The sequence below is a fragment of the Cygnus olor genome, chromosome 12, assembly GCF_009769625.2.
Source record: "Cygnus olor isolate bCygOlo1 chromosome 12, bCygOlo1.pri.v2, whole genome shotgun sequence".
Taxonomy (NCBI): domain Eukaryota; kingdom Metazoa; phylum Chordata; class Aves; order Anseriformes; family Anatidae; genus Cygnus; species Cygnus olor.
In genome coordinates, this window is record NC_049180.1 from 2672611 (window position 1) to 2807659 (window position 135049).

Consider the following 135049-nt stretch of genomic DNA (forward strand, 5'->3'; position numbering starts at 1 on the left):
ATGGATGTTAAATTAAGTTAATGGCAGGCATGCCAAAACAAGGTTATAAAAAGCCTGGCCTGTCGGGGTGGGTTCCGGATCCAGCCCCCGGATGGGGGCCGGGGGCCCTGCCCTGCGCCCGGGGGGGCCGGGGGATGCTGCCCCCCAGGGTGCCCCCAGGGTGCCCCCCAGGCTGTCCCTGTCCCCGTGGCTGCTGCAGGGCAGGGAGAGGGGCTGGCGAAAAAGCACAAGCAGCGCGGGAAGGCGTCTCGCCCGGCACCGCAATCTTATCAGGGCTGAACTTTACTCTCCTGCTAAAGATATAGGATACTTTAGGGACATCGGAAAGAAATAATAACCTCTGATTTGTAGCTCTCGGGCACTGGCAGCCAATGGGAAATGAAGACTGTCTGCTGCCATTACCATTTTTTGTATGAACTATTCCCCAAAGAAATCAAACCCTTGTAAAAGCCCTCCCGTGCGGCAGCCCCTGCTCCCGCGCTGACCCGAGCCGTGCGGATTATCACCGCGCATCGCAGCCGGAGACAGGAACATTCATTAAAATTTGAAACACAAATGGAAAATTGCTACTTGAAGCCTCCTTGCCGGAGAGCCAGCCGGTTGATCAGAGACCTCATTAATGTATCTAATGGTAAGGAACAATTAGACTTTTCAAAGACATCCTTTTCCCCCCGCAGGCCGCTCAGCTCTGTCCAGGGGAAAAAAAAAAAGGGGGGGGAAAAATGACCCCCCCCCCAGCCCAGCCCAGGAATCGCCGCGAGGGATCGGGGCGCACAACCTCGGCGGGGGCCTACGAGCCACCGGAGAGTCTCCACGGGCGCTACGGGGCCGTCCCGGGGCGCCCGCTGGTGCCCGAAACGCCCGTTTCTCCTTAAGTTCGGTGGCGAGGAAAGCGAGGTGATTAAAAAGCTGATTTCTTTTCCCAGCGACCGGCGGGTTTTGCCATCCTCCCGTAATTAGCCAGTTACACGGCCGTATGTTTTATTTATGAGCCGAGGGCGGGGGGAAGGGGAAGCGGAGGAACGACCGTGCCCTATATATCTGCAAATAAAACACTTCATTTCCCTCCTGGGGAATGTCACCTCAAGAAACCATCGCTTTCCTGCTCACTACCCCGTCCAAATCGGAGGCTGTAAATGGCTTTGTGGGCCTGGCTGGCGCTCAGATGGGTTTTAAAATATGGATTTATGTCTTTATTCTGCATAGTCAAAGGTCAACAAGAGCAGGAAATCATTGCTGAGCCGCTTATTTACTGCGGGAGGCCGGCGCTCGCTCCGCTTTGATTATTCGGCCCCGCGCGCCGGGGGCTGCGGGCGGGGGGTCCCCGCGCGCGTCCCGGCCCGGGACCGGTTTTGGGGTGCTGGTTGCGGGGTGCACATCGGGGAGGACGGCATCCTGTGTCGCACACGGGCTTGGCACGCTGGGGAGCAAATTGTTTACGGGGGCGGTGGAACGGGCCGTGCCGATTATAGGGTCATAAATACCCCGGGGGAGGCCGAGGAGCTCGTAACGGGACGTGCTCGCCCCGGGCTGGTGGGGAACGGGCGCGCACGAGCTCGCCACGGGATTTTTGAGATTAAACCCCCCACCCCCCCCAAGGCAGGACGTGGGTGGTGAGGAGCTGGTGCAAGGCCGGTGCCAGCCATCGGGGACCGGCCGTGCCTCAGTTTCCCCGGCATGGGCCGGTTTGGGGTCAGCATCCAGACCGGTGGGGACTGGAGTGTGGACGTCGCAAGGATGGATGTGGCACCCTGCCTGGGGACACGCGCGTCCTGGTGGGGCTGCGGGTGCCCGCGGGGAGGTCGGGGATCCCTGGGGAGGTTGGGGATCCGGGGATCCCTGGAGAGGTCGGGGGATCCGGGGATCCCTGGAGAGGTCGGGATCCCTGGAGAGGTTGGGGATCCGGGGATCCCTGGGGAGGTTGGGGATCCCATGGAGAGGTCGGGGATCCCTGGAGAGATCGGGGATCCCTGGGGAGGTTGGGGGTCCCTGGAGAGGTTGGGGATCCTGGGGGAGGTCGGGGATCCCTGGAGAGGTTGGGGATCCCGGGGGGAGGTCGGGCACCCCCGGGGGGAGGTCGGGCACCCCTGGGGTGTCCGCGGTGGCCCCGCAGGGAAGGTGCCAGCCGGCCGAGCGGGCCGGAGGAGCCGGGGAGCCCCCGTGGCCGGCCGCCTTCTCCCCGTCTCGCGGCGGTGCGTGGGCCGTGCCGGCGGCGAGCTGCGCTCTGCTCTCATGCTTTGCTAATGCCGCCTGGCACCTGCCCCAGCTCCCGGCGGCTCCGCGCGAGCGGGACCCATTAATCCTACCAGGCGCTCGGGAACTGGGTCAGGCTCGTCAAGCTCCCGCTAACGAGGGGCGAGGCGAGGCGCAGGGCGGCCGGGCGGCAGGTGCCCGCGTTCCCCCCCCCCCCCCGTTCCTTACCACCCGTGGGGCGGTAAGTGGGGTAAACCGAGGCAGGGCGTTTGCGATCCCAACCGTCCCCCCTGCCCCCCCCCCCCCTTTTGTTCCCCCCCCCACCGTGGCTTTCTGCGAACAGGGCCCCCCCCCCCCCAGGAGCAGGGCGGCGGAGAATTCGGTTGGGCCGATGTCGCAAAGGGCCCCGGGGCTGGTTTCCCAAGGGGGGCCGCAGCGCCGTGCCTCAGTTTCCCGTCCCGAAAGGGGGGGTCCGAGGGGAATTGGGGGGTGTGGGGGGTGCTGCCCGGTGGGGGCGCGGGGTGCTGCTGCCCTCGAGGATTTCTGGGCTCCCCCCCGAGGGCTGCAGGGAGCGGAGGCAGCGTGCCCTTTTGAAGGGAGCCCGACTTCCAGGAGTGAAGCAACCCTTCCTTTGCATAATGAACGAAGGGAGCGGGGGGGGGGGGTTTGGGGGGGGCGAAACCCCAAACCCCGACCTGCAGGCTTGGCGGCGTCCCTCCCTCGCAGCCCGCTCCGCCATCGGCCTGTAATTACGGGTTTATTGCCTGTACAGCCATTGTGTAATGACATGTTTGCAAATTAATTTTATGCTCATGCCATCGGTCGGGGGGGGGGGGGGGGGCGGGCAAGCGTGGGGTTGGGGGGGGGCGCCCTATTCAGCGCTGCCGATGGTTGCGTGAGCCCAGCGAAGTAAAACCCTATAAAAGCCCGGCAGCTGGCGAGCGGGGATTGGGGGCATTGCGGTAAGGACGGGGGGGGTCCCGGGAGAGCCCGGAGATGCTGAGCCCCCCCCCCCCGCCCGGAGGGTGCTGACGTGGGGGGGGGGGCAGCATCATCCCCAGGGCCTTTCCAGCCCTCCTGGGCACCCAAACTTGGGGGGGGGGAGTTTGCCAAAGGGTTGGGGTGCGGGGCACCCGCAGCTGCTTCACACCCGTAGTGAGGGGTCCTAAGGCACGGGGGGGGGGCTCCGAGCACCAGGGCAGTGCTGGGGGGGAGGGGGGGGGGGACGGGGGGGGGTCCGGCCCTGGCTTGGGGCCGGGTCAGAACCCGAGCGCGTGGGGAAGGGAGGAAAAAGGGGGGGTGGCGCGCCTGCGGGCGGGCACGGGGCGGGGGGGCAGGGGAATGGGCAGGGGCCGGGGGGGGTTGTGGGGTCTGCGCTCCCCGAGGGCAATCCTGGGGGGGCGGCTGGAAACGGGGGTGCGTGCACACGTGTGTGTGTGGTGTGTGTTTGCACGTGGTGTGTGTGTGTGCATACGTGTGTGTGTGCATACTGTGTGTGTGTGTGTGCACGTGTGTGTGTGTGCACACGTGTGTGTGTGGCATATGTTGTGTGCATACGTGGTGGTTGTGTGTGCATATGTGTGTGCACGTGTGTGTGTGCACGTGTGTGTGTGCACGTTTGCGTGTGTGCGTGTGTGGTGGTGTGCACAGTGTGTGTGTGTGCAGTGTTGTGTGCACATGTGTGTGTGTGGCATACGTGTGTGTTTGTGCATACGTGTGTGTGTGCTACGTGTGTTGTGTGTGCACGTGTGTTTGTGCACAGTGGTGTGTGCATACGTGTGTTTGTGCATTACGTGTGTGTGTGCATACTGTGTGTGTGTGTGCATACGTGTGTGTGCACAAGCGTGTGGTCTGGGCGTGCGCGTGTGTGTGCGTGCATGTGTGTGGTGTGCGTGGTGTGTATACGTGCGGTGCTCACACGTGCGCGCGTGTGTGCGCGTGCGGCGTGTAAGCGTGTGCGTGCAAGTGTGTGCATCTGTGCGCGGTGCTGCACGTGTTTGCACGTGCGTGCTTGTGCGCGTGCGCGTGCATGTGGCACGCAGAGCGTGCACGGGTGTGGGTGTGTGCGCGCACTTGTGTCATGCATCCGTGCGCGCGTGTGTGTGTGTGAGTGCGCGCGTGAGCACACATACGCGCACAAGTGTGCCCCCGTGCGCGCGTGCCCCCGGCGCCCCCCCCCCCCAGCGGCGTGGGCGGAAGGCGGGGGCCGCGGCGGGGCTGCGGGGGGGCCCGGGGGGGGGGGGGTGGGGGGGCGGTGCAGGCACAGGATGTGGCTCGCCCTGCGCGGGGCGATACCGCACCCTCGCCCGCTCGAACTCCGGCGCCCAGGCGGTTCGGGAAGAGAGGGCCGGGGGGGGGCGGGGGGGGGGAGAGGAGAAGCGAGCCCAGCGCATGACCACCCCCACCCCCCCCCGTCCCTTTCTTCTTTCCCTAAATCAAACGAAGCCCCCCCCGGGACCCCCCCCCGGTGCTGGGGTCAAGGACCGCAGCGTGCCCCCCCCCCCCCCCCAGCTTGGTTTTTATATTATTATTTTTCCTTTTTTTTTTTTTTTTTAATTTACCCCCCCGCCCCCCCCCAATCAGCATCCGGGGGGCTCCCCCCCTTTGGTGCAGGGGCTCCCTTGGAGGTGGGGGGGGGGGGGGGGGGGGGGGGGGCGGTTTTTTTTGGCTGCCCCCCCCCGTGCTGGATGGGAGTCGATGGGCATGCGGCGAGGAGCGGGGGCGGGGGGGGGCGTGGGTGCCGAGCAGCTGCCCGCGGCCCCCCCCCCGTTCATTAGGGGAGACAAATCTGCTTTCAGGCCGCCAGCTTGCCAATTTGCCGATAATGATCCCTGCATGGAAATTGATCGAGGGGCCAGCCTGCCTTCCCTCGCCGCCTGCCTCAGCCTAGCCCTGGGGGGGGGCACTTTTCTGGCCCCCCCCCCCCCCCCCCCCCGCGTCGCTTTTTCCTCCCCCTCCATCCCTATTTTATCCCCATCCCAATCCCGTCCCGTCCCGGGGATGGTTGGCCGGGGGGGGGGGGGATGTCCCTGGGGGGGGCGATGTTCCTGGGGGGGGGGGGGGGCAACCCCGATAACGGGGGTCGCCGGGTTCTGGGGCTGCCCCCCCTCCACCCCACCCGCCGTGGGGGCTGCTGAGGATCCTACTGCTTCCTCCTCCTCCTCCTCCTCCTCCTCCTCCTCCTCCTCCTCGCCCCTTTTTGTGTGCGCGCCATTCGCATCTCGGGGCGGCCAAAAAAAAAGAAAAAAAAAAGAAAAAAGAAAAAAAAAAGAAAAAAAAAAGAAAAAGGCAGGAAAAGCGCCGGGAAGGCGGCACGGCTCTGGCTCGGCACGGCTCGGCTCGGCTCGGCTCCGGCACCGCTCAGCACCATCCGGCCCGGCTCTGCCCGCCGTGCCGCTGCCCCCGCCCCCCCGCCCGCCCCCCGCCGGCGCCCGGGCTGCCGCTGGTGCAATTTTTAGTCTTCCTCCTCCCCCCCGCACGCTCGATTTTGCCCTCCCCCTCCCCCTCCCACTCCTCCTCCTCCTCCCCCTCCTCCTCCTCCCTCCTTCCTCCCCTCCACCTCCCCTCTACCCCTCCTTCCCTCCCCTCCCCGCCCCGCGGTATTTTCTCGCTTCTGGTTTATTTTCCAACCCCCTCCGTGTGGCTCGCCGCTATTTTTTTTTATTTTTTTTTTTTGGGGGGGGGGGGGGGGGATTTTTATTTTTTATTTTATTTTTTTTTCTCCTCCTCCTCGCTTCCCGACGCGCCCTCTTCGCCTCGGCTCGGCTGCTTTTTTTTTGTTACTGTTTTTTTTCCGCCTTCCTATTTATTTTTTCAACCCCCCCCCCAACCTCCTCTCACCTTCCCCCCCCCCCGGCCGCAATGGAACTGTAACGTTAAATCATGTTCGGCTTGAAACCCCCCCTCTATTACTTACCAGGTAAGCCCACGCGCGATGCTGCCCCCCCCGGGGGGGCTCCTTGGGGTGTCCCCCCCCCCCCCAACCCCCGGCTCGGGGCCGCCTCTCGCCCCTTTGTCCTCAAGATGGGGGGGGGGCAACTTTCTCCGGCAGCGTTTTGGGGTCCGGCCAGCTGTAGGGCAGCCCCAGGAGGGGTTTTGGGGGGGGGGGGGGGGCGTTTTCTTCCTCCCTTCTCTCTTCCTCGGGGAGCCCCCAGGGTGTCATGGTGTGCGTACCCCCCCCCCCGATGGAAAAAGGGGGTTCGCTGCGTTTGGGGGTTCGGGGGGGGGGCATCGGGTGCTGCCCCCCCCCCCCCCCCCCCTTGCCACCCGTGTGCAGGGGACCGGGGGCACCAAACTTTGCTTTTTCGCCCCAGCCGGGAAAAAAACGGCCCCTGCGCCCCCCCCCCCCCCGGCGGGGTGTCGGGGGTGTTTTTTGGGGGGGGGGGGGGGGGGGTGCTGGGGGCGCACGCCTCGGGGGCGCGCTTAGGATGCGCCCTCGGGATGGAGAGCGGGGGGGGTGGCTCCATGGGGGGGGGGCACCCTCGGGGCGCCCCCCCCCAGCAGCCCGGTGGTGGATAAGGGGGGGTCCCGCCGGGACCCCGTCTCCCGGGGGGGGGCCGTGCACTGCTCGGCGGTTTCCCCGGCGGTTGTGACTTGGGGGGGGCCCGGGGGGGGGGTGCTGTTTGTTTCAGGAAATGGCTTTTGCATGTGGCGGTTTCGGAGAGGAGACAAGCCGCTGCCGAGCGCGCCTGCGCCTCTGTGCACCGGGGGGGGGGGCACCTGGGGAGGGGGGCACAAGGGGGGGCACCGGGCGGCACCGCCAGGCAGAACGGGGAGCCCCGGGTGGGGGGGGGGCGGGCGGGAGGTGTTGCATCCCACCGGCTGCCCCCCTCAGAGCTTTGGGGATGCTCGCCGGCTGCTGGCACCGAGCAGCGATGTGGCCCCCCCCACCTTGCTGGGGGAGGGGGGGGTCCCGCACCCTAGGTCCCCCCCCCCCCGCCCCAGCTCCAGCCCCGTCCCCGCTCCTCGCTCTGGCTTTTCGCTGCGGGGAGGGGAGCGGGCGATGCTGAGCACCCGGGGCTTGCTCGGGTGCTGCCACCCTCAGGGGTGCACCCGGGGGGGGGACGACTGTGGGGGGGGGGGGGGGGCACAGGCGTTGGAGAGGGGCTGGGATTTTTGGAGAATTCCGTCCTGGCCGCGCCGAGCTGCGTTTACCGGCGGCGGCGGCTCCTGTTGCGTGAAACTTCTCGCCTTCCCGGTAATTGCTCAGGCACTAATTCCATGCCACTCGGAAAACCGGGCAGCCTTCGTGCCTCTCCCTCCGTGCTGGGAAAAGGGGGGGGCCAGAAGCAGCCCCCAGCCCCGCCGCCCCTGGCTCAGCGCCCCCCCCGGCTCCGGCTCGCTCGCCGCATCCAACAGGTGGTCGATTTGCTTCCCAGGCAGCTCGGGGAAGGTTGGGGGGGGGGGCGGAAAAAAGGAGAAAAGCAAAAAAAAGAGACGGGGAGGAGAGAGAAGAGAGAGAGAGAGAGGAGCGTTGAAGTGTCAGCCTGGCGAGATTTAAGCAATTAAGGAAAATGATTTTGGAGGGGCTGTCAGAGCCAGCGGGCGCTGCGCAGCGCCCGGGTGCGTCGGGGATGCTCCCGGCGCAGGTGGGGCAAAGAGGTGGAAATTTCAACCTCCCCCCCCCCCCCCCCCCCCCGCCCGGGCTCGCAGGGGCTCTGCCGAGCGGTTCGCTGGTGTCGGTGACTCAGCGGCAGAAGCCTGCTGGGGGACAGCCACCTCCCTGGGCTCTGCCCGGCCGCGTCCCCGTGTCCACGCTGCGCCTCGGCGGTTTTGGGGCTGGGACGGGCGATGCCGGAGCGGCTTTCCTTGGGGGACGCTCAGGTGGCCGCCCTGGGGACGCGAGGGTGCAGCCGATGGCTGGGGACAGCAGCGTCCTTCGGGGGCAGAGAGCGTCCTTCGGGGACAGCAGCATCCCCCGGGGGCCTGGTCGTCTGCACCCCTCCAGAAGGCAGAAGGAGCCGCTTACTGACGTGGCACCCTGACGCGTGCGGCCCTTGGGGCTCCCCGGCCCTTTGGGACCCTCCCCGGGCACCCACTCGGCCTTAATAAAGGGAACTCGCCGTCAGCTCTGCACGGGGCCAGGCTGGTCCCGCAGCTCCAGCGGCACCCAAAGAAACCAGCAGGGGGAAAAAAAAAAAAAAAAACAAAAACAAAAAAAAAAAAAAAACAAAACCCCAAAAAAAACCCTAAAAGCCTCCTCCGCGTCTCATGGCAGCAGCCGTCGGCGAGGTTTTCCCCCGGCGGAGCAGGACGGGGCCCTCGGTGCCTCCTCGTCCCCGGCGGGTGCCGGCGCGCAGCGGAGGATGCTGCTGACTCAGGGCCTTCCTAAATGGTTCCTATTTTTACGCCGGGGCCGGCAATATTTAGCCCGTGGATCAAAGCAGATGGAGGTATCTGGGTGATGCCGCGTAAACACCCACTCGGCGTGAGTCACCGCGCCGGCCCGGCTGCTTTCGGGTGGAGACGGCCGCCCCCGGCTGCTTTTGGGGTGCTCGGGGAGGGCCGCCCCCCCTCCCCCCGGCGAGGGCAGCGTGTCAGCCCGCCAGGAGCCGGGCTCTTCGTCGCCCTTCCTCTTCCCCGCGGGTGTGGGAGCGGGGCCGCGTTATGGGGTGATGCTCTTGGGGTGCCGGGTGGTGCCGCGGGGCGCGGCGTGCCGGGGAGCCCTCCTGCCTTCCTCCCTCGCCCCCCCGCTGTCCTCCCCCTCCTCCTCCTCCTCCTCTCTCGCCAGTCCTAAATTCGGTCGCCATGGCAACCATGTCAACCACTTCCAGCTTCCCCGTGATGATTTGACAAGGGGAGGGCGGGGAGAAGGGGGCGAGGGGAAGGGGACGGGCGAGCGCGGCGGAGGGCGAGGGCTGCGCGCCGGGTGGGGACCGGGGACAGCGCCCCGGGGACGGGGGTGACGCTTCCCGAGGGCTCTTTCCCTGCCGAGCGGGGCTGACGCCAGCTCCGATGCATGCCCAGGGGCCAGCTCTGTGGCTCCTGCCTGGGTTTGGGGTTCGCTTGGTGCCCCCCAGCTCCACGCGGGCACGCAGCCGGCACCGGGGGCTGCCCTCCCCAAATTCAGGGCCACCCTCTGCTGTGCCTGCTCGCGCCAGGGCCCTGCTGGCACCTGGCACACCCGCAGCTTGGAGGAGGGCGCGGAGGTGAATTATTCCCATTCACCCCCTTTTCCTCCCTCTTTTCTTCCCCCGCTCCCCCCCCACCTTCTCCGTAATCCCTTTATTCCTGGGTTAAGCCTGGTTCCCAGTGGTTTTAAGGACAGATTTGCCCGCGGCTATATAGGACAGGGTGCAACGAGGGGCTGCTGCGCGGGCGGGCGGGCGCACAACATCACCCCGACATCGCCCCGGCCACCCCAAAAAAACAGGTGGAGGCGGCGAGCTTTTGGGGCCGTCCCCGGCGTCCCCACCCAGCTGCGTCCCCCCTCCCTGTGCCGCTCACCTTCCAGCCCGCAGCGGGTTTCGGGGCAGCAGGTGCTTCCTTTCTTCGCCGCGGCCCCCCGCCTCTGCCGCCCGCTGCTTTGGCACCGGCTGGCGGCACCTGCCGGGGACGGGACGCTCCTTGGCACGGCGCGGCGGCACGTGCGCGGCACCGCCGGCGGCACCGGCGCTCGAGGCTCAAAGCGGGGCCACCCCCCCCACCCCAGCCCCGGCTTCATCCGGCATCCGTGCTCACCTCCCCCCCCACCTCTACTTTTATAATTTTTTTCTATTTTTTTTTTTTTTTTTGCGACGATCCTTATTTTATTTCCTCCTGCCGCACGGAATTAAGCGCCGCTGCCCGGTGTCACCAACCCACGTTGGGGATTTCTGACACCTCCACGCTGCCAGATGTCAAAGGCCGGCGTGCTTCAAAGAGCCACCGGCCGGGAATAAAAACCCCCAACGCATGTCTGCAGGGGGGGGGGGGGAAAACACTGGGGCCCCCACAGTTGGAAACGTGTCACCCGTGGAAATATCCCCGCCAGGAATTATTTAACCGGCACCCACTTGGGGTGCAGCCCGGCCCCGCTGCGAGCGCTCGCGCAAGGCGGAGGGGGGAAGGAGGAGGGCTGCGTTTCTGTAGGGTTTTCTCCTTTTCCCCCCTTCTTTTAATAATAATGCTTTAAAGATGTTTGACATCTGTAACAAACAGCTGGCATCCTGTTATGGAAGAATGTCCTTTTATTTCCGAGCAGGTTGAACTGTCATTAATAGTATAATTAGGTGATTATCGGCGTACAGCAGAAAACTGCTTAATTGCACGGAGAGCTTCGCGAGGATCCCCGGCTCCTTTTATTGCCGTATTTGTTTTAGCCGCCTGAAATTTTTCGCGCTGCGTTGTTGTTTTTCCACATTTGATTATTATTTTTAATGCGTGTGACTGTAGGAGCGTGGCAGGCAGCACCGGCACTGAGCGCGCCGGCGGCGAGAGGGGCGCGAGGAGGGGGGGGGGGGGGGGGACACCCCGCGCTGGCACCCGTCCCTGTCCCCCCCCCCACCTCTCCCCAAAGGGTTTTGTTTTTTAACCCCGTGCGTGCCAGGCTTGGGAGATGATGGGGATGGTGTTGAGGCGGGGAGGGGGGCACCAGCTCGCCCCGCACGGGGTGCAGCACCCTTGGGTGGCAGCGAGGCGCAGATTTGGGCAGCGGGGGGGGCGGCGCTGGAGCCGGCTGCTGCTTCTCCCCCCCCTCGGTGAGCCCGGAGCACGGAGGGGAGATGCTGAACACCAGCTTTTCCGCGCCGCGGTGCTTCCCCTCGGATGCAGATGAAAGCCCGAGACGAAAAGGCGGCCCATCGCACCCCCTTGGCGGGTGGCGAGCGCTGCGCTCCCCGACCGAACCGTCCCCGCGTGGCAGGATGAAAGCGGTGGGAGTAGCAAACGTGCCTGTCTCGCCCGTAGCGGGAATAAAGGAGACATCCTGCCACCTCGGAGCCTTTGTTAGCGGCGCCGTGCCTTCGGCTGCCCTCAGAGAGTGAGCGAGGAGCAAAACCAGAGAGCTGTGGAGCTGGGGCACCGCTCGGCGCGGGTTGTCCCCTCGGGCCGTGCCCCCGGGGTGGCTCTGCTCCTCCGGCCCCTCTCCGTGCCCCACGCGGGGCGAACGCCCCCGGGTGAGCCGCGCGTGGCCGTCCCCTTCGCTCCGTGCCGTGTGATGGACGGCCTGTCCCTGTCCCTGTGTCCCCGTCCCCGGGCCGTGGCGTTGTGGCCGAGCAGATTTTCCGTGCCCGCCAGACAATGGCGCTTTGTATCTCCCCCCAGTGCTGCGAAACACACTTGTTAGCGCCGCATCTTTGTGCTGTAAATTTCCATGGAGTAATTACGGCTTAATTTATGATAATCCCGGGCGGGCAGGGAGGGGGGCGCGCGCCACTCCACTTGGGAAGTTGCAGGCCCTGGCCCTGGCCCTGGGGTCCCCGTGGCCGGGGCAGCGCGGGCGCATCCTGCCCGCCAAACTTCCCCGCCAGCACCCCACAAACCCAGGGCCTGAGCGTCCCCAGCCCCGGGGCTGAGCGGGGACAGGGGCTGAGTGACACAGCCCGGGTGCTGTCCCGAAGGGACAGGGGAACGGGGCCAAGCAGGGGGTGGGTTTTTGCACAGCCGCGGCTGCAGGAGTGTCCCCAGTGTGGCACGTGGGGACGCTGCCCGTGCCACCGCGGCAAGAAGCTTGGGAAGCCGTGGGTGCGTGGGTTTGGGTTGTCCTGGGGTGCCGTGCCGTGCCGTGCCGTGCCATCCCACCGGCACCAGCACCCCGAGCAGGATGAACCCGCCCTGCCCCTTGCCGCGAGCCCTCCGGGGTGGCGGTGGCACCGCGCCGGGCGGGGGGCCGTACCCTTCCCCCTGCGCCTCCTCGGCTCAGCACCACTGCCTGGCTCATCCTGCCTTTGCAGGGCTGATTACCCAGCCAAAGAGAGGCTCTTTTCCCTCGTCCTTCCAGGCAGGCAAATTAGACGCTTTGGCAATTTTCAAGAAGTATGGAGGGAAGGAGGGGAGGGAGGCGAAGGAGGGGAGGGAAGTCTTTTATCTCCCAGCCGGCAGCCAGCAGGTTGCATGCGCCGTGCTTCGGCGTGCTGAGTAAATAGCCTGTCCCGGCCCGGGGCAGCTCTGCTGGTGCCCGGCGGTGGGGCAGAAGGGCAGAACTGGTGCCCCGTGGGTGGCGGGGGGACATCAGGGGCTGGGGGGGCACCTGTGGGGTGTTTGTCCCCTTCCTGCCCGCCCTGTCAAGCAGGGTTGGAAACGAGATGCTCCTCAGTCCCCACGTCCTCCTGAAAGCCATAAGGGTACCACGCTGAGTTATGGGGTCAGCTGTGCCACAAGTCCTGCAGGGCGAAGCAAAGCGATTTGGGGACCGTTTAATGCCCCATGCGCAGCGGAAAGGTTTGATGGCGCCCCGGGGGCCCCAGCAGGGACGCCCAAGAGCCTGGTGCCCGTGCACCTCGCCACCCGTCACCAAACGAGGCTCTCGTGGGTGCCCGTCCCGTGCCTGCCACCTCCTGCCAGCGTCCCTGCGGCTGGGGGTGTCCCCGGGGGGGGGGATAAAACCTCGGGGCTGCGCCCGCCGCACCTGCTGCCCCCCCCGTTCGGAGGCAGAGCGCACCGAGTGACATTTGCCAAGCGTAAAAATTCAATTAATTCCAGCAGGCAGATTAAATATAAGTGAATTTTAATAATTTGCTCTAAAGGCTGAGGATTACTGTAGGCAAAAAAAAAGAAGAGGGAAGGAACTGCACGCGCGGGCACCGGCTAGCCTGCCTGGCACCGGCACGTGGGCTCGCCGGCGCTAATCGCGCTAATTCCTGGCGCGGGGGAGGCAGGGGAGGGGCGCCGGGCTCCCAGCCCGCGGGGGGCTCTCTGCGGAGCCCCTTCCCTGCTCTCTTCCCAGCCTCTTCGTGCCGAGGTGGGCACGGGCTGGGAGGTGGGGATGCGCCATACGCTCCGTCGCCCCCAGCACGTCCTCCCCCTGCTCCGTGCCCCAAACGTGCTTTTTTTTTTTTCTGTTTTTCTCTTTTTTTTCTGTTTTTCTCTTTTTTTTTTTTTTTTTTTTTTTTTTTTTTTTTTTTTTTTTTCTTTTCTTTTTTTTTTTTTTTTTTTTTTTCTTTTTTTTTTTTTTTTTTTTTTTTTGTTTTTTTTTTTTTTTTTTTTTCTTTTTTTCTTTTTTTTTTCTTTTTTTCTTTTTTTTTCTTTTTTTCCCCTGGGTTTCAAAAGCTTCGCAGGGTGCGGACGCACAGCTGAGCGCAATGCAAAGCTCCGCTCCTCCGTCCAACCTCCTTTGGAGGCGCCGAGGCGGAGGGTGAGACCCTTTGGGACCCCCGCCGGGCATCGCCGGAGGATTTGGGGCGCACGGGGGGCTCCGGGGCGCAGGGTGTCGCCCAGCCTCGGCGCTGATGTGGGGCACCGCGTGCTGGCAGACGGCGCCGGCGTTAGGGGAATGAAAACCCGCGCCGTAAATTTGCCGTTTGCCGGTGTTCGTTTCTTATCCCAAGGTAAAACCTGCCCCCCGGCCCGTGCCGTGCCAGCTGCGTCTTCATAAAACCGGCGGCAGCGATGGAGGGGCGGGCACGGGACCCTCCACGAGCACGGGGTCCGTCCGTCCGTCCATCCATCCGTCCGTCCCCGGGTGCACCCTCCCCGTCTCGCCCCCCCCAGCCCTCCCGGCGGCGCGGCGCGGCCGATTGATGGAGATTGCCCGCGACCTTTGCTAGGACAATAGGCATTACCATTAATACTTCTGTATTTCCTGGGTTCGCGCGGCGCATAATCTCCTATCAAGTCAGGCGGGCGGGTAATCTGCCAGGCTGCATTTATTCACGCCGCCCCCCCCCCCCCCCCCCCCGGCATGTAAGCTCTTTGTTGCGCGCCCGTCGGGGTGCTGAGCCTTTTTGGGGTGGGCTCTGATGGGGTGCGGTGGGGACCGGGGAATCCCCGGTGCTGGCCGAGTCACCGGCTGCTTTCTGCTGGGTCTGGAAGCAGTGGGTGGCCCCGAAGGGCTGGGGACATGTCCTGGGGCTGGTGGTGGTGGTGTGGGGCCAGGGCGTTGCTGTTTGCCCCGTGCTGTGGCTCCGAGCATCCCTGGCACCGGTGGGCAGCACTGTCCTGGACCCCCCAGCCTCCGACCACGGGGAATGCTCTTATTACCTTAAGCATTAAAGGGTGAGGGTCACCAAGCTGTTGGATCCAGCCCTGCTCACCTCCTGGCTGCTCCGAGGTGGCTGGGTTTTGGCTACGGCCCCTCTTGGCCCTGCTGGAGGGGGCCGAAATGCCCTAAAAGCAACGGGATGGAGGGAGCCAGCCCCTCACCTCGCCTCCCTGCCTCCCAACTCTGCCCCAGAGCCCCCGGCTCTGCCCCTGCCCCGTTCGCCCTTCGCCTCCCTCCTGCCCCGTGCAAGACCCAGCCTGCGCGAGAGCCTAATCTCCAATTTTATTCGCTCGGCTCCAGCCGATTTGCATAATCCACATAATCACCCCGGTTTTAATTGCCCGCAACTCTGCAGAAAGATCATGTGGTTAAGTGGTAAATCATAATTAGATAAATAATTGGCTTGGCCACAGCAAGCTGCTTTGTTATACCTGCCATCTGCTGGGCAAGGGCTTCTCGCGCCGAGAACAATGCGCCGCTGACGGCAAAGCGTGCGCGGCCCGCGGCGGGGCCGGGCTGGGGGCACGGGGCCGGGGCCGGGACGTGGTTGGGGTGTGCGGGGTGATGCCCACCCCTGGCTCGTGCGATGCCCAGCAGCACCGTGCGATGCCCAGCTTGCCCCCCCCCCGTCATGCCCAGGAGCCCCAGGCGATGCCCGGCGGCACCGCGATGCCCGGCTCCCCGGCGTAGGCTCCGTGTGCCCCCCTTTTCCCAAAAGCAGGGGGCTGGCTGCTCCTCTCCGCTGCTGGCTGCGGGTTTCTGGCCGCGGATGTTGGCACACGTGCCCCTCCCCAGGTTCTAAAAGTCCCCGTGCTCCCACCAGGCTGGTGCCGAGGCGAGGCCGCGGTGCGGCCCGCCGCAACCGGCACCGTCCCGAGGTGCACGGGGAGGAGAGGCTCGGAGGCCGGCAGCATCCTTTGGACACGTGCGCTTCTGAAGCCTCCGGCTGGCGCAGGACGTGGAGATGGAGGCTGCGCCTTGGGTGCGCTCAGCTCGCTGGGGAAAGTTGCCGTGAGGTGAACCACGGGGCTGGGGACAGCTTGCAGGGGGCGCACCCAGGGCCGCCCCTGTCTCCAGCTCTCCAGGAGGCCGTTCCCGTGAAAACCCAGCTGTGGCTTTTCAGGAGCCCCGGTGTGATTTGTGAGGGGCCTAAAAAAGCCGCCCTGGCTCGTTCGGTGCCCTTCATCACCTCGGTGAGGGAGGGCGAGACGGGGAACGAAACCACGGGAGCCCACGGGAGCCCACGCGGTGGTGGCCGTGCCACGCCACCCGTCCCTCCCCGGCTCTGCTCCTTCCTCAGGAGCCTTTATTACTTTGCTCGCTGCCGTTTGTCGGATCAATGAGCCAGAGAGGAGAGATCGATGGAAGCCAGCGGGCTAATAGCACCGCGCCTGGGGGGGCTCGCTGCTCCCTGGGGAGCCCGGCTCCTGTCCACAGCCATCGGGGTGCTCCTGGCCCCGGGGGAGCCATCCGGACCCCTCTGTGGGTGCTGGGAAGAGACCTCCTCGTCCTGGCTGCTCCGGGATGGGGCCGTGGAGGGTGGCCGGACACGCCTGGGGACACTTGGGGACACGGAGCACGGCTGCGGGGACAGGCGCCTTCGTTTCGGCTCGTTAGGAAGCGGCTGCGTGCCAGGTGGCCGTGCCACGGGGAGGGGCGGTGGGGGGGGTGATGGGAGGGAGGGCAGGAGCTGGGGCTCCGATCAATCAATTAATTAATTAATGGAGCGTGTTGTAGGTGCGGCGGCTGTTTAATGAGGGATGATGGAAAATGTGCGGCGGCGCAGCGGGGAGCTGGCTGAAACGTGGCCGGGGGGGGAGAGGCGGTCCTGCTGCCTGTCCCTGCTGGTGGAGGGGCCAAATCCTTCTCGGGTGCTGAATTTGGAAAACTGTACTCCTCCCCCATGGCCAAGGAGGCCACTCCAGCCCGTCCAGCATCCCACGTGGCCCCCGGTGAGCTCAGCATCACGCCTCCATCACCCTGGGTGCTTGTGCCACCGAGACTGTCCTCGTGGGAGCCCGGGGCTTGGCACGTCCCGTCCCCCCCCACCCCGGTGTCCCCCGGCACCCGTCCCGCTGTGCCCCCCCCGGGGCACGTGGAGGGGCCGGGTGCTCGCACTGCTCGCCCAGGCTCTCGCCCAGGCTCTGGCTGCTGCATTCAGCCGGGGCTTCACAAAGCGAGGCAATTAGCATGGAAAATGTATGCAAAGCAGCTGTTCCCCGGGCGAGGGGCGTGCAGCTGGATGCCGGCTCCAGATCGGGAGCAGAGGCGGTGAAAGGAGAGGAAGTATCGCTGCAGCCCGGGGTTAAGAGGCAGAGCAGGAGAACAAAAGCCAAAGCGGGCGCCGAGGGCCTTAACCCCTTCGCTGGCCGACCCCGGGCTCCCCGCGTCCTCCCCATCTGCGATGGGGCCCCATCTCTGCCACCCCCTCCGTGTGGGGTTTTGTCTGCAGCCAGCACCCAGAGGGACCCCGTTGTGGCACCTTCTGGCCACGGGGACCTCCTGGGGTGGCCCTGGGGACCTTCGGTGGTGGCCTCGGGGACTTGTGGTGACGGCCCAGGGGACCTTTGGTGGTGGCATCGCCCACCCTGCCCCACCGAGGTCCCTGCCCAGCCCGGGGGGGCTCAGCGAAGGGCAGCGGGGTGCCCGCAGGAGGGTGCTGGGTGGCTCTGGGTGCGGGTCCGGCCCCGGGGGGGGGACACGCGCTCCTCGCTCACTCAGCCTCCCGCTGCGCTGTGGGTTTTTTTTTTTTATTATTATTATTATTTTATTTTTTTTTTCCGCTCCATTTGCCGGGGGCTGGAGATGCTGCCCGATCGTATTTGGTAATAAATTATTAGTTCCACCGCTTGTGCGCCCAGGAGCTCAAAATAGCTGCTTTTAAGCAGGCGGCTGGTGCAGGTTGAGTTCAATGGCAATCTGCTCTGAAGGGCACTTCACGCTCATTAGGGGCCTTTCAAGGTGCCTCCGCGGTGCTGGCAGGGGGGGGCTTCAGCAAGGTGCTAAACCCGCCAGCGCCACAGTTCCCGGCAGCCACCTCTGCCGGGGGGGGGGGACAGGGACGCAGGGGACAGCAGCTGGGAGCTGGCGGTGGCACCTGGGTACCCCAGGGTTGTCCCTGCAGTGTCCCTCCTGTGCGCCTCACCAGCACCCCAAAATATCCGGGGTGCTCCCCTCCTCCTGCGGCCGCCCGCCATCCACCTGTCCTCGGTGTCACCGCTCCTGCCCCTCTTGGTGGCAGCGAGGTGGCTGGGGGGGGGCTTTTGTAGCGCCGGGACCCTCGTGTGCCCGTCGGGGCGAGGTGGCACAGGGGACACGGGGACGAGCTGGCGGCAGGGTGGGGAAACCGACGGCAAGAGGCGAAGGTGCAGGAGGGGGCGCGCACCGCCGTGCGCCCCATGGGACCGTGATCCCTGCGGTGGCACCGGTGCCACCGGTGTCCCTGCTCCAGCAGCTGCAGCCTGCTGCCTTCTAGTGGCTGCTGACACGGTGCCACCCTGCCCACGCGTGTCCCCTCTGCCCACCGTGTCCCCTCTGCCCACGCGTGCCACCCCTACCCACGCGTGCCACCCCTGCCAACGCGCCCTCAGCCTGGCAGGTGACACCGGTGACCGTCCCCACATGCTGTCAGCGCACGAGCGAGCATCCCGTGTCCCCAGGGAAGGCTCCGGGTTTCGGGGTGCGGGATGGCCGGGGGGCGTCCCGGCCACCTCCCTGCCCCTCCGCCGCCGGCGCCGAGCACCCGCGCGCCCCGTCCCCGCCGCTCCCGCTGCCCGCGGCTGCTGCCACCGCCGTGTTTATTTGTCTCCGGCCCCAGCGGGCAGCCAGACTGGTTCTGCTCCCGCTGCTGGAGGAGCGCCCGGTGCCAAAAAACCCGCCAGCGTCATCGGGAGCAGATGGAGGGAAGATGGCACGCTCCAGCGCGGCGACGCGCGAGCGCCGCGGGAAAGGGGTGCCGGGTCGCGGGGCGCCACCGTGTCCTGGCACGGGGGACAGCGGTGGCCTCGGCCGTCCCCTGCCCCGTGTCCCCACAGTCCCCGTGTCCCCTGATGTCCTCGGGTCGTGGCAGGGAGCCGTGCAAAGGCAGCGAGCGTCCCGGGGGCTGGCACCTCTTCCTGCGCCCCTAAAGGGCTGGGGGCAGCATTGGGGCGCCCTGCCCCGTTTTGGGGTTCGGCCCCGCCCCGGTGATGCGGCTGGCGCCGGTGACGTGCCCCCGGGTCTGGGACCAGTTTTTCAGCACGGGTTTGCCTGCCGGGAAGAGCAGCTGGAGGCAGGGAGGGGAGGGAGGACCGGGAGAGCTGGGCGCGCCGCGGCGCCGGGGGCCCCGGGAAGGGCCCCACCTCGGCGTGGGGTGGGGATAGGGACGGGGATGGGACAGGGACGGGGACAGGGACAGCTCGGCGGCACCCAGAGTCCCAAATCCCTGTGCCGGCCATCTCCCTGCCACGCCGTGCCTCAGTTTCCCCACGCAGGGCGGCTCTCCGGGGGACAGCCCGGGATGGGACACCCGGACAGACGGACGCCACCTCTACTTGGGGGGGGGGCAGGCTGAGCGGGCACTGCTTGCTTGGCCCCAGCCTGGGCGAAAAGGGATTTCATCCCCAGCAGAGCAGGTTCGGAGCCCGGCCGTGGGGCGGGGGTGCAGGATCAGCCAGGGAAAAAAGGCTGGCGAGCTCCCCGTGCGCATCCCGGGGTGCCGGGGCTGGGGGGGGGGGGGTCCCCACGGAGCTGTGGCTGGCGGCTCCCCCCTGCAACCAACCCATCCGGCGATCCCTGGTGCTCCAGGGACGTGCCCCGCTTCACGGGCGAGCGCCGAGCGTGCCGAATTTGGGAGGAGGTGGCTGGGGCCGCGGGGCGCTTGTGGTCCCCGGGGGGGAGGCCACGGGTGGGTGGACGGAGCTTGGCACCGGGCGGGGGGGGGGGGGGAGGGGGGAGATGGCCAAAATTATCCCGCGCCATGGGGCTGTGAGAGAGGGAGCGTGGAGGTGGCAGGGCGGGTCTGGCGGCTGTGAGGAGCCGGGGATGAAAGGGAGGAGTAATCACGGAGCCGCGGGAGGCAGGCGAGCGCTGAGCAGCAAAGCGTCTCCAGCCTGTATCGGGGCCGGGGGGGGGGTGGATCGGGGCGGGTGGGGGGGGGGGTTAATAGATGGCGAGGAGCCCACGGGCTGCTCGGGGGCTGCATCCCCCCGGGGATGATGCTGGGCAATGCACCCAGCACCCGCGCTCCAAGGGTGGGCACCCAAGCTCAACGGAGAGGTGTGTGGGGGGGGGGGGGGGGGGAGTGGGGGTCCGGGTTGGGGGGGTGTGTGGGGGGGGTGCTGCTGCGAAGCCCAGGGGTTTGCTTCCCAGCTGTTCGCGTAATGAATTTACATGAGCCCGTCGTGTCGACAAGGCCGCAGTCAATGGCTGAGAGCCCCGGAGTTAATAAATGCTGGGATAATGAGGGCAGAGGGGAGCGCGCGCCGCCGCGCGGCCGCCTCTCCTGGGGCCTTGGGGGGGCGGGGGGGGGGGGGGACACACAAAGATTAATCAACGCTGAGTGGCGCTCGGCCCCCCCCCCACACCCCCCCCAGCCCTGGCCCCGTGGCCTCCCCTGCTCTGCCCCGGCCACCCTCCCTGCGGCTGGCAGAGGGGACGTTTCGGTGGCCTCGTGGCTGAGGTGGCCGCGTCGGGCTGCGCTGAGCCCCGGGGGCTCACGGGGTCCTTCGGGAGCCCCCCCCCCCCCCGCAGCGGGCACGACCCCTCACTGCCCCCCCCCATCCCGCTTGCCCACCCGGGAGGGGCTAATTTTAGGCCGGCGTTAATGAAGCTGCTCATTTGGAAGTCTATTTTAAGGGCCCTGACATCAGCAGTTGCTGTTTTCGGAGGTGGAGAGCCCTGGAGCACGTGGCTGGGACAGGCACGGCTTGGGGGGGGGGGGCACGGGCACCCGGTGGGGTGTGGGGTGCGCTGCGCCCTGCAGGAACTGGAACCAACCCCCCCCGGCCCTATAGAGCCGCTGTGCTGGGGTGCAGCCACGGGGACCTGGGGGGTGCGATGGTGAGGATTTGGGGGAGGGGGTCAGGGGTCCAGCGGGGGGGTTTTGGGGTGCCCTGGGGGCGCGGTGGTGAAGGCGCGATGGAGGGGGTTTGGGGACGGAGTGGTGGGGATTTGGGGGTAACGGTGGGGATTTGGGGGGGGAGTGGTGGGGATTTGGGGGTGCGGTGATCGGATTTTGGGGTGCGGTGATCGGATTTCGGGGTGCAGGGTGATGATTTGAAGGTGCCCTGGTGGTGACGGGGGGGGCACGACGCTGGCACCCGGGGGGGGGCGCGCAACCGGCGACCGGATGGCGCGGCGGCGGGGATTTGGGTACGGTTGCGACGGGGTCCAGCAGCATTACTTCGCGTTTCGGCAGCACCACGCGAGCCGGGGGGGGGGGGCTGCCTCCCTCCCCAGCAGGGCGCTCACGTCCCCGAGCCCCCACCCCCCCACCGGGGCACCCCTCGCTCCCCGGCGAGGCCCCCCCGCGCCGTTATCCGCGCGGGCACGGGCTGGCGGATCAGCGGGGCCATGTGATGCTGGCGGCAGCTGGTGGCCCGTGTCAGCTTCTTTGCTGCAGGCGAGCAGCCGGGTGCTTTGTTAGATAAGCTGCCGCCCGTGAGCACAACGGGGCGGGGGGGGACGGGGGCTCGCACCCACCCCGTGGGCTTTACCCTATTGCATGAGCCCGGGGGAGGGGGGGGGGGGGGGGGCGCTTTTTTTGGGGTGGGGGGTGAAACGGGGTGCTTGGGGATTTATTGCTTTTCCTGCTTTGGGGTGGGTTGCTTTGTTGCGGGGGGGGGAGGTGGCGTGGGGGGGGGTCCTGGTGCTGTCCCCATCCCGTCCCCGCTGTCCCCCGCGCGCGCTCGGCGGCGCTGAACCGCGCGTCTCTCGTTCGCAGGCATGAGCCATGAGTCGAAGTCGCCTTCCCTAGGAATGCTGTCCACCGCCACCCGCACCACCGCCACGTCAGCCCTCACCCCCCCCTCGCCTCTCAACGGCTCCCTGGTCCCCAATGGCAGCCCTGCAGCCAGCAGCACTTTGTCCGTCCAGGCAGCTCCTTCCTCCAGCTTCGCCGCCGCTCCGCAAGCTCGCCAAGCAAGCCGAGGAGCCCAGAGGTACGGCCGGGATCCTGGGAGGGGATGGGGGGGGGGCGGGGAACGACTGGCGCATCCCATAAACCAGAGCCTTCAGAGCCTTCCTCTGCACGGGAACAAAATTTGGGCCACCCGGGGTGCAGCAGAGCCGCCGCTTCGCCCCAATCCTCCTGCGCCACCGCCGTGTCCCCGTCACCACCCCGCGCCGCCGGCCGCCCCGACCTCCCCTTCCCCTGGCGCTCTCCCGCCATTTCCGGCCTAATGTCTTCTCCTCGGCGCCGTGTCTCGAGGGGGCAGCTTAGAAATTCAATTCAGCGGCGTGATCCAAGCGCCGTATCATTCCGTACCCCGGGAGGACGGCTGGCGAGCGCGCGGGGCGGAGGAGCGTGTCCTCGCCTCCTCCCCTGCTCCCTCCCCGCCGTGCTCCTCCGTGCTGTCCTTTTCCCCGAGGCTCCTCTGATGTGTTCCTTCACCAGCCTGACTTCCCTGCTACATAACAACCCCGGGCACCAGCACGGAGAGGCACGTGTGGAAATGGAGATGCCCGGTGCCGCCTCCGCTCCCCCGTGCCTTAACGGGCGTTTAACGGGCCCCGAGGCAGGGGACGGAGCGGGGAGACGGAGCACGGGGCGAGGATGTCCCCATCCCGTGTCACCCCGCGGCACCCCCAGGGCTCAGCCTCTGTCCCCCCTGCAGGGCTGCAGCTCTCAAGGGGGACACGAGGGGAGTTTTGGAGGTGCCAGGGTACGCGGTGTTTCTCCCCGCTGTTGCCCCCGGTGGGTGGTTACCCAGCCCCTCGGGAGGGCCCCCGACCCTTTACCAGAGCCTTTTTGCAAACACCATTTGCAAGATCCATGAAATGCCACGAAAAAAGCCATAACCCGAAGCCTCGGGCACCGAACGGTCCCAGGAAGCACATGGGGGCATGTTTGCGGCTGGCTCCCCCAAAAAATGCTCCGGTCCCATTAATCCCAGGGTGCCAGGTCGCAGGGGGGCTCAGCTCCCTGCTGCCAGCTCCCCACCTGCGTCCCTCGGGGCGGTTGCATGGCTTCGGTTATTTTTAATTTTGGGTTATTTGGTGATTTCACCTTTTCCTCTCGGCCCCCGGTAGCGCATCCCACACGAGGCAATGTCCGTGAGCTTTGACGTGGGTTTCCCGGAGTTTTCCTGCCTGCTCCCCTCTCCTCGCACCTGCGGTCGCTTTCCCTTTGCATCCTTACCCAAAAACCTGCCCCAAAGCCGGCTCGAGGCGAGGGCCGCGCTCCCTTCGGATTTCCCCTCCCTCCCTCGCCACCTGGGTGCCCAAATCGGCTCATCCCGGGGCTTTCCGTGCGCGTGGGCTGCCGTGTGTGTGCTTGGGGAGCTGTTTCTCTCCGAGCCGTGGATTTTTCCCCCCGGGAAGCTGCTCCTCAGCCCGTTTCCACCCGTGGGGCCGGGAGGTGCACGCGGGGGCCGGGCGCTGCCGTCCTGCTTCCCCCCTGGGCTTTTCTTCCCGGCTGCATGGACACAGGGATCAGCCCCCAGCAGGCGCACGCGGCTCTGCCACGCTCAGGGCACGCGTAGGGATGTGCTCCATCCCAAACAAGTCTCGCTGTGCGAGGGGACCTGGACGGGGCCTCCAGAGCATCCCTCATCACCACGGGGCCGGGCACGTTGGTCCCCATCAGAGGGTGCAAAGCACAAAGGAACCCCAAAGCCACAGGGGCCGGTTGGGCCGTCCTGGCTCGCTCCCTGCCCAGGTCTGCCTGCAGGGTATTTTTTTTTTCCCCCTTCTTTCTTCCCCCCCCCTCCTTCAGGGTCTCAGCTGTTAATTACATTTGCCTGTCAGCCCCGGCTGCTAATCTGCTATCGCCGAGCGGAAAGCGGGAGGTCAGAAAACAAAGGTGACACCATCACACTGTGCCTCTTGTCATCTCCAATCCAGATTAGTTTCATTGACTAATCCTGGCTGAATACCGCCAGTTAATTATAACGATCACAAGCCCTCCCGTTTAAAGCCACACAGCGAGAATTAAGGTTCTGAAGTAAGACTTTAGCTTCATTAATTGCCGGGCTCATTGTGATGGTATTGATTGTTAACGCTATCGCGTGGTGAGTAATGGCTTCCCAGCTCAGAGGGGATTAGGCTGCTAATTGTTGTTGGCCTTGCGCTGACAAGATAGACTTCAGTGGGTGTCAAATCCGTATCGGCTGCCTCCTTTGTCGCGGGCAGCCTTTCTCCCCGAGCCTCGCCGCTCTCCAAATGAAAGCGATTCGGAGCGACTCGGGAATAATTAATAAGGCGGCGTGGCCAGCGGCATGCTGCTCCGCTCGTCCCGCCCCGGCGCCGCTCCCCTGCTCCGCCGAGCGGCCTCCGGGGGGGCTCGGGGCGATCCTGCCCATCCTGCCTCCCCTGCGCCCGGCCCGTCCTGGTGCTGGGCTTCGAGGTGCTGAGGGCGCCGGGCGCTTGGAGGGGGGAAAGGAGCTGTCTTGTGTATTCGGGGGCCAGCCGGTGTGCTGGCGGGCGAGGAGCCAGCTTGCACACCTGCGGGGCGAGCAGCCAGCTTGCACGCTCAGGGGAGCCGACGTGCGTGATTGCAGGGCACGGAGCCATCTTACATGCTGCCTGGGCACCGAGCCGGCGTGCGCGCTCAGGGGAGCTGGCGTGTGTGCTCAGGGAGCTGACTTGTGCACTTACAGGGCAAGGGGGTGGCTTGCACGCTGCAGGGAGCCGGATTGCACGCTCACGGGGCGAGGACTTGGCCTGCAGGGAGCCGGATTGCACGCTCACGGGGCGAGGACTTGGCCTGCAGGGAGCCGGATTGCACGCTTGCAGCGCAAGGGGCCAGTTGCCTGCACAAGGGGACCGCCTCTCCAAGCTTGCAGGGCTACGAGGCGCCTTGCACGCTCAGGAGAGCAAGCTTGCACACTCGAGGCAGCCGGCTTGCACACATCCATCCGTGCCAAGCTCCGCGCCAGGCTGGGCGGGATTGTCACCTCCCCGCTGGCGTCCTGCGCCGGCGGCTTTGGCCACCCTGGGCGGGCAGCGGCCGGTCCCTGGTTTTGTAAACCCCAAACCACATTTTGGCCCCAATTCTCGGCCGGGGGGGGGCCACCGCCAGCCTCCTGCAGCTGGGCCTGGTCCGGCTCGGGGGTGGGGGTTCTGTGCCGGGGGGGTTGCAGCGGAGCACAGGGCGGCTCGCCGCCCTAGTTAGCGTGGGATTGGCATTGCTGCCAGCTCGGCGTTCCTCCCCGCGCCGCGCTCTCCGCTTTAATTCCCTTTATTCTCCGCTTTAATTTTAAAAAGGGGTTCATTTCTCCCTCGCACGTACCGCCAGCGTCCCCGGGGTGGGAGTGATTTCAGATACGGACGTCTCATGCAAATAAAGCCCAGGCCTTGCCGAGGGTTACGGGGAGCGACTCGTTCGTCCTCCTGCCGGCGCCTCGCAGCTTCCCCGGCTCGCGCTCAGCACCTTTGGGCTGGCACCGCCTCGGTGTCGGCGCACGGCCCCGGCAGGATGCTCGCCCTTGCCCCCGGGGGCTGGGCTGGATTCCCCGGCGTAATTAGCCGGGTTTCACCTTACCTTTCCCGGGCCTGGTAGGGCGGCTGTTTGCAGCCGGGTTGCCAGAGCGATGGGAATGAAACCCTACGGAAAAGCCGGGCACCCCCTGCTGCCACCAGAGCGTGGGCGCTGCCAGGGGGGTCCCCAGGGCGAATGGCTGGGGGTGGCCTCCCCTCCTGCCCCCTCGCCCTCCGGATGGGGAAGGCGGTTTCGCTGCCTAACTTTCTGCCTTTTTCCCCTTTTTTTCCCCGTTCCCCAGGGTCCTCGATAAGCAGCGAGTCGTCCCCGGTCTCGTCGCCGGCCACCAACCACAGCTCGCCCGCCAGCACGCCCAAGCGCGGCCCCATGGGCCCCATCATCGTGCCCCCGGGGGGGCACAGCGTGCCCAGCACGCCCCCGTCGTCACCATCCCCCACCAAGACGGTCAACGGGGTCTGGAGGAGCGAGGGCAGACAGGTACGGCCGGGCTGGGCGCACGGGGGGGTGCCCGTCCCCAAAAAACACGGGGGCGGCGGTGGCACGAGGCATGGGGTTCCCATCTCCATCCTCGCCACGGTGCCACCGGGGCTGTCCCTCTTTTGTCCCCTCTTCCCCCCCCGCCACGTCCCCAGGCTGCCAGCAGGAGAGGAAGGCAGCAGAGGCGGAGGGGAAGGAGCTGGGGGCTGGGGGGGGGGGAACGACGATGATGGGGACGCGCCGGCTAATTAAGAAGCATCGTTAGTGGTTCTCTCCTCTCCTCTCGCATGTTACGAGCAGATTCCCGGGGGGATTATGCCACTTGGAAAGACTAATTAAACCACAAAGGGGAGGCGACGGGAGGGGACGGGGAGATGCCAAAGGCAGGGAGGGGGGGGAAGGAACAAAACGAAATCCCCGGGCGCTCGAAGGGGGCGGGGTGCCCGGGTGCTGCCCGCCCCGCCGTGCCCCGCCTTCCCCGCGTCCCCTCGGCCTCCTCTTCCCAAGTGACCCCGGAGGAATATAGGTTAACCGAGCGTGCTTTATTGTCTGGCAGAGCCGCGCTCGCAGCGTGACGCCCCGAGACGGGGGGGAGGTAATTAGAGCGGAGCCTGGCGCGCACAATGGGCCCTGATGCGCTCGGCGGGGGCCGCCGGGGGGGCGCCCTTTGTGCCCGCTGCGGTCACCTTGGGACCGTCCCGACGGGGGGGGGCCGCATGGGGATGCGCTGGGGCTCCTCTGGGAGGAGATGAGATGAGGAAGAGTCTGGTTCCCGCTGCTCCCGGCTTGTCCCCAAATCCCAGCTCGCAGACCCGCCAAGGGTCCCCCCGGCCTCGCCGGGGGTCCCCCCCCCCGAGCTGGGGCGGTGCGAGCATCCTTCATCCCAGGAGGAAAAATTGGGTGCCTGCCAAAAGTGGCTGATGCTGGGCGGTGGGATGGGGTGCTGATGCAATCCCCTCCGCGGGGCTGGCCTGGCCACCCTGCGTTTTATGGCCGCTGGATTTACACCGGCTGGTGCCGCTTCGTGCGCCGTGGTGTGCCTGCAATCCGCCCGGGTGATGGAGAGCTCGGGAGAACAAAGCTGCCTGCAGATCTCCCAGCGGGTACGATGTGTACTGCCACCAGCCCGTCCCCAGCACCAGCGCACTTTCTCCAGCTGCGTTGCCCCTGACGTAGCACCCCCCCGGCCCCAGCCCATCCCATAACAGCACGATGCTCCCGTGGGTGCTCCCTGAGGACCTTGGCACCAGCCCGCCGGCGGGACCCCATCCCCTGCGGGGTCCCCGCCGTCCCCTAATGCTCTTCTCCCCCTTTCCCTTCCAGCAAGAAGCGGGGTCGGTCGCGAGCAGCAGCAGCAGAGCAGTCCGCGAGCGCCTCATCTCCGAGCCCCCCCTGGCGCAGGAAGAAGGCCGGGGGCCCATCGGTCCTCCCCTCGCAACCTCCTGGGGACGCCGTACTCCTTCGGGCTTCCCCCCAGCTCCGTGGTCCAGGACTCCCGCTTCCCACCGCTCAAGTGAGTCCGCGGGCGATGGGATGGGCAGGGATGCGGGATGCCCCCCGGGTTGGGGAGGCGGGGGGGGGGGAACATCTCCCTGCTCCTCACCGTCCCTGTTCTCCCCGGCAGCCTGCAGCGCCCCGTCCACCACGTGGTGCCCCCCAGCGCCGTCACCGAGGACTACCTGCGCAGCTTTCGGCCCTACCACAACCGCCGAGGACCTCCGCATGTCCTCCCTGCCGCCCCTCGGCCTCGACCCGGCCACGGCGGCCGCCTACTACCACCCCAGCTACCTGACCCACCACCCTTCCCGCACCCTGCCTTCAGGGTGGGCATCGCCCCGTCCTTGCCGATCGGGGGTGCAGGTGCTGGGAGAACCGGGGGAAGGACGAGCACTGGTGTCCCAAATGCCTTGGACACCCCACCCCCCCCCCCACTTTCCGTGCCCCTCACCTGGCGTAAAGCTCCTGTGCCATGAGCTGCAACCCTCCAGGACGGCTTTTCTCCCCGTTACGGACATTTTGGGGTTCTGCACCCCGCTGAGCATCCCTTTCCCCCCCCCCCCTTCCCCCCCCCCCCCCCCGCAGGATGGACGACTCGTACTGCCTGTCGGCGCTGCGCTCCCCCTTCTACCCGCTGCCGGCGCCGGGCTCGCTGCCCCCCTGCACCCGTCGGCCATGCACCTGCCACCTCTCGGGCGTGCGGCTACCCCGCCGAGCTGTCGCACTCCTCGCTCTCGGCGCTGCAGTCGGAGCGCATTCTCCAGCCTCGCCCCGAGAGGTGAGCGCCCACGGGGGCGGCACGCCGCGGCTGCGGGGCTGGGAGGGAGCCCCCCCGGGGGGATGCTAACAGGCACCCACGCTGGGGGGGGGGCCTTTTTTTTTTTTTTTTTTTTTTTTTTTTTGGCTCTTCTCCGCAGGCTGCAAATGGACGAGGAGCTGCGGCAGAGGGAGCGGGAGCGCAGGAGGGAGAGGAGAAGGAGCGGGAGCGGGAAGCGACCGGGAGCCCCGGGAGCGGGAGGAAGGAGCTGCGAACGGGAGCGGGAGCGGCGAGAAGGAGCTGGAAGAGGGAGCCGCGAGAAGGAGCGGGAGCGGGAGCCTGGAGAGCAGAGGGAGCGCGCCCGCGAGAAGGAGCTGAGCATGGTGAAAGCCATGGAGGGCCCCTTCCTGCCCATGGCCGGCTGCACGGGCTGCGGTGCCACCCGGCCAGAGGAGCGGGGCAAGCCGTCGGAGCCGCTGCGCCCGTCAGAGCAGGTAACTCCCCGCGGGTGGCGGCGGGGCCGGGGCGAGCCCGTCGCCTCGGCCCCTTTCCCTCTCCAGATGGCAAAGCCGAGGGGGTCGGGGGACTGTCTGAGTGGCGGGGGCCAGCTCGGGCTGCAGCCTGGCTGTGCCGGCTGCCAGCTCGCCGTGCCAAAAGCCCCAGCTGCCAGCTGCGCGCTCAGCGGGGCCGCTCCGGAGCGCCGGGGCTGTTGGAGAGGCGCCGCGGTGTTTGTGCCGGCTTGACTTCACCCGGCACGCCAAGCAGCTGGGCTGGCAGCGGGCGGGGCAGCCCCCCGCGCGACGCTGGGGGGAGCGGGGGCTTCGTGCTGGCAGCCCCCGTTACCTTACACCTGCAGGGCTGCTCCCCGAAAAGCCAGGCGGGGTTTGGCGTGCGCCCTCCCGACGCTCCGGCTCCCCTTTGTGCCCCCCCCAGAGAAACTCAAGGACTCGGTGCTGCCCACGCCGAAGCCCATCCAGCACCCGCTGCACCAGCCGCCGGCCTCGCACCACCCCGTGCCCAGCCTCATCCCCAACCACAACGTGTTCCCCCCTGCCCGGCAGCAGCGCGGCCACGGCGCTGCTCATCCACCGCACCAACGAGGAGGAGAAGTGGCTGGCGCGGCAGCGCCGGCTGCGCCAGGAGAAGGAGGACCGCCAGTCCCAGGTCTCCGAGTTTCGGCAGCAGGTGCTGGAGCAGCACCTCGACATGGGGCGCACCCCGAGCCAGCCCGAGCCCGAGCACCGCCGGAGAACCCCAGGTAGGGCTCCTGCTCTAAACCCTGCCCAGAGCACGGTCTCCAAATTAATTTCAACCCTTTCCGAGGATGGAGGTCGCCCCTTTCTGCGATCCCTGCTCCCGTTTTTCATCTTCCCTGACGTACAGCGGGGGTTTTCCCGTACTGCAGCCGTTCCTGCTGCCGGTCCCCGTGGCTGCGCGCCCCCCAGGAGCTGGCTCAGGCTCCCATTAGCTAGCTGGAACCCCACCTCTCTCCCACCCGCCGGGCGGGCAGAAGCGGTGTCCTTTTGCCCGTGTGCCAGCAGGTCCCCGCCGCGCGGTGCCAGCCGGGCCGGCTGCGCTGGCAGCTCCGGCCATCGCCGGTGCCCGACATCTGCGCGGCGGCAGGCGGCGAGCCCGGGAGGTGGCCGGGGGCCAGCGGCGAGCGGCCAGGTGCTGCCGAGGCGGCGGCACCGCTAATTGCAGCTCGCCCCCTAGCACAGCCCTCGCCCCAAAGCTGCTCCCCCCGCAGCGTGCCGAGGCGAGGGGGGCGCCCCGTGCCACCCCCCCACCCCCCCCCCGGCTCGATGAGGGTTTTCCTCGCTCGGATTGCTGAGCGCTCCGGCACTGCAGGCTCCTCCGGGCGGCTGTTGCTGCTGGCTTCCATTGTTATTTTTGGGTATCAAGGGGATTAGCGCAGCTAATCGAGTATAACAAGGAGCGGATTGCGGGCTGCATAATGGCAAGTGCCTGCTGCAGCCGCCCGCCCGAGCCGCGCGTCCCTCTCCGAAGGGGGGAGGAGAGAGCAAGGTCACCCTGAGCACGGCAGCACGTGGAGGCGGGCGGCCCCATCCCTATCCCCGTTGCTTTTTCCCATCCCTGTCCCCATCCCCGTTGCTATTCCCATCCCCCGTCCCCATCCCCGTTGCTTTTCCCATCCCCGTCCCATCCCCTTTGCTATTCCCATCCCTGTCCCATCCCATTGCTATTCCCATCCCTGTCCCCATCCCCATTCCCTGTCCCTATCCCCGTTCCCTGTCCCCATCCCCATCCCCCATTGCTCTTCCCATCCCTGTCCCCAGACCAGCACCCCGCACAGCCCCACCGGGGGCTGCCCGTGCCCCCACAACCAGTCCATACACCACCAGACAGCCCGGCGGGGGAGGGGCAGGGACCGATTTTGGCCAGGGCAGGGGATGCTTTTGGTCGGAGGAGACGGGTCCCGTGCGCCGCGGGTGCCTCGTGCCGGGGCTCGGTGGAGCTGTGCCACGGCTGGCGGTGCTGAGCCGCGCGCTGCTGCGCTGCGCAGAGGGCCAGGGCGCTCGAGCGGAAAAGCGTTAAGCGCCCGGCTCCGGCGCATGAAATATTTATCCTGCTAACAGGTCTGCTCCTTCCCGGCGTGTTTAGGGGAGGTTTTACCGGCGTGTCCCTCTTTATGCGGCCAGAGCAGGGTGGTGGGGGGTGCCTGTGCTGTCCCAGCCCCGTGGTGGGGTCCAGCCTGGGGTGCCCTGCCCTGCGCCCCAGTGCACCGACCCGGCTGTGGGAGCTGTGCTGGGGGCGAGGGACGTGGGCAGCCCCCGTGTGTCAGCTGCGGGGACAGGGTCCCCGGGGGGAACAGCCCGAGCCTTCCCCTTGTCCCTCTGGGCTGTGGCGCAGGAAGGGCTGAGCATGGCGGTGCCGTGGTGCTCCCTACCTCTGCAGTCGGTCCCGCAGCCCCACGTGCACCAAACCCCATTCCCAAACCCATCTGGGTCAGCCTAACTGGTGCATTTCTACCCCAGAATCCGGTTGCAGACAGGGTTTGGTTTTTTTCTGGGTGCAGCATCCCACTCCTCACCTCCCCATCCCTCTCCTCACCTCCCCATCCCTCTCCTCACCTCTCCGTCCCTCTCCTCTCCCCGCAGGTCAGGACCAAGCCGCCACGAGCCGAGCATCCGGGAGCCGGGGCAGCACTTCGGCGGCCCACCGCCGCTCATCTCCCCCAAGCCCCAGCACCACCCCATCACCACGTCCCTCTGGAACCCCGTCTCCCTGATGGAGAGCCCCCCCGACCCTCCCCGGCGCCTCCCCGAGCCCCACGCCCTCCACGGCCACCCGGCCCCCTCGAGCCCAGCCGCCAGGGCATCCCACTGGTGAAGGTGGAGCGGGTCTTCTGCCCCGAGAAGCTGGAGGACGGGGCGAGGAAAAGGGACGCGCTGGAGAAATACCCCCCGCCGCGGGAGCCCGGGCGCCCCCGAGCACGGGGGCTTCGCCCACGCGCCCTTCCTGGCCGAGCTGGAGAAATCCACGCAGAGCATCCTCAGCCAGCAGAGACCCCCGTTAGCCCCAGCCGCCCCCTTCGGCGAGGCCGCCAAGCCCAGCTCGCCCTACAGAGCCCCCCCGCCCCGCGCCCAGGACCCCATGTACATCTACGACGAGTTCGTGCAGCAGCACCGCAGGCTGGTCAGCAAGCTCGACCTGGAGGAGCGCCGGCGGAGGGAGGCCCGTGAGAAAGGTGAGGTGGGGGCTTGCAGTGCGCTGCGACCCCCACCCCTGGGGGCACAGGGGCCCCACCGTGGGGGCGGCCAGGGGGTCCCCCGGGATGCCGGCAGCCCAGCACGGCGGCGTGCGGTGCGACGGCTCCTGAAAGCCCCAAATCAGAGCGGCTCGGTAAATCCTCCGCTGGAGACGTGGGCCGATTAATAAATGATGAACCGAGGCTAATAAGCTGCTTTAAATATTAATAGGGCTGGGTGAGCGGGCAGGAGGCGTCGGAGCCCGGTGTGGGGCAGGCGTTGCCGTGCCCGCTCCGGCGGGGATGGGGCAGCTTCCTGGGGTCCCAGCGTGCCCCCCAGGGCTGACGCCAGCCTCTCCTCCCCCCCCCCCCAGAGTTACTACTACGACCTGGATACTCCTGCGACGACAGCGACGAGGAGGAGGTGCGGGCCATCTCCGGTGCGTGGCCGAGCAGCCCCCGCTGAAGCTGGACACGTCCTCCGAGGTACGGCCACGGCACTCCATGGTCTGTGTCCTCCGTCCCTGGGGGCAGCTGCATCGCCCTGATGGGTGGGATGGGGATGGGGTGGGGATGGGGTGGGATGGGGATGGGGATGGTTAGGGGATGGGGAATGGGGTGGGGATGGGGATGGGGATGGATGGAGGGGATGAGGATGGGGATGGGATGGGATGGGGACGGGGACGGGGACGGGGAGGGGACGGGGATGGGGATGGGGATGGGGATGGGGATGGGATGGGATGGGGATGGGATGGGGATGGGGACGGGGACGGGGACGGGGACGGGGATGGGGATTGGGATGGGGATGGGATTGGGATGGGATGGGGATGGGATGGGGATGGGGACGGGGACGGGAAAGGGGGATGGGGATGGGGAGGGATGGGGATGGATGGGGATGGGGACGGGGCGGGGACGGGGACGGGGACGGGGACGGGGATGGGATGGGGATGGGGACGGGGACGGGGACGGGGACGGGGACGGGGACGGGGATGGGATGGGGATGGGATGGGGATGGGGACGGGGACGGGGACGGGGACGGGGACGGGGACGGGGACGGGGATGGGGAGGGGATGGGGATGGGGATGGGATGGGGATGGGATGGGGATGGGGATGGGACGGGGACGGGGACGGGGGACGGGGACGGGGATGGGGGATGGGGATGGGGATGGGGATGGGGATGGGGATGGGATGGGATGGGGATGGGGATGGGATGGGGATGGGAGGGGGGATGGGGATTGGGATGGGGATGGGGGATGGGATGGGATGGGATGGGATGGGATGGGGATGGGATGGGATGGGATGGGATGGGGATTGGGATGGTATGGGGATGGGATGGGGACTGGGATGGGAATCGGATGAGGGTGGGGATGGGATAGGGATGGGGTTGGGGTTGGGATGGGGATGGGAATGGGATGGGGATGGGGACTGGGATGGGGACCGGGATGGGGACGGTGCTGTGCCAGCCTGGAGGTAACCCTGCTCTGCTGTCCCCTGGCGCCCCAGAAGCTGGAGTTCCTGCAGCTCTTCGGCCTCACCACGCAGCAGCAGAAGGAGGAGTTGCTGAGCCAGAAGCGGCGCAAGCGCCGGCGGATGCTGCGGGAGAGGAGCCCCTCGCCGCCGACGGTGCAGAACAAGCGCCGCACGCCCTCCCCGCGCCTCCCGCTCTCCACCCGCTACAGCCCCGACGAGATGAACAACAGCCCCAACTTCGAGGAGAAGAAGCGGTTGCCTCACCATCTTCAACCTCACGCACATCAGCGCCGACAAGAGGAAAGGTAACAGCCGTGCCCCGCGCCGAGCTCGGCGGGTCCCCTCTCCTCCTGCCGCGGGGGTGCCACGTCGCCCCCAACGGGGGCCGGGAGCTTGCCCCGCTGAGCAGAGGCTACACTAAACCTCAGCTTCCCATGCGGCAGACAAGGAGAAGCTGGTGGAAATGCTGCAGCCATGAAGCAGAAGACCACGGCCGGGCGCCGTGGTGGTGAAGAGCTCGCCGCGGGACAGCCCCAGCGGCCCCGCCGCCGGTGAGCCTCCCTTCCCCCTTCCTCGTGGCCGGCCGGGAGCATCCCTGCGTTGACATCAGGGGTGCAGGGCCATGGGTTTCCAACCCCGTTCCTCCTCCCGCAGAGCCGCCGGTGCAGCCGCTGCTGCTGGACCCGGATAAGCCCGTGGGCATCGCCGGCGCCGTGCCCGACGCGCAGAAAGCCAGCAGAGCCGGGGCGCTTGGAGCAGCTGCGAGCCCCGGAGCTCCCCAGGGCTAAGGAGCTGCCGCCGTGGCCACCGAGAAGCCCCGGCTGAGCGACGGGCACGCCGGGAAGAAGGCGCTGAGCATCCTCAGCTACGTCCGGGGCCCCCTGCCCAAGGACATCCGGTGCCGCTGTCCCACAGCGTGAACGGCAAGGAGCAAGCCCTGGGAGCCCTTCATCGCCGAGGAGTTCGCCCACCAGTTCCACGAGTCGGTGCTGCAGTCCACCCAGAAGGCGCTGCAGAAGCACAAAGGTGCGGCGGTGGGCGCGGGGAGCGGGCGTCCCGGTGGGGGACACGGGCAGGAGACCCCCCCCCGAGACACCCCCCCCCTCCCCCCCCGACACCTCCCCAAGGGGTTGGCACCACCGAGGGTGCATCCTTGCGGGCTAATCCGCCCGTAACCCCCATTCCTGGAGCATCCCGGTGAATTGCCATGGGATGGCACGGCTCCTGTGGTTATAGGGGAAGGTAAAAGGGCTGGGAAAGCACGCCCGGTTTGCCACCAACCCCGTGAATTGCAGCGCACAGGAGTGAGGCAAATAAAGGGGCGCAGGCGCTGGCGGGCGGGGGCTGACGCTCGGTGCCCGCAGGGGGGACGGCGGCGCTGACGGCGGAGCAGAACCACAAGCTGGACGCCTCCATCACTACAACATCCCGAGCTGCAGGCTTCCAGCCGCCTGGCCCCGCACAACGGCACGGCCGAGGGGCCCCTGCCCCACCGGGCGCTCAGCCCCGCCGCCGCCCCGGGACTCGGCCTCCGAGGAGGAGGAGGAGGAGGAAGAGGAGGAGGAGGAAGGAGGAGGTAGTGCCCCAGGCCCAAGTGGCAAGGGATCGAGGCAATTTTGAGGCTTACCAGGAACATATAGAAGGTACGGTATAGAAGGCGTAGAATTTTGCTGCTTTACGAAATAGACAGGGGGTGGGGATGGGGGTAATGGGGACACGTCGCCGTGCGCGGACCCGGAGAACCCATCCTGGCTTCCTGGCCAGCTTTGTCCCCGGGCACGGCACCAGACCTCGTTTCCCTGCCCGGTTTAGGGAGAAACGTGCTGGCGTGGGGGGCTGGAGGAGGCTGTGTCCTCCCCGGGAGGACCGGGTGGCGGCAGGGGGCTGGGGGTTTTGGGGGTGCTCAGCCCGTCCCCGTGCCTTGCAGAACAAAACCTGGAGCGCCAAGTGCTGCAGACGCAGTGCCGGCGGCTGGAGGGCCAGCACTACAGCCTGAGCCTGACGGCCGAGCAGCTCTCGCCAGCATGGCGGTGAGTGGGGGGCACCTGGCCCCTGCCACGCGCCCGTCCTCCTGCGATGTCCCCGTCCTTCCGGGCAGCCAGCCTCTGCGGGTGCCCCCAGCCTCTGCGGACCCCGTCCTCCTTTGGTGCCCCATCCCCCTGCAGTGCCCCCATCCTCCGTGGAGGCACCCATCCTCCTGCGACGTCCCCGTTCCCTGCAGCGCCTCCATCTTGCTATGGTGCCCCCATCCTCCCTTGGTTTCCTCATCTCCTTTGGTGCCCCCATCCCCCTTTGGTGCCCCCATCCCCCTTTGGTGCCCCCATCCTCCTTTGGTGCCCCCATCCTCCTGCAGGACCCCATCCTCCTGCAGGACCCCATCCTCCTTTGGTGACCCCCCATCCTCCTGCAGTGCCCCTATCCTTCTGTGGTGCCCCCCCAGCCTCCAGTTCCCCGTCCTCCTTTGGTGCCCCCGTCCTCCTGCAACGCCCCGTTCTGCAGCGCCCCATCCCCCTTTGGTGCCCCCATCCTCCTTTGGTGCCCCCATCCCCCTTTGGTGCCCCCATCCTCCTTTGGTGCCCCCATCCTCCTGCAGGACCCCATCCCCCTTTGGTGCCCCCATCCTCCTGCAGTGCCCCTATCCTTCTGTGGTGCCCCCCCAGCCTCCAGTTCCCCATCCTCCTTTGGTGCCCCCATCCCCCTTTGGTGCCCCCATCCCCCTTTGGTGCCCCCATCCCCCCTTTGGTGCCCCCACCCATGCCCACCACCCCTCACCCCCCCCCCCCCCCCCCCCCCCATGGGGCACCCAGACGAGCCCCTCTCCCCGGGACAGAGCCCGTCCCCACACCACAACCCAGAGGCTGCCCGTGCGCCCCCCCCAACCCCAACCGTGCCCTGTCCCCGCAGGAACCTGCGGACCCAGAAGCAGAAGATGGTCTCGGAGCTGCGAGCGGCTGCAAGCCGAGCTGGATCACCTGCGGAAGTGCCTTGCCTTGCCCGCGATGCAGTGGTCTCGGGTTATTTCAAGGGGTACCCCAGGTGACGCTCCTTGGGCTCGGCCCGAACACATAGTCTAGAAATAATAATCTATTTTATTACCTTGAATATTTAATATTTTTCACTGGGAGGTTTGAAGCTAAAAAAAAAAAAAAAAATAAATAAATAAAAAAATAAAAAAAAAAAATTAAAAAAAAAATAAAATTAAAATTAAAAAAAAATAATAATAATAATTTAAAACGGAGAATGTGCCATGCATGAAGCAAAAGGAAGGCGGGAGCCGGGCGCTGACCCCTGTCCCCGTCCCCGGGGCAGGGCGCTGCGACCCCCCCACCCCCCACCCCCCAACACTTTATATAGCTCTTTTTTTTTTTTTTTTAATGAAAAAAAAAAAATCCGATTAAAAAACTCCACCGACAACACTAAAGCCGGAGGAGCCCCGCGGGGCGGTGGCGGGGCGGCCGCCGAGCGTGTCCCCCCCCCCCCGTTCCCCCCCCCCCCCATCTCCACCCCAAATGTCCCCCCCATCACCGCGGGGCTTTCCACTGGAAAATGCACTTGGCTCTAAAATAAAGTCCATGAACTCCTGGAGGTACCTTCTTGTTCCTCTGCGGCAGGCGGGGGGGGGGCTCCGACACGGGGGGTTGGGTTGGGTTGGGTTTCTTTTTTTTTTTTCGCAATTCGAGTCAAAAAAAAAAAAAAAAAAGGTGCTTCAGCCTTGTACTGTGTGTATATATTAAAAAAGACAAAGTTTGTATGTTTTTATTACTTTAATTATTGCTATAAAAAGCTTGCCTTTTTTTTTTTTTTTTTAATGTTTCTGCTTTTTTGGTTTTGCCCTTTTTGTCCCCCCCCGTCCTCCCACCCCTTTTTCTTTCTCTTTTTGGCACAGGGGATCTGCTTTTAGCGCTGGCACTGCTGCTGGTCAGGACAGAAAAGCTACTGAAGTGTTTTAAAAGCATTTAAGAAAACAAAAATCCCCTCTCCCACTGGGGCAGGTGCTGTCACACCGGCAGCCCCCACCCCCCCCCCCCCCCCCCAATATCCTTCCAATTCTGATTTTTTTTTTTTTTTTTTTTTTTTCCCCTTTTCCCTTTGGTTTCTGGGGCTTTTTTGGGTCCCTCCAAGCGCTCGGGGGGCAGCTGCGGTGCAGCGTGAGGGTGGGGGGGGGGACGAGTCGTGCCGGCCCCAAACCCAAAAGCCAGCAGGGGGGGGTGTGGGCTGGAAATGGTCAGCACAGGGAGGGGGGGGCCCAACCCCACCAAGCCCCAGCCGCGGCGGGTCGCAGCCCCCAAATCCCCCGAAATCCCGAGACGATCAGAGAGAGGGGAGCGAAGGCGTTTGGGCAGGGGGAATCGGGGGGGGGGGGTGCACCCCGAGGCTCGGCGCGCGCCTGGCTCCCTGGGGTGCTCGCCAAGCTCGGGACGCCCCAGCTCGAGCCCTTCCTCGCCCCCCCCCCCCGGAGCGGTGGCAGCGCCGCGGTGCTGGGGTCACAACGTCGGCGCTGGGCTCCTGAAACCGCTTTGGCGTCGCTGCGGGGCGGCCGAACCACTCGGTGCCGGCCGCAGTCGCTTTTGCTGATCAGCGCCCGCCTTGGGAAGCTTGTTTTTAAAAAAAAAAAAAAAAAAAAAAAGAGAGAAAAGAAATAATTTATGTATTTATTTTTTTTTAATTTTGCCACGAGGCAGGCTCGCATCTGCGGGGAAAGGTGACCTCTGCTTCCTGCTTTCAATTCCCTTGTTGCGCTCGCAAAGGAAGCGTTAACCCTCCCTCCCTCCCTCCCTCCCTCCCGTTGGCTTCGCCGAAAAAGCTGCGCGAGATTAAAGAGCAAAACGCCCTTGTGACAGAAATTAGTTTAATCTTCTTTAAATCCCAGTTGCATCGCCAGCCTCCGGCCTAGCCCCCTGCCAACTCCGGGCTCCGCGGTGAATTTCAACGCAGCGGAACGCGCTGGCTGCTCGGCTCGCCTTCCCCTTCCCTGCGCGCTGGGCTGGGAAGAGAGGCCGGGGGTGGAAAAATCGTTGGCAAAAGCCCCCCCCCCGCAGCGCCGCCGTGCCGCAGCGGGGCAGCTGCTGCAGCTCCACGGGCCACGGGCAGGAGCCCGGCTGGGCTGGCAGCGGCTCCCACGCTGAGATTTTCCGCCCCCCCCCCCCCCCCCCCCCCCCAGCAGCCCATAATCAAGTTTTTGACCCGGTGCTTGCAGCTTCTCGGGAGGATCCCACCTGGGTCGTGTCTCTTTGGCCCTACCCCGGCGCGGAGGAAAGCGCCGGAGCGGTACCGGCGGAGCCAGGAGAGGGCAGGAAAGGCAGGGCAGGTTCGGTGCTGCGACAGAAACCAACAACGTAACTGGGGGAAAAAAAAAAAAGAAAAGCCCTGAACCTGTTCTGTCTGTGCTTGTTTGGATTCGCTGTAATGTAATATATTATTTGTCGAATGTAGTAATTGGGTATTTACGGACATATGGCTGTAATTTCTGGAAGCATCCACGGAAATAAAATCTTCCTCAACGATGGCAAAGGATTCTTTCTGCCCCAGCAGCCACGGGGAAGCAGCCCTGCTCCGAGCCAAGCTCAGCCCGCGCCGTGCCAGCAGCCCATGGCCTCGCTGGGGGGGATTTAAGGGGGGGGGTCCGTGCCCTAGCACAGCCCGGGGCGGGCTGGAGCTGGCCTCTTCCCGTCCCCAGGAGGATTTTCATCTGCGATCAGCCCAGCCTGGCGTCAGCCAGGATCGTGCCCTCCCCCCGTGGGGCCGCCCCAGGGGAGCTGCGGGTTTCCCCGGGCAGTGTTTGACCCCCCCACCCCCGCCCCGTGCCGGGTGCTGGAACAAAACACCGGGGGAAAATTCGGCGCGGTTCGGTCAGCCGCCGGTCGTTTTATTTATTTCCGCACGGTTTTCAGATACGAATGAAAGCGAGACGTAGTACAAAACAGCCCGGGCGGGAGAGGGAAAGCCATTTCCTTCTGTCCTCCTCCCCGGAGCAGCCGGAGGTGCCTCCCAGCTGATCTCCCCGGCACGCACCTCTCGCTACCCGCACATCTTCCCCCCCGCCGTTTCAAGGCTCTGAGCCAATTCCCGGCCAAGCGCCGCCTCGAAATTCATCGCCTCCAAGCCGGCGTGCGGCCTGTGCTGCCCTCAGAAGTTCCCTCTGTGAAGCACACCCACGCCCTGCAGGGCAGAGAGCTCTGCCCGGCACCGTCGGAGAGCAGCCGAGCGCCGGCAAGCCACCGCCTGCACCCGAGCAGCTCCCCGGCAGGCTCCGGACTCCCCCGGGAGGTTTGAGGGCGGGTGCGGGTACCTCAGAAGTCCTGGGACTGGGAGCTCTCGGCGGGCTGGAGGTTGGTCCGCAGCTTGTACATGTGGTCCAAGGCTTGGGTGAGGAAAGTCCCGATGGTGTTGATCTCCATCAGGGTTAGGTTATCCAGCTGAAAAAAAGAGCGAGCGGCAGAGTTTGGGGGGGAAAACAGCCCGCTGACGCGGGACGAGGAACCCGTGAAGCAGCTCTGCAGCACGCGTTTGCCTTCGGTGACGCCCCGAGGGACCGGCCCAGCCGCCACCCCCGGCCGGGAGAAGCGCAGAGCCAACAGGAGTTCTCCTTTCAAACCGGAGTTCTCCTTTCACACCGCTCGGGGAGCCGCAACCGGGCCACAGCGAGAGGTTTCAGCACGCGGCTCCAGCTCCCGGCTGCGGCCCAGGGAAAACGCGCCCCAACCACGCGGCCCTCAGCAGGCCCCCGCGGTCGCACGGCACCCGGAGAGCTCCCGGCGGGGCTGGCGAACCTGCGCCCCCGCCGCACCTTGGCGTGAGCCTCCTGCTGCCTGACGAAGCTGTCCGCGGACAGCCGCAGCTTGGCCATGCGCGTGTCCCACGTGTCCTTCACCAGCGTGCGAATCTCGTCGGCTTTGGGGATGTTGTCGGAGGCGCTGGGGGGAAAAGAAAACAAAACAACAGAGGAGCAGGGCGGGCTGCAAGGGACTTGTGTAAGCAACGCTGGCAGCTCCTCAGCCCCCGAAGGCACGAGCAGAGCAGCTTGCGACAGGAAAGAATCAAAACGCAACCCGCAGCTCCACGGTGAAATCCAGCCTGGTGCTCCCGCTGCTGGGATTTTTGGGGGGATGGTTTAGTTTAGTTCCCCAGGAACCCTCAGCCCTGACGCAGCAGCTGGTTCCCCCTGCAATCCTCCTGCTCTTGAATCGCCCAGCTGGTGCGAGGTGCAAGCGAGGCCAACAACCCGGCCGGAGCCACACGCAGCAGGAAACCGCGAGGGCTCGGCTGCGATCGGAGCCCCGGCGCCGCGCTCCCACCAGGGAGCTCCGTCAGGGAGCATTAAGCCGAAGGGACTGCACGAGCCGCGCCGCACCCTCCCATTAGGGCACTTCAGCCCTGCCACGAGGACCTCAGGAGATCAGACCCATCCACGGGGTTGTTCTGGCGCGAGGGAAGGAGCCGCACGCCAAGAGCTTCGTCTCCAGGGGAGGAGGCAGCGCTTCAACGACCGCCCCGCCGCCACCGAGGGCTCAGAGCGCTCCGAAAACTCCCAGCCAGCACATTTCACGAGCGAAACGCCTCAGCAGGCACGAGTTTAGACTCCGAATCTCCCCGGTCTCCCGCTCCTCGGGCTGAGGCAAGGGGAGCTTCCCTCCTGAAGGAGAGCCAAGGCAGAAGCCTGGAGGGCTGAGGCTGCCGAACGGGTTGCTGCCGAGGAACGCGGGTGCCGGCTCCCGAGGCCTCCACGCTCAGCTGCCGCCCGATAAAGCGGCACAGCCCCGGCTGTCGGGCCGCGGAACAAGCCAGCCCCAGCTACTGAGAGGCAAAGTCACCACGAGGGAACTGCTGCAGCGAGATCCGGGCACGCCCCCCGGTAAACGGCCCCCCGTCGCCTCTCGCTTTTCCCCCAGCCCTCCGGGGCCGCTGCCGACGAAAGGCCGAGAAACCGTCTGGGCAAGCACGCAGCGAGGCGGAAGACCGCCACGAAACGTTTCCTACTCACTAGTTTAACAGCAGCTTCGTGAGCTCCATGTAGTAGGGGCTGGGCATCGGGGTGAAGGTGTCCTCTTTGCGTTCCTGGTCCCGAATCCCCTCCAGTTTTTCTGCAACGCAGCCGGGAGCGACCGGTCGGGCGCCGGCAGACCCTCCCTGCTCCAGACCCACCCCTCTCCCCCCGGGGAAAAAAGGCAGGCTAGTCACGGCCCGAGGGCCCCATGAGCAAGCCCCGCTGGGGACGCGAGCGCTGCTCGCCGTGGCACCGCTCGGGACGGGCACGGAGCGAGGCAGCCGCCTGCTGCAGGTGAGCGAAGGGCCGGGGATTAAAATCGAAATTCACCCCCTGCCCCTCGTGCCGCCCGGAGGAACAGGAGGCACGGCCCTGATCTGACCAGGAAGATTTCGTTCCTTGCGGATATAAAGAAGGGGGGGGGAAAATTAGACCCTTCTCTCCGAATTAATTCGTATTTGGTGAATTAAGCGCCACGTTAACGGCGGAGGGCAGAGGCTTCCTGTGTTTCCCTTGCTCCCGCTGGAGCTCACCCACATCCATCCACTCCGGGGGAACCAGGCGGCACTTCTGCCTCTGCTTCAGGTTCACGGCCAGCCAGACGGGCACCTCCACCGGCAGCCCGGGATTGAAAGGGCCCAGGTCCCCCTGGAAGAGGGATCGGAGACGAAAACACGGCAGCTGGAAAGGGCTCGGCCACTGCAGCGCTCGTCTCACCGGGCCCCGGCCGCTTCTGGAGCGTTTCCAGGGGGGTCGGTTTTGAAAAGCCTGAGTCGGGGAGCGCCTCAATTTCCGCCTCCTGCTCCCCCCAGCCCAGCCCCTGCCCCCCGACCCTTCGATCCCCCAACCCCGCAGCCCTCTGGCTCCTCTCCCCTCTGCCCCAATGCCTGCCCCAGCCCCGCTCCCTGCCCCTGATCCCCCCAGGCTCTGCCCCACAGCTCCTGAGCCCCAGTCCCCAAATCCCTCAGCACCCGACCCCAACCTCCCCCAATCCTCACTCCAAATCCTCCGACCCTGAGCTCAAATGCCCTGATCCTGACCCCAAATCCTCTATCCCTGACCCCAAACCCACAACCCTGCCCCAAAAGCTCCTCAACCCCTGACCCCAAATGCCCTCAGCCCCCGACTCAAATCCCTGATCCTCGACCCCCAAATCCCCCTGATCCTGCCCCCAAACTCCCTGATCCTGACCCCAAATTCCCCAACCCTGACCCCAAACTCCCAGCCCTGTCTCCAAAATCCCCCAGACCCCATCCCCCAAAGCTCCTCGGCCCCTGACGCCCAACCCCTGACCCCAAACTCCCAACCCCTGATCCAAAAATCCCCACCTTTGACCCCAAAATCCCCATTTCTGACCCCAAACCCCCCCATCCCTGACTCCAAATCCCCTCAGCTCCGTCTCCCAGATTCCCCCAACCCCTGTTCCCCCCAAAACACCCTTCCCTGGTCCTAAATCCCCCGATCCTGGCCCCAAAACCCCCATTTCTGACCCCAAATCCCACATTTTTGACCCCAAAATCCCCATCCCTGACCCCAAACCCCCCATCCCTGACCCCAAATCCCCTCAGCTTCATCCCCCAGATCCCCCAACCCCTGTCCCCCCAAACACCCTTCCCCTGGCCCTAAATCCCTCAGCCCTGACCCCCAAATCCCCATTTCTGACCCCAAATCCCCGCCCCTGACCCCCAAACCCCCTTTTCTCACCCCAATACCCCCCCCCCATCCCCTCCCGCCCCCCCCCGCCCACCCCGATGAGGTGCACGCGGTCCATGCTGAAGCTGGGCACGATCGTCACCAGCTCCTTCTCGGCCAGGAACTCCGCCTCGGCCGGCTCCATGGCGACGGCACCGGCACCGGGACCGGAACCGGAACCGGCTCTCGGCCCGCCACGCGCCCGGCTTCCCCATTGGCTGCGCGGCCGCCAAGCCCCGCCCACCGCGCCCGCTTCCCGCCGCCGGGCGCTTTTTCGCGGTCTCCGCTTGAGGGCGGGACCCGGCGTAACTCAGAGCTCTCTGATTGGTTGCCCGGCTCGCCGCTGGCTTCCCATTGGCTGCCGCGGGGGGAAGGTGTGCGCGGCTGGCCGCGGGACCAATCCGAGCGCCTCCGGGTGCTTCGACCAATCAGCGCTCAGCACTTGTTGCCGGGGCGCCGCGGGGGAAGAGAGAGACTCCCCGGTGCCGCGCACGCGCAGTGCGCCCCGCTCCCTGCTGCTCCCTGCTGCCCCCTGGCGGCCGGGGCGGGCAGCGCCCCGCGGGTCATGGCGGCCGTGCCCCCCCCACCCCCCTTGTACCCCCGTACCCCCGTACCCCGGTACCCCCCGGTACCCCCGTACCCCGTGTGGGGTCCTCCGGCCTCCCCCAGCCCTGCCCTGACCGTGTGTCCCCGGGCAGCCGCACACGTTCAGGCGCTGGCTGCCGCACAGACGCCTGCTTCCTTGTTGCCCGCCCAGGTCTCCGTCCGTCCCTCTGCCCGTCCGTCCGTCCCTCTGTCCATCCGTCCGTCCCTCTGCCCGTCCGTCCGTCCCTCTGCCCGTCCATTCACCCAGCCCTCCGGTCACCCCCCACGCACCTGCGCCGCCTGTACCACTCGCACTGCTCCCTCTGTCAACCCAGTCATCTGTGGTGGCCTGTCCTCTGCTGCCTGTCCACCCAAGGGGTGTCCTCCCGCCCACCCGTCCTCCTATCCATCCAGCCACCCATCCCTCCATCCCTCCATCCCTCCATCCGTCCATCCGTCCATCCGTCCATCCGTCTACCCATGAATCCCTCCACCCACCCACCCACCTGCACATCCATCTATCCACACATCCATCCGCCAACTTCTCCGTCCATCCACCCACCCACCCACCCCACCATCCACCCATCCAGCCACCCGCCCACCCACCCACACAAGCACCCATCCATCCATCCATCCTCCCACCCATCCATCCATCTACCCACCCATCCACCCACCCACCCAACCACCCATCCATCCAACCACTCACCCATCCTCCCATCCACCCACCCACCCACCCATCCATCTGTCCACCCACCCACCCACCCATCTAACCACCCACCCATCCGTCCATTCATCCTCCTGTCCGTCCATCCGTCCGTCCGTCCATCCACCCACCCACCCATCCATCCCTTCCTCCCTCCATCCATCCATCCTCCCATCCACCCACCCATCCCTCCACCCACCCACCCACCCATCCGTCCATTCATCCTCCTGTCCGTCCATCCGTCCGTCCGTCCGTCCATCCATCCACCCACCCACCCACCCATCCATCCCTCCCTCCCTCCCTCCCTCCATCCCTCCACCCACCCACCCATCCGTCCATTCATCCTCCTGTCCGTCCGTCCGTCCACCCACCCACCCATCCGATCACCCCCCCACACACACGCCCCCTCCTCTCCCTTTCAGCCCCCGGGGTGCTGAGCCCCGTCCCCCCCACCCCCGACCACCGCAGGCCGGTCCGGGTGCCGCAGGACGGGGGTGCCCCCCACCCTGGCGCTGTACCCGCGGCGCCGCCGGCACGCGCTGCGGCCCCTCCGGGCGCTCTATAAACGGCTCCGCCGTGCTGCGAACACGCTTTGGTGTCTTTTGCCATCTGCTGCTGTCATTAAAAAATTAAATTTCCATCTGCTTTCGCGCGCTGGCCTCTCCGGGGGGGCTTCTTGGCGAAGCTGCTCTCCGGGAAGCGTCGCCCCCGGCGGGGCAGGATGCGGCCCCGGGGCGATGCCGGGGGCTCCGGTGTCCCCCTCCCGGTGCTCAGCACTGGCTGCAGGGCGACGACGTCCCCCCCGTTGCCCGCCGGGCGTCCCGGGACAACGTGGCGCCCGTGGGCGTGGGCGGCGTGACGATGATGGAGGGCACGTGCAGGTGTTTTTCGCCCGGTGCCGGGACCCCCCCGCCGCCGTTCCCGCTGCTCACGCACGTCTTCAAGCCTGCAGAACGAAGTGGGGGGTGGGGGGGGGGGGCGGGGGGGGGAACAGCACCGTTGGCTCAACCCTATACGAGCCACTGGAGAATCCCCACCTCCCGCTGTTCCCCCAGCTGCCCACCCGCCCCGCCAGGTGCGGATAGCTTTAATCTGCCTTTTTTTTTTTTTAATCAAGAGAAAAGCCCCAGCTCCGCGCCCGGCAGCGAGGTTTTAACTCCTCTGAAGCAGGAAAACGCCCGGCGGGGACAGCCACTGATATTTTTAATCTCTTTTTAATTAAGGATAAAGCCCTGCCTTATGTAAGGGAGCCGGGGGCGGGGGGGGAGGGGGTTATTTTATTGCGGGCTCCGAGCCTGCCTGCCGGAGCCGAGGCTGCTTTGGGGACCCAAATTTGGTTTGGTTCCCCCAAACGAATTTGGTTTTGACCCAGTTTTGGGGCGGACGGAGGGAAATCAGGGTGCTTTGGTGTCCCCCAGCCCCTCTCTGCAGCCACCCCAGGGTTTGGGGGGGGGGGCGGGGGGTGTCTCTGGGGCCCCCGAGCCCCCTGCACCAGGCTGCCTGGCCGGGCACCCCAAAAATGGGGAGGGGGCACACGCGTGCCGAGGCTTCGTCCTGCTTTTGGGGGGGGGGGGGGTTAAATGGACCAGAAAACAGAGGGGGGAGGCAGCTCTTTAAACTTCATCGATATTGGAGGTTTTTGGGGGGAAAACTTTATCCACCACGGACGGGGACCCCACGGACGGGGACCCCACGGACGGGGACCCCATGGGTGATGTGTCCCCTCTCCTCCAGGGCTCTGAGGGCTCATTTCGGGGTGAAGCATCGCCGGGGACACCCTCGCTGTGACAACGGAACCGGGTTCGCACCGCTTCCCAAATCGCCCTTGGTGCCGTCCCCGGACCAAGCAGGGGACGCGCCCCCGACGGGTGCTGGTGCCGTGGGGACACGAGGTGGCCACCGCCCCCCGCCCGTCCCTGCAGCCCACCCGGGCCGTGCCACAAGTCCCCAACGTCCCCAACCCCATGTCCCAGCCCCTGCCGAGCGGCACTCAGAGCTAACAAGTGGCCTCGGCACGCTAACAGCTCCCACGCCCCCCTCGCCGAGCCAGAGCGCCTGCAGGCGCCGTGGTGGCTCGGCCCCGTTAGGAAAAGTGAAGTTCGGTGAAAAGCACGAACAGCGCTTTTCCACGAAAAGCAGCAGCGAGCTGGCCCGTGCCGGGCACTGCTACCCAAGGATGCTGGGGGTCAGCCCGGCTCCCAGCCCGGCCCCGAGCACCCCGACCCCGAGCATCCTTCCCACGGCCCTACCTCTGAGCAAACCCCAAGCCCAGGGCAGCGGGGGCGAGCTCAGGACCATGCCCCGAATTTTCCAAGGCTGGAAAAACCCCCGGCGTCCCCTTGCTCAAGCTGCGGCGTCATCACTTCAGAGGCCAAGCCCCGCGCTGGCAGCAGCGATGCCTTTAGGAGTCAGCAAAGCTCCTCCGAGCACAACCTCCCTCCCGGCCCTCCCCGCGCGCACGGGACCCTCCCGGACCCACCTTTGAGGCAGGATAACTTGAGCCCCATGTTTTCATCCTCTTGGCGGGGCCTCGCCGCGGCGCACGGCTCTCCGGCCCCGCTGCCGGCCCTGGCTGTGAAAAGAGAGAGGCGAGGGCTGCGGGAAACGATGGGGAACGGGGCCGGTGATGCCTCGAGCAGGAGGAACCGGAGCTCGCTGGCTAGGAGCGCGCACCTCCGCGCCTACGTGCGCGTATATAAATAAATATAAATATTTAGGCGCCCGAGCGCGGCGAGCTGCCGGGGCACAACAGGAAGCCCCGCCGCTCGGCGGAGAAACCACGAGCTGATGTCACGGCCTGTCGCTGACTCAATCTCGGCCGCTGAGTTTCGGGAGGAACTTTTTGGGGAGGGAGGAGAAGGAGCCCGGCGCCCCGCCGCAGCGCCCTGCCCGCCCCGCCGTGGGCGCCCCCCGTTCCCACACGCCGGGAGGGTTTGGCTGCGAGCAGGGGGAGCGGGATGGGGATTTGTGTGTTTTCAGAAGAAGCCCGAGCCCACGCGAAGGAAATAGAGGGATTCCCAGCTGCAAAATTCACGCCGAGGGCCGGGCGCCTGCCTGCGCCCCGCTGGAGGTCGGGATGCTGCGTGGCGCTGAGCGCCGCGGGGCGAGGGAGCGCGGGATCCCGACCCCACCAAACGCCTCCGTGCCATGGGACGGGGCAGCGGAGCACCCCCTCGGGTCCCTGCAGCGCCCCGAGAGCTCTGGGGAAAATCCAGGTGGGAAAATCCTGCAGCCGGAGGGAACGGGGGCAGCCCCCGAATGGGACGTAGAGGCAGGGTGCGAAAAAAAAAACAGGACAGAGGCTGACATTTCTGAGCTGCCGGTCACCGCTTAAAACTATCCTCGGCAAAATCCCTTCACTGGGAAATTCGCATCCCTCCTGCCCGCAGCTGCTGGGGAAAGCTTCTTGGGAAGGGGGTCAGCGACTCGGCCCTGCTGCTCTCACCCCTCAGGGAGCCCGGCAAACCCTCCTCTCCCCGCCTGCTTTGTCCACCACAGTCTTTTCGTGCCTCCCCGAGCAGCCCTGGCGTGGGCTGGGCAGGACGGCAGGGCCGGGCCAGGAGAAGCAGGAGCTTCCCATCACCTCCAGGCTGGTCGTGGCTCTGCCTCTTGGATCAGGTCCCCGTGGGCAGCCTGAGCGGGGACCATCGGGATGTGCGCTGGGGCTGCGAGCGGAGCCCGCCGGGGACCCCAAGCTTTGAGCATATATAAACCCGGTTTCTTGATATATAAACCCGGTTTCTTGATTTATGCGCCCTCCTCTGCGAACCGCTGCTGCCCAGCTCGCAGATGAAGGACTGCAGGGGGAAATATCCCAACCCCGGGTCACAAAGCAGCCCCTCTCCCCGTCGCTGCTGGCTCCCAGCCCTGCCTTCCCCACGGCGCCGGGGGATGCTGAGGCAGAGAAATTCCTGGGCTGGTGCTGGGGCTTCGACTTCACATCTGTGCCAGCGCCGTGCTTGCATTCCCGATGAGTTCACGCTCCAGAAACCCGCAGCCGCCCTTCGCAGGGGTCACCGGAGCGGCGTCGGGGAAAACTCCAGCGGCTACACCCCGGGGGGATGCACAGAGAGGGGTCCCGGCGGCACGGGGCTGCTCCAGCAGGCGGGTTGGGATGGCGAACGGAGCCAAACCCAGCCCCGGAGCTCCCCGGGGTGCTGGCGAGGGGGTGACACTTACCCACCGCGGGCACGTCGCATCCCAGCTCCTGCCCCGCGGGATTGGGGGGGTCCCAGCCCCGCTCCCATGCCCACCCGGGACCGGCTCTGGGGACGGCTGTGGGTTTTACAAGGTCGGTCCCTAACCTGGTTAATGGGGTTAGTGGAGACCAGCTCCTCCCATCCAGCCCCCCCTCGCCGCTCTCCCCCTCCAGCCCCATCCGAGCCCGTGGGTGAGGAGGGAAGGGGCGATGGGGGAAAGCTGCTTTTCCCTCACCCTGCTGCACTGCCCGGCCTGGAGCTTCAAGAGAGAGGCACGAGAGTGCTCCTCCCCTGTGGCCATAGCCCCCCGACCACCGAGGATCCCTACGAGCAGGTGGTTGGGCTCCTGAAGGGCCAGAAAACTCAGGCGTGGTGCGGGGGTGCCAAGGGTGGAGCCCAGCATCCCCGCGTCCTAGCTCCCAGCGATGCTCCCAGCTGCGGCACCATCCACGCCGCTGCTCCTGCTCCAGTTTTGGGGGCCAGCAAGGGTCTCCTGACCCTCGTGGGGTTTCACCTGCCCACCCCAAAACCCAGCCTGGCAGCGGGGGGGCGGGCAGAGGGCTTCTCGCTGCCCCCACGCTGACAGCTCCAGGTCCCACCCTGCTGCGAGGATGCGAGGGTGAACGCTCAGCCTCCAGCACGGCTGCTTTTGCCTGCGTTAAAAGCAGCCCGAGGCTTTTGCATATCCGCCTCCTCTGCGACTGCAAAGCCCCAGACGGCTCCTTTGCAGAGAAACGAGCAGTTCACCTCCAGGGCGCCAGCACGCGGGGAATCCCCTCCGCCCATCGCAGCCTCCTCGCGGCCTCTGTGGCTGGAGGCAGGAGCCAAGGGAGATCCTTGAGCCGTGCCGAGGGTGAGGCCAGGCTGGACCCAGGAGCCGCGGGGCCCTGGCTGAGGGCAGAGCCCAGCTCTCGATGCAAAGCCCTGCTCTCGATGCGGAGCTCTCGTGGGCTTTCACTCTCACCGGAGGCAATCGGCGCAAAGGAGAGCAGAGAGGGGAAGTGAGTGGGTTTGCTCCAGTTTCTGCTGCTCTGCTCCTGCTGCATTTGACAACAAACACAGAAAGAGAAAGGGCCGATTTCCTCCAACAGCCGGTGCAGGGCTCCCAGCTGAAGAGCTCAGGCAGGACCTGCACTTCTGGACGCGGAGGCTGAGACCTTTGCAGTCCGTGGCTCGGTTTTGCCCCAGAAAAGCAGCCAGACAAACTGGTTTATGCATTTTCCTGCCTCTTCAGCTGCAGGGACGAAGATCCAGAGGGCAGGGCCCAGCAGGCTCCAGCTTTCCACCTCCTTCCCCAAGCTCGGTGCACGCAGCATCCCATGGGAACCCCCTCCTCACCAGCTCCGGTTTCAGCACGCAAACGGAGCTGGTGCAGCAGAACCCCCCCCACCCGCCGTCTCTACCTCGCTGCCCCTCTGCAACCACCCGCTCGCTGCTGCTGGGCGAGAACAAAAGGCCCCAAACCCAGGAGCCCTGGAGCGAGCCCAGCCCGGAGCAGCGGCCGGGTTTGGTGCTGAAACTGCACCAAGCAGGCGACCGAAAGCGACGGCCGGGAGGTACGCAGAAATAACGGCGCGCTGAACTAACTGTGGTTAGCTCCGCGGGCTGCTGCACGTCTCCAGCTGGCGTGGCGATAACCTGACACCGAGCCCGGCATCCTGCGTCCCTTCCCCTCCTCCCCACGGGGCTGGAAGGCGACGGCACCCGTGGGCGAGCGCCCAGGGCTGGGCCCGGAGCAGGGACCCTCCGGCACGGAGCCCCAAGCACGAAGGAGAAAGCACCTGGAGAAAGGGGAGAGCCTGAACGCGGAGAGCACCGGGGCGGGCTCGTGGACCAGCCACCTCCTTCGTATGGGCACCCGGGGAGCCTCCGCCAGCCCCACGTCCCTCCCGGGAGCTCCTTGGTGGTGCCAGGGGGCAGGGAAATCGGCAGCGGGAGGAAGAGGATGGGGTCAGCGAGGAGCCGGCTGCCCTCTGGTGCTTCGTGGGGAAAGAAAAGGGTCGGGAGCCCCTCGCTGGGGAGGCTCGTGGCCACCCAGGGCGGGCAAGTGGTACTGGGGGACGCCGGGTGTGGGAAGGGAGGAGGAGGAGACAAGAAGCAGCTGAAGATGAAGGCTTGGGGAAAGGGGAGCAGCCCCAGCGTCCCCCAGCAGACCGAACAGAAAACGGCCCCAAAGGAACCCCCCGGGGGCACGGCAGCAGCCCCCAGGAGCGAGCAGGAGGCGAGGTGGGAAGCGAGCACGTACCTTGAGCACAAAGCCAGGGGGTGCTGGGCTCCCCCGCCAGGAGCACATCCAGGGCGAGCGGGGACCCAGCGGGCAGCTCGGAGGCCTGGGCTGGGAACCGCCTCGGAGGCCGGCCTGCTGCTTCCCGGCTCGCCGAGCTCCAGGTTAATCTCAGCCCAGCTTTCCCTTTTATCCCCTCGTACAACCTCTATACGTTTTTTTTTTTTTTTTTTCAATTAGGTCCCTCTCTCTCTTAAGCTCCGGAGTGCATTTCTAGGAAGGGCTGCGTTCTTTCTCCAGCCTTCCCCAGCTGCTGCTGCCGCTGCGCAGACCGGGGCAGCCCTGGCACCGCTCCCTCCGGCTAAAGTGCTGCCGTGATGCAGCTCGGGGGCGTTCGGGGAGCTCCCCATCTCCCCCGGCTCTAGGGTTTTAGGGGCAGCGTGCCCTGCCCCTCTCCCCACAGCTACGGCCAAGCCCGCTGCCAAGAAACCCTGCAGGTGAGGGCGGATTTTGGGCGCTGGCTGCCCAGCCACTCGAGGAGGAATTTCGCCTCCTGCACGGTGCTGCTATGGAAAACCCCAGCCCGCGGCCGGCAGCCTGCCCCCATCCTCTCCAAGGACGCAGCCCGAGCCAAAATCAAAGCAGATACGCGGGCAGGGCGCGCTCTCGGATAAGGCTGGGTGAAAACGTGGTCTAAAACCGGGAGTAAAAAAAGAAAGAAAAAAAAAAAAAATCGATGAAGCCCTCGGTGGGTGGTTTGGCACAGCGGAATCGCTGCCGGCTCCAGGAAGGCCGACTGCAGGGCTCCTGGCGGAGCACACGAGGAGGTTTTTCAGCACAGCAGCACGCTCAGCTCCACTCCGGGGGCTGAATTAAAGCAGAATCTCAAAGTGCAGCTCAGCAGCAGCAGGCTAAGCGCCTTTCCCCCCGAGGACATCTCCCGAGCTGCAGCCAGCCGCGAGGCCGGGCCGCTAACAGCCTCCTCCATTAGCACCCGCGTGCTCCTTCCGCCTGGGTAATGCCTCCTCCATCCCAGCATCTCCGGGCGTTTTTACGAGGAGCAGCAGCGGCAGAGTGCAGCGATTAGGCCCGCGGCCAGCGAGCAGAGAGACCCGGGGCTGCTTCCTGCAGCTGTCAGCGCCCCGCGGAGGTGCCGCTTCGCATCCCTGCCACTTGGAGAAGAAATTCGGGGGGCACCTCTCCGAAGAAAGTCGGGGGCGCGCGACCCCGCAGCACCGCGCGGAGCTGCCGTGGCCGCGGACACCCGCACCAGGCGAGGAGGTTGCGGTTCCCCCGTCCTGCCAGCTGAGCTGCTCGCCTGCTCCAGCCCTTGCCAGCCCCAAAGAGCCGGGACAGGCTGCGCGTGGCCGGGCTCTGCTGGTTTTCACGCTGGTGTGGGCTGGGAGGCGTCCCGTGGGCACCTCCGCTGGCAGGGGAGCAAACTCCCGCAGGACTGTTTCACTCGCTGAATTAAGAAAAAAAATCCTCATATACAAACACAACAACGAGCTCAAGGAATAAGGATGTGGATACTTCACCGGTAGCGGATATTTCGCTTCTGAGCATCCCCAAACCTGCTGACGAGACAGACGCCCCCCGTCCCCATCTCTTCTCCGCACAAGCCAGGGGAGCAGAACGCGCTCCCGCCGCAGATTTACCCCCAGACACCCTCTGCTTTTCCTAGCAGCTCTAAAATGCTCTCATTTCTGGGTGAAAATAACACCGCCAGGCCCCCCAGGCCCTCTGCCTGTTCCCTTCTGGGTGTCTGGAGCCGGGCTGCGCGTGGTTTTTGACCCAGCATCCAAATGTTGGAAGTGCCCCGGGCTCACGCCCTGCCTCGGGGCACGCCTTGTGCTGCGGGCCCCATTTCAATCTGATCCCCGATTTCAAGCCGAACTGGCACTTACAGCAACGCACGCTCAGGCCTCTTCCTTCTCCCCCTTGCGACTGAAAGATTCAAGGTTAGTCCTGATGTGGGTCCAGCAAAGAATAACCTACAACCCCCACGCAGAATCCCGAGTACTTTGTGCTGCTATATTAGGGTTGAGAGTGGAAAAAAACACACTGGAGGTTACATATTTTCTATTGCTTTAGGTCCCATGGATGTGGTAAAGAGCTGGGGGTCAACTGTCTGGGCGGGTAAACTTTAAATCTCCAAATCTGAGTTAATCAGGGAAGGAAAAAAAAAAAAGTTTACCTCTGCATGTCGTTAGCTGCTAACAAAACGAAAAGGTGATTTTAGGAACGGGAGATGCAGGTCCCTTCCCCAAGCTTTCTTCCCCCACAGGTTTTGAAAGGAGTTACCTTGAATTGCTCTGAAGAGGCAGCTGATCTGCCAGCCAGGCAGGCAGCGTTTGTCCCTGCGGGCAGGGTCGGTACAGCAGCAGGAAGGGAGAACACAGCCTCCACCGAGCCCGGCGGCTTCCTCATTCTTTCACAGGAGCCGCCGGGACTCCAGGTGCCTTGCCTTTTTGTCCAGCCTTCGACGCAAACAGGACAGGTGAGATAAGATCCGAGCCCTGCAGCGCTTGTCCTTTTTGCTTAGAGCTCGCCTGGGCCTTTACTGGTGGCAAAAGGCTCACGGCATCCCAAGCAGAAGATGAAGACAAAGCCTTAAAGCTGCCTCCCTTCCAGCAAGGTGCCCCAAGTGTTACTCACAGGCAGTTTCCACCAGGTTGCAGCCTGATACCCATTGTGCTTTGCCTTAAGAGGGCGAGGGGGCAGTACTGCAAGGAGATCAGCCTGTAGTAGCACCTATACAATCAAGGCTTGGTTATGACTTCTGGTTACAGAGACCGAGGAACGCGTTTCCGTGGCTCAGGAGTCTCACCAGCCTGGGTTACCCACCTCTCAGAGCTCGGCTAACACCTGTCCCTGCGTCAATTCCCGAGGCCTCACGAGGTGTTTGCACAAAGTACGACAAGCCCTCTTCCCGCAACGCGGTTTGCTCCAAACACTACGCTGCTGAACCGCTGTTTCCAGGATATAAATATGTTAATATTTTAAATACAGCCTTGGACGCGTTGTGTAACACACCGAAACGCGTCCATCTCACCGCTTGTGAGCTAGATGTGTGTTTTCATTCAGCAAGTGAAAACATTTTCCATTCCTTCAAGCGTATCTGACTCATGCTTCGGAGAGACTACTGACTGCGTGCCAGTGCCTCTGGTAACGCCCGGCACACCTTAGCATAGTAGGAAGACAAACAAAACCACTCGGGTCAACCCTTCATCTCCCCCTCGGCCATTTCTCTCTCCCTCACTGCTTTTGAAAAAGGACTTGGACACTGGGATCTTCATTGCAAAAACATTTTTAGGAAGAAAAGAGAAAAATCTAGAGAAAGCGTTGCAGGTTGAGGCTACACTTAACTCGTTAACCATCCCGGAGGGGCAGGACAAGCTCCTAGCGTGACACCAGACATGCACCAGCCTGGGGCAACCAGAGCGAGCACTGTCCATGCACGTCACCTCTCCTCCCAAAGGACCCAACCGCCCATCCCCACACCAAGTGTATTTTCAGGTGGTGAGGGAAATACTCCACCACCAGCTGGTGACTAACACCGTTTCCTTCCACTGGAAGCAGCTAGCGGTAAGAGGGGATAAATGTCTTAATGAATTTGGAGGATAAATATTAAATTCATCACGTCGTTACAGAAATGCAGTGAAAAGCAAGCACGGGTAAGGTACATTGCCTGTGGCGTACCTGATAAAAAATAGTACATATAATAAAAATAACGTAAGAGGAAACAGTGCTGTGAAGCTTCCTCATTGACAACTACGCTTATTCTTAGAAACAAATTAAAATTAGAAAGGCAAAAGCTGAGCTAAGTGTAATCGAGACTCCTTGACGCAGCGCACTCAGACATACGCCTTCAACTTCAGGCTTACTGGGATGAATACCACATGAACCAGATTAAAGTTACATCTGTTTAAAAACAGAAAAAAATCCATAGAATGATCATGGTATTTCGTGCTCTTCTTTTGTAGTTTCAAACTGTTTTGGAACTTCCATTCAAAATCATTATTCCAGTCTTTTTTTTTTTTTTTTTTAAGCATTATGTGAACATCTGATTTTACTTTGCGTTTAATTTTCTCAGTCAGTAACTATGGTTGTATGCCCTGAGACAGCAGGAAAATCATTGTAGCATTTGGGAATGCAGCTTTAACACATTTTCTGTGGCTGTGTCATACAAAACCACTGCAAACCAGGTGACAGGTGCACGGAAAATCATCTTCAGCAGTTTGCATTTGCTGTACTGATAGAATGCCATTTCCAAGCCACGAAAAACAAAACAAAAAACAGTTGACCTCAGATTTTGTTGATGTATTTGACCTCAAAATACCTCATCTGAGGACAAAACCGATCTTTTGAAAGTTATTTTCAGAAATCTTTAAAAATCATTCTCTCTAAGGAGTACAAAAGCTTAGTCAAAACTTTTAATATGAACCAGGGGGATAAGCAGAAGTAGTTCTGGTTTTGAAGGAACAGCAACATTCACTACAACGGGGAAGGCATCCACAGGGACAGCTGTAACTGACGGCGTGCAGCTCTTCTAATGAATCTCATGAAAAGGATTCAACAGCTTACGGACACGTCACCCTTGGCAACGTGACGCGCCACTCTTTTAATCAGCCAGCTTTCCACACAAGGTACTGAATATTACTCTATTTACATTCAAAAATATCATTTTTATGTCTTCAGTACATAGTGGGAATGCCCGTAAGTTAGTCAGTAGGAATCCCTCTAACACAGGTGGAGGACAGCTTTGTTGATCTCTGGATTTGTCCAGTCATTCCGGATGTCATCCAGGTGATTATCAAAATCTACAAGTGTTTCGTAGGACTTGCTGTCCAAGAGAGACGCAGCGATTCTCTGGGCTTCGTTCCAATCTTCACAGAAATCACTAGGATGGCAGAAGAACCGGGAATTAATAATAATCACAAAGAAAACCCCCACCATCTCCTCCATTCAGGAAGATAAAGCACACTCTCTGCAACACAGTCGTGGCTAAGAGGCGCACGGCTGCCTGGCTTCAGCAGCTGGCTGCTCTCCCCCTCCCTCTCCTTCTCCCTCCCTCTCACTACAACGCAGCCCTCAAAGCACAAACCACTTCTCACCACCTAAACACAAACAAACTCTGCAGTTTACTCACACGTGTGGGTCCTTGCACCTCCACTTGTTCTCATGGAGCTCGTACACATGAATGGCAGGTTCTACGCACTCCATCGTGAACTTGGTGTTATCAACCTGGCGTGCAGCAGGAAAACACTGTTTTAAGTCTTCCCGAGTAAAGAGGTGAAATTGAAAGCAAGTTTTCACAAACAGGACACCTTATTCTAATTCATGCGCTGGTCTGCCTTCACGTGAGCCGAACTCTCCAGGCTTAAGCCACCAACCCTCTTTGTCACTGTGGCAAGGATACAAAACCCAATCTGTTTCACGCGAGACAAGAATTTAAGTCCCTGAAAGGGGTCCTAAATAGGGAATACACTAACTTTGCTCAAACCCCACGAACAGAGAAGGTCTCCACTTCCTTTGAGATAACAGAGAGCTAGCCACAGCCACTTACTAAGAACTACACGGGCTACAAGTCATTGTATCTCTTCCCCAAAGCACTTGTGGGGAAAGAGCAAAGTGGTTACTTCACTACTACAGGACACACAGAGCTGCACGTAAGTGGTTAGTCCAGCACCACAGACCCAACATTAACAATACAGAGAGAAAAAGGAAGCAGTTTACCATTATGAGCGCCGTGTCGTTAAAGCCCTCTGCAATTCTGGAGGCCACCTTTTCAGCAACCTGGTTTGGACTGCAGCGGAAGGTAAAGGCAATTGTGTTATTTGAACCGTGACACTCACAGCAGCAGGAAACACGCTTAAGGAGATGTGAAAATTACGCGGTACGCTTATAAACAGGAACAAGATATCGAGCTGATGCTCCACTTGATCGAAGTCAGATGGCCAAGGAAACCCCAGCTCCTCTCTTCAGCGCATGATCCGAAGCTCATCCGTGCTTAGGCAATGTGTTTTCGAGCAGCAAAGTGCTCGCTGCAGACTGCACGCAGATTTTGTGACCTCCCACCTCCTTCCACCAAACCAAGAACCGCAGCCTCCTGCGCCCCGACGGGCATTTAAAAAAGAAACTTCATCTGAGCTGCCTTCCCAGTCTGCGTTTGAATTCACTCACCCGCCAGCTTCTCTACGGAACTGGATAATCTTCTAAAGAAAAGCCTTTGCTGTTTCAAAGATGGCAATCGCTACGTGGTGCCAGAGCTATCTTCAAAAAATGAAGTCTGGCTTTAAAAGAAACAAACCCACAACAGTCTTTCAAACCACAAAGGGAACAAACTGCCTCCTCTCCTTCAAAAACGGCTCCAGCAGATCTGTATTTCCCTTGTAAGGAAAGGGCAACGTCCGCATCCCCGTCAGACACCCAAGCAAGCCCAAGTGCTATTTAAAAAATATACTTGAGACTCCAAGATAGGCATCAGCAAAGTAACTGGAACGGAGCAGAATGCTTTAAACAAGTTGTTCGTACTGATTTTAAATACTATACGATGCACTCTCATGAGTCTTGATACTGGATTTGTCTAATAGAGGGGGAAGTATTTGACACACACCTCTAGCACTAGGTTGTAGCTCCACACGAAGTCCCTTGCTGTTTATTTGGTGATTTGAGTCAGCTAGCAGGGAGGAGGAAGAAAAGGAGGAAGAAAAAAAATAAAAGAAAAAAAAAAGAGACCATTCCCAGGGAGAACAGTAAGTGAAGAGGATCTCTGCTTGACTGATAATCCTCTTCCATTTCAAGACTGCCCCTTTACCGTGTCAGAAAACGATTCAAAGCAACAACCACAACAAAAACCCGAGACAGTTCAGTAGTTTAGTAAGAATTGGGTCACTTCGAAAAGACTTTCCAAAAAGATACCGGGAGTCGTTTGAGCCTACGAGACATTTACAGCACAAGCAAAGGCGCCTGCAGACGTCGGCTATTTCCCTGACAACCGCAGTTAAACCGGCTGGCAGCCGTTCAAGCAGCGGCCTTTTGTAGTCCCCACTGAAGCAGAGGGATCCCGCAAAGACCGGGGGGCTCCTGCACCCGAGCGAAGGCCACAGCCACCGGCACCACGAGGACGAGGCGCAAGCGGCTGACGGGTGTCAGAGCGAATCGGCAGCCCCCCTTTCTGCCCGTGATTGCTGCTGGCAGAGCACAAAGCACAGCGCAAAAGAGCAAACGGAAGGAAATATTGCACCAACACACCTGGCGTCTTTCACGCGTTCGTTGGCCTGGTAATACCCAGCTATCACGTAGCTGTTCTCTTTGCACCACGAGTCAATCTGGAAAGGGAATGGCAACGGTTAAGCCTGAGGAGGGGAAAAAAAGAAAAACAAAAACCACAGAAATAAGGAAATCCCCTATGGGTCCTGCAAATAAAACGGCCATTTATGCACGACAATAGTTATTTACTCAAAGAAGCAACCGGCAAAGACGTCTCCGTGCGCACACAGACAGCTCGCTTAATCCGGGCAGAGAAACCAAGCTGAACCTTTGGGGAGTGACATAAATAAATAAATAAAGAACCAATTTCTTGCTCTTTTGCTCCATTTATCCCGGGTTAAATTCAAGCGACAGGACTGACAAAGGCACTGCCCAGGAGAGGAGCCCAGCTCCCCGCTGTTTGTGGATATATTTCGGTAGCGTTCCCGTGGCAGAGGGGAAGCTGAAGGTGTCCGGCACGCAGACCCGCGCTGCTTCGAGGGCGGCCTGCCGACTTCCTTCCTAAGGCAGCACCTCGGGGTTAAAGCGTGAGCGTTATTTACCTAACGAGCAAACGAAGCTCCAAGCGAAAGGTAAACACGCGGGGGCGGAAGAAAAAGGCCGTGGGCAGAAAAAGGCCGTGGCGTTCACCAGTTTTTCAACTCCCTCCGGTACAAAAAGGTTTTTGCAACCAAAGCGTTTCTCTCCGAGAGCTCGCCTGCAGCAGCAAGTAACCGCCGAAGCACGGGGCGGGGGAATTTTCCGCACTTTAAAACCTTTCAGCCCAAACCCGGCGCCCCGCTAAAAACGCTCCCCAGCTCGGCCACGAGCTCAGGGCTTGACGAAGGAGCTGCTGGTGCGCTTCTCTGCCCTGTCACAGACGCGGCCGTGCTTTGGGAGCGGGGACGCACATGAGGGGATTCCTTATAACCCGCGACCCCAAGCCAGAGCCCCCCCCCCCAAAAAAAAAAAGGGGGGAAGCAGCTGGAACTTTCCCGGGCTGTCCCTAGAGAGCAGGCGTCAGAAAAACCTCAACGGCTGCATGAAAATGGATCCAAAAACGCATCTGCGGCGTCCCGTAAGTGAAATCAGTCTCGGTCTGAGGAATAATTACAGCATCAGACTGCAGAAACACACAAGCCACGTAAATAATCCCCCTTCTACGAGGGACGACACGGATTTACGTGGCAAAAGAAAAAAAAAAAAGGCTACGTAGCCCTGCTAAGGCTGCGGGCCAGCTGCTGTTTCAGCTACAAAGCCATTTGGAGGCTTTCGGACCACGGTTTTAATTGGCAGTGGGTGGGAAGCTTGGCATTAAAGCCGAAAGCCCAGCCGCCAGGAGACAGCAACAATAACAACGAAGAAACAACGCTAGTAATAAAGAAACGATCGTTTTAAAAATAATAATAATAATAAAAAAATTAGTCTTAAATTAGTTTTTGCTGCCTCCCGAAAACGGTCCTAAAAAACCACGCTGGAGTTCCCAGCTCCCTAAGCGGGGATTGAAAACGGCTCCTGAAAAAGAGCGACCCGCCGGGGTTTTACAGCTCTGCCTCCCCCTGCAGCTGCCGAACCACCTCCGGGAGCGGCCCCGGGCACCGCTCAGCCTCCAGTGGTTTGGGTCGCGTCGAGCCCCGCCGAGGGCGAATTGATGGGAGACGGGCCGTGCCTCGCCTCCACGCGGCGCTTTGCCCCCCCCCGGAAGAAATCAAAGCGATTTGGGGAGGATAAAAAAGAAAATAAATAAATAAATAAATAAATAAATCCCACGCGACTTGCTCGCCTCCAGAGCCCTGAAGCTCCGGGGACGGCTGCGCGTGAAGCTGGTTTTTACAGATCCCTCGCTGCCGAAGAGCTGCTGACGGCTTTCAGGAGGCGCCGCGGGTCGGGCTGGAAGCAAACGCTGCGCTCCACCGCCTCGTTTTCTGATGAAACGCAGACGCTCGTGGTCCCGTTTGGCGCTCTGGAACAATTCGGGTCAGAGATGAGGAGAGGCAAAAGGCCTCGGGCTCTTCTCGAACGCTTCCGAGCGTCCGAAGGGTCATCAAACGCGCCTGCAAACGCCAAGACGTTTCAGCGGGTCCTAATTAACGCGGGAAACGTCGCAGGGCTCCCCGTCTTTAACTTTTGACACCCAAAACAACGGGCACGTACGTAGCAGTGCCGTTTCTCTGGTCCCACCGCGACTGCAGACGCGGTAACGCCTCAGCCGTTGCGAGAAGCAGGATTTATTTCCCAACAACGCGATCGCACGCCGAGAGCCACCCCGGAGAAGCCCAAGTTGACCGAACCTGGCTGCCACGGGGCCCGCGGGAACGGACCTGCCCCTGTTTAAAGGGGAACCCTTCGGGGACTTTAAACGCACGTGGGATTTTTCTACCGGGAAACCTCCCGGCTCCAATCACGCACGGATCTCCCTGCGGCGGTGACGACGCCCCCAGCGAAGGCAACGGGGCCATTTCCCCGCGGCCGGACTTCGCCCCACGGCCTCACCACAGCGCGGAGCCCCGGGGAAGATCAAGGCCCGGAGCCTCTCGGTCCCCCACGGCCCCTGGTTTGAGGCAGGGACGCTCCCCAAGCGCCACGCGGGGAGGAGCCGCAGCACGAGCCGGGGCGCCCCATTACGCCCCCCCGCAACCCCCTTACCCCCCCTCCCCCCCCCCAGCAGCCAAACCAGGGGCTGAGCCCCCCCTCCTGCGCTCCCCTACCCCCCCAGCAGCCCCCTTACCCCCCCAGCGACCCATCCAGGGGCTGAGAACCCCCCCCCCTTACACCCTCCTACCCCCCACAGCAGCCCCCCTACCCTCGCCAACAGCCCAACCAGCGCCTGAGGACCCCCCCCCAACAGCCCCCCTTTCCCCCTCAGCACTCCAATTAAGGGCTTAGCCCCCCCCCCCCAACACCCCAGCCAGGAGCTAAGGACCCCCTCCTGCACCCCTCCTACCCCCCCAACAGCCCCCCATCCTCCTCAGCAGCCAAACCAGAGGCTGAGGCCCCCCCTCCTGCACCCCCCCACCCCCTCAGCAGCCCGACCAGGGTCTGAAACCCCCCTTTAACCCTCCTCTAACCGCCCCAACCCCCCCGTACCAGGCTGATGACCCCCTCCTACACCCCCCCTACCCCCCCCCACAACCCCCCTATCCCCCCCAGCAGCCAAACCAGGGGCTGAGGCCCCCCTCCTGCACCCCCCCCCACCCCCTCAGCAGCCCAACCAGGGCCTGAACCCCACCCTTTAACCCCCGTTTAACCCTCCCCTAACTCCCCAACCCCCCCGTACCAAGCTGAGGCCCCCCCCTCCTACACCCCCCCCCCACCCCCTCAGCAACCCCCCTACCCCCCCCAGCAGCCCAACCAGGGCCTGAAACCCCCCTTCAACCCCCCTTCAACCCCCCCCCAAACCCCCTTTTACCCCCCCCCCCCCCGTACCAGGCTGAGGGCCACCTCCAGCATGGGCGCCAGCGCCAGGGTGCCGTGGAAGAGGGGCACGCAGTCGACGAAGAGCGCCGGGGCGGCGGCCTGCTCCCTGCCGGGCCGGGAGGCGGCGGGGGGAGGCCTCTCGGCCACGAGCAGCCCGTTGACGGCGCAGTGCGGGTACTTGGCGCCGTGCAGCACCATCTTGCAGTAGGCCTGCGTGCTCAGCCTCATCCTGACGGGCCCCCCCCGCCGCCAAGCGCGCCCCGCCGCCAAGCGCGCCCCGCCGCTCGGTCCGCCGAGGTGTCGTAAAAGGACGTAAAACGCCCCCCCCTGCCGCCGCCGCCGCCAAGGGGAGGGGGGACGGTTTGGATAGCGCCGTCTCGTTGGTCCTGCGGCCGTCCCGCCGTGCACCGCGCTTCCGGCTCGGCGGCTCCTTCCGGTGGCGGCCCGGCGTAGAGGACGGTCGGCAGGTCGGAGGGGGCGGCGGCACCGGGAGGGGGCCGGGGGGGCCGGGGGCGCCGGGAGGGGGCCGGGGGGACATGGAGGGGGACCGGAGGGACACGGGAGGGCCTTGGGGGGCCGCTCGGCACCGCCCCGGGTGGGTCCGCCCCGGGTGGGTCCGCCCCGGTGACCGCTCGTGGCCGGGCGGGGGGGGGGGGGGCTGGAGTAGGCCTGGGCCTGCGGCTGAGGGAGCGCCGGGGGTGTGACGTCACGCCGGGGGGGGGTGTGATGTCACGCCGGCGTGACGTCACGCCCCGCGGTTGCGGCAAGGGCGAAGGTGGCTGCTGAGGGGCTCCGGGGTGGCTCGAAGGGCACGGGGAGTACCGGGACCCCCAGCGGGGGCCGGGCCCGGGGGGGGGGTCGGGGCTGAAATACGGGGCCCTGGGGTGGGGGGGGAGGGGTCAGAGCCTAAACACGGGGCCCTGGGCTGGGCGAGGAGGGGGCCAGAGCTCAAATGCGGGGTCCTGGGGTAGGCTTGGAAGGGGTCAGAGCTCAAATAAGGGGTCCCGGGCTGGATGTGGAAGGGGTCAGAGCTTAAACACAGGCCATCAATGAAAAACAGGGTGGGAAGGGGCTCATCCAAGCATCTCCTCGATAACCGAGGGCATCTGCACCGCTCTGCAGCGTAACAGTGGGCTACCCCTGAACTGACTCCTCCATAGGCACGTGCGAGTGGGTTTCCTTTCTAATTCGTGCGCTTGGTGGCCTCAGCTGTCAGCGATTTGCCCGCTGTTGTTTTGTCCAGGCAGGATGTTGGCTTCAAGGGCGTTCAGCCTCATCGGGAGAAGGGCCCTTTCCACCTCCATCTGTCTCAGGGCCCACGGGCACGGTAGGTGGCACTGCCCCGTTTTCGGTACGGACAACAACAGGAAGAACGTAAAACGCAGCCGTTAGAAATTGTAAAGCTGAGGGGAGCTTCGTGCCAGCTACAAGCTGGCTCCCGGCAGCAAGCGAAGCCGTACGGGGTGCTGTGATGTTTTTTGGGGTGCTCTCTCTGTGGCGTTTCCTGACGCGGCGTGGCACCCGCAGCTGGGGGGTGGGTGGGGAAGGATGCAGGATGGACGGGGCTGGCAGGGCTGCTCCCTTGCCCTGGTGGAAGAGAGCTGCTGGAGCAGCGCCCGTGCCAGCAGGTGGCATCGCAGAGGTGCCGGTGGGGGAGCTTTGTCTCTTCCCTTCTGGGTCGCTTAACCGGCATCATCTTTGTTGGCTTTTTTTTTTTCAATTGTGGCTAGTAAGAGGTGTTAACGTAGGAATTAAAAGCTTGATTCTGTGTCTCTTCTGTTCCCGAACGCAGCTGGTGTTGTCAAAGCAGAGGACTTCAGCCTTCCAGCATACGTTGACCGTCGTGATGTTCCCCTGCCCGAAGCGGCCTTCGTAAAGCAGCTCTCTGCTCAGCAGAAGGCCCTGAAGGAGAAGGAGAAGGCCTCCTGGACCGCTCTGTCCGTCGATGAGAAAATCGAACGTAAGTCCTGAAACAACCTCGCAGCCGGCAGCGCTCTGACCCACCCTGCTGCGCGGTCCTGGCCGGTGGCTTCCTGCACACGCAGCCCCGGCGTGGCTCGAGGCTGCTCCGCCCGGCGCCTTCGAAAGAGCTGTGTTAATTTTGTGCTAATTACCCTCGGGTGGAGGTGCGTGTAGCTGGCGTTCTCACACCTGTTGGTGTCTGTTAGGTGCCTCAGGGCACGTAGCGTGACTCACATAAGGAGCTTAGTGGTATGTCAAGCTCAGCCACGTCTTCCTTTTCCTCCACAAAATCCCAATTGTTCCTTTGTTGCCATCTTGTTACCGACAGGGCAAAGAAAAACCCCAACCCGTGTTGATAACGGGGTGTAATCCCGTTAGTCAGACTGCAGAAAATGAACCCCGGGTGTTTTAATGGAGGACCCGGGAGCAGCGCGGCGCCCACCTGCGTCAAAGACAGGAGGTGTAAATCCCTCAAATGTTCATAAACGCTTCCTAAATCTAATGCTGCTCTGAACTCCAGAGTCTCGCAGCCTTTCAAACGCAAGCATTCCTGCTCAAATTGTTGGAGGTAGGGAGCTGTGTGGTGAATGGCCGTACTGGGAATTGGAGGCAGGGAAGGAAATCTGTTTCTCCTTCCCCTTGGCCTGTCATGCAACCTTTGCACAGCCGCGTAATCGTATATAAAGAGACCAACGCTGCCTTTGCTCGCGAGAAATACGGAAATAATGTGAAACACAGCTCATTTACTTTGGCACTTGATCTTTGCAGGAAGAGGCCAGCTAATTCCGACGCTATTTTAACATCCCTTCCGTTTCAGACCTCTTTAGGCCTTGGTTACCTCCCTCCAGCAGGCGTTGCGTTGCCTGCAAGTTGCCGGAAGAGTAAAAATGAATGATTCGATTATTTTTTTTTCCCCTCAGTGTACCGCATCAAATTCAACGAGAGCTATGCAGAAATGAACAAAGGATCAAACGAATGGAAGACCGTCCTCGGTGGAGTGCTCTTCTTTCTTGGCTTGACTGGGGTCATCCTCATTTGGCAGAAAATTTACAGTAAGTGAAGGCTGAGCCGTGTTCTGTCCTGGCTTGCGAGCTCCGTTGGCGTCTGATGTAGAAAACTTGCCATGAATTGCTCAGAGTTTCAAAATGCCGTGTGGAACGGCCGTTCTGGTGTGCGCGTGGCAACTGCTGCTTGTTAGCCTCTGAAAGCTCAGCTCTGGGGTTGTGACTGAATGGATACAGGTGGGTACGGAGCGAAAATATTCAGCAAGTTGGCTCGTGGAGAGGTAAGGCTAGCGGAGGGAGCTTTGGAGGAAAGGGAAGGGAAGGAGTAGCAACACATTAACAATCCCAGACCTTCCCTCTCTGTGAAACCCGCTGTTTCAAGAGCTTGTTGCCTCTCTGGTAATAAACGTTTGGGTTTCTGCCACGTTCGGCTTCCCCCCCAGCCGAAGATCCTACCGCGAGGGAGCCCTCCAGCAGCCGTGGGGCGGCGCACGCGGTCGGATGGGGCTTTATCTGTGCACAGTCAAACTTAGGAGGAGGCTCTTGTCTCGGTACAAGCTCGAGAACCGAGACGGGAACCTGCTTCAAAAATTGGACTGGGGGAGCTTAGCTTTGAGCGGGTGATGGCGTACGCGTGGTCAGCGTTGATTTGGTTTTTTTGGGGGGGGGAAAAAGCGTCCCGTTAGCAAAACTTGTACCACCGTCGCCGAGTCGCTCATCCTGTCTTTGTTCCTCTTGAATCGCAGTGTATGGCCCTATTCCGCACACCTTCTCCGACGAGTGGGTGTCGATGCAGACGAAGAGAATGTTGGACATGCGAATTAACCCCGTGGAGGGCATTTCTTCCCAGTGGGATTTTGAGAAGAACGAGTGGAAGAAGTGAGGCAACTCAGTGGAACCTGCCCTGCTTGAATATGAAATGATTCCATCACCTGCGTGTGACCTCGTTGCTCATGTACTGGAACAACCTCTCCACCTAAATAGATGATAATAAACTTCTGGTTAACTTGAAAGTTTCCTTTTATTGGTCTGCAGACGGGAATTTGTAGTGCAGCGTGAGGGGGAAGGGTTTCTCCAGGTAGCCTTGGCATGGCTGATGTGTAGACAGCGTTAACTGGTTAAAGGGAATGAAACACTCGTGTTTCTTGGGGGCGATGAATAAGGTGAAAGTTAGTTTGACTAGTTTGTTGTATTTGAAGCACTGAAAACACTTCAAATTGTCAGAATTCAAGCAGCAAAATCTCACCCAGCTCCGCAGGGGGATGTTGTTGAGCGTTCAGCCCAGACGCTGCTTTTCTGGGGCAGGAATAGGTTCCTGGGAGGAGCGCTGCCTTTCTCCCCACCTCTTTAAGGCCATGTTTCTGGGATACAGCCAGGGGTCACGCTGCAGGGGCCTGAGCTACGTGTAAGGCAAGCAGATCCCAGCTCAGAGTCCCATAACAGCTCCAAAAATAGCTCGTCAGAGCTCCACGAGGCAGCGGTGTGGATCAGGAGGGCGTGTGGTGGCGATACTCCGCTTCTCCTCCCTGTGAAGGGAACCTGGTTCTATATTTCGGTTTCCCTCCGCCACTTTTCCTCCCCCAACAGCATGGGCGGGCTGCAGACCTCACCGTTGCCCTGTGCAGGCTCCAGGGGGAGAGAGAAGAACCCGCTGCGGGTCAGCCAAGCGTGGGTTTAGGCGCTGCGGAGGCGCTCAGAGGGGCCAGCTGCGGCTGAGGGGCGGGGGAGCGTCCCGGGTCTTTTACTGAGCGCAGCGGTCTGAACAAGGCCTGCTGTGGAGCTCAGACGTGGCTCGATGTTTTCAGGGCCTGAGCCGCGAAGGCTGGCGCCTCTGCTTGCTCTGCTCTGCCTGTGGCTGCCAAATTTCCCCCTCCCTTGGGCTACCCACCAGCGCGTGTCCTGGCTTCCCGCAGGCACGCTCCTGCCTTTGGCTTTAAAGCCGCCTCCAAAGATCAAACCCATTAAAACGAGCTTTGGCTTCGGTCTCCTCCTTTCCTGGTCACAGGGCTCCCGTGGTTTTCGAGCCGTTTAGCTGCTGCGGGGGGGGAGCCTGGGGACCTCCACGGCTCCTGATGGCCCCGGGGGGCTGGGTTTGGAGGAGCGGGGGTTCAGCGGGGGCTACGTGAGGAGCTGAGCTCCCCTTCGGCATTCTGAAAGATGGCTTCTGCGAAATGTTTGCGTCAGAGCGCAGAGAAGGATGCCGCAAAGAGGGACGTCGGGAGGGTGCCTGCAGCAGTGGGAAATGATTTTAGCTGCTGGGCTCGGGGAGGGGGGCGGCAGCGGCCGGGAGATGTCCCCCGGTTCGCCCTGCCGCCCCAGCCGGGCTCCCGGCCACCCGGGGCCACCTCGGCTTCACCTCGCCGTGGATTGCGGACTCATGATGACTGCAGGGGTTCCTCTATATGAGCAGCTTGCTTTTTTCCTTTATTTATTTAATTTTTTTTCATTCTTTATACAGCCTCTGACAGGCTAGCAGCATTGATCTGGGGGGTGGGTGCTGAGCTGCCAGATAAATCTCCTTTGAGAAGCGATGTTTGGAAGCGTGTGCTGGGATTACGAGCTCTACAGCTCGTCCTACCTCCCTTGCTGCAAGGAGGGGGAGATGGACTCATCCCCGCTGCTGTTCCAGCGGCGTGCCACGCTCTGTTTTTTTTGAGGTGAGTGCCTCGTTCTGCATTCTCATCCCATTCCTGCGACTGGGAGGAATTAGCCCGACTGGGAGAGAAATCCTGCCGAGCTCACCGCTTGCACCAGCCCGCAGCATCCCGGAATGAAACCCGGCCCCGAGCTGGATGTAGCCCATGGGGGATACCGCGGGGTGCCCTGCCAAGAGGGGTGCTCCGTCCCGTGGCTTTGCGGGACGTGGGGGCTGCACGGGGAACCCCAGGCGCCCTCTTCTTCCCTCTCCCCAAAACACCGAGCCTCTGCAAAAGCCCTGGCGAGCCAGGGAGTCCGGAAGAGAAACCTGAGCCTCGCCACAGCCCCAGGTCCTTATTTCATCCTCCCCTGCCCTGCAGCAGCCACTGGCCCCGGATCCCTTCGCCCAGAAGCGTGCTGGCGAGGAGCTGGAGCAGCTCGCAGCGGGTGAGTGGGCTGAGTTTGGTGGGGCTCCGTGCGCCCCCCTCCTGCAGTGGGGCGGGCTCCCCCCATCTGGGATTTTGGGGGGTGTTTATTTGCAGATAGCCCCGGATACCGAGAGGCCGCCTGAGTCCTGAACCTGGGGGGAGAAAAACCATGGGGAGCAGAATGAGCAAGGTACTGGGAGGACTGGGGGTACTGGGAGGTACTGGGCAGGGCCCTTTTGTGTTATCGGGGGATGCCACAATGGTGCCCTAAACACGTCCGTCTGTACCTTCCCTTTCTCATCCCCCCCTTAAAACTTCAAGCACTTAAGAAAGGGAATTTTCCCCATCCATTTTAAGGCACTGGTCCCTGTTTTATACCCAAGCGAAGAGCTCAGTGCCTCAGGGTGCCTAAAAAGCAGCAGCCGGCTTTTGATGCTCGTCCTCTGGGTGGTAATGCCCCGGCACCAACATCCTCGGGGCTGCTGGGGGTCCCGGGGGGGGGTGCAGGGAATTTTTCCTCCCCTTGTCACCACCGGGACGTATCCGTGCCCGGCTGCAAGGTGCTGTGGATGGGCAAGGAAGGGGGGTTTTGCTGGTGCTTGGTGCTCAGGGCCGGTGGAGGGGATCGATTTCTGTTTGTACCCTTAAATAACTGCTCGCTACGTGCCTCGTCCAGTTTAAAATTAAACTCTGGGACAGCAACGCTGCAGCGCTCGGGATAAATTAAAGCCACCCTTGAGCCCTTTTTATCCCTCCTGGGTAATGAGGATGATAATTTCTCTCCATCCATCCCAGCACAGCTCTCGGCGCGTGGAGCTGCCGTGTCCTCCAGCACTGTCCTCACTTCACGTTTTCCCTCCCAGGGTATGAAATGACCCCGTGCGTGGCTCATCGGGTTCGCTACGCACAGTGGGCACCCCTGGGGAGTACGGGGAGGGGACCAGGGCAGGACGAGGAGCAGAGATGCTCTGGCTGTCACCCGGAGCTGTCGGGGAACCTTCCTACGGCCTCTCCAAGCAGGTTTCTCCTGCCAGAAGGGGGCAAAGGAGCCCAGCTGGGAGCCAACCCTTCCTTTCCGTGGGTTGTCGCACTCTGTAAACACTCCGAGCTGCCCCTTTTTCTCCTTTGTAAACCACGGCAGAGAGCTGGAGATGAAATCCGCGTACTCGAAGGCACTTACTGCAACATCTCGGCCAGAAAATAATCGTAAATATGCCGTGCTTTTGCCCATCTGTCCCCAGCTGGCGGAGGCAACCTTTGAAACCATTTGCAGGAGGAGGTTGCCGTAGAAAGGCGGAACACAACCAGCTCCCGGGGTAATGGGGTCCCCGCTGGAGCTGGTTTGGGACGAGCATTTTGGGGGCTCCAGCCCCCAGCGGTGCCTTTCTGCCTGCAGTGCATCCACAGGGCCAAATACAACAAGCCAGAGGCACCCCCGCGTCCGTCTCTCTGCTGAGTTTTCCCCAGCTCTGTGCTCCTGGAGGGGTTTTGGAGGGGCTCAGCCTCTGTTGCCTTCCTGCTAATGAAGGTGACATGTTGATTAAGTTTCTGGTTTAACGTTATTTGGGTGTGTTTGCTGCCAGAAGCCCCAGTCCTGCAGACACTGGTGACGTACACGCTCCTGGGCGATGCGCAGCGGGTGCACGGCAGCAGCTGGGGTTTAGGGCCTTGGGAATAAAGAAATATGGTGTGGCACGTGGAGGGACAGCTCTGCTCCTTGTCTCCTCGCAGGTGGTCACGGGTCTCTACCTGGGGAACATCCGCGGTGAGTGCACAGCCCTGCGAGCGCCAGCTGCCCCCGGGGCATGGGAAAGGGAGGTCTGTGGGGTCCCCACAGCCGAGTGATGAGGACCCCGCTGGCTGGAAACCTCCCCTGTGTTTCAAATGGCTTGGCTTGGGCTGGAAGGGACCTTAAAGATCGTTTAGTTCCAACCCCCTGAGAGGGGTTTTGCCGAGACAATATTTACAGCGGGGCCAGCGCCTGGCTTGGGTTCCATCCTGCTCCAGCGGAGGAATTAGGGCCGTCCTGGGAGCATCGCGCCACCCGGTTTGGGTATTTTTCACCCAAGACTGGCCTCCCCGCATCACACGGGGCCGGGGGCGATGGCCGTGGGCTGCGGCGAGGGCTTGGCGGAGCAGCTCGGGCGGGAGGACGAGCTCTCACGCCCTGCTCCTGCTTCCAGACTCGGAGGACGGGGCCAGGCTGCGGAGGCACGGCGTGACACACGTCCTCTCCGTGCACACCGGTGCCAAGCCGGTGCTGGAGGTGAGCCTGGGGGCTCGGGGGGGGGCCTGCAGGGCGAGGCTGGGAGGTGGCAGCCGGTGCCCAGGGGACGGGTGCCCACCTCCCGCTGCGTGGCGGTGGGATGGCGGCGCTGCCTCGGCACCGAGCGGTGCCGAATTGCGCCCAGCGCTGGGAACCGGGTGGCTGCGGACCACGGCTGCCTCCCGGCAGGATTTTGGGGAGCTGGGCAGGTGGAGGCCGGGGGGTGCCCGGCCCCGCGGTGCTGCCGTGGGCAGGGGCCACGAGAGGGCAGCGGTGCCCCGCGCACGGCAGCGCCGGGGCCGCATCCAGCCCCGGCAGCGCAGCCGGAGGCAGGAGGGGGTTTTTGGGGAGCCCCCGGGCTTGCTGTGCTCCCCCTGCCCCGGGGCAAGCCTGTGCAGAGCACGGGGACCCCCCTCGATCCGGGACTCCCACCCCACGCGCTCTCCTTCGGTGCTGCTGTGGTTCTGCCGTTGGGTTTGGGGCTGAGAAATGAGGATCCCTAAAAACGTAGCGGTGGGAGGCGGGAGGCAGTCCTGTCCCGCTCCCTGTCCCCAGGGTCCTGGTGGCACAGGCAGCGTCGCAGCAGGCAGGTGGCACCCCTGGGTGCCCCCACCCCGTGTGGGGTGGCTGTGGTCCTGCAGGCAGGGCAGGTGAAAGGGTCTGAGAGGGGAAACTGAGGCGGGGGGGGGCTGTGGGGCGGGTGCAGGGTGCTCGGCCAGGTCTGTGCGTGTGGGTGAGCTGGTGCACACATGAGGATGAGCGACCCTGGGGGCTACGTTGCTCTTCTTGGTGCGGATCTGTGCGGTGTGCAGCTGGAGCTGGCCTTCGTCCCGGCTCCAAAATCCTACAGCAGGCAACGGGGACGGCTGGGACCCCGCTCTCCTGGGACCACCGAGGGCGAGTGCCACCCCTCTCTGCCAGGCAGCCCCAGCTCAAAACAACACCTCGAGCCTCTTCCCCGTGAAGGCGTTGGGTAATGGGGAGAGGAGAAGGAAGACGCATGAAACGGGGGCAGAGGAACGGCTCGCCCGGGGCCGGGTGGTGCAGCTGGAGCTGCTGGGGCGCAGGGCACGGCCAGGCGGGCAGCAAACCGCACGGGCAGCGCGCAGCGGGGCTGGAGGAAAGGGGAACAGGAAAAGCATGGTGGGTTGAGCAATGTGTCAATCACGGCCCCCGGCCGGGGACCGCAAACCCCAGCGCTGTTCCCATGCGTGCAGCCCAGCTTCCCTCCCCGGGGCGGGATGGGGGCACCCGGGGGCCCGTGGGGAAAGGGGAAAGCCGCTGGGAGCCCAGGTGGGCTCTGCGTGCGCGGCTTGGCGCGGTGGCTTTCCTGGCACGCTGGCTTTCCCCAGCACGGTGGCTTTCCTGGCGCGGTGGCTTTCTTCACCTCCCCAGGTGCCGGGAAGCCGCAGCCCGTGGTGGCTCATCCCATGAAATCTGCTGCTGTTCGCTTGCTCGCGCCCGCGTCCCGGCTGCTCCCCACCACCGTCGCCTTCCCCTGCATGCCGGAGAGCCGTGGTTTATCAGGGGATGAGGAACCCAGCTGGCATGCCATGGGGAAGGGCCGGGCATGCGGGTGGCACCTCGGCTTCATCCTGCGGGGGTGAACGCAGGAAGGGTGTTGGGGTGGAGGGGGGATGCTCGGAAAAGCCCCCGCGCCCTTCTCCTCGCGACGTGGGTCTTTCCAGCCTGGGAATGTCCCCACGACGGCTGCGCCTGTCCAGCTCTACCCTTCACTCCTTCCCTTTGCTAATTACCTTAGATAATCAGCTTTTTCCAGCCTTCTCCTTTGGCCTGGGCTGGAGGGAAGGGAGGGCGGCTTCGGGTCGCAGTGAGATGAGGATGGGGATGGGGCAACCCCTGGCGTGCTGGTGCTCAGCTGTGTCAGCCCCGGCTGGCAGGATTCCCACCCGTTTTGCTACCAGAAAAAAAAAAAAAAAAAAAAAAAAAAAAAAAAGCAAAACTCAGATTAAAAGGGGCTAATTTTAGCTCATAACAGGGAGGATCGGGGAAGCGATGTTTAGCTGACCTACACTGACGTGCGGCGGGGTGATTTATTGTGTATTAAATCAGACCAGGAGGAAATAACTCATTGATGAGGGTGACCTCATGAGTGCGTGCTCGCACACATTGTCCTGCCGGGGCTTGGCCGTCGCCGGAGGGGGAACAGGGACGGGGCTGGGGCTTGGGGAGGCTCCCGGGCATCGCTCGGTGCCCTTGGGTGCCTCTGAAATGCGGCTGGGGCCGGCCTGGTTCCTACCTGAAATTACAGGGAAGAGCTGGGGAAACCCTGCCTCTGAAAAATCATTCCTCTTGAAAATCCCGTTTTAGGCGGTTTTACCCCTAGAGTCACCTACTCCGAGGCTCACATAGAAAAAAAAAAAAAAAGAGAAAATGGACGATGTTGTGGTTCTCCAAGGTGTTTTATTGCCGTAACTGCCTTTTTATTGCAGGACATGACCTACCTCTGCATCTCGGCCTCGGATTCATCCAGCCAGAACCTGTAAGTCCCCGGCACCCCCTTTGCCTCCCAGGGTGGCGTTTTGGTAGTTGTCGGTCAATAGAAGTCCAAATTCTGCACAGTGTACGCTCGGATCATTCACGCTGCAAAAACTTCCTTGGTGCTGAGCTTGGTGAAAGCCACGGCTCGTTCTCAGGCACTTAACGGTGTGCGTAGGGCCTAAATCTGATTTTCAGTGTGTTTGCAGTCAGTGGATTTAATTTTCCATCAAAAATCAGAATTATTCTAGCAGGCGGGGCTTGAAATTGGAGCATGCTTCGTTGGTGTGGAAAGGCAATGATTTGTATCAATTATACAATGATTTGTATCGCTCTCCCAGGTATTTTCCTTGAGAGATAAATGACATTTTTATTAAAATGAGTAATTTCCCCCATGGCAAAGGTAGATGCCCGTAACTCCTTTAAGGATGCTCTCGAGACGAGGCGGTGCTGGGGCCGTGCTGGCTGCAGGCACTGCTTGCCGCCCGCTTTGGGCAACGGGCACCCGAGAACCACCCCGCTGTAACCAGAAAACGGGTGACTTTGGGGAATTTATCTCGCCGATCCAACCCTAAAAGGGCAAAAGGTGCCCGAGCCGTGGCTGGCTGAAGCCCCGTTTGTGGAGGCGCTGCTTTCCCAGCGCCCTGGGCAGCAGCTCTGCGCCGCGTGCGGGATTCTGCTTGCTCACGCTCCCGCTGAGCAGAAAGAGAAGCTTTACAAGAAAGCCCTGCCTCAGCAAGAACAGGGGGTTGGGGTTATTTTCTTTTCCCTCTCCTTTCCTTGCTTTGCATTTGTGGCATGTCTCCCAAAAGGGGACAAAGCTGGCTGCCGGAAGGAAGACTTATTCAGGGAACTATTTTCTGCTTGTCGGTTTGCGCCTGGGGTTTCACAACCCCGGGGAGCCTGGCGTCCCGCGGGGCAGCTGCTCGTGACTCGGGGCTCGGCGGCTCTCGGCGTTACCAGTCCCGTGGGCTGGGACCAGTTGAGCTCTCAACTGGGTGAACGCCTTGGGAAGAGCCCCCTGGAGGGGTGAGGACGGAAGGGGGTGGCTGAATGTGGTGAGGACGTGAGGATGTGCCCACCACCAGCACGTCCCTACAGCCAGGTGCGGCCCTGCTGGTCCCAGTAAAGGGATGAAGAAGAGGGCTGGGATTTGGAGCCGTGCGGGTTGAGTAGGCAGTGCTGGCACGCCCTGGGGGCTGCTGGCTGCTCTGTGAGGATGAACAGGATGAGGAGAACCCCCCCGGGACACGCTTTGGGCCAAGAAAAGCCCCTGCTGCCCAACAGGAGGTGCTTCACTGCCTGCGGTTGTGGAGGAGGAGGCGCGTCTGTAGCCCACAGGGAGCGGTGGAGTTGACATCTCCTTCCAGGGCCAAGAAACTAAATATTTTTATTATAACCACAGCTTCAGAGAATCCCCTGTGTCTCCTCCTGTTGGGTCTCGGGCGGCAGAAACCCCTGCTATTTTTGAATATGCCTTGGGTTGGTTTCTTAGAAGGCACCCGAGCCCTGCGCTTCCAGAGAAGGGCCACGAGCATCCCCGGCGGGCAGGCAAAAGGCAGGGGGGAGTTTTGGAGGGTTCTGCCTCGCTCGCACCGGGGAAGCGGCTCCCGGCCCCGGAGGGGGTCTCAGGAGGATGCCGCGGGGGCGAGAGGCGAGCCGCGGGGGCTGGCTCGTGCCTGAGCTTCTGAGAAAGCAGGAAGGCTGCGTGGGCGCTGCCCCGGCCCCGTCACGCGGAGGCAGCAGAGGAAGTCCAGGACCCAGCACCCGCGACGGGGCTGACCAGGACCCCGGGGCTCGGTGCGAGCAGGGGCGGGCAGGATTTGTTGCAGACGTGTGTCAGGAGCCAAACGAGCAGCTCTGCGTGGGCTCTCTCCGAGGTGCTCTCTGTCCTCAGAGCAGCTTGCAGCATGCCACGCAGGAGGGATGAATATTGCCAGAGCCTCGTAACCCTCCTGTGCACACCCGCCTCTAATTCATCCATGTATAAAGAGCGATTTTAACCTGTTTTCCATCTCTGGGTCTTTATGCCCTCAGCAAAATGAGTGCCGCTCGTGCTGGCGAGCACCCGAGTAAGGGCTGCAGCTCAGCAGCCCAACTCCCAGGTCCCTGCCCCTGCTTTGTGCAGAAAACCCGCTGGTTAGGGTTAACGTGCTCCCCCTGCCCTGGCAGTTTCTGGTTCCTGGCAGGTTTCAGGAATGCAAGCAGCCGCCCAGGGCGAGCCCTGGCACGGGCACCTCTCCCCTGCAGGGTTGTTTTACTGCTGGGGTGTGTGTCCCATGGGTGCCGGGGGGGACTTCGCCCTGCAGGCAGAGCCACCAGGTCCTCCCCGGGCTCGATGAGTTGGTGGCATCACCCTGCTCCATCCCAGCGCCTTGGGAAGCAGGAAATCCCCCAGAAAGCCTCTCAGGCCTTTTCCTTCCTGACTGATGAAGACCGGTCCCTTCCTCTGGCAGGGAAACCCGCTGTGGCTCCCACCCTGCGCCGGCCCCAGGGAAATCCTGGGGAGGACTGCGGCTGCTCCGGGCCTCACCTCGCTGCCTCTCCCCCTGCAGGATGCAGCATTTCAAGGAGTGCATCAAGTTCATCCACGAGTGCCGGCTCCACGGGGGAGGCTGCCTCGTTCACTGGTGAGAGCCTCCAAACGGCCTCGACGCCCCGGTTTTGGGGGGAAAAGGGTGGCTGCCGGGGGAGGTGCAGGAGGGAGGGAGGGTCCCCGGTGCTCGCCGGGGCTGTGCAAGGGTTGCGGGTCTGGGAGGTGGGGGTGGGATCCCAAAAAGCATCCTGGGTATCGAGCATCAGTCGTGGTGGGGAGGGAAAGGAGATGAGGAACGGCGTCAGGGCAAGGGGATGGCCCATGCCCCGAAACCTGAGCATCCGGAGATGGACAGGGCAGGGGACACGGGGAAGTGGCCTGCCTGGGGCCGCCAGATGGGACGGGCACATCCAGTGCCACCAGATGCCATGGGCACATCCAGTGCCACCGTGCCCATGAGGCTCCATCCCCTACCCACGGCCGGGCAAGCATCCCCGGCCCTGGGAGGACGCGTCCCATCATGGGCGCCCCTCGTCGTGGGGCTCCCGCGGTGGTGACACCTCCTCCCTGACACCTCTCCCTCGCCCGTGCCAGCCTGGCCGGGGTCTCGCGCAGCACCACGGTGCTGGTGGCTTACCTGATGACGGTGACCGACCTGGGCTGGGAGCGCTGCCTGGCCGCCACCAGGGCTGCGCGCTCCTACGCCAGCCCCAACCCCGGCTTCCAGCAGCAGCTGCAGGACTACGAGAGGACCCTGCTGAAGGAGGTGGGATCCGCGCACCCACGCGCGCGTGCGCGCTTCGCTGGGAGGCACGGGGCGGCGGGGACCTCGTGCCAAAGGGTGGGCTCCGCAGCTGGGGCTCCCCTTGTGTGCGTCTGCGGGGTTTGCAAATAACCACGGCTGCTTTGCCTGCAGCAGTTGTGCAAGCAGCCCCAGCCAGCCGCTTGCCCTTTGCGCATGCCATTTATTACCTGGGGGGGGGTTTGTTTTTGCATGCATGCAAAAAACCAAAATGTGCCTAGGCATTATGCGAATGTGCTTGAAAAAGCTGCTTAAAGCCCCGGTGCTCTTGTTTTATTCAGGGTGCAGCTAGGGCACGGTGGAAGGGGGCGCAGAGGTGGTGCTGAGCTGGCACCAGGAGAGCACGGGGCAGGGGACAGGAGAGGGGGGAAGGCTCCTGCAAGCAGCCTTGGGATGCTTTGGGCGTCCTGGGATGTGGCAGGGCGTCCTCTGACAGCGTGCCCCCTGCTTTTAGAAGCAGCCGAGAGATGGAGACATCAAAGTGATGATTGAAATAATTCTTTCTCCTCTTCTAAACGAGGCGCAGCATCGGGATTTAGCGGAGCAGCACCCTACAGGGTGGCAAAACCCCGATGTCCCCGTCTGCTGTGGCCCAGGGCCACCACACAAGGACAAGGAGCGCCTCGAGGGGATTTCTCTCCCCTCCTCCCAGGCCGGACAGCATGTGACAGTGGCCCAAGCGTCGGCCCCTTCCTGGCCGGGGAGCGGCGGGCGCTGTCACATGAGGGCCGTGGCCCTGCGGGGCTGTCACCGCCTTGCAAAAACGCCCGCGGAGAGGGGGAGAGTGGTCCAGGGGACTGCAAAACCCCCGGTGCTGGAGATTCCCTGCAGGGCTTCCCCCGGCCGGGCCAGCGCTCCCCAACCCTGCCCCGGCCACGTCCCAGTGCCCGCTGTGACACGGGGCTCGCCGTGCCCCCAGGGGCTCCTCCTGGGCACTTATTCCTCCTGCTCCCCAACGTTTGGGTGGCCTCAGCAAACACCCCTTGCCCTTCCCCTCCCCTTAGAGGTCACGTTTTCTTTGGGTTTGTTTTTTTTTTTTTTTTTTTTTTTTTTGCCTTCTTGAAGTTTTGCTGCGGGCTTTGCAAACGTTTCCCGGGAAGTTCCAGCGGCTGCGCCAGGCTGCGCGTTTGTGAGCCGAGGGGTTTAAAAAATGGCATTTGCTTTGCAAGGGCTGCCTTTTTTTAAAAAAAAAAAAAAAAAGAAATGCTGCGTTCCCTGTGATGGCTTCATCTGGGGTGGCCAAGGCTGGGAACTCTCTCATTGTCCAGCCCCAGCTGGGCTTTAGCAAGGGGAAGCGTCAGGATTTTAGCGGCGTGGATGGGAGAGAGGGCACGGACCTGTCCCCCTGCCCCGGGGTGTCCCCAGGTGCTCGCGTGCCACCACCGGGCTGCCTCCCGGCTGGGACGGGTGCTCCTGGCCCCGAGCACGGTGGGTTTTGGGTTTGTGGTCAGCGCTGGGGGGGCTGGGTGCTGAAAGCCAGCACCTGGCAGCACAGCGGGGCGCTTCCCGCTGCGCCCTGCTGGCTCCGTCCCTCCGAGCCGGCCGCTGGGTGCCAAATCTCGGTGGCCAGGCTGCTCCCCCCTGGGACCTTCACCCTTGTGGGTGCTTTGTCACCGCCAGCACCACGCACGGACGCGTGCCCCCCACCAGTGCACCACAGCCCAGGCTGCGAGGCGCAGTGATCTCTCCGTGGGCACCCAGTGGCTGTCCCGGTGGTGCCTCAGCCCCGGTGGCCCCCAGCTGGCTGCAGAGCAAGCAGGCAGCTCCAGGCACTGGCCAGGAGGAGGAATCCAGTCCGGCCTCTGGGACATCCACCCTGGGAAGCGCTGAGGTTCCCAGCCACTGGTTTCTAGCGAGGAAGTCAGCGCTGGCCCCCACCCCGAGCAGCAGCGGGGCTTCCTGCCCCCGGCGCGCAGCTGCCGGTGAGTCCCGCCGTCGGGGTGAGTGGATTTGGGAAATCCAGACATTCCCACTGGAAATCCCCCCTGCCCGAGCTGACTTTCCCCAGCTGCAGGAGCGGCGAAGCCACCGGAGTTGCTCTCAGGCTTTCTCCTGTCTTTCCCCCGGTCCCGGGAGGCCGGAGCCCCACTGCTGTTTGGGGGCACCTTGTCTGGAGGCATCGAGGCCGGGGCACGTGGGAGCTGCCGGCCCCCAAAACCGGGGGTGTTTTAACAGCCCCCTGCCTCCCTGAAGCTGATGCCTGTCCCAGTGCTCCCAGCTATTGAGTGCTGGCCCTGCTGGCGGCACCCATGGGTGCTGCCGGGGGCCGGACCCTCCACCCTTTTCCCCCTGCAGCTTTCCCATCCCTGCCTGCAGGCTCCGTGCGCTTTGCGGAGCGTTTCGCACCGCTGGGCACAAGCCAGCCCTCCCTGGCCGCTCCTTCCCGTGCGCCCTGCTCGCTGGGTGCCTGCTCGCTGGGTCCCCGCTCCTTTTGTCAGGCTCCGAAGCTGTTCTCACGCCCGGGGCCGCAGGCACAGCGGCTCCAGCCGAGCTGCCCTTCCCTGCCCACGCTTTTGGGCACAGATCCCGCAGCTCCGTGCCGCGGCGGTGTCGGGAAGCCTTTCCACGGGGCCATCTCCTGCTCCGAAGCCGCCTCCGGATCTCCGCCGGGTGCCAGCTGGCCCGGGGCCACCCGGACGCGAGCGGAGCCTCTGCGGGGACGGGAGAAGGGCTGCGATGAGCAAACCGCTCTGCAAACAGCCCTGCTCAGCCTGCAAGAGCTGACCTGCCCGCGGCGTTTGGGGCCGCGAGACCGGCCTGCCCCAGCGGGGAGAAAGCGTGGGGACGCTTTCTTTCTGGTAACTCAGCCCCACGAGGAGCTGAGCAGCTTCCTGGCAAGGGAAAGTGAATAAAGCTGCCGGAGGCTGCAGCACGGGGGGAAAAAAACGGGGCTGCTGCCAGCTCTGTGGGTCTGGGGTGCTCCGAGGGGCTGGCTGGTGTTTGTGTAGGGCTTGGTGCAGGGGTTGCACGTCTCGTACGATGTGTGCACACTGCATGGCGTGGCAGCTCCTGCAAAGCAGGGACCGGTGCCGTGACCGTGTCCTGGTTGGGATGCCCTGCCTTGATTTAGGACTTTGCACCATGCCGGGCGGGGGGCGGCCGGCACAGCCCCCGGTGACCCCTGCACCCCCGCCTGGCTCTGTCCCAGCAGTACCGCGCCTGGATCCGCCGGGACTACGGCAGGAACCCCTTCAAGGACCAGGAGGAGCTGCAGCGCCTGCTGGCCCTGCAGGAGCAGGGGGAGCCGCAGGGGGGGCGCAGGGAGAGCTCCTGGGCCGCCCCCCCAGCTCCCACCCCCCCGCTGCCCCCCAGCCGAAGCCGGCGGATGAGCAGATGAGCAGCCAAATGTTGGCCCCGGGGCTGGCAAAATTCGGTATCCACTTTGCCAGATGCCTGCGGGGTGGGGTGGGGGGGGGTTCACAGCACCACGGTGAGCCCAGCTGAAGGGCTGGAGCTGGGGGGGAGCAGGACTTGCAGCCCCCCCTTTGGCTGCTGGCTCCGCGTGGCTCAGTCCTAAGGGATGGGTGGCATTGCCCCGAGCTGAACCCACGGGGACGGGGAAAACTCCCACAGAAAACAGCATCGGGCTCCGTGCCGGAAAAGGAGAGCTGCCTTTGCTTGGGTTGGATTTTCCTGCTCCAGCCCCACCGTTGGCTGAGGTCCGTCCGGCATTTCCTCGAGCCCCCCGGGGGAAATCGGGGGCTGCTGGACCTGCCTGGCCCCACTTTCCCCTGCAGCCTGGCCCCGATGTTCCCGGCTGCGAAAGAAGCCGACTGCTTATCACGTTGGATGCTGGTGCTCTCCAGCAGCCTTTTTTAATTCCGGAAGGCTAGTAGTGCCTTCCTTGCCTCGGGCCGAACCCCTAAATCACGTTTCCAAAATGCAGGCTCCTTGCTTGCTTTTGGCCAGGGGAGCAGCCCCACGTGGGGGCCGTGCAGGGCTGGAGCTGCTCCGCTCTGCCTCTTGTCCACCGGTCCCAACGCATGGGAGGAATAAATTGTTCCTGAGCTAAATTTTTCCTGTTTTCCATGTGGGGGAGCCTCACCCTGCATTAAACCCTTTCCAGGGTCCTTTTCGCCCCGGTCCTTTATTTGCTGTGGATTTCCAGCCACCCCCCCTCTGTCCATCGACACAGACGCTCTCTGTCCCAGCAGCCCTAAACATCGAAATCTTCCACGCCATCCTTTGTATTTTTTTTCTATAATTACTTTGCTTAGCTTCTAAAAAGTATCTGTTCTGCGATCTGAGAAAAAAGAAAATGCATTTAAAATATTTCTGGGAATTCCCTTAATGACAAATTCTGGGCACTGGAGTCTCCAAGGATGACAAAGTCGGGGACAACATGCCAAGCTTGTCCGAAAGGGGAGGCTGATTAAAACCACAGGAACGGCTGCTCCTGCCTCCGTGCGTTACTGCTGGGAACAGAGGGATGGACTGACACAACCGCTGCGCTGCTGCGCCCTGATTTCCATTTTCTCCATGAAAACCACCGGAAAAATTAAAAATTTTAAAGACCTGCTGCTCAGCCGTAGCATGCGGGCTCCTGGGAGAAGAATTCTGTTTTTTTTTTTATTCCCCCCCCCATTTTTTCACACGGAGGATAGGGTTCATTTGGCTGTCTGATATCCTGAAGCTGCCACGGTTTGTACGGGGGGCTGGTGGGAAGCTGAGCAAACCTTGCAGGTATCGCCTTTAGCGCCTCAGATAGCATTTTAGGAAGCAGAAAAATGGAACCGGGGCGCAGGAAAACGAGAAGAAAGTCGGTTTCTGGTGTCAATAGGAAGTCATCGGAGATACGAGATAAGCAGAGATTAGAGGTGCAGTAGGTGCGATAACCTCCGAGCCGGCGCTGCGTGCGGCCGTTTCAGCACCCATCCCGTGGCTTCTCATCCATCCCACGGACGTCCCGGGATCGCAGCGTTTCCCCCAAATCGCCCCGAGCTTCGGGAACCGCGGGGGACGCCCCCGGTAACTGCAGCGCTGGTGTCACGGCAGGGTATTGCCCACGGCGGCTTCGCAGCAGCGGCTGCTGCCCGCAGTGCATCTCCTGCGCCAGGGACGTGCCAGGACCGTGAACGCCCAGGTGACCCCGGACCCAGGTGACCCCGGGCACATTTTCCCCTTCTGGCCCACGGCAGCAGCACCAGCGGTGGCTGCAGCCCCGCTGCCGGTTTTGCCAGCCCACGGCGGTCGTTGCTGGAATTCTCCCAGCGTGTCGTTGCAACCGCTTCCACGCTGCCCCTGAAGCCAGAGGGGGTGGGCACCGGGGACCTGTGCCTTGGCCCCGTATTTTCACGCCCCCCCCCGCCCACGTTCCCCATCCCTCTGTATCCCCCCGGGGCCAATTTTGGTGTTTTTTTTTTTTTTCCGAGAAATGCGAGCGGGAGCTGGTAATTCCCCTCCCCCCCCAAAAACCCCGAACCCTCCGCGGGCAGGCTGCGGGAGCCGCCGGGGCCTGGCGGCCGGGTGCGAGGCCCGCCGGGACCGGGATCGCGATCGCGACAGCGATCGTGACAGCGACCGGGATCGCGATAGTGAGCGGGATCGTGACCGGGACCGCGATCGCGGCCGCGATCGTAACCGGGATCGTGACCGCAACCGCGACCTTGACCGATATCGTGACCTCGCCCGCTATCGCGACACTGATCGCGACAGCCCCGCTCTCTCTCCCGGCGCCGCCCCGCTCCGCGGCCCTGATTTCCCGGAAAGGCGCGCGCTTCAGAGAAAGCGGCGCGAGCCCCGCGCGCGCCCCCACTGGGCGGCCCCTCATTGGGCGGCGGGGGGGGACGGCGGTTCCCCATTGGGCGAGAGGCGAGGCGACGCGGCCGCCCATTGGCTGCGAGGCGCGGGGGCGGGGCGGGCGGCGGGCGCGCCCTGCGGGGCGCTATAAGGGCGCGCCGGCGCGCCGCGGCGCGGGTATCGCGGAGCAGGGCGGCGGCAGGTACGGGGCGGGGGCGTTTATGGGACCGTATGGGGGCTTTAACGGGCGTGTTGGGGGGCTTTAGGGGCGTGGGGGTGCGAGGGGAGGGCGGGGTCTTAGGGTCGCACAAGGGTGGGGGTTTTAGGGTTACGGGGATGTAAGGGGGTGGGGGTTTTAGGGGTCGTACGGGGATGGGGGTTTTAGGGTCGTGGGGTGCAAGGGATTGGAGTTTTAGGGTTGTGGGGGTCCGCGGGGATGGGGTTTTTAGGGTTGCATGGGGATGGGAGTTTTAGAATCGTGGGGGTGCACGGGGAAGGAAGTTTTAGGGTTTAGGGTCATGGAGGTGCATGGGGAAGGGAGTTTTAGGGTCGTGGGGTGCACGGGGATGGGAGCTTTAGGGTTGTGGGGAGTGCAGGGGATGGGGCTTTTAGGGTTGTGGAGTGCAGGGGGGTGGGAGTTTCAGTGCCACGGGGGTGCACGGGGAAGAGACCTTTAGGGTCACGGGGCTGCGTGGGGATGGGAGTTTTAGGGCTACAAGGGGTGCAGGAAATGGGGTTGTGGGGGTTTTAGGGTGCTGGGGGTGCAGGAAATAGGGCTATGGGGTGCTGGAATGGAAGGTTTTGGGGTGCTGGACACCAGGCCTGATGCTGAACAGTTCTGGGCTCCTGGGTGGTGCTGCCCCTGTTGCTCCATGGCAGAACCCTCTGGGCTGGCTGGAGCAGGTGGGGTTTGGGTGGGGGCAGCGAGGTGGTGGCGGCTTGGGGCGAGGGGCTGGGACAGCCTCGTGTGGGGGAGAGGCAGGGCCCGGCCTCTGCTGGTGCTGGGAGCGGGGTTTTTAGAGAACGGGCTGAGTTAGAGCCCTGTGTTACCGAGCATCTCTGAGGGGGGCTGTGTGTGCCCCTCGTGTCCCCGGGGATGGGCTCCTGAGGGTGCTTTGGGGTGTGTGGCTCTGCTGTGCCCCCCCTAAAAGCAGGGCCTGCGGTGAATGTCTGTGCCTTGTGGGGTGGCTGTGATGGAGAGGGGACAGGAGGTGGTGGCATTTGGCTGGTGCGAGCCCCTGGGGAAGCAGGGACCAGGTCCCTGTGCTGGGAACATCCAGGTCTTCTCCCCCAAACCCTCCCGGACAGGATGGGTCCGGTGCTGGGCTGCCAGAGCTTTCTCACGGGTGCTCGGCCAGGTTTTTCTGCTAAAAACGAGCTGAGAGCAGCAAGGGTGACCTGAAGCGAGGCCACTTCACCCCCCCGGGTCCATCAGCGCGGCCGCTGGGTCCTGGCTTCGAGAGGATGTGGTCGCGCGGCCCCGCTCCCTGTGGTGACCCCGGCTGCTACCTGCACCCGTGGCCGGTCCCCAGCCAGCAGAGCTCTGGGCTCGCTGTTCTCACGCTGGCTGATGCCTTCATCCTCTTTTTTTATTTTAATTATTTTGTCCCTAGCTGTAGTGGAGGGGGCTGTCCGCACATGCGGCGTCCCTTGGTGGGTGGCACAGCCAGGGCTTTAATTTCCAGCTGTGGGGTTTGGATGTGACCCATCTGCAGCCAAAGAGAGGAGTAATGGTGCCAAGCCAGCCCGCTGCTGTGCTCGGGGCTTTGCTCGGAAGCTGGAGGAAGGGTTTGTAGCAAATCAAGGAGAATTCCTCTAAAATCGCCTCTTTTCTATCACAAAAAGAGAGATTTTAGGTACAGACGGGCACGGGGGAGCTGCTGGAAGCTGTGTCCCCTCAGGCAGTGCTGTTCCAGCTGTGTGTGATACACTGGAGCACAGCGGGGCTGCTGTTACCCAAATTGCTGTCTTCCTTTTTATTTTCCTGCTTGGAAATATCGCAGTCCCTTGGCTCTCCAGGGTAATCACCGCTCAGGTGCGGGACTGCTCGTCCTAATTAGATGCAGCAATTAAGACCTGTCTGATAGCCCAGCTGCTGTTAGAGCAGGCAGGGGGTGCGGGGAGGCTGCGCTTGCGGTGCGGACAGACAGATGTCCCCATGGGATGGACAGACCCCCCCCCCTCTGACGGGGCTCCCTCCTCTTGCCCAGGATGTGCGACCGCAACGGTGGCCGGCGGCTGCGGCAGTGGCTGATCGAGCAGATCGACAGCGAGCTCTACCCGGGGCTCATCTGGGAGAACGAGGAGAAGAGCATGTTCCGCATCCCCTGGAAGCACGCCGGGAAGCAGGACTACAACCAGGAGGTGGATGCCTCCATCTTCAAGGTAGGGTCAGGCGGGTCCCCCTCTTCTCCGTGGCTCCGGGCTGCTGGTTTTTGTTGCTGACCCACCTGCAGGAGGGAAATGGCCTTGGTGACTGGGTATTTCACTGCTCTGCTCCTTGCAGGAGGTGCCTCAGCACCTTTGATCTGTGTAGGATCCCCACAGGGATCGTTTGAGGGAGGTCATTGCTTTTTGTCAAATGTTAACGCTGGGTTTAGGTTTGTTTCCTGCATGTTCCCATCCGATGTGAGAGCCCAAAGTGCTCTGTGACCTGCCCTAAGCTTCCCATCAGGTTCCTTCTGAAAAGACTGGATTAATTAAAAAAAGAAAAAAAATCCTGAGGGAAGGAAGGAAATCCCAGCTTTTTCCCCAAAATGTAAAGTCCCTCCTCTCTGAGAAAACTGGAAAATTCAGTCTTGAACTAGAATGAACCAAAAAGGTCAGGGTCTTCCCCAGGAATTCCCATCCTTCTGGCCCCATTTCCATCTGTTGCTGTATCCGTCCTGACGAGGTCTTTCGGGGCAGCGCCCTCAGCGCCTAGCTCAGGAGCAGTGGGATATGAGGCTGGCAGGGCTGTGCTGAATTCAGCCACCTGAGAACACATCAATATAGGTAGCTTTGTATATATTTGTGTGTTTTTGTATGTAGTATTTTATAATCTCCAGTAGGAAAACGTACTCTCCCACCTCTCATGAAAGCACAACTGGTGTTCTGATCTTAAAAAGAAACCAGCTATCAGGTATTAGCCAGAAGCTGGAAAACCAGGGTTATTTCGCTGTGAGTTTGGGTGTTATTAAGAATATTGCTGGTTCGGATGCGAATCCTCACGTCCGTCAGCACAGAGGTGAAGTTGCATGTTTCAGTCTTGGCTCTGAAGCTGGGCTGTAAAAGGTAGGGGGCCGAATCTGGGTCCTGGAGCTTGGTCGGTGGCTGGCACAGACTGGGAGTGTGTGATAATATTTAAGTTTTTAGGATTTTTTTTACATCAGAGTGTGAGGTGGTCCACTTGCCACCAGCAGATGTGCCTGAGCAGGCTGCAGCTCAAAAATGCTCTCTGCGGTCCCAGCGCATTCACCTCTAGGACCAAGGGGGTTTGCAGAGCTTGCACGGAGGATTATTTTCTATTTTTGCTGTTTTTTTTAGGCTTGGGCTGTTTTCAAAGGAAAGTTCAAAGAAGGCGACAAAGCGGAGCCGGCCACCTGGAAGACGCGGCTGCGCTGCGCCTTGAACAAGAGCCCTGACTTCGAGGAGGTGACGGACAGGTCCCAGCTGGACATCTCCGAGCCCTACAAGGTCTATAGGATCGTCCCGGAGGAGGAGCAGAAATGTGAGTGCCCTGATGAGGGCACGGGGCCAGGCGCAGCCCTGGCTGGTGCTGACCTAAATTTGAGCGGTGCTTCCTGGGTTGGTGGCGTGGGGCTGGCCCCACAGCTCGGGGACGTGCCCTGTGTCCCTTTTTGGGGCCGGGAGGTGGGGAAGGAGCTGCTGGGCTGGCAAGGAGCACGGGTGGGTTTTCCCCTTGCTTAGGAAACGGGGAATAACTGGAGCATCGCGTGAGCTGCTAGGCTGTGACGCACTAGGGACAAACCTGAATCCTCCTCCTGCTTTTGGGGCTGGTTGAGCCCCCAAATCCTTTGTCCTCCTGCCACACACCCTGGCAGGGAGCTGCAATAAATCCCTTTTCTTGGCACTGATGAGAGTAACAGCAGCTCAGCAGAGCAGTCGTTGCTGCGATGTCTGGTGCGGCACAGGTCGCGCTAAGTATATCTCTACTTGTGGTCAGGCATGTGTGCGCTTTTCCTTTTTTCTTGCAAGTTTTGACTTAAGAACAAAAAAATCTTGCAGGAAGCCTGCCTTTAGCATCTCCTCTCCTTTGTGTTCACACGGGGCCCGTATGCAAATGGCGCTGCAGGTTCCCACCGGCAGCAGGGCTTGGGGGGGGGAAAAGGAGAAGCAGCAGCAGCCCCGGTCTCTGGGGTGCTCTGAAAAAACCCTCTCCTGTGCTCGAGCTCCCAACCGAATTTGGTTAGCCTTGTTTGTAGTCACCGTGTGCTGGTGCCATTCGTCATGAGCTGGTTTTTGGCCCCAAAACGCAGCTGCTGGGGATGCGCCGGGTTGCTGCGGTTCTCGGTTTCGTAACTTTCGCGGGGTGAAGGGTTTCCAAAAGCTGGCGGCGAGGCGAGCCGTGGGTGCCCTGCCTGCATCCCTGCCCCTTCTCCGCAGGCAAAAGCGGTGTCGGGAGCGGGAGCGGTCTGACCGATGTCGCCGACATGGACTGCAGCCCCTCTGCCATCGACGACCTCATGAAGGAGGTGAGCCCTGAGCACAAGGACTGGTCTGAGGTTAAACATCCAAAGATCTTGGGAACCGGCCTCACGGGTGTTCTTGCGGCTGTGCTTGTCTGTCCGAGGTCTCGCTGCGGTTGCTCATGAATGGCGCGTGCTTTCTGCTTGCATTTGGGTTGTGCAGACGTTTGCTGGGGGCTGCAGGCTTCTCATGCCTCTGTTCCCCTTCTCGGAGGCTCTCAGGGTGTTATTTGGGTGTACAGCCTGGGGAATCCCACTCTATTCCTAAACAAAAAGCATTCATGAGTGTCTGAGTCCTTCTTGCTTTGCCTCTTTGGGTGGGATCCAGCATTGGGTGTGTGGGGGCAGACCTGCTGTGGTCCTGCCCCGGCTGATCTGACGGGCTTCCTGTCCTCTGGCAGCCCCACTGCGTGGACGAGTACCTGGGCATCATCAAGAGAAGCCCCTCGCCCCCCCAGGAGACCTGCAGAAACCCACCGATCCCAGACTGGTGGGTGCAGCAGCCCAACCCCAGTAAGTAGCTGGTGGCACGGGGGGTGTTTAATGGGAGCCAGCTTTTTGTCCAGGGCAGTGACTGCAGCGGGGGGTGGTGCAGGCTCCCTCTGGGCAGCACTTCATAAATTTGTTCCTTAAAAATGCTGGAAGTGCTAACTGGGAGCACTGCCATGGCACTCAACAGTGCAGCATTCCCTGCACAATTTTAAGTTCAGTGTTTTTGGAGTCTTTTCTGGCTTGTTGGGAGGGGAAAGCTTGGGGGTGGCAGCTGGGGACTGGGGTTTGGGAAAGGGAGGTGTGCTCGTGGCTGGAGCTGAGCGCATCTCTGACATCTCTGCTCTCTCTGCCCACAGCTCTGCCCCTGATGAACGGGTACACTGGCTATGAGCAGCATCATTCAGGTGAGGCAGCTCCCATTCCCCTGCGTGCTTCTGGGCTCTGGCCATCACAGTCCTCTCTGGAGCTCAGCCTTGCTCATGTGCATATGTGCCATGGCAGAAAGTTGTTCTGGTGATATTCCCTGCCTTGCAGGAGGCTTTGCTGGGGTGTCCTGCAGGGTCAGCACGCTGAGTGTGACTGTATCCTGCCTGCAGCCACAGCATGGGGCTGTCCCAAGGTGTTGGGACCAGGTGCCCTTTGGCGTGGAGAGGTTCCCCTGCAGCGGGATAAAGGGGTTTGGGAACTGGAGCTTTCATGTGCTTTCAGGCTGAGTGCTGGAGGTGTCCTCCAGCAAGTAAGAGGTCTCCTCCAGACTCTCCCAGGGAATTCTGCAGCTCCCCAGGGATTTGGGTGCTGGAGCAGGGAGAGTTTGGCTGCTGCTCCTCCTGACGGGCTGCGTGCCTGTCCTTCCCTTCCAGGCTACTCCCAGATGGTGATCAACTTCTTCTACGGAGGGAAGCTGGTGGGCCACATCACCACCTCCTACCCTGAGGGCTGCAGGATCTCGCTCAGCCAGCCCTCGGGCCCCAGCGAGAAGCTCTACGCCCCCGATGCCCTGGAGCACGTGAGGTTCCCCTCGGCCGAGGCCATCCAGAATGACCGCCAGAAGCAGATCACCAAGAAGCTCTTCGGGCACCTGGAGCGGGGGGTCCTGCTGCACAGCAACAAGCAGGGCATCTTCATCAAGAGGCTGTGCCAGGGCAGGGTCTTCTGGAGCGGGAACACCATGGTGTACAAGGACAGGCCCAACAAACTGGACCGGGACGAGGTGGTGAAGATATTTGACACCAGCTTGTTCTTCAGAGGTTTGTAGGAGCATTCCCTTCGCTTTTCATCCTCTCTAGGGTTTTTTTCAGTTCTGCCCCAGGTAGTCTTTACCTTTGGAGCACTTTGGGGTTATGATTGGCCATCACCGAGTGGTCTGAATTAATAACTGGTCATAGAGGATCTGGGAAGGAATAATCCAGTGTGGTGTTGTGTAGTAAATTCTCTTGAGCAAGCACCCAGCTTTGTGCTGGGGCAGGGTGCTAGGTCCCCAGGCTCGCAGCGTCTGACTGTGCTCCTCTCCCGGCAGACCTGCAGCAGTACTACAACAACCAGGGCCGCTTCCCAGATAGCAGGGTCATGCTGTGCTTCGGAGAGGAGTTCCCAGACGCCACGCTGAGGTGTAAGCTCATCCTTGTCCAGGTACGGTGGCTGCCCTTCAGAGCTCCTGGCACTGAATTTCTCCTCCTTGCTGAACCACATTGCTTTCTCCTATAAGGCTCTAGTTTCATTCCCTGGGTGGCCTGAACATTGGCTGATCCAACGGGCTGCTGCTTGTCAGACCCCTTGATCTGGTTAGATCCCATTTGCAAGTGAAGCTTTCACATAGTGTGCAACTCATAGATCTCCTAGTGGCTTAGAAAAGCTGTTTTCTGCCACCTTTCTGTGCCTCTGCTTTGCTCTGCTGCTTCCTCCTGCTCCTGCCTCGTGGCGCTGGGACCTCTGCCCTCTTCTGTGAGGAAATAAATCCCTGGAATGGCTGTATTTAAGTGATGGCCTGGCTGCAGGCCTTTCCCTGGAGAAGTTGAAGCAGGGGTGGGAGCCCAGAGGCAATGCCTGGGGCATTTCTGGCATCCACACCCCTCGGGCCTTCAAGGTGCTCATAGCAAGGACACGAGACCAGGGCATGGAGGGTGTGGGGTGGGCACTGCAGGCCCCTCCGAGCAAGCAGAGACCCCACTGAGCCTCTGTGAGGACCTGGAGGGGATTTATAAGCTCAGAGCTCAGTCCTGCTCTTCCCTGCCCAACTTTCTGACTGGGCCACCTCTTGTCTAGCGCGCACACCTGAGGCAATCTGCATGTGTGGGGATGTCACCCAGCCCATTTTCTCCTCCCCCATTATAGAGGACCTCCTGTGACACACGCTAGGGGCACTCGGGACAAGGTGGCTTGTGGAATTTGGGCCTACTGGCCTGGCTGGACGTGGCCACAGCTCCTCTGCTCTGCCCCCTGTGCTGTTCCTGTGGTGGGAAGGCAGCAGGAGATGTCCAGGGATGTTCCTCTTCCTTCAGTGTCCTCACAGCTCTGTTTTGGCCTAGGTGGAGCAGCTGTGCCTCAGGCAGATGGTGGAGGAGGCGGGGAAGGCCTACAGCAGCAGCAGCCCCCTGGTCCCTGCGGCTGACGAGACGCAGCACGAGCAGGTGTACAGGATCTTCCAGGACATCTGCGGCCCCCACCAGCGGCCCCTCTTCAGAGAAAACCAGCAGATTGCTGTGTGAGCCGCCTCCTGTGCTGGTGTCAGTGGTCTAGGTTACTCCAGGCTGGTTTGGTCCCATTACTGCCCCAATTCCCCTTTTGGCAAGTTGGTTCTTGTTCTTTGCTGTTCTCAGTCCGGAGTCTGTATAGACACAGCAGTAAAAATTGCCATGAGAAAGTAAGCTGGATGCCCAGCAGCGGTGCTGGGGACACTTCACTGATCACAAAGGCTCTTGTACCAAACATGACGATCCCTGTGTCACTGTAGTTAACAGCAGGGGAGGTCAGAGCTCGCCATGCTTTGTGTTGCCTGTCTGTGAGCAGTACAGCAGAACTGGAGCTCACAGCTGTAACAACCTGCCCCAGCAATCTGCCACCTGGACCTTGCTCAGTATAGTGTTTTGGAAGGAGGTAACTCTTGGAAAAGCCTTAAAATTCTCAAATGTAGTAAGTTCTTCCCAGAAATAAACTCCCCACCCCTCCCAAAGTGTTTGCAGTCCTGCTGAAGGATATGGTATGCCTTCTGAGGTGAACCTCCTCAAATTCTTGTTTATTTTTGTCATGAGGTTTATATTTTTATCTGTAATATTGAAGTATTTTGAAATTTGGAAAGCAATGCAGAGATTATATATGTAAATGTTGAATATAAGAATGTAGAAATCCTTAATTTTCATAACCAAATATGGAGTTTGTCTTTTTTATTTTAAAGATTGCAGCATAGCATTCATAGGTTGGCTTCACCCTCCTGAATGCACGTGTTGGTTTCTCCCAAGCGTGACCAGGCAGCAGCATCCATGTGTAAATCCTCATTAACATGCTTTGTGTGCCCAGCGCAGGGGAGCTGCTTGGGCATGGGGCTTGTGCCTTGCAGCTGCTGCAAACCAGGACTGTGCATGTGCTATAAGGCTGCATATTTATTTTATGCCTAAACTTTTTGTTAAATGTTTTTGTAATTTTTTATCTGCCTGCGATTAAAGTGCTATATTTTGTATTTCTCTTGTGATATTTTTGCCACCCCACTCATCGCAACAGCAAATCTTGCAGGGGGAGAGCCTTGTATCTCCTATTTGTTCATGCACAAATCTTCCTTGTGGTGTGGGGTGTGAAGTTCTTCTGTCACCTCCCTGCTCTGTAACTTCAGAGCTTCTGTAGCTTCAGCTGTGGGGCAGGAGAGGAATGAGCCAAACCATGATATTGCAATGGAAGGAAGAAAGGGCACCACTTGATTGTTCAAGGGAGCATGAAGATATGTCCCTGCCCATCTTCCACAGCACTGACCTGGGTACCCACAGCTTTCAGACCTGGCCCTTGAAGCTCTGAGGCAATGGGAAGGGGTGGTCAGTTGTGGTCAAGCTCCTCATTGCCTGTGGGAGCCCTTCCCCAGTGTACCTCAATCCACCTTTCATGGGGACGGGTCTATCTGAGGGTGGTTGTGGCTGTCTGGAGAGAGCCAAGGGCAGAAAGGGTCAGTCAATGTTGTAGGAAGGGTGCCTGAGTATGCACCATCACCTGCCTTTCTTACAAGCCTGCTTTTTGGGCAACAACACAAGAAGCCCTGGACCTTATTTGGTTTGTATCCTATGCCCCAGGGAAGGACAAACATCAACGCACTGCCATGTGCTCAGGGTTAGCGCTCAGGGTTAGCCCTGCCAAGGGCTTTTTAGGGTGATCATGGGGGCAGCAGCCTTCAGGTCTGACCCCAGGATACTGGGGTTCATGGGCACTTGTGAAGGGGGATGCTCAGATCCAGGCAGCTGGAGACCGAGTCCCCTTGGAAAGGGCAGAGGAGACATGCAAAGCTGTCCTCTCTGCTTGGGTATTAATGAATAGGGGCTGATCTGCTTTCAGATTTGAATTTTTATTTTATTTTTCTTTATTCATGATAGAGACTTCCACAAGCATAAATGTGTGGTCATGGCACAGGTATGGTGAGGTCCCTGTTCTGCATGGGGTGTGTTGACCAAGGCTCACCTCTATGCCAGGTTGTTCTGGCTGCAGGGTTTCTATCTTTTTTTGGGGTAAATAGCTCGGCCTTCCTTAAAATAATTAATTGTTCAGCTGTCATGGGACTTGAAGCTGACCCTGTTGCATCCTTCCCAACTGAGCACCTACAGCCTGTCTCAGTTCCCCTGTCCCAAAGAGCAGCTTATCTCACATGCAGCTTACCTTGCAGCACCTGAAAAGTGCTCTGAGATGACAGACCCAGCTGAAATGTGGTTATGCGTTAGGGTTAAGGGATAGCTGTCCTGGGCATGGTGTCCTGGGGTGTGAGACCCCTTTAGCAGTCTGTCCTGCCAGGCCATGTGAGGTGGGTATTTACACTACACGTTGGCTAAATTGTGCATTGGGCCCCTGTGTTGGTGGGATGCTCACGGTACTCTCTGTGTCCTTGTGCACAACCCTTGCAGGCATTACAGCCCGTAGCTTTGGTGTGTGTGAGGAGAGGGCTGCAGACCAAGATTTCTGAGGATGAACCAGTATCCCCAGTGCAAGAAAGTCTCCAGCTCCTAGTACTGGTACGGCTCTGGCTTATGGGATGCTTGGTCACGGAGGTGGGTGGTGGGGGACAGCACCATTGTGTGTGTGGGGCGCAGCACCACCAGCATGCACACCCCAAGTCTTTCTCTGCTCCTTGGGGCCATTGTGGTGTCTCCCTCGAGGTTTAATCCCATTTCAGTCCTCAGAGCTCGCCAGCCCAGGGATCAGCATGTTGGCACATAACATGGTTTCGCTGCCACCCACATCAAGCTAGCAAAAACACGAGAAAAAGGGGCAGCCTTTCCCCTTTTCTGGCAAGCTCTTCGGACCAACCAGTCCACCCCAAATTGCTCATCCCTTCCCCAGGGAAAATTTCCCCCTGGTGCATGAGGGAGCCTCCTCTCCACGGGCGAGGTGCTGGAGGAGGAGGCAGGCCGGGGGCAGTGGGAGCGAGGTGCCTGCTCAGCTGCGATGGAACAACACGTGCCCACTTGTGAAACACATGATGGGCCGCAGGCTTGAACACCAAAACACCACTTGCGGTTTCCCCAGCTGTCCTGGAGCAGGTCCTTCCTCAGAAACCACCATATTGTGCTCGCCTGGAGCCACCTGCTATGTATTCAGGGCTCTTTCAATTTCCACCCCAAGACCGCGGAGGAGCGGCGGGGAGCAGCAGTACCTTTTGCTGGAGCTGGTTGTGCAGTTTATTTTTAGTGTTACCAAAGTGCCTCAGAGCCCAGGGTGCGGTTTGGGACCGCTGCTGCCTCTCGCTCCGTAAAACCCGCAGCACTGCTCCCACCCCAAACGGCTGCCAGGCCACAAGGAGACAAGTGGGGGACGTGGAAGGACTGGGGAGGACACCATGGGACGGGGTCAGATGGCAGAGGAGGGTTGTAAGGATAACGTGGGGGGCTCCGTGATTGCATGCAGGGTCCCCTTGTTGCTGAGGGCTTCGTGGTGGCGGTGGGTTCATGCTTAATGCCTGCCCCAAGCGGACATCCCTGGCTCTGTCCACCTCTAAAATCCATCCCAAGAGAAGCACCCAAGGCTGGTGCTCACCCACGGACAGAGGACCAGGTGCTCTAGCAGGTGGGAGCAGGTTCCCAGACACCTGTGCCACATCACAAGAAGGGATGCTAGACTATCAGGGGCCTATGTACAAGCCCAGAGTGATTTCTGCCCCAAAACAGCACTTAAATCCCAGACCAGGTTGTTATTAGCAGGGTGTGCCTCAGCCATAGGAAGGCGAAGGCTTTTTCCAGGCTGGCCCAGCACCGGGAGCACTGCTGTCCCCAACACCCTGGCGGGGAGCAGGTGCTGGTGGTGGCACCGACCCACAGTCGCATCCCAGCCCGGCTGAGGCCGATAAGCTGCTCAATGCAGCTGCGCTGAATCTCAGTGGTTTGGGGCTCAAATACTTTCATTGGTTTCTGTTCACTTGGGTTCTTCTCCATGCATGGCCTCACTGAAGTGAAACCTCGGCGCCTTGGGTTGGGTCTTCGTCATCAATGGCTCGTCCACAGCATGTCCCCATGTCTTCTCCAGCTGAAGGTCCATGGAGGAAGGCTGCCCTGGCTGGGCAGGAGATGCATGACTCTCCTCAAGTGTGTTTGGGAAGGAGCAGTGAGCTTACTCATGTTGGCCAGCAGAGAAGGCTGGAGTAAGGCAGAGAATTCAGGGGAATTGTCTATTGACCCCTTCTCTAAGGTCTTCCGATATAATGACAAGTATCCATAGGATATTGTTTTGATTTCTGGGTCCTGGGAAAGACCTGATAAATATTTCAACCCCCCACCTGCTGTTGGAGTGTTACATGGGTTCAAAGCCAACTGTGCTGTTGAGCTATGCCAGCCTGGAAGGCTTTTGTGCCACCAGGAATCATTTTCCTTGGAAGAAAAATGAGCCTGGCTATATCCTGCAGTGTTATCAGTCTCATTCCTTAATGCTGTGTGTGGTGGGTCCACAGATTCCCATGACTTGCCCTTCAACAAACACCAAAAGGACCACTGCCCATGTCTTCAGAAGCAGAATTCAGTCTCTGTGAGTTGAACCAGCTTCTGTCCATCCCTACTGCATGCTTGAGATGCCACGTGTAAAATAACGTGGTGACAAGTCTCCTAATGTGAGTAGCAGACTGGGGAGAAGGAAGGTGAGGTCTGGACCCAGCGCCTCCATCCAGCTAAACTCCTCAGATTTCATCCACCTCATTCTGGAGGAAGGGGACGAGCTCTTCAGCCACCTCCACTCAGCTCCGTGGGCCGAGCTCTGCACAGAGACACGGCCACAGCCCAATGGCAGGTCCAAACTCACGGTTGAGCTGCTGAGGAACATAATATAACCCAGCCCCAGCTGCTTCCTCCAACCCACTGCTGCTTGGCGTGGGCCCCCACCGGCCCCTCTAGGCGTTAGAAAAACAGTCATTTTTTATTTCTAGACACCAGGGTTTCCAACTGGTTTGATTGCTCAATGCCCCATTTCAGCACAGCAGTGTGTCCACGAAGAGCATCTCTGGGCTCTTCCTGTGAGCGTGTTGTAATATGGGAAGCACCCTCCGTCCTGTGGTCACCGGCAGCAGGACATCTCCTCCCTGCCCGAGGGGGCTTGGCAAACCTCAGGGATGCCTTGTGAAGGGAGCTTGGTGGGACAACTCCCCTACTGGTGGGACAACTCCCCTACAGGCATAACTGGTGAAGCCCAAAGATTTGGGTTTCCAACCCTACCTTGCTGGTGGGACTCAGCTCATGTGTCAAATCACAGTTGTCAGAAAATCAGCCCTGTGCAGGCAATGGGAGGTGTCTGAAGGCATCTCATCAGCCCTGGGCATGGCTGGCTGAGAAGAAGGGAGAGGAGGCAATGGGAAGAGCCGAGGGTGAGGGCTGCAGTCATGGGAGCTGAGCCCCAGGGGCAGGCAGGATGCTGGTTTCCTCAAGCAAGATGTGCTTGCAGAAAGCTGGGGCTCACCTAGAGGTAAGGAGATCCCAAACTCCGGACACTTGTCGTTCTGACTCCATTTCTGAGAGATGACCTCTTCCTCCTGCGACTCTTTGCCGTAATGCCAGACACAAGGTCATAAAAACAGGCTCCACCCAAGCCACGGCTGCAAAAATACAGAGAGAGAGAGAGTGATGCGTGTTTTGTTTTGTCAGACCATCAGGTTTATTATGAGACCAGCCCTGTGAAACCAAGGTCCAGGCTGAAATCCCCTCCCTTCCCCCTGAGTTTGCATGTGCCTAGATGTTGTGTCCTGCTCAGAGCCTATTTCTGGTGCATGCGATTTGCTTGCAACAACACCCTGATGCATCACCATGGCCATCCACACCAACAGTGCAAAAGGCAGTCAGAGAGCTCCCTGCGTCACGCCTCTCAGATACCGGGGAGATTTTGTGGAGAAGTAACACGGAAGGACTTGCACTTTGGTGCTCAGGAAAATGGAAAGATAAAGGGCATTTCGGGCTGTTGCACAGAGATCTTGGTAATGTGGCAATTTAAAAACAAAAACTCAAAGACGGAGAAACACTCATTTTTCTCTCTTTTTTTCCCCCCAATGTGTGACAGCAGATGGATGTTCAGAAGAGTTTGTCCCAATTCTCGTTGCCGTGGCATACGTAAACTTCTCCACTTGAAGGTTTACAGAAAAAGGCTAGGAATCCCAAACTACAAAGTGATTTTCAATTCTGAAGCGAGTAGGTTGTGGATTTCAATAGTATCAATTGCCAGCAAGTCGTGGTTCCTCCTTCTGATGATGATCAGCTTCAAAGGGAGTCTTACCCCTGTAGAGCTGCCGGACCTTAATTTTTTATTTTTTTTTTGCCACTGCAAAAAGCCAAGAGAAAAGGCGCTGGAGGAGTCCTGCACTGGTTCTGCTGCAAGACGGAGCATTGCTGAGCTGAATTATGAGCTCCAATATCTTGGGAAAAACTGTCTTGTACCTGGATGCTGCAGGAGAGCAGAGGGCAGTGGTCATCTTCCTTGTGCTGGAGAACAAACTTGTGCTCCTGGGAGCTGCGGTGTGCCGTACAGATGCCTGCAGGGTTATTGTATTTGGGCAGGGAGAGGTGTGTGGGGCAATTCCTATAACCCAGCTGGAGGGCGAGGTCAGCTCCAAACAGCAGTCGCCTGGCAGCCTCCAGCTGTAATCTGGGATTGCGTCCAGCTCTTAGCATATTAATACCGTCTCCAGCTCCAAAACTGGAGCTGTAATTCAGTAATGGTCTATTTGCTCACTGCAGCCATAAAGGAAACGCGCATTTCCCGGACATCAGATACCTCAGTGCACTTGAGCCAGGTCCCCATCCATGCTATGCTTTTCTCTCCTGGACCTCTCTCATCCCCAGCATCTCAATTTCCTGCCCAACTGAGCACCTTAGGACAAAACCATGAGCTTCATTCTAAATCCGCGCCGGGACCTGAAACTGCCGGAGGTCCTCGGCGAGGTTCCTACCAAAATCAGCGTTTCCCCATTTTTGCAGAGCGATGCTGGATGGTGGGGGGAGCCCCTCCGGCACGGTGCTGCAGCCCCCGCTGGGAAGCAGCACGTATGTGGAAGCAGTGCAGGGGTTCGAAACAAGTGATTCCCTCGCCTGGATCTTTCTGTTCTGTATTTCTCTCGAGCAGTAACCACTTCTCCCCGAGATAAATCTGGCTCACGGACATGTCTGCTGGGTGCGGGAGGCGGTGTGTCTGCAGGTTGGTCTTCCCAGAGAGCGGGCTTAAAAAATGGAAAAAAGGGTCAGCCTAGGGAATGGTGTCACCACCCTGCCTGGTTTTATTTTGGGGGAAGGTCTCAGCACCTCCTCTGCAAAGATCCCAAATATTTGGCATTTGGAGGGATGGGCAAAGTCTTGAGGCTCTGCCTCCTGGGGCAGATGGCTCTCAGGTGGAGAAGGGAAGGGACAACGTGATTCCTCTTCAGGCAGTGAGGGAAAAACCAGTGTGAAATGTTTCCTCGTGGTGTCCCCAAGTCCCAAGCAAGGGCGAGGAGATCCCGGAGACAGGAGTCTTATGGTCAGGTTGGTCAGGGAAGGTGGCTGTGGTGTTCACCACCAAGCAGGGGATCGAGAAGGTGGGGGAAAGGGGGCAATGAGGACAGATGGAGGGAAAGGCTCATCCCTGAATCAGCCAAGGAGGAGCTGGTGGAATAAATCAACAGGCAGGGGTGAACGTCTGCCACACCTAGGCCAGCCAAACGTCCTGCACCCAACCTCAGCCCACGCTGGATGTCTGCGAGATGAAGGAACAAGCCTGCAGATGAATCTCACTGTGTTAATCCCAAAAGCTGGTGGCAGAGGGGCAGCCTGGACCACAGCTTTTAGCTGCAAGGTGGTGGCTCATGACACCAGGACCTCCGGGGACTTGGCCACTGTCCTCAATGGGTTCATGGCTCTGGTGGCCATCCCCATGAGCTCCCTGGGGTGACGGCCAGGAGGGAACTGTGGGCAGAGGGGAGGGCAGAGAGGGGACAGAGAATTGTCCCCATGGGGCTGGCTATGGCACCAGTGTTCCTGGAAAAGAGGGAATCTCCTGGGTTTCTTCTGATGTGCCCGAGAGTGGCTCCAGTGCAAGGTGCTGCCTCGGTTCCTCTTTCTTGGCCGCGACAAGTGGCGGTGCTGCCTTCTCCCTGGTGGGCGCGTGGCAGGGAAGGAGGCCAGCGGCAGGCCAAGCAGGGGAAAAGCGAACCTGCCGTGCCCGCTCAGCTACGGCTCTGCCCTCAGGGTGGATGTGGGAAACTCTCGGTCTTCACGAGGGACTGGAAATTCTGGGGTAATTATAACCTCGCCGTGGGTTGTGAGAAACCAAGGGGCTTTACAGGTCGCCGTGCCGGGCAGTCAAAGTCACGGTATGCAACTTCCCCAGGAGAGGCGTCGAGCCCCAGCGGAGCCGTGGCGTGGAGGGGCCCAAGGTGGCACAGGGAGGGCTCAGAGCATCAGGAGCAGCTCTGGGGGACACGCTCTGGGGCTGCTGGGGCTGGAGGAGCCCGTCTTCTCCATTCAGCCTTTCGGGGTGAAGCTTGCTCTCCTCCAACAAAGCCAGGAGCTGGCATTGCGGGAGGGTTTGGGCAGCAGGCAGGCACCTGGCCGGGCTGCTTCGTTAGCGCCCAGCCTGCCCAGGAGCTCTTTCTTCTGCGTCCCTAAAACAGCAGCATTTCTTTTTCCTGCTCTGCATCTCTCTGAATTTCGCTGCAGGGCCCCAGGAAGGGCCCTGGCCGAAGGAGAGCAGCAGCTTTTGCTTCGTTCAGAGGTTATTTCACATTTGCTGCAAAGCGGCAGTGGCAGCAGCCCGAGCTGCAGGAGGAAGCTGCGCTCTGCACTGCGCCGGCTGCCACGTCTGGTCCTGTCCTCCCTCCTGCTCGGGAGGGCGAGGTCTGGTGGCAGAGGTGATGTGCTGCTCAAGGCAGTGCCCGATGGCAAATTACAAGGGCAGGAATGGGTCATAACATTGATTTTTCCCTTTTATAGGCGTGTTGTAAATTCTCGCTTCCAGCCTGACCGCCAGCGAGGCACCGAGGGGTGATCCCAGCTCTTTGGGCATCGTGCTGCATCTGACAGCTCCGGGACCCACCTTGTGGGAGCTGCTCTGCCCTTGACCCTCAGCCGCACTGACTCGAGCACACCTCTATTAGCTTTTCCTTGAGATTAGAAATATTTCTGAGTCAAGGTTCCTTTCTTTTCTGCAATTTTACCCCCCCCCCCCCCCCCCCCTTTTTTTTTTTCCCACACATAAAATCATAGAAATCCCGATTTGGAAGGGACCTACAAGGATCATCGAGACCAAATTCGATCTCCACTCTGCACTATATTTCGGTCTTTTTTCATGGTGTACAGAGGACAGACCTGATTCTCCCCCAGACCGGTGCCTTTCCAGCTCTCGTTTTATCATCTGAAGCTGCAGGTGCGGCTATCTCAGCCGGCTCCGAAATAGCCCTCTGAAAGACGAGTGTTTAGGCTTTGAAAATCCACAAAGCTACAAAAATCCCCGTCCCCTTCCCCCCGGCCCCCAGAGCTGCTCTCAGTTTTGTACGCTGGCAAAAGTGGGGTTTCGCTGAAACGAGCTGCCCAAATGCCTCGGCGTCCGCCCGGACCCGCTCTCCTTTCTGCAGCTCTTGATGGTTTCCTTTGGTACAGCCTCCTCGTGGACCAGACCCGGCCTTTTGGGCTCGAATTGTCCATATTTAGTCAAATCCGAGCAACGGCCTTCTGTAGAGGGACGCTGGTGAAATAAGCACACGTGCCATTGCTTGCACAGCGCCAGGCAATAGCTCTGCAAAGACTTTGAGAAAAAGGCTTTTCCCACCCAATTCCCACTGGTTTTGGTGTCCATCAGCACCGAGCGCTGGCCAGTTTGGGAAGTCTCACTGCCTCGCTCAGCTGAGCCTGATGAAAACATCCACTTCCAACTGGAAATTTTGCATGCCAGCAGTGGAGTTAAAACCAAATTCCAGTTCAAGACCAGATTTTCAAAAGCAAATAGAGAAAAAGTTAAAAAAAAAAATAGCTCTGGTACACAAAACCTGTGTGCACAGGAAAGTAAAATTCACCGAATAAATGTTTTCTCTGCTCAGCTGAGCTCGTCCTGCCCCTTGCAGAGCTGGGATGAGCCACATCCATCGAGACTCGCTGCCCTGACAGCAAACCGAGCCTCGGGGCTGAATTTGGACTTTGGCCCCTGCCGGGAATTGATTAGCATGCATTGCACCGCTCTTATCGAGACCTCAGCTATCTGGTTTTGTGTTTGACTATGCGAGACGCGGCGAGGTGATGGGGAAAAGCAAACACCGTGACACGGCTGGGTGGCTCCGTAATGCCGTGCGTGACATCGCTTCAAATCCCTCCTGAATAAAGGGGGGGCCGCTGCGAGCTGCGCCGGGGGTGCCCCTGGTTGAAATCAGAATTTCCTTCCATGCTTTCTCTGCTGGCATTACTGTAAGCAGCAGCAGTGACGGGGTGAAACTCGGCGGCTGATGCAGGTCCCATCCTGGTGGCCCCATCCTCATTTACATCAGGCTGAGAGAGCGCTGAGTGGGTTCTCAGGTGTCTGCTACTGGGGTTGGGCACACGCTTCAGCCTCTCCATCAGAGGGGTCGCTCGTTTTGCTCTTTCCACTAAGCCTGGAGAAATTTGGCATTTCCGAGGCTGCTGACCAGGTTCGGCATCCAAAGTGCTGGCAGGGCAGAGCAGAGGCAGGATGTTCAAACCACTCCTGTCCCCCACCAAACCCCAGGATGCAGCTCACCTCTCCTACTTTGATCATTCAGCCCAGATCTGGTGGAGGGGATGTGGTTGCTCCAGCCGCTGTGCTTCTTGCTGGGTGCCTGGACCCCCACCGTGCGCACGGGAATGTGTTTAATTGAGTCAGCAGTTAATGAAGGATCATTTCACATTCCACGTTTTTATTTCACAGCCTTATTCAGTAGATTCGGGGAAATCTTACTGCACCAGACAAGGTGCAGGGATGGGGAGAGTGTTTTATCTGCCGTCTGAGTATGAATGAGTGAATGAGAGATGTGTTTCTGCCGCCATTATTAATGCCATTGGGCTCATTGCTGTGTTGGCTTTTTTTTCCACCATTTTTGGCACAGGAGGCTATAGCACAGGGTGAGGCATTGACCCTTCTGCTCTCGCTTCTGCTCCTGCCTCGTCCATGTGCCTGCACCAGCCCCGCGGCAGCGATAAGCCACATCCCCAGGGATAAGCAATAAAGAACGAGAGAACTGGGTCAGAGATGAATCCAGCCCTCAGGGGTTTGCAAAAGCGCTGGAAATCTCACAAGGCCGGGCTGCATCTCATGAGATTTCTGACACTTCCCACTTCTGGCTGGGCCAGAAATACCACAAGAACAACGCTGCGTCATCACTCTCGGCGCTGGCTGCGCTTCCCACACTCCCGGCATGGATCATCCCCGGGAGCATCCCTCGGGCACCGCGCTGCTGGCTCTGGGCACAGCCAACAGCACCCCGGGCTGCAGCGCTGCCCGCCGCCCCTTCCTTCAAGACCCATGCGCCGAGCAGGAAGGTATTTTTGGCCGAGAAATCAAATGACTCGTCTGTGGATCCGAAGAACTATTTTGGGAGGGGAAGGAGGCGCAGTCCCATGCCGTCGCCTGCAGCGGCTCCTCGAGCAGCCCTGGCTGGGTGGCTGCAGAAGGGACATTGCACTCCCAGCCTGCACAATCGCCCCCAGATTAGGAGCCCCTGACGGCCAGGGAGGTTGTGCAATCCCACTGCACACATTTCAGTTCGGTCCTTACCCTTTCCGCCCTCCGGCTGGGTTTCTTATGCAGAGGAAGCTTGTTAGGAGCCTTGACAAACAGACAGGAAACCAAGTCTTTCGCTGTGCGTACACATCGTCTGCCAGGGGCTAATTTTGAACAGAAAAAAAAAAAAAAACTCATTTATTTATTTTATTTATAAATCCCGAGCCTTTTGCTTTGAAGGCAGACACACACTCTTGTTTTGCTAGGAAGTGCACAGGGCAAGGGGAAGAGCAGCGTGGAGTAGCCGTATGAAGTCCGGGCTCTGGTGTTGCTACGGGGTCATGCCAGGCTCGGATGTCCCGTGGGACATCATGGGATGTCATCAGGCAGCACAAGGACAACCCAGAAAGGTGGCACTGAAACTGCGCCAGGGCTCAGGTCAGGCTCTGGGAGAAGACTCTGGAAGTGGAGACCCCACCAAAGACCTCACGGGCACCCCAAGGTGGTGGCGGTGCAAAGGTGATGCTGGGCATGGACCCACGTCACCTGCCCGAGCCCCGAGTGCCCTTGGCGGGTTGTGTGATGGGGACGTGGCACCTCCATCCCACAGCCACCCATGTGCCGTGGCGATGAGGTCTGGTGGCCACCACTAGGGTCAACCCCTGGGGACATCACTGCTGGCCTCGGCTGCAAAGTCCCTCCGGTCCCCCCTGGTGCCAAGACCCTGGGGCTTCTGAGACACGCAGGAAAATCGGGGGCTCCTTTGGAGATGATTTTTGTTGTTTGTTTTCCACGTGCTGGTGGGTATTTCCAGAGCAAGGTAGTGTGCCACGGGCAGGCAGATATTAGTCACCGCAGCAGACTTTAAAAAGTGAAAACGTGAAGTTGAAAGCAAACGAACCTGCGGCAACTTCCCAAATCCCACCCGAAAAGGAGTAAAACTCACCTAAAAAGGAGCAAAAAAAGAAAAAAAAAAAAAGTAAAAGCTCCAGCATCACTATTTTTGTTGTTGTTGTTTTTGGAGAAACACCATGCTTTATTCCGAGAAAGGGGAAGCGCCGGGGCCATTGGCTCTGCGGGGCTGTGCGTCCCCTGGCCCAATCCCCCACGTCCTTGCCCCCCGAAATTAAAAATGGGGGTGAGCCCCAGCACACCGCTGGTGCAGAATGAGACATGTTGGTGATGGAGAGGAAGAGAAATGTCCCCTTAGCCCCCTCCCTTGCCCCAGTAGGGTTTTGCATGGATGGATCCAAGCACGGGGCAGCTCCATCACGGCACGGCCACGTCCCGCCACCCCGCTTGGTCTCAGCTGTGCCCAAAGGGCCCCTGCCGGCCGTGGCGGCTCTTTTCTTTATTTAACCCTCCCTGGGTGCAGGATCGAGGAGCCACTTCCACATTTCCCCCCACCCCAGGCACGGCTGAAAAGCCCTGGAGCCGTTTCTGCCGCTCCTGCCCGGCCGGCCTCGCTGCAGATGCTCAAACCACACTGTGCGCCTTCGCCCATCCCGGCCCCGGCAGCTGGACACGGCTAAAAATACCGCCCGGCCGCAGGGTTTCCATTCGCCTAGCGAGGGTCCTGCAGCTGGGACCGAGAGGACAGGCTAAAAATAAGGGCACGGCGCGAGTTTCGGCAGGTGCCCCGCCGTGAGCTGAAACTCGGTCCAGGCGAACGGAAGGGCTCAGCCTGTCGAAGGGCTGATTTCTGCTCAGGGAGGCTCAACAGGAGAAGTAGGGGTGCCTGGTGGTTCTTGTGCATGGACTTATCAGGGCATCACCGCTACCTCCTTGCATCACCAGTGTTTGCAGTTTGGGGCTCACGGCCAAGCCAAGGGGCTGCCTTATTGGGGACCAGAGTTGCTAAATCCGTGCTGTACCCACAAATCTCTCACTGGGGATGAAAACCTCAGGTCTGGCCCCTTTGCTGCAGCCCTGCAGCATTTCCCAGCTCCTTGCCTCGTGCACCAGGTGCAGGCTGGTGACTATATAGCAGCCCCCCATGACTGTATGCATGTTTTAAGAGCATCCTTGCAACACAGCTGAGCCCCGTCCTACCGGAGAGGATGCTCCAGCCCGGCAGCCCTTTATCAATTTGGTGGAACATCTCTCTGCTGTATCGAGCTGTGAACGCGAGCTGGTGGCATGCCTGAAGGTGTGTGGTCACGGATGGGTCCCCTCCATCCACCACCAAGCCCGGGGGCAGCCCGTCACGGCGCTGTCCCCCTGCCTTGCACAAGCCCCGCTCCTTCTCCTTCCTCACGCCGGGTGAAATCAGAGCTGTTATTTCAAAGAGCAGCTTGTGATTTATCGCTGTAATCTCAACCACAAGTTGAGCTGGCAGGAGTTAGGGGAGCCACGAGGAATAAGTGAAGGGTTAGCTATTTATTTCTGCATCCTCTATGCTCTTGAGGTTTTTATTTCTTCAAGACAAGAGCAAGGAAATGTGTGTTTCTGCTGAGTAAAGAGTAGAAAATTAAAAGGAAAAAAAAAAATGCCTGGGATTTGTGCTGAAGCAGCTCGCGCTGGGCAGTTTCTGTGCATGCTGGTTTTTTTTAAAAAAGCAGCTTTCTGAACTCTGAGAAGTAAGGTCATCATAGGAAGCAGAGGCACCGGCCCCTTCTTGGCAGAGAAATGCCCTGGGAACGAGCACAGGGCTGCGCTGGTGGGATCACAAGCAGATTTAGGGCTTGCCTTCTCCCTTCCTCCCCTCTCTGCTGCTCCATAAGTTACTTTTACGGCTCTCAGCTGTGAGCCTACCGCAGTCGTTTGGGAAAGCACAGCTTTGCGCTGATGTTAATGGGTCTTTAAATCAGAGGCGCAGCTGAAGGGGTGAATTTGCCAAATGGCTCCTCGCTTCTCCTTCCAGGAAGGGCTGGGCTGTGGGTCTGCAGCCCAGCGTGGCCGAAATTCAGAAAGCTCACGTGCAGGTCAGAAAATCCCAAACACCAGCAGCCTGTGAAGTAACAGCGTTGTCATCTTTATTATTACTACCGTTATTTATTTTGGTCTTTATTTAAGACTTGAAATTTTATTTCCCCAGCTTTTCTTTGCTTGATGGAGCCCCGGAGGTTTATTTTATGCTAAATGTCAGTGATAGGCATGTTATCTCATGTGATTTCAGAGCCTGGAGATGCAATAACCCTCCAAATCTCCCAGCACGGGAGCTGGTAGAGCCCTTTGCACGCAGGACTCCCAGCTCCTGACCTGCTCAGAAGAAACCCATCGCTTCCTGGCTCCTTTTCCTTATCTTACAGAAGAAAAGGATGTTTTCCAGGCCTGCTGCAGACCGTGGAGGAGGCAGACAACATTTTAACCCAGGCTGAGGAAATGACAAAGCACTAACTCCCCTGCAAGGTACTGGAATAGTTTTCATTAAATGCAATCTTTGCAGCAGCCCTGCAGTTATTTTCCAAACCAAAAAAGAAAGAAAAAAAATATATGTTGCTCTTTCTTGGCCTTTCTGGTTTGCTAATCTACTTTGACATTTATTAGCAATTATTTATTTCCTTCCCCGTTGGCTGTTTATGGTGCAATTTTTCAACCAAATAGGCATTACTCAATAATAACCTCTGCAGAAAGGCAATTATGAAACGCAAAGAAGTGCATTGCAGGGGCTGGGGAGAGGGGTCGGGGGCCCCTTCTCGTGCACGAAATCTCTTCTTCTGGCACCGACGGAGCTGCAGAGACAGGATCCGACTGGGTTTGGTGCCCTGCAGAGCTCAGTCCTTGTCACCATCCCTTCTGCAAAGGGCGTGGGGGCTTCTCCCTGCTATTTGATGCATTGCATGGAGCAGGATGAGAAAAGCATGGTTAGAAAAATCTGCTTTCAGCCTCTCCTGGGTAATAATTCTCTTTCTCCCCTTTGGGTTTGTTGATGAGGAAGGTTGTAAGAAAACAGGAGCCTTGTTCCTTAATGAAAACGCTCTGTGCTGGGAGACTCCCACGAGTTCCCAGAAAGCCACGAAGTAACGCAGAAACGAAAACCAAGCCCGGGCATCACCCAGCACAGCGTGGCAGGAGTGTTCCCCATTTCGTCCATCCGCAGGGCAGAGCTGCTCGCCTGCCCTGCAAATTCCCCCCCGATGGTGACTTTCCTTAGAAGAGATTTCATACAGCTTCTTGCATGCAACAAGCCACAGGTTGGGGAAGGGAAATAAAAAGCTTTTTGTTGAAATAATTGGGTTTGCTAGGAAATAAATCTGGTATTTGCACACAGTGTCTGGTTCGGTCACCACGCGCCTTTCCCGGTGGGTGCTGATGGGGAGTTTGGGCATGTTGGTGGGAACCATGCTGGGGACAGTGTTGGCCCCTCTCATCCCACCCAGCTGGGGAAAAAGATGCAAAACCCATCCCAGAAGCAGCCGGGGCGGGGGGAAGGCAGGAAGCAGCCAGCGAGGGGTGAGAGCGCAGCGTGCACTGCTCGAGGGCGGGGGACAGCCCACTCCTTGTTCTGCTTCGCTGCAGCTCTCACCTAAAATAATCAGCCCCGTTGCAGTATTTTTGCTGGTTAGGGCAACTTCATTTTCATTTTCCGAGCCGTTTCCTGGCCGGGACCCATGCGAGGGCTGTGCACGGCAGCGGTGCTGGGTTATTCAGCACCAAGCACTGCAGAGCTGCAATTTGGGCTGGTTTTGCTGCGTGCTTTCACCCATGTCCCTGCACCAGATCTGTCAGATCCATAAAGGCTGGAGATGGAGCACTGCGCTGCTTGCTCAGCACTATGAATTTTTACACTGTGCGTGCCGTGGGACCAGCACGGCTGCGGCATATCCAGCAATAGCATGGCGCCAATTATGCAATAAAACCCCTCTGGGTTATGATAAGCTCGTTAAATTATCTGTGTTCTGGCAGACAATATGCCCAAACCTTCTGCAGGCACCAAATGCTCTGTGAGACGAGCTGGAGCTCACCCACGAGCAAGCCCGCGGAGCTGCAGCGATGTGCACGAGCCCTCAAGGACTGCGGGGCCATTCCCTGTTCCTTTCTCTCCGTATGCCACAGATCCTATATTCCCCAGGGCAGTGCACGTACCGAGCTAAATCCTGTTTATATTCCACGTTTTCTCTGCACTATAAGGCTCTGGAAACATTTCTCTTTGGATTTGTGGATTCTTTTAAATTGTCCTCCCCAAACAGCTCTTTACATCAGATAAAGCGTGAGCATTTGTACCAGGCATCCTACAGACAGCCTAGGATTTATTTTACCATTATGAATTTTTCTCATTTCTTACCAGAATTCAAAAGGTCTTAATCTTAATATTGCTTCAAGACAGAGCTGAGATACTAGTGGCTGGCTTGTTTAGTGCCTGGATTTTTTTTTAGCGAATTATTTTTAGTAACTGCCATTGAAAAATGTGCTTTTCTGCTTGTAATAAATATAATAGTAAGAGGAAAAGGTGGCTTTTAAGCAAGCCAAGGCAATCCCTGAAATTAGGAATGTCAAATCCTGCTGGAAGGTGTGCCTGGGGAAAATACCCAAATGCTGTGGCTTGGAAAGTGAGCAGTGGAAATATTTGTGCGTATGAACAGGAAGAATCCACAGCCATCGAGAGGCTTTGTGGTGTTAATTAGGGCAGATTGACTAAAAACTGTGTCCTGCAGGAGCTTCGCTCCGATCACAGGGCTGGTCGGGGGCCTGGACTGAGTCAGTATGAGAGCCACGTGCTGCAAGGTCAGAGGAAAAAGAGTAAAGGTTAGAGGAAAAAGAGTATTTAACGGCAGGTGGGATTTTCCACGGTGCTGGGTGATGGAGCAGCGGGGCAGCCAGCATTTAATGGGGACCTGGCTGCCTTTTCCCATGCAGGGATGGCACCAGCACCATCTGCAGCTCCTGGAGGATGCTCGGTGGGGTGGGAGCCACTGAAACCTTGCTGGGGTTGCTCTCCCAAGGGCATCCCAGGAAATTTGAAGATACACACATGGATGGAAAAACCATTGCTGTGTCAAGGAGGCAGCATCCTTCGAAGGTGGAAAATACAGAGAGTGGACACCCATCCTCCTCTGTCCTACAAGAGGTCTGGCTGTGCCAGGGGTGCACACCTTGGCATGGCAGTGAGGAGCCCTGCCTCGGGGTGCTTGGCATTTCGGAGAAAGTTTGAGGGCCGTGCAAACCACTTCCTCAAAATTGTCACTGCTCTGTCACCATTGGAAGTGATGAAGGCCCCTGCAAAAAATAGATGCGTGCACCGGTTGTTACTGGGGGAAACGCGGGGAAAGCGGGGCCGGTGCCTGCCTGCCCGGAGGGGACGGTGCCCCCAGGTCCCCACGTGTGGCTTCATCTCCTTTGGGTATCTTGACCCATTCCTGAGCTCTTGTTAAGGAGCTGCATCCTCCTCATGCGCTTGGGACAAAGAAATTGGAAGGGTCCATACATCCCTGTGCCATCAGTGCATTTTGTGGCACACAGGACTGGCTGCTGGCTGCTCTAGCAGTGCCTCTCTTAGCCCTGGTGCTGCCCTGCCTCTTGCTCTGAACCCCGACATGTCCCTTTTCATGATCTTTCCATGGGTTCAATTTGCTATCACAAATTCAGGTGGCTTTGACAACCTCGCTAGCGAGATGAGCGTGCAGCCCTGGCTGGGTCTTACAGAGCTGCTGCCTTCTGCGGGGAGGGAAGCGGAGCTGGGGCAGTGCACAAGAGAGCATCTCCAGCACCCTGCTCTCGTGAGAGCAGCTCCACTGCCCTGCTCTTGTGGCCAAGAGCTGGAGAAAGCAAATCCCCACCGCCTCTTGCTGCATTTCTTTGCAGTGGTGTTTTGGGGCTGCTCTGGCTCTGTCCCTGCTCTCTTGCTCCTTCCTGCACGCCTTCATCCTCTCACCGGGCTCCTCATTTTTAGTGGGCACAAGGAGTTAAAATCTTCCCCGCAGTGGCTGTTTTGTACCCGTGTCCGTAGCACAAAGTGAGAGGGATGGGACCCATCGCTGCACGCCATCCAGGCGTGTGCTGGAGCTCCCCTCCAGCAAACCCGGTCCCGTGTACAAAGGACACAAACGGCAGGCACTTTGGGCTCGGCCACAGCGGGTAAAAGCCAAAGGAAACCCAGCTGCACCTTCGTCCTTGGAGCAACCCTTCCTTGCCCTCCGTGCCCAGGGTGCTTGGGGAAGGAGGTAGCTTTTCTCCACGGGCGCACAGGTTGGGGCGCCGGGGCAGGAGCACCCCATGGCACGGCTGCAAAGGTGGCTGGCACCTCCACAGAGGAACAGAGAGCTGCATTTAGGAAGTTAAAGGGGTTCCCTAAAGGGGTGGACTGAGAGCAAGAAGAAGGACAGATTGGTGAAATCCTGGGGCAGAGCTGCAGGGGCTTGGGCCACCGCTGTCCCCGGGGCCAGGAGGAGCTTGGCCGAGGCACCCGGGGCTGCCGGCACCCAGGTCATGCCGAGCCACATGATCTGCGGGGTCGGAGCAGCGACAACAACAGGAACAATCTGTGGGAGAGGAACTTAGGATGAGCCCAACTTCCCTAAAAGTATAAAAAGACTCCGGGGCCGCAAAGGCATCAACTGCATGTCCCCTCCTCCCGCTGCTGCTGCCGCCTCGCAGCCCTGACGGTTGGAGCCGGCGCTGTCCCGGCGTTGTGCAATCTCTCTTCTGTGCTCTTGGCATCGGCTCGCCCCGCTGCTCGCCTTCCCTCCCTGAAAAGGAAACGCAACCGCACCGATGTGCGAGCGCCCTTCGCCAGAAAGCAAACGGCTCACGCAAAAGGAGGGAGCGAGCCTGCTAAAAACCACCCCGAATCCCATTAAAGAGCGTCAGGGAAGGAAATTGCGAGGGGTACCTCTGCTTCCTAACAAAAGATACTCGCCCGGCTCAAAGCAGGAGTGGAGCCAATTAATTCTGCCTGCTGAAAAGTCAGGCAGATTTTCGGCACCTTGGTGGCCAGCCAGTTGCTTTCAGCAGGTTTTCCTGTGGCGCACGCTCCTCTTTTGTAGAGAAACCCCCCGCAGGTAGTGCACCAGCGAAATGACAGCCTGGGAGGACCAAAAATCCCGTCCTTTGAAAATGAAAAAGTGATTTTGCTCTGCTGCTGGGTGGAGATGAGAGGGAGAGGAGAGGAGAACGGGGAGGGGTAGCGCATCTGAGAGCCTGCAACGTGAGCCGCGAGCTGCTCAGAGAGGGAGAATTTCCTTTTGGCTGCAGAAGGAAGGGATGGGAAATGCTCCTGGCTGGGTTGCTGCGAGCCCCGTGCTTGTGTGCAGATTTTTTCCTCCATTGGCAAGAGAGACGCAGTCCTCGGGAGCTCACCTCGCTGCCCTCCCTCTTGCTCAGAAGCAAGAACAGAGCAGCTGAGGTCCCTCGGGCAACATGCCTGCAGGGTGATGGCCCTGCCAAAGACATGCATTGGCACGAGGTTTTCTCCTAGGTTTTATCTTCATTTTACCCTTGAGAGAAAAATCTCTTTCTGAGCGGGAAATAACGAGGTAAAAAACCTTGATTGTAAATTCTAGGTTACATCTGGCTGCGAGAAAATTGGTCCTTGCTATGTAGGCAAACTGATGAGAGCAGTGAGGAGAAAACCTCAAAACGTGAGTGTGATTTCAAACCGTAGCCCACGGCGACAGGCAAGGCAGCTGTGGCTTGTGTGTTACGACACTCCTGCTCTCACTGGTGAGTCACTCGAGCCAGGAGCAGAGATTCCAGGAATTTTGGGTTTTAACTGATAGGAAAGGGGGAAGAAGCAGGCAGAGACTTCAAAATGACCTAAAAATACTGCTTAGAGGTGGACATCTGCTACAAAGCTTTGAAAGGGAAGGTCCCCAGCATTTGGGCTGCTCTCCTCCAAATGCCACCTCCTGACGTTGGGAGAGGTCCCAAGACTGAAAAGGAAAGTGAAAGGTGGCAGCCGTGCCCCTTTCCCCCTGAGCGATACTTTTTCACCTGGACAGCTTGCAAAGAGCAATCGACTGGAAAGGAAACCTCATCTCCCGGCGGCGGTGCCGGGACGGGGACACCCCAAGCTGCCCCACGTGTTGCTGCATGACCGCCCTCCTCCTGGAACCCCCTGCCTGCATCTGGACCCATCCCAGCTGCCGGGGGCCCCCGGGGGATGTGGGGTTTGCCCAGAAGTATGAGAAGGCATTCATAAAACTACTGGGAGGGGGGGTTGTGAAAGCCCAGCACTTTTTTTATTTCTTTTTTCCTTTTTTTTTTTTTCATCTAACAAATGACCTTTTTCTTTCCTTTTATTTTCACTTTCAATCTCTCGCCTTCTAGAGGTCAAGTGCTTTAAAAAAAACTTGGCAGAACTAAAGAGGCAGGATTAATCCCCCTAATTACTTTGTCTTTCTGGCCACCACGTCATCTTCCTCTTGCCAAGGTTGGTAATTTTCCTAAATCACCATATTCCAAAATGACACAAGTCAGACCCCAGAGTGCCCACGAAACCGGTGTTAAAAAGCACAGCCTTTGCATGAATACCCTCATGTCTCCTCGCCTTTGTCTCTCCGTTTGGAGAATCTTTGCAGTTCTTGTTTTTTTTTTTTTTTAAAAAAAAAAAAGGAAGAGCAAGTCTGATGTAACGGCAGGACTCTGGGAGCTGGAGATTTATGGGGGAAAAACAACAAGTATCATACAACCCCTGGTAAAGAAACCACCTTGTTAGCAGCCCTGCGGTGAGCATCCATCGCTTTGCTCCTTGAATATGTCTGATTTCATAGGGTTATACCCACCTGGGGCAAGGAGCAGGCCATAAACCCCACCAGCTATGCGTGCTGCTCTCATTAATTAACCTGCCTGCCGCCCTGATTAATTAACCCCTGCAGTAGCACGCGGTGCCTCTTATCAGGGCTCAGTGGGAACACATCCTCCCCTCTGCAGTTAAACAGTAACGAGCTGCCCGGGCAGTGGATTTCCAAGAATCTGCCGAACTAAGGTCATCCCGAGGGATGTGGCACAGGGCTTGTGCTCCGTGCCATGGGACAAGGCTCAAGGGGAAGTTTTCTGTGGGCACCAGCCGTGGCTGAGCTCCCCTAAGGCCAGGTCCCGTGTATGGGATGCACCTCGGGCTCCTGCCTGGGGTCTTGCAGCCCCATGGCTACACGTTTATAGGGAAAATCAAGAAGCCTGTAGCATTGAGTGGAGGGGATTTCAGCCACCAGGTTTCTGAAAGCTCTTTTGTTGCTGCTAATGGGTTGGCAAGTGGTGTCCTCATCATCCACCTGAACTTCTTGGGTGGTGACTTCAGCTCAGGGCCGATGGCAGCAAGCTCTGCCTCGGGAAACTCTGCCCTTCAGGGGTTTATTTCCCATCCATTCCTCTCCTTTCATGGCTCTTCGTGCTCCTGAAAACAGCTATTAATCTACCTCCTGCTTCCTTCCAATTATTTCATACCTGTATTTTATTCCTTCTCATTTGTCTTTGTAACAACCTTTTTTTTTTCTTTTTTTTTTTTTTAGTCCCTCTCATCAGCGTTTTCCCAAGCTCTTGATTGTTTTCTGATTGCTGTAATTCTGCACTATCTTCTAGCACTGAAGCACAGCTCCCCAGAGGGGGAGGCTCATGAATTTATAGAGCGACATTACACCGGCTGTATAAAGCCTGGGGCACGATTTTTGGAGGCTAAAAGCTCAGTGTCCCCCAAGTTTCCCCTCCCTACACCTCTGACTCGGCAGGGCATTTCTCTCTTTGTTCATCAAGATGAGTTTCAGCCCGGGAGGAAATTTTCCCCATGGTATTAATTTCTTCTTCTTGCAACTGAAGCATGTTTGAGAATTTGTTCCCGAAACTTCCTTGGTTCTAATTTTACGTGACGGGGCTGTCAGAAAGAGCACGCAGAGAAATGAGCTCTTTGGGTGGCTGCACTGCCTTAGAGAGGGTTTTGGGCAAAGGAAACTCAGCGCCTGCTCCCCTGCTTGTCAGTCCCACATTTCCTACCTCGGCTCTGGTATATTTTGTGGCAGAGACTCGACCTGGGCCCAAAATGACCTTATTTTGGTTCTCCCCAAGCAGCACCACCGCTCCCGTCACTTGGCGGAGGACGCTGCCTGCAAAGCAAACAAACGCTTCAGTGAGCTGGTGTCAGGAGAGGCATCTTAAAGGCCGTCAGTATGAGGAAATGCACCAGGGTGCTGGGAAGGAACACGTTCCCTGGCAGCTTATTCACCTCACAGAGACGTCCCGGACCAAGGCTTGGGATCAGGTGAGGTGGGAGCCAAACCTAGCTCTATGACAGGTCCCTTCAAGTAACCATTTTTCCTCCTCCAATGATTTGTTCCACTTTCTGCCCAAGATTAGAATTAAAAGAGTCACAAAATATAACGAGAGAGCTTGTTTGTGAAATATTCTGCATTTTTTGAAGGGCAGAGCTGTGCACTAAATACTGATAGCTGGATTGAGACATACACACCCATGTCAGGTTTGGCAATGGGTTGGGGCTCCGGTGGGGTTGCAGGGATCCAGAATTGGGGCTGGGGCACTGCTTTGTCCTGACTGCTTCCCCTAATTCATCCCACTTGAAAAGGGCAGGTAATTGCAAATCCTGCTGCTGGTTAGAAAAAAAAAAAAAGCCAGCACTCCTTTGCAGGTCCCCCAGGAAGGATGCTCAAGGTCAGGGTGGAAAAGCGTTTTCCTCCGTGGCTTGTTATTTATCAGTCTCATCTACCTCCTCTCTGCAGGATAGGGCAGCTTTCTCACCGAGCAGCAAAGGCTGACGTGGGCTGGTTGGTTGACTATCAGGAGAGGCACAGAAAAATCAAGTGAAGATGCAAACACCTCCAGTTCTGGAAGAGTTTGGCACCTGGAGGTGGGGTTTGACCTCTGCTGTATGACCTCTGCAGCATGAATTACCTGGAGAACCCCATCCCTCGGTGCTGGGCTCAGCTCCTGCTTGGAAGGTGTAAATGCAGCCTACGGCCTGCAAACAGAAACCAGTGTCTGTCTGCTCCCAAAATTATGGGTGGGAGGAGGAACTTTCCTCACTTGGACTGGGGTTTGGGGTGATGGTCAGTATTTTTCTCCCATGGCAGCAGCACGACAACACCAACAGGGGTCTGGCTCCATTTTTTGAGCCAAAACCCTGCCCACAGGAGATGTCCCCTCCTGCCCGATGAGTTTTGTCCCCTTTCCTGGCCCCGTGGTGCACCAACAGCGCAGGTCATGGGACGACCTGCCATGGGAGCACACCTACGGCATCTCGCTGCGGTCCAGTCTCACCTTTTATTTTTTTTCGGAGAGGGCAGATTATGACCATAAAAGGGAAGAACGGAATATTGGGTGGGGAGCCCTGCCTCGTTTGGCCGAGCACCAATTCGCGACGGCTTCGGGGGAAATAACCAGATTGGAGTCATTTTCCTCTCCCCCCCTGGCCGAGAGTGAAAACCATGCGACAAAACCGTGTGGTTCACCATTGAAACCAGAGCAGGACTTTTTTGTGTCGGCACCTCCTGTTGTTCTTGGTTCCACCTGCGTGAAACTGCAGCAAGGCCCTCACTTCTGCCTGGGCATGGCTGCACGGAGCCGCCGGTTCCCATAAAACCAGCTGGTGCTATCTAGGGTGACATCTCCCAGTGGTGAACTGGGGGGGGTCTGGTGGTTGGGTTGGCCAGGAACCACAACCTGGTGGCCTTGGGAGTTGGGAGAGCCCATGAACCTTCTTCTTGTGCTTGTGTGTCCATATCTCCTGTTCTAAAACTGACAGAACAAATTCCTTTCGTGCTTGAACATCCCTTCCACCCAGCTGCCTTGTCACGGCCCTCGCCAGATCATTTCTGTGGTTAAAACTAGAACTTTAATCTCCTGAGGTATTCACCTAAAATGTCCCACCGGCACTGAATTTCAGCATTTAATACACCTGATTAAAAGGATAAGAGGGTTTCCTGGAAACCTTGACAGCCTTGAGTTGGGAGCAGATGTTGGCGGCCAGCAAAGCCCTTGTAAGCAATAAACCCTTTTTCCTGTTTAATGATTACCCTTCGAAATCTCACGGCCGACTGAGAGCATTTGTGACCGGGAGCTTAGCTAGGTATCAGCTTCACCCTTCTGGGAAGGCCGCACCCAGACAAATTCCTCACTCGTCGCCTTCTCCAGGGGAGAACAACGTGGCGTTAGGGCTCTCGCTGGCTCCCGACTCGTCTCTGAGGGGACGGCCCCGGCACCACCCTGAGCACACAAGGCAGGGCAGGAGATTGCCACCCCCGCGGGGTGAGCCTCTGCTGGGGAGCACAGCCAGCTGCCTCCGGGGATGAGACAGCAGCCGTCAGGCTGGTCTCGCTGCTGGAGGAGGTTTGTGTTAATCACCTCGCAGAAGAAGTGGCTCTGGCAGCCTTCGGTTCCTTCCTTAAACTGCAATGGGATTTTTTCCCCCCCTTTTCTGGCAGCATCGGGGTGATCATCTGCTCGTTTTGGGATCAGCGAGGATGGCTGGGATCAAGGGAGATGCACCTTACAGGCAGCTCATGTTCATGTATAACACATAATATATAATATATAACACATAATATAACCCTAATCCTCCTCGTCTCCACCCTTCCCTCCCATTCTCCCTCCTTTTTGGGCAGCTCTTTGCAGAAAAGCCCCGGCTGCTGGTCCTGTACCATCACCCCCCCTCTCCGCCAGGCTCCTTCCTCTGCTCTTGCCCCGCTCCCGGGTACCTTTGCTCTCCCGTGGCAGCAGTGCCCCGGTTCTCCTCGCTCCACCACCCGCTACGATTCCTCTCGCCGTTACCACTGCAGCTATTTCTTCAAGCAGCGACCGCAGCGGTGAGCCCCGGGACCTATCGCAGCATCGCAAGCCATGGCCCCACAAAAGCCGAGGGGAACCACAGCACCTTACTCATTGGCACCGGGGTGGTAGTAGCTCATCGCCTCCTTCCCGCTGGGCAGTGGTTTGGGCAGAGGAGGAAGAGATGGCTGTGCTCATTTTGGGGCCGGGTGTCTGCTCTGGGGGATGCTTGCCACCGTGGCCACCAACCCAGCAGCTCAGGTTTATGGGTTATCTGACAGCAGGCTTTGGGTTTGCAGCCCAGGCTGTTTTTGGAGAGCCAAGGTCTGAAGGAAGTATCTTTTGCACAGGAGGGACAAAGGTGGCATTTAAACTTTTGTTATCAGTGTGGTTCAGGGTAACAATGGTGGTAAAGTGGCTCCGAAAACTGCAGCGGGAGGCTGGGGAAGCCAACGTGACCAAAGGTTTGTGCGGTGGTTTGCTGCCGGCTGCATTTTGGTACGTAGAACTGAATCATCAGGGCTTTGGGTTTAAGCTGCACTGCTCTGCAATATGCATGAAAATACCTGCTGGAAGAGCAGCTGAAGTCCTCTGAGCATTTTGGATATACGCTTGTCCTCACAGTACCCCTGGGGTAGAGCTGTGCTGATGTCCCCACTGTGCAGGCAGCAGGACGAGGTGGGGGGACACAGAGGGGTTCACCCAAGGCTGCAAAGGAAACCCATGGCAGAAGCTCAGCTCCCACCCTAAGAAGACTCCAGTCTCCCAGACCATAGATTTCCTTCCCAGCCTGTTGCTCCTCACCCCAAACCTGCTGCAGGGAGCAAGAAGGAATTGCACAGATGCCTCGGCTGCATTTCAGAGACCCCCCAAGGACACCTGCCTGGGTGCCCTGGGATTCCAGCAAGCCCAAGCCCCGAGCACAGCCCTGGTTCTGCCAGCACAGAAGTTTTCAAGGGTAATTTAGACCTTGCAAAGGACAGCACCCCATTGCAAAAGGTTGCTTTTCCCTGGTGGCATGGGGACATTGCCACAGCCCTGCAGCGACAGAGCTGAGCAAGCAGCAGCAGGGCGAAGTACAACAGGCAAATGAGCATCGAAAAAAAAAATAATTAAAAAAAAACAAACCCAAATGCTAACTACACGACAGCTCGGCTGGGCCCCTGTTCCTGTGTTTGCGTCGCTGAGGGCTATCTTTACAAGTCGCCCTGCTGCCAGATGTTCCCCCATTTGCATGCGGGGTGAAGGGAAGGGATGCTCGCGGGTCCCAGGGGTGCTGGTGCCGGATGGCGATTGCCACCCAGTGGCTGTGCCTGTGCTGGCTTTCACCCTGCGAGCTCCCTAGGAAAAAAGCCTCATTTCTACATTCACCGGGCTTGTGGCAGCTGATTCCCTCCATCAGGGATCTCAGTGCAGGGCTCAGAGCTATCTACCACATAATTGAGTTGATATTACCCGTAAAAAGCATGCTTAATAAAAAGATTTACTCCTTTTGCCTACAGCAAGGCTATTCTTAACCCCCACAGTAAACCTTCTTACCCTTGTTTCCCCTATTAAATGGTAAACAAGCCTCACCTTCACACAGACACCTCCCCAACATGCTTAATTGACCGTGGCCCCTTTCAAATCAGCAGGGTGCACCCTGCTCTCGTTAATGAAGCTCATTAAGAACAGGGTGCTGGGGAAGGAAGTGCTTTTGCTGCATTTATCTGATGCTTCAGTGGCTGGAGCAGAAGGTCGTGCACCTTGCAGGTCCCATAACCTACGTGCTGGGGCTGCGTGTGTTTACCAAGGGGCCGAGCTACTTGTTTGTTCCTTTTTATCATTTCTGCTCTAGCTATGGGGCAAGCCTATTCCATAATGTGGTTTTAGACGTCTGCACCGCATCCCTTGAAAACGGGCTGAGTGGGTTGTAGCTGTCTGAGCCTGCCTGCAGATTTTCTGTAAAGCTTGCTATTGAGCAGAAATTACTCGATTCCCCAGCTGGGGGAAGACATCTGGGGAATCAGGCTGTCTGTTCAGGTGCAATATCATTTCTTGCATGGAATCTGGGAGGACCCCAGTGCTCTGTGTGGGTTTAACCCCATGCCCAGAGCCACGAGACTCAGCTCTGCTCTACCTCCCAGGCCAAACCCTGATGCTGGCCCTGAGGGGGCTCTGAGCCTGGTTAAGAAGAATTTTTTCTGTGCAAAGCTCCCTGTGCTCTGCAGCAGAGCCTGGTCCCTCCTGCAGGACAGCGTTCGTGGGAACTGCTCAGCCACTGCTAAACTTTCTCTCGGTGCAGAGCTTCTTCCCTGTTGCTCCTTCATGTCAGCATTTAGTTTACGCTTGGTTCATCTGGAGGAAAAAAATTAAGAAAGTAGCAGTCTCCAAACCATTTCCTCTTTCTGAGATGCGTTGCTGAGCCAGAAGACAAACACCGCTGCTTGGGTTCGACAGAGCTCTGACCACGCCATCTGCTCCAGCTCCTTTGGGCTGGGTTTTGGGGGGGGGATGAAATCAGGATTTTTGTTATATAATAGCCCAGGGCTGCTATAAATGTGAACCAGAGTGGTGGTGTGGAAAGCAGGAGCCTGTGCCTGCTGGCTGGGGCTGGCTGTAGCATTGCTGGCTGGGGAAATGTGACCCAGCCGCTGCCCAGTGCTCGCTGGGGGGTTGCTGGAGACATCTTCTTGTGCTGTCCGGGCTCAGCTCGGTTGTCCCAGGGGAGTGAAAGCTCTTTGGTGGCTGCAGAGGGATCCCGGGGTAACTTGTCCAGGGTGCACAGCAAGCCGGGTGAACCCCTGCTGGTGAATCCCTTGGGCAGGTGAGGTGTGGTTGTAGCAGGGAAACCTCTGCTGGTGTGCCTGGACACACTGGGACCAGAGCTGGCAAGGCTGGATCAGTGCATGCACCCCTGGCCGCCTCGTGCAGAGGGTTTTATCTGCCTGGGACAGGCTGGAGGAGGAGATGTGTCCCATGTTTGTCTCGAATGCAAGCTCCTTCATGCACCTTTGTGCCAAAGCAAGCATGCAGCAGTGCTTAAAGCAGGGGGATGTGGGCGAGACTGAGCAAGTTGTGGCCAAAGCTGGGTGAAAAGATGGAGAAAAACAGAGGGAGAAAGCTAGGAAGGCAGCACTTGGCTTGGATGCATGTCTTGGAAAGTATCTTCCAACAAAAGAGCTTCTTGGGCATGGTGCAGGCTCTAAGCAGGACAGGCTGGGCACCTCAGACAAGATTTTCTGATGCACATGGCCAGGAAGGCAGCCCCGCATTGGTTCAGGAGGGTAAGGATGCGGCGTCCCCACCCCATTCCTCTGCACAGGGACAACACCGGCATCCTCATCAGCAGCTAGGATTGGTGCCTAGAGCAGCAGAGGGGAGATGGCCTCGTGAGGCTGGACCCCGCTTCCTAAACCCCATCCGCATCGGGAGCCCTGCGCCATCCTCTTCCCATGGGACACGGCTCCTGCTCCAGGGGACGGGATGTGAGCTGGTTCAAAGAGCTGCTGAGGCCAAAAATAACCCTTCCGAAAAGGCCGATGATTTTTTCAGGGGCTGGATCAGCTCCCCAGGGTGGCTCGGAGCAGGCAAGGGGATGGCAATGTGCTGCAGAAGGGCTCTGGCAGCCCAGCTTCAACTGCAATGGCTTAAGTTTATCAGAAACCACTCCCAAAGAGAAGCTGATTTCCCTCATTTGATGTGTTTTGCTCCAAAAGCCTTTTCTGGGCCTGCACCTGGAGTTGGGTGACCAGAGGTTTTTGGATGGGAAGGTGAGGGGATACAGGCAAGCATGGAGCAAGCCCTGCTTGAGTTCCTCCTGAACTCCCGCTTTGATACCCCAAATTGAGCCAAACCTCCGTGCAGAGAGAGAAATCCCTTCACAGCTGGGAGACTGAGCCTGAATCCCCTTTGAATTTTCGGAGCTGTTTATACTAAGCCATGCCTGTAACAGATGGATGTTTAAATGCAGTGATTTAGGTGAATATTGCATTAAAATGCCTTGGGAGCCAGAAAGCACAGCTTCCATGGGAGTTCCTTGTCAAGACTAAATCATATTTTCCCACTTATTGTTGGTGGTTAGCGCTGCCATGTTTACAGCCCCTCTTTCCAAACGAGATATTTGGGATGCTAGATATGCAGGAGGAGATGGGCTCAGGCAACCACCAAGCTGGGGGGGGGGGTCACCGTGCTGGGGGGGGTGCACAGCCCTCAGCTGGCGGAGACGCTGCCCCAGCAGCTGAGCAGCAGAAATGTCACCGAGTGCTACTGAGAAAGCAGAAACTCAGCTTTTTCCCCTAAATCAGCCTAATGAAGGCTCTCCGGGGTTTCAAAATTGAACCTTTTCTCAAACTTCCTTAAAAATTTAATTTAATCCCTCACTAGACTTTCTTTCCCTAAGGCGAGAGGGGAAGTGGAACCACCTACCCGTATTGATTTTAAAGTATCTGTTTTAATTCCAGATTATTTTAGAAAGCATCTGAAAAATGGAATTTAGATGCAAAGTTGAAAGTTTAAGAAAGTGCTTTTGGACCAGGTCTTTGTAGCTGTTTATGCTGTACCCTCTGGCGGGCCTGTCTGTCCATCAGGGAATCATTAAATGGCTCTATAAATTTAATTACCTAACAGTATTCTTCTAAGTGCCTTAATATAGAGATTATACTGACTTTTAGAAAGTGTTCCAATAGACTTAAAACTCTGTTAAGAATGGTGACATTTATATTTCATTTATATTTCATTTCTAGGCACAGCTATGCTGTAGTTTGTTTGTCTGCCTCTTTACCTAAAGTCTGTAAGCGTATAATGGGGGTCTAACTAATACTCCTCACAAATATACGAACCTTCAAAAATATTATTTTCCCCACTAAAATCCATCCCAAATCAAACAGATTTGAAGGAAAAATGATGAAAAAACAGCCCGAATTCACTGCTTTTCTGCCTGTGCTGCCCTCTGTGAGTACCCTCTGCTCTCACCCCTTACTTTTTCCTACAGGAAAAGTTTTTTTTCCTATAGGAAAAAAAAAACTTTATTATTATTATTTTTTTTTCCTACAGAAAGTCCTGGTGCAGCAGCAAGATGCATTTATCAATCCCATTGATTTATCAATCAATGCCATTCCTGCTTGCCCTGGCTTGCTGTTAGCAGAGGGACTTGCGGTTTTATGCCAGGCTGTACTGGGTGCACTGCTCTGTGATATCAGTCCAGGAGAGCTATTATCTTCTGTGCTGGTGGAAGACAAACCTGAATGGCTGGAGGAAGGCCCCTTTGTGCACTATTTGCATGTGCTGGGATGGGGGGATTAACCTGGGAGGGTGATTTGGGGCGGCAAGCCCACCTGAGCCCAGCCGCCCAAACAGAGCTGGAGCAAGCCCAGCTTTGGGGATATCCAGATTTGGGCTGGTACAAGGGAACTGCCTCTGCACGGGGAAGATAGATCCCTTCAGAGCCTCTCTGCAGAAAGCTCTGGCTGCCCAGAAATATCCTCGGCCGGCTTCTGTTGGAGACTGCCTCCCTCTAGTGAGGGCGAGCGCAACGCACACGCACGGCCCGGTGCCTTGGTCTCCGTGCTGCGCGAGCTGCAGGTGCTGTGCAGGTCGTGGGTGCTGTGCTGCGTGCATCTTGGGTGTTATTTTGCATGCATCTTGGGTGCTGTGCTGGGTACATCTTGGGTGTTATTTTGCATGCATCTTGGGTGCTGTGCTGGGTACATCTTGGGTGTTATTTTGCATGCATCTTGGGTGCTGTGCTGCGTGCATCGTGGGTGTTATTTTGCATGCATCTTGGGTGCTGTGCACATCCTGGGTATCTCCTACTCCTAGGATGCTGTGCACACCATGGGTACTGGATTATCCAGAGCTGCTGTGCTGCCCGGGGAGCCGTGGTGATGCCCGAGGCAGACAGTTCCTGACCTGGCACGAGATCTGCAAGAGCACAGACAAACGGGCAGCCGGGAGCGAGCAGCCTGGATTTGTACTGAACCAGCGCTTTGCGTCAAGTGGCTGCTGTGTTTTTCATCTAATCCTAGATCCCTCAGGCAGGATTTGTTGTGCTGCTGGATTCTCCTGTGCCAGTTAGGCTATGATTTCATCAAATGAGCTGTATAATTTTGCTGCATCCTCCAGGGCTCGCCTGCGGCTCTAGCTCCTCCAGGCTGCCTTAGCAACTGGTGCAGGCACAGCAGAGCCTCAGCACCAAAGGGTGCTCCATGCCCACAAGTGCATCACCCCAGGGTGCCAGGGCAGCCTGTAGGCATGCTGCACTCCTGTCCCTTGCCAGGGGCCCTCTGCTCCTGGCGTGGCCGCTGGCTCCAAAGGATCTGGATGCGGTCCTGGATGTGCAGCAGGCAGGGGTCTTGCTGGGGATGTGCAGGGGTAGGGGGAAGGAAAGCAGGGTGGCAAGCTGTAACCAGCCTCGGCTGGTCCTGCAGGCTCCTGACTCTGCTGTGCGGGCAGGAGGAGTGGGGAGATTTGGGTATTTGGAGGGATATTTACTTCCCCAGCAGCAAGGATCACGGTTTAAGCTTTTTTGCTCACCAGAGGAATGAAGGCTGCTGATCTTGGGAAGACGCCTCGCACACAGAGCTGGTGGGGGCAGGGAAACAACATCAGCAGCTCCCTCGTTATCCCTGTAAAAAATACCTCCCCAAGAAATAAGCTTAAGCAGTCATTTTTGCAGCATCCAGGCACTGCAGCGTGCTGGATAGCAGGGGAATGGGAGCAAGGGGGCGAATGCTGCCCCTGGGTGCACAGCCCCAGCTCTGCAGCTCCCGGACCAGCTTCTGGGAGTTGCAGGAGCTGTGTGGGTGCAGGCACCCAGACAATGACCCCGGGGCAAGCAGCACACTGCGAATCGTGCTGGCAGCCAGGAGCTGTGCCGGGGTCAGCGGCACTGACGTGCACGCTGCAAATCTTCCAGCTGCGGAGCATATGCAGGCACGGCAAGCAAGAGCAGCGAGGGGGGGGGGGTATTTCCAAGCCCTCCTGCCTTGCAGCTGATGGGGATTTGCAAGGAAAATGTTGCTGTTTTGCATGCCTAAAGTGGCAGGTTTGTGCCCCTTGGAGGGGAGGGTGGCAGCTGCAAAGGGCCCCCGGGCAGTGGGGGAGTGAGAGAGGACCCGCGGGCAGGAAACCTGGGAACGGCAGCAGACTGCAGCGTCTGTTTTGATCACACGTGGAGAATGAGCAGGATTTATTGCACCGAAAGCCATAATAAATGGGCTGAGTGTGGTAGAAAAATGAAGTCTGTGGAGAGGAGGAGATGCCAGATAGTTGTGTTGTGGGGTATATGTGGGTAATTTGGCTGGTTGGTGAGAAAATCTGTATTGCGGGGCAAGACCAGAGCACAGCTTTGCTATTTTTTCTTTTTTATTTTTATTTTTAGTGCAGGATGCTCTTCCCCCTCCCTCAGGATTTGGGCTAATTTCTGTTTCACTTCTGCCCAGTGTTGCTATGGGCCCAGTATCAGTGTCTCAGGGGTCACCAGCTAAGCAGAAGGGCTCAGTGCCAGCCTGGATGGACCTCGGGGTGTGCTGCACCGGGAAGGGGTGGCAGCAACCCACAGCCCACCACCGGTGCGTCCCGGTGGCAGGTTTCCATCCCATCCCATCCCACCCCATCCCAGGTCATCTGCCCCCCAGGCCACCCCCAGCCCTCCACCGGGATCAGCCAGGGCTTTGATTTCAAAGCCTGCTTTTTTCCTTTTTTCCCTTTTTTTTTTTTTTTTCCTGAATTTCCTCCCTCCTTGAAGATCCATATCTCCCCCCTGCTCTTATATAGCACCTATTAGGCTGCTACCTACATGTCACCGGGGGGGAGCACAGCTGTGCCACGCTGACCCCCACTAAAATCTCCCAGGGGCTCGGCGAGGTCTGCAGAGCCGATAGCGACAGTTCCCGGGGGTGCCATATAACAGCGAGGGGGCTGTTTCCACCAAAGGGCCCCTGACACGCAGCAGAGACCATACATCAGCTGGGGGACTTTGATTCAGATAGCGATCTGCACAGGGCTCGCCTTGATTTGGGTTTTACGACCCTGCTTTCCCCCAGACCAGGGCACGTCGGCATCCAAGGGACGGCAGCGGCGGTGCGGGGCCATGGGCGCTTGCAGGAGGTCCTAGAGGAAATTGGGGGTGCAGGGAAACCAGGGCAGGTTTTTCCTTTGTCTCCTTCCCTCCAAGAAAATAGGGATAATTCCCATTTTATTTAAAATAGAGATCAATTTTATTTAAAGACCAATTTTATTTAAAATTAAAATAGTGACCAATTTTATTTAAAGATACAGGGGGGAATAGGAGTGGAAGAAAATGCTAGATAAAGACTATTTTTGGCATGCATTGCTCCTGCTTTTCTCCCTTCCTCACACTGGGTGGACTCCAACATGTGCCTGTGCTTTTGTCCTCAGGGCAGAGTTGGCGTAGGGGATGAATGAGGAGAAATTGGCCGTTTTTTTTTTCAAGAAAATGCAGCATTATGTCACACAAAAGTGCAAGCGTCTGCTGTGTTATTCTGCACACCGGCACGGCGTGGATGCTGAGTGCACCTCCTGAAGGATTAATGGGGATGGAGGCAGGGAGCATCGCTTGGCAGAGCTGTGCAGTGCCTGCTGCCTCGCCCCAGCGTGCTCCCTGTTCTTGGGGTGCGCACCCCAAAGCACCCCTCAGCACGTTGGGGGGCTGTTGTGCATCCCTGCCCCACATCTAGAGCCCTCCGGGTGCATTTCAGTGCAGGTTTGGGTGCATTTGGGGTTGCTTGCTTCCTTCCCACTGGAATCAGAGCTCCAGCCAACCCCCTGGGCATCCTTATAGGAAGGTTTCTGGGTGCACCTGCGTGGCTTGGGGAGCATCTCCAGGTATGGGAGTTGCAAATCCCATTACAAATCTGCGTTGCTCATCCCTGCGAGCATCCCTGAGCACTCCTCCTCCTCTGCTGAGTGGTAGCCAGCCGCATTTCCAAACAGTATCTGCTGCTATTGCATTAATTACAGTAATCTAATGGGAAACGTAAACAGGAAGGCTCAGGGGGAGATAAGGGGCGCGGGCACTGTGGGACGCGAGGCAGGGCTGCGCGGCTCCCTCTGGCGCAAGGAATGGGGTTCAGAGGAAAGTTCATTCTCCAGCTCGCGGCTGGCCACCGCTCAAAGGCGTTAATTAGGGCGGACCGATAGTGATCGGGGCAGCGTCCCCATCCGTTTCCCCTTTTTGGTGACAATCGCATTCCTGAAGTTCAGCTCCAGAGGCATAACGCCTTCGGTGCACAAGGAGCTGGGACTGATGTGCTGCTGTGTGAGAGATGTATTATTATTTTTATTTTCCATCCCCCGTGTTTCAATCCCACCTGAGCTGAGCTGCTTCCAGTTCTCTCCTTTCAGTTCGGACACAGGCTTGGGCGGGGGAGCAAGCAGGATGGCTGTGCTATAGTTCCTCCTTTTATTCCACCTTCTCCTTTTATTTTATTATCCTCTGATTCTCATTTTCACGTCCAAAAATCAGTTTCTTTAGCACTTCCCCCTTTTGAGGCTCCAGCTTCCCCTTCTGCCCCTCTGCGCCTGCAAACGCTGTGCCAGAGGGAGAGGTGTGCCACAGGGGCTTTATTTTTGGCTTCGTAACAACCAGAGAGCATCTCAAAAAGCCCTTTCTCATAAGATAACTCCCCAGTGTGCCAGAGACTTCCAAGCTCAGATCCTGTGAGTCCTGCAGGGAGGCAAAAGCCCCTTCCTGGGGATCTGCGGATGCCCTGGCATCCCTCAGGCTGGAAGCTGTGCCTGGCCCGGTGTCCTCCCTTGGTTTTTAGGTGTTGTGATGGAAGAGGAATAGAGTTTAGTGACATGGTGGGGGGAAATTGTCGTGATCAAACCAAGATAAATCTTGATTTTTATTCTCAACCTGCTTTGCAAGCAGGTTTTGTTTCTCTTGCAGAGCAAGCCTTTGTGTTTCCACTTGGAGAGGGGGGATAAAATCATCAATACTCTTGGCAAACAAATTCCCTCTTCCTGCTCCTGCCCCAAGCCTGAATGCATTGCAGAAATTCTGCACATCTCCCGTAAAATCTAAATCAAATGAATTTTATGGATTTTAGAGATGTTGGAAGTGAGAAGCCGGTCCTCTCCCCACCCTTGGTGGAAACCCACGGCATCTCCCCTGCTAAGCCTTTTGCTTCGAGTTCATCTGGATTTATATCGGTGCAATTGAGAGCGTAACATGGCTCGGAGCCCCTTTGAACTCCCTTGCCGAGAAAACAAGGGAAGCGTGTAAACCCAGCTATTACAAGGCCTCTCTCCTATTGCTGCTCAATTTAAGATACATCTGGAACAATAAAAGCAGCGCTGGTGCCAGTGCCGTGCTCGCGGAACCGTGGCCCCGCGGTCCTGCCGGCCGCTTGGCTCGCCGCTGCCTCTGCCCTGTTTTCCTTGCTTTCAAGTCATCTCCTTTATACGAGAGAAAAGCGACGCATCTGCCAGTCTGCTCTGCAACACGAGGCTCCCAGAAGGTGGATTTGTGAATGGTTGGCCGGTCATTACGCGCCTCGGGGCCGTAATTTTTTTTTTTTTCCACGCCGGTTCGGGGAGGAAGTTTGCAGGATGTTATCAGCATCCTGTTTCTGTGACCTGCTGAGCAATAACATGTAAATATGTCTCCCCTTCACCACACCCCAGTGTCAACCTTTTGGCTCCTGTCTGCTGGCCATGTTCTGCAAGATTAATGTTTTTTTTTTTTTTTTTTTTTTTTTTTTTTTCCAGCTGCGGGCAGAACCGTGTCGCTAGAAGGGATGGGTTTTTGTTCTGTATTTTTGCATGTGCAGAGAACCCCCGTGCTGCGTTTTCACCAACATTCATGATATTGGCCATTATCCACCTAATTCTGTCGCTGGAGCTCGCCTGGCAGCACAGTTTTCCATTGGAAATAGCTGTGCCGCAACTGAATCCTTTGCAGGAAATGCCTTCGTTTCGTTGAAAAATGTCAAGAAAAGAATATGAAAGAGAGACCCGCTTGAGCCTTCTCATTCCGTATTGATGTTCATGTAATTCTATAATCACACGGTACCTCTAATATTAGCATAATATTTCGATCTCCCTGGAACAAAACATTCCGACGGTTCCAAATACATATATTTAAGCATTCTTGTTCCAAGGGGAAAAAGAGAAGAACGTGAAAAGCCAACTGTTCAGACTGCCTCAGGGTGAAAACGAAACTCAGAAACTCCTCTCAGAAGATGGATTTTGCTTTTTCCCCATCCCATGCCCCGGCCCATCCCTCTCCTTGCCGGCCTGGGAGCAGGGCTGGTCCCATGAGGCTGATTTTCCTATGGGGGCACCCCGTGGGTGTGCAGGAGCACAAACAAAACATCAGGGGAAGGTTATGGGGTGGCGGCAGACATGAAGGACGGAGTCTGCAGGGGTGTGAGGGATTGCACCCATGGGTGGGCTGGTGGTGATGCTGATTTTTGGCTCCCCCCAGGTCGGTACACCCATACTACACTGCCTGTTCAGCTTTAGCCACTCGTTTGTGTTTCCCAGGGTAAAGTCCAAGGTGTTCAGTGGCCATGTCTGGAAAAAAAAGTGGTCGTAGGTGTCTACAAAACCATGAGCAACCTGGAAAGCGTAAGAACTGAGTGCCCCATCTCTTCCCGTGCAAGAACAACCAGGAGGAGGTGGCTGTTCCCAAACAAGAGTGTCCAGGGGACACCAGGGTCCCCGAAATAATTACACGATGGGTCACTGCTACACGGAAACCTCGTTTGTCCCAGCAAGTCCACTGGCTGAAGACTAGGACCCTATTAGGTCTATGATTGCCTGCTTTGTCGGAGACAATGCTGTCTATAAGGTCTCATCCAGTCCAGCTTCTGTCCTGATTTTGGGGTTTCTACGTGCCCTGTGCTGTCAGGTGGTCCCAGCAGAGTTTCAAGCAAATGGGGGGATGCAACTTCTGAAACACTGGTACTGCCTTGCCTCATTGTGCTCCCGGGGCTCCTTCATGTCCGTGCATCCTGCTGCCACCCTGCCTGGGCTTCCCAGTGAGATCCCCGCGTCCTCGCCCCGCTCCCAGCCTCCCGGCTCAGCTCCTCTCCCCCGGCAGCTGTCTGCTCATTGAGAAATTACTCCCCAAGGCTGCTTGGGAATACAAACGAGCATGCAACAGCAACAATAAATTACACCGACTGCCGCGGGTCCTGCCAGGAGATGCAATAGCCAAGGCTGTTTCAAACAGTATTAATTCAGCATGCTGACAGAGGAGCTGCTGGAGTTATTGTTATCGTGGTGGCTTGACGGGGCTGTCACCTCCGTGCCAGCTGTCGGGGGGACACGGTGCGTTTAAGGATACTTCCTCGGGAGGGATTTGGTCGTCCCTCCTTAGCCAGGGGCGTGGAGCTCTGCAGATACAAAGCTGGTGGGTGATGTGGGTGGGTTGTGCGGAGCAGCCCTGAAAATCCAGCATACGGTATCCCCGTGGGACCAGCAGGGAGTGACAGCAGCCAGCAAGGTGTGAGCCCCTTGCATGCTGCTTTGGCACCGAGGTCCTTCATCCTCTCTTTGAGCTCATTCTGAGCTGGTGGGATGGAGCTGGGGTCTGGATAAAGGGGTCTTCATGGGCTGGAGGCTCCGATGTGGTGAAGGACAAGGAGAACAACTGGAGTCACTCTGGGACCTTGGAGAATCCAGCCTCGACATTTCTCATCCCGAAACCTCTTGGTGACGTGCCAGCTGGATGCCTCGAGGATGCGACATTGTTTGTCCGGGGCCCTTCCTATTCCCTGCAGAACAAACTGGTGTTCATCACAGGGCAAAAAGCAGCCTCCAGCAGGATGGCTGCTGGTGTAAGGTCCTGTGCGAGCTGATCCTCTTAGGGCACAACAGGGAAAGGGCACTTCTAGCCCTATTTTTATCAAGTGGCCCCTTTTTCCCCAGCTGGATGATGAAGTGGCCGTGCTGTTCCCATCCCTGGCCCCCTCGGGTGCTGTGTGAGCCCAGCACCACCTCCTCGGAGGGTCAGCACCACGCAGGAGCTGCCAAAAAACATCAGCTGCCCCTTGCACCCCGCACCCGGGGGACAGTAAATCTGTAGGCAGCCATTAGGTCTTCCTGAAAAGTCTGACTTTGCAGCGAGAAAATAAAAGCTGGAGGAGGATTTTTATTATCTTTCTCCTCATTGTCTTTTTTTTTTTTTTTATTTATTGCCTTCTGGAGTCACCCTGGAGAGCAATCTCCATCCCGAGTCGTGGCCCTGCCAGACTTCCTCTGCTGTCGCTGTGACCTAAGAAATGCAGGGCAATGCCTTCCTCTGCTCAGAGCATTAACGAGCGTGGGTTCTCGTTATAGCCGTGAGCCTTGGAGACCCTTCTTGGCATTGTCCAGGGCTGCAGCATCACTCCTGGGCTTTTACCCCCTGCCAGAGGAGGAGCAGTGCCTGCATCCTGCATTGGGAAGGCTCCGAGGGCAGCCTGCATGGGGCACGGAGCCACTCCTCTCTTAATTCCCTGAGCATTTCTCTCCGTCTCCCTGGTGGCTCCTGCTCTTCAGGAGGAGCTGGAGCAGAGGAGGCAGGGGCAGAGCACGTCGGGTTGCTATGTGCTCGTGTCCTAAAGGAGAAGGCGTCAGTGGGACACCGCTGCCGAGGTTGTGGGGACTCCTGGCCCTTACCTCGCTGAGGAATGCAGCCCTGCTCCTGCTTTCCTGGGGAGCCAGGAGGCGAATAATGAACCTGTGTGGGCACACAGACACAGAGAGGGGCAGGGGGACCTCTCGCTTTGATCTCCTGGTGGGAAATCCCTCTCTGATCATTGCTACAGCATTAGCAAAGCAAGCCTGGATGCTATTGCCTGTGGTAGGATAGTTCCCTCGCCCGTCTTTGCCTGTCCTCGTGTGTGGAAATGCAGGATGTGAGAGGTGGTGGGGGCGAATGTGCTGACCCAGAGGTTCTCCTGCAGCCCCCCAGTAGCGGCTGGGATGTCCCCAACACCCACTCCCAGCATCTCTGCAGTTGGTGGGGTTTGAACAGAGTGATAAAACATGCTTGGTGGTGTGTTGGGGAGCTTGTGATGTGACGGTGATATCCTCTACATCCATAGAGCGAATCCTTCTGCTATCCAAGGCTTGGCTTGGATGTATTTTTTGGGTTTTCCACTTGGAAAGTGAAGACATACCCCCCAAAATATTTTCCACAGCTCTTCCTTCAGCAATGTCGTCCAAACCTGTAGCAAACCCAAAGCCAGGCAGCCTTTATTCCAATGCCTGGGCTCTGCTTGGATGGCAAATTTAGGATGCATATTTGCAAGGTCTGAAGTTTCTTCCCTAACTGTGACTGAGGTCTAGCTTCCTTTCCTACGTGTTTTCATACTAGAATATAAATTCATTAATAGCACACTTACACACCTGTTTCTGCAGATGGAGTTTGTCCAAAAATGAGCTCCGTTTTGCCAGATCAATTTTTTTTTTTAAGAAACATTTTCCAGCCAAAAAATTATCAACAGGCTGTTCTTTCTCTGCTTCAAACCACGAGGCGCAGGGCTAGCTTCTTCAACACCTTGCAAAATGCCACTAAAAAGAGAAATGCTCTTGCGAAAACCCAGCCAACCTGCTTCTTAGCACTGACGTGTTTTGCAGATGCTTGGCTCTGGGGCTGAAGACGCAGCTTGCAGCTGCATTTTGCTGCAGCCCTGTTGCGGCGGAGCCGTGGCCTCGCCGTGCTGCTCGGCGCCGCAGCGGGGCTGCTCTTCCCCCCTCTGACGTCTGACCACATTCCCCTCGTACTTCCAAGGTCACGATTTGGGCTGACTCACTCAGGACCAAATGGGGGATTTCCAGGAGCAAAAGTTGTACGAATTCTTCCTTTTTTTTTTTTTTTTTTTAATTTTATTTTTTCCCTCTGCATGCGTGTATGTGAGGCCTCCAAAAACTGTCTGGCCTGATTCTGCCCAGTGTGGTGGTGCCTGGCTGAGATACTCCAGCTTCCTCTGCCCATCGTTTTGCTCCTGGGAGGGGTTAGAAGAAGTCCACCTCCTCCTGGAGGTGCCTGGGGTCTTCTTGCACCTTGGGTAAGGGACATGGAGCGGCTCGGCCAGCGTGCAGCTAAAAAAGCCCAACACCATCATTTTGCACTATCAGAGTCCTGAAGCTCCAGATTCAGGGAAATGGTGCGTAAAACATCTACAAGTACAGGCTGTGAGCAGCCCCCATGGGATAACAGCAGGGACCTTGTTGTAAATATGAAGGAATTCTCCGCTAAAACTGATTTATTTTGACTTTGGCTGTGCTGGTCTTCGGAAGCATCTGAGGTGGGATCTCAAGAGTGCACTGCACTGCCAGGGGTGGTTATGGTCAGGTCCCAGCTTTGCACATCTTCCCCCCAAACCTGGAGAAGTTCTTTGAGTTCAGAAAAAAAAAATAAAACAAACAAACAAAACAGTAATCCAGATTTTCTCCCCAAACTTGAACCTGATCATTGCGACTTCCCTAAGCGCAACATCCCTCTCTGGCTGCAGAAGGACATTTTCTGCCATCCCAATTCCCCCCAAGGCTCCAAACCAGAGACACCACTTGGAAAACATCCCCAGAAGGGGGGGAGGCATGCAGACTGACCGATGCCCCTTCGTTACTGGAGGGAGCTGACTGAGCATTAACAGGGGACAGGAAAAAAACATTCAGCTGTGGCATTCGCTGGTTGCGTGCAGCCGCAGGCAGGAACTGCTTCCTCTGTTTGCAGGCTTTTAGGGAAAGGAGAGCTCCACAGAGTTGCTAAATTAGAATGAAGTGAAAAAATATTGCTGTGAACAACAGAATGTTTGGCCTTTTTTTTTTTTTAAACAAAAACACAAAACCTTGGAGTGATTTACATGGGAAAGGGGAGCCGGAAACAATTTTAGAGGCTGTTTTCCAAAATTGATGAATAACAGAAGATACAATGGTTAAAGCAAATGGCCCAAATTTCCTGCTCTTTAAAGCAGCTGAATAGATACTAAAAAACAAGGGTGCCCTGTTTTTCTCCTTATAGAGCTGGCAGAGAGGTTTTCCCTGGGTTATTTTGGTTCTGGAGGGCTTGGCAGAAGCTGGTGGCCCGGCAGAGTGGGTGCCGGGTCCGCGCAGGACTCACGGGAATTCCAGAGGTGGGGAATAGCGGCGCGGGCCAGAAGCGTCGTTTTGAATCATTTCTGGTGAATAATGCTGAAGGCATGAGTCATGAGGAGGGATCTGAAGCTTCCTTTTGGATTTTTTTTTTTAAATTTCTGCGGGTAGCAATCCGACTGCTCTGCCTGAGCCTTGCTTTCCTACAGCGCGGGGTGCATCTCCCTTCTAAACCTCACCCCTCTCCGGCCCCGCTGGATGAGGATGCAAGGATGGCTCCAGCCAAACATAAATTGGAAGCATTTTCTTCTTGCAAAGGTTTTTGTTGTTTCCAGAAAATATTCTTGTTGTCCTTTGAGAAATGATTATTGAGCGTGATCCCTGCAAACCTGTTGTCTTCCTTGCCTTTAGCCAAGGTCCAGCAGCTGCAGCGCTTGTCTGAGATACCCCTCATAGGATGGCTGTGTGTCTAATCGCTTATCAATGCTACAGCAACCTAGGGAAGCCTCCAAATGAGCCCCTTTGTTACATCCTCTTGCAGCCTTTCTGCTCCATGTGCACAAAAGCATGAAGCAGGGAAAAGATTGTCAATGGTTAAACAGAGAAAAACCTATTTTGTAAGCAAAGCTTTGGGAACAGTGGTGCTGGCCAAGACCAGGAGGTGCACCTTGAGCATGAAGGGCAGGAAAGAAAGCAACAGAAGGGAGCTAGAGCTTTTAGCTGAGGCATAAATCCTGAGGTTTGAGGGCATGGCAGGAGCCACATGGTTAGCTACGAGGTCTCTCCAGCCTGCCCAGGCTGGCTCAGGAACACTGCTGGAAGCTGTCCTGGTGACTAAACCAGCAGCTACGGCCCTGCCAGCAGCGGCTGATGTCACTTGTGGTGGAACAGAATAGTTTGGCGGGAAGGGACCTTCAAAAATCATCTCAGTGCCAAAGTCCAGCTGGTGTGTTGTCATCACTGAGCACGGCAGAAAGAAAAAAGGAGGAGCAGCCCCGTTTTCTGCTCCATCAGTGCCTGCAGAAATAGCCTCTGCAGGCTGCAGTGTCGCAGCTCCTGGTTCCAGCACCTTCAGTGCTCTGCAGACCTGGGCATGGTGAAGTCAGTGCCTTGCTTCTTAGTGAGCTGTGCAGTGACAAAGAAGTGGCCATACCATATTTTTGGGACCTTGCTAATAGGTTTCTGCCATGTCTTGTCATTAATTATTTCCTCTCAGTGGGTATTTTCTGCTTCTAAAGCAATTTATGCAGGGAAATTTGAGGGGCATCGTACACGCTACTGAACTGACACCTTCCATCCTGTCAGACTTGTGAATATGCCTGCGGGGCTCCTGTGCCTTCCTGGCTTCTCCGGGTTACTTTAGGCTCTGAGCATACTCAAGATAATGAATCGCTTTCCCTGTTCCCTTTTTCCATCTCTGCAACATCTTTTCCTCCCCAAAACCTAGGAACTGCACCAAGTGGTTGCAGACACGTAATCAAACAAGTAACCACAGACAAGTTGGGTTGCTAATTGCTCACATACAGTTCTCTTGCGTTTCGCTGCTGGGATGTATGCTCACCCCTCCCCAAACACCTCCTCTTCCCCAGGCCTGTGAATTGGACAGAACATACATTAAATGCGTAATTGCAAAGCCACAATTACAAAATCCCTTTCTTGGGTTGTTTCCCATGTTAACCAAGGCCTGATAAATCATGTCGTGTATTTACGGACTCCGCAAGCAAACCGTCAGTCGAAATGCCACTTGTAGCTTTCAAGCCCGAGTGAATTACTGCGTTTGTGATACACACCTCTTCCTTAACAACACATTCAGATGTCAGGATGCTGAGAAGCACTTTCCTCTCGAAGGCTCATTCAGGCCTCAGAGGAAAAACTTTGGCGTTTTTAACCGATTCTTTCCCAGTGGTGGGGGCAGGCTCAGCTGAGAGCCCTGGCCCTGGAGAGACATCATGCAAAGACCCACAGAAGTTATCAAATTTTATAAAGTGAATGAGAGTTTATAGGAAATGTGTGGTCTCATCCTTGCTTGCAGTCGTTGTGCTTTGGTTTGTCTCTTTAGACTTGGTTTGGGTGCTTGTGGCCAAGCTCCGTGAGCTCTTGCAATTCGTGTTACTGCACACAGGCACCACCCCTTGCTGCAGGGGGGCCAGGGCGATGCTGCTGGCCTTGGAAAGGCTGACATGGCCTGGGTTGGCGGCTAGTTCAGCTGAAACAGAGCTGACTGTCCTAAGAAAATGGGGACTGTGTTTTACCGAGCTGTGCCACAGTGGTGCAAGGTGTGCTCTGCTTGGTAGAAACCCAGGGTCTGGGATTTACATTGGGATCATGGCAGCAGGTTTCTGATTTATCATGATTTATTTAGGATAGAGATGCAACCTCGACATGTGAAAAGCTTCTTCAGATCTGGGTTTATGAGGAACACTGATGTCTGGGAGGAGGGTGGGAGTCCTGCATTGTACAAGCCCCCAGGGAGGATGTCTATGTCATGGGGCTGATGCTGCCTCCAGAGGTGGTACGCGCTGTTCTGAAACATGCGCTGCTAAAAACTAATTATATACGTCCACTTAATGTCATTTGCAGAGCCCGGCGTGGGCGTGGGGTTACAGACACACACAGCCCTTTGTTCCACCGGCCGACGAGCAGATGGAGACCAGCTCTGACCTCAAGCTCAGGATGCCCAGGAGTTTCACGAGCACCCAAGGACAAAGGCTGGCAAGCGATGAAAGGGCTCCTACATTCGTTTACTGCACCGGTGTCCACGCGCCTTACGTCGGTGGGGATGGAGCCTGCTGTCATCAGATGAGATGGGCACAGCACTCTCAACGTGGTGGGGTTACTCCTCCAGCACCAGGAGGGATGAGGGTATGGGGTCAGTGATGGAGCTCAGCAGGTTTTGAAGGTTTATGGGATCTCGCACAAAGCTGTGCACGGTGCGCAGCATTTCGGTTGCGTAAAGTGATCTCCTACCAAGAGTGGCTGGTAATCTGAAAAACAGGGTCGGTGTGAGAGTCTGCTGGGAAGGGGAAGGCAGCGCGCTGAGGAAGCCCCACCGTAAGCATTTTTCCTGCCCTGGGATGACCAACGTACATCCTGAGAAAAGGGTGCCTGCATTGTGCGGCCTGCCGCTCTGCCCATCCTGCCAGGAACAATGAAGCGGCTCTTAAAAAAAATAAAAGGCATTTTCAGGGTTGTGGGAGAGAGGAGCAGGGGGCATCGGGGAGGATGGGCGAGCAAGGGGGGGTGACGCAGAGGCAGATGTGCCTCGGCTGCGGAGCTTCTTTCTTGTTGAAGAAAGAGGTGGCATCTGGGTCAAGCATCCCTTCCCAGATGAATCTTCCCTCTTGCCTGTCCTTTCTGCACCTAAAAGTGCCTTTTCTTCCCATCAGCACAGCTGGATTAAAACCCTTTGGGGCCATTGCTCTGACAGCAGCTGAATTTTCAATCAGTGGAAGATTTTTTTGGAGCAGAAAGCATCTTCTTTCGGGAGGCCAGGAGGGCCCAGAACGAGGACCCAAAGGCAGAAGGTGGCATTTCGGTTTTTCAATTATCAAATAGCCTCATCTGGTACAAATTAATGTCACGACCCCTTTGTGGTGTCCCAGCTCAGCCTGGATGAGCAAACGCTGCCCATGTAGGATGGGCCGGGGATGCTGGAGGGGGAGAAGCCCCACGGAGCCTTTCAGCCTTCACCTGGGGCCATGGCCTCAGCAGAGGGAGCTCTTCCTCGGCAGCTTGGGGTTCCCTAAACCACATCAGGGCTGGCGGGGAGGATCTGAAAGGATATCGTCAAATTTTGCTGTCGTCGTCAATTAGCCTTTATAGCTGGTGCCGGTATTCCCAGCTTCCGGCAATTCCCCGGCAGCCTGAGGACTTAATGCCTTCCTCGGCTGATTGTGGTGGGGCTGATTAGCCCTGGTCGGGGCTTGCAGCAGGAGCTGGTGGGGGGTGACAGCGCCGCTCGTCCAGGGCTATTTTCAGCACGCCGTGGTCCAAACCTCCCCCTGGAAACCCTCCACCTACCTGCGAGATCTTTAGGGTAAATTTTAATTCGGGGCTTGCTTTTTCTTTTAATTTTGTGAAAGCACAGGAAATTCAGAGCAGCTGGTATCCGAGTGCCTCTCTGCCCAAGAAGCCCGTGCTGTATCTTTTGCTAACTCAGCTGCGCTCACCCACTCGTGGATGGTTTAAAAGCCATCAGGTCCCTGCTGGAGGGACCCGGGGCTGTTGGTGAGCACCCCTGAGGTTGGGTGCTGAGCACCCCTGGGTTTTCCCTTCCGTCCCAGCACCTTGGCAGTGATTCCACCAGTGACACCCAGCATGGGCTCATCCAAATGCTGGTGTCCACCAGCAGATGTTTTCCTTCCATCCATTAATCCCCCAGCCCAAATTGTCACCCCCTGGTGTCCTGCTCCCAGCCACCAGCTCTGTCGCCGTTTAGGATGAGGAGCCAGCCACAGCAACGGTGGCTCAGCCTCGACATCAGTGCAGTGAGCCCCGGCAGGGTTGGGATTTTTTGGGCCAACCCAGGAAAGCTGAGCTTGGCTGGGGCAGAGCCAGCCCTGCTGAGTGAGTGGAGTGCTCCAGGAAATGTCAGGCTCTGCTCTCCTTGCTGGCTCCCAGTTTAACCATGCAATGAGACGGCCAGCAAGCCCGACAGTCCCATGATGTGCAGCCATGGGCTGGGGACCAGTGACAGAAGCTGTTCAGTGGCTATCTGTGAGCCTTGGGTGCTTGAAATCCTCATCACCAGCTCCTGGGCACTGCTGCTGGTTCGTGTCCCAGGTCCCCAAATCTCCCTTTGCACTAAAGCACCGGCTGCAATGGGAGTCGTGCATAACCGTCATCAGAGAAAACCATCACTACCACAGGACCCAAACTCTCCAATTTGCCTGGCTGTCTCCAAGGCATCTGCTCTAAGGGCTGCGGATGGACACTGGTTAGAGCCTGGACAGTGGTGGTCCATGGGGAAGGGGTGCAGGAGCAGCTTGCCATGCTCTGAGAACCTCTGCCCGTGCTGCTAACGCGATGCTCGCTTGCTCACAGCAAC

General features: G+C 59.4%; 6 protein-coding genes and 1 long non-coding RNA gene across 13 annotated transcripts; 5 read left to right on the forward strand and 2 right to left on the reverse strand.

Moving 5' to 3' along the window:
* Positions 1–25230: 25230 nt before the first annotated feature.
* GSE1 (Gse1 coiled-coil protein) lies at positions 25231–36252 on the forward strand. The gene is given in 33 exon segments (XM_040570819.1): positions 25231–25427; positions 26751–26846; positions 26849–26940; positions 27052–27130; positions 27132–27216; positions 27219–27264; positions 27510–27627; positions 27629–27702; positions 27842–28175; positions 28617–28727; positions 28729–28939; positions 30806–30994; positions 30997–31118; positions 31120–31395; positions 31765–31783; positions 31786–31818; positions 31821–31876; positions 32894–33118; positions 33120–33165; positions 33304–33411; positions 33515–33594; positions 33596–33659; positions 33662–33751; positions 33754–33788; positions 33790–33886; positions 34225–34272; positions 34275–34429; positions 34432–34471; positions 34474–34503; positions 34788–34890; positions 35765–35804; positions 35806–35866; positions 35869–36252. Coding segments are annotated over 33 exon segments (3306 nt in total). The 5' UTR covers positions 25231–25316; the 3' UTR covers positions 35901–36252.
* Positions 36253–36941: 689 nt separating this feature from the next.
* GINS2 (GINS complex subunit 2) lies at positions 36942–42992 on the reverse strand. Of its 4 annotated transcripts, XR_005823537.1 has the most exons (7): positions 42592–42992; positions 41378–41492; positions 40842–40941; positions 39648–39774; positions 39150–39276; positions 38128–38176; positions 36942–37456 (listed from the first exon to the last, which is right to left on the reverse strand). XR_005823537.1 is itself a non-coding variant. In XM_040570816.1 (6 exons), the coding sequence occupies exons 1-5, from the start codon at positions 42679–42681 to the stop codon at positions 39151–39153; spliced, it is 558 nt and encodes a 185-aa protein (XP_040426750.1). In that variant the 5' UTR covers positions 42682–42992; the 3' UTR covers positions 38182–38200; position 39150. The 4 variants fall into 4 exon arrangements, 3 of the variants coding, with proteins under 3 accessions (XP_040426750.1, XP_040426749.1, XP_040426748.1); XM_040570816.1 differs by lacking the exons at positions 36942–37456; positions 38128–38176 and adding an exon at positions 38182–38200; XM_040570815.1 differs by lacking the exons at positions 36942–37456; positions 38128–38176 and adding an exon at positions 38696–38999.
* Positions 42993–54669: 11677 nt separating this feature from the next.
* On the reverse strand, positions 54670–61324 carry EMC8 (ER membrane protein complex subunit 8). Its single transcript, XM_040570813.1, has 5 exons — positions 60928–61324; positions 57505–57581; positions 55987–56056; positions 55400–55494; positions 54670–55150 (listed from the first exon to the last, which is right to left on the reverse strand). Exons 1-5 carry the CDS (start codon positions 61144–61146, stop codon positions 54991–54993), a joined length of 621 nt encoding a protein of 206 aa, XP_040426747.1. The 5' UTR covers positions 61147–61324; the 3' UTR covers positions 54670–54990.
* On the forward strand, positions 61287–64897 carry LOC121076483. 2 transcript variants are annotated; one of them, XM_040570818.1, is made up of 5 exons: positions 61287–61385; positions 62162–62245; positions 62711–62878; positions 63801–63932; positions 64631–64897. In XM_040570818.1, exons 2-5 carry the CDS (start codon positions 62167–62169, stop codon positions 64765–64767), a joined length of 516 nt encoding a protein of 171 aa, XP_040426752.1. In that variant the 5' UTR covers positions 61287–61385; positions 62162–62166; the 3' UTR covers positions 64768–64897. The 2 variants fall into 2 exon arrangements, with proteins under 2 accessions (XP_040426752.1, XP_040426751.1); XM_040570817.1 differs by having other exon boundaries at positions 61292–61385; positions 62166–62245.
* Positions 64898–66088: 1191 nt separating this feature from the next.
* LOC121076634 (dual specificity protein phosphatase 22-A-like) lies at positions 66089–75696 on the forward strand. The gene is made up of 7 exons (XM_040571129.1): positions 66089–66545; positions 67068–67139; positions 68681–68714; positions 69133–69215; positions 71669–71718; positions 74270–74344; positions 74845–75696. Exons 2-7 carry the CDS (start codon positions 67119–67121, stop codon positions 75143–75145), a joined length of 564 nt encoding a protein of 187 aa, XP_040427063.1. The 5' UTR covers positions 66089–66545; positions 67068–67118; the 3' UTR covers positions 75146–75696.
* Positions 75697–80914: 5218 nt separating this feature from the next.
* On the forward strand, positions 80915–89644 carry IRF8 (interferon regulatory factor 8). Of its 2 annotated transcripts, none has more exons than XM_040571131.1 (9): positions 80915–80993; positions 83002–83176; positions 84317–84500; positions 85397–85485; positions 85881–85992; positions 86328–86375; positions 86832–87218; positions 87488–87600; positions 88497–89644. In XM_040571131.1, exons 2-9 carry the CDS (start codon positions 83003–83005, stop codon positions 88674–88676), a joined length of 1287 nt encoding a protein of 428 aa, XP_040427065.1. In that variant the 5' UTR covers positions 80915–80993; position 83002; the 3' UTR covers positions 88677–89644. The 2 variants fall into 2 exon arrangements, with proteins under 2 accessions (XP_040427065.1, XP_040427064.1); XM_040571130.1 differs by lacking the exon at positions 80915–80993 and adding an exon at positions 81193–81694.
* Positions 89645–102711: 13067 nt separating this feature from the next.
* LOC121076815 lies at positions 102712–113264 on the forward strand. 2 transcript variants are annotated; one of them, XR_005823735.1, is made up of 3 exons: positions 102712–103244; positions 103439–103671; positions 111927–113264. It is a non-coding gene; the product is annotated as an uncharacterized LOC121076815 (long non-coding RNA). The 2 variants fall into 2 exon arrangements; XR_005823734.1 differs by having other exon boundaries at positions 103572–103671.
* Positions 113265–135049: the final 21785 nt, after the last annotated feature.

What these genes read in the sequence shown, in the direction of transcription:
- GINS2 (XM_040570816.1), bottom strand. Translation starts at nt 42,681, where the DNA reads ATGGAGCCGGCCGAGGCGGAGTTCCTGGCCGAGAAGGAGCTGGTGACG. An exon ending in CCCGGAGTGGATGGATGTGG is followed by an intron (nt 40,942 to 41,377) that starts GTGAGCTCCAGC and finishes GCTGCGTTGCAG; the next exon opens with AAAAACTGGAGGGGATTCGG. An exon ending in ACGAAGCTGCTGTTAAACTA is followed by an intron (nt 39,775 to 40,841) that starts GTGAGTAGGAAA and finishes TTTTCCCCCCAG; the next exon opens with CGCCTCCGACAACATCCCCA.
- EMC8 (XM_040570813.1), bottom strand. Translation starts at nt 61,146, where the DNA reads ATGAGGCTGAGCACGCAGGCCTACTGCAAGATGGTGCTGCACGGCGCC. An exon ending in TGGAGGTGGCCCTCAGCCTG is followed by an intron (nt 57,582 to 60,927) that starts GTACGGGGGGGG and finishes TTCCCTTTCCAG; the next exon opens with ATTGACTCGTGGTGCAAAGA. An exon ending in GAACGCGTGAAAGACGCCAG is followed by an intron (nt 56,057 to 57,504) that starts GTGTGTTGGTGC and finishes CTTCCGCTGCAG; the next exon opens with TCCAAACCAGGTTGCTGAAA.
- LOC121076483 (XM_040570818.1), top strand. Translation starts at nt 62,167, where the DNA reads ATGTTGGCTTCAAGGGCGTTCAGCCTCATCGGGAGAAGGGCCCTTTCC. An exon ending in TCTCAGGGCCCACGGGCACG is followed by an intron (nt 62,246 to 62,710) that starts GTAGGTGGCACT and finishes TCCCGAACGCAG; the next exon opens with CTGGTGTTGTCAAAGCAGAG. An exon ending in CGTCGATGAGAAAATCGAAC is followed by an intron (nt 62,879 to 63,800) that starts GTAAGTCCTGAA and finishes TTTTCCCCTCAG; the next exon opens with TGTACCGCATCAAATTCAAC.
- LOC121076634 (XM_040571129.1), top strand. Translation starts at nt 67,119, where the DNA reads ATGGGGAGCAGAATGAGCAAG. An exon ending in CTACCTGGGGAACATCCGCG is followed by an intron (nt 68,715 to 69,132) that starts GTGAGTGCACAG and finishes TCCTGCTTCCAG; the next exon opens with ACTCGGAGGACGGGGCCAGG. An exon ending in GATTCATCCAGCCAGAACCT is followed by an intron (nt 71,719 to 74,269) that starts GTAAGTCCCCGG and finishes CTCCCCCTGCAG; the next exon opens with GATGCAGCATTTCAAGGAGT.
- IRF8 (XM_040571131.1), top strand. Translation starts at nt 83,003, where the DNA reads ATGTGCGACCGCAACGGTGGCCGGCGGCTGCGGCAGTGGCTGATCGAG. An exon ending in TCGACGACCTCATGAAGGAG is followed by an intron (nt 85,486 to 85,880) that starts GTGAGCCCTGAG and finishes GTCCTCTGGCAG; the next exon opens with CCCCACTGCGTGGACGAGTA. An exon ending in GTAAGCTCATCCTTGTCCAG is followed by an intron (nt 87,601 to 88,496) that starts GTACGGTGGCTG and finishes GTTTTGGCCTAG; the next exon opens with GTGGAGCAGCTGTGCCTCAG.